Here is a 143,057-nt window from a genome sequence, read left to right as displayed (position 1 = left end):
GGAGCTCCCAGTTTGTCTAACTGCCCATCTCCTGCCCATCCCACCACACCGTCCCTCAGTGCTTGAAGCAGCCGCAGGTAAGTTTTCTCATACATTGTTTCTGTAGAACTGAGCTCCTAGCTCTAATGGCCTTGGGATTCTCAAGACTCGTCTGGATTTTTTTAAGTTTATTTTGAGAGAGAGAGAGAGATTGCGAGCAGGGGAGGGACGGAGAGAGAGAGGGAGTGAGAGAACCACAAGAAGACTCTACAATGATAGCGTGGAGCTCAACGCAGGGCTCAGACTCATGAACCATGAGATCATGACCTGAGCCGAAACCGAGAGTCGGCACTTAACCGACTGAACCACCCAGGCGCCCCTGTTGGGACGTTTAAGTGCCTGCCTGGCATGTGTGGAGAGGAAAACAGTCTTTCTCCTGTGTTCGTCCCATCTGAGCAGAACAGGACTGCCTTTGGACTCTCCGCTGTCTCTGTGTCATACCTTCCCTGTCCCTAGGTCAGCAGACCTCAGAGTTTAACCATCATAGGGCAGAGGCAGACGATTCTTCTACAGTGGAAGAAAGTGCGTGCTCTTTACCTTCTTGGATTAGTTTCTAATCTGGTTAAACAGGAGCTACAGGAATTTAGAAATCCTGTTTTTCCTGACAAAATCTGTCTTTCAAGACCTTTTCCATGGTCTAAAACTCTATTTTGGGTATCAAAAGCAAATTATTAACTCTTCCTTTTTCTTTTTTGATTTTTAAAAAATGTTTATTCATATTAGAGAGAGAGAGACAGTGCATGAGCTGGACAGGGGCAGAGAGAGAGGGAGACACAGACTCCGAAGCAGGGTCCAGGCTCCAAGATGTCAGCACAGAGCCCCACGTGGGGCTCAAACTCGTGAACCGTGAGATCATGACCTGAGCCAAATTTGGGCACTTAACTGAGCCACCCAGGCGCCCCTTCCTTTTTCTTATAGTAAGAATTCTATGTGCCCCTTCTGCCCCCTAGACCCTCACCCCCTCTCCTGTCCCTTCACCTAACACAGTTGGATTTCATAGGTCGATCAAAATCACATGCGTAGGACCATTAAGCAAACATTCATGTTAGCATACTTAGAAATATTACTCTAGTTACAACATTTTTAATGTGAAATTTTTTGGTGAGTAGTAAGATTGGACATTTTTTAAAAACATTATTTAATGTAACATTTTTGTATAAAATGCATTTGATCTTATAAAATGTTTTATGTAAGGACGCCTGGGTGGCTCAGTCGGTTGAACGTCTGACTTCGGCCCAGGTCACGATCTCACAGTTTGTGGGTTCAAGCCCCATGTCGGGCTCTGTGCTGACAGCTCAGAGCCTGGAGCCTGCTTTGGATTCTGTGTCTCCCTCTCTCTCTGCCCCTCCCCAACTCACTCTCTCTCAAAAATAAATAAACATTAAAAACTTAAAATAAAATAATAAAATGTTTTATGTAAACAGAGATATCATTCTTACACTTATGTTTCTTTCACAATTGTCTGCTTAGAAAATCTGTCCCAAGACCACTTAAAATATTGACCTATATTTCTCTCACATTTTTCAATCACCAGCATTTTTATGATTTTATTTTTTCCCTTTAATATTTTGTGACTTTATCTTAAAATGTAGTATAAGGTGAAGATCTAACTTCACTGTTTCTAAGTTGCCAATTTTTCCAGAACCATTTGGTGAATATTCTAGAAACATATATCTCTATTGCTGTATTTGGTGCAGATGCATTAGTTTATGCTTTTCATCACTGAACTTCTTTCGAATGGTAAGCATATACAGCCTCTTATATCCAAATGAGTGGTTCCCCTTCTGAGTAGTTTCTTTAGAAGACAACATAATTATTTCAAGGATGCTTCCATTGCTGAAAAGTTCTTTGCTGATTTCCTTTGGAAATTGTTGTTGAAAATAGCTTTTGAGCCACAGAGAAAACCAGTCTTATAACTTAATAATACTTTTCTTTGGACTCAAAATTGCTTAACTGCAGCTTACCTTATTTGCCAGATAACATGGTTCCAAATTGGTCCCTACTACATCAAAGGGAAAATAAACTTTGAAGCACTTTGAAGATGGGGAAAGTTATGCTTTAAAATTAGTCTTGTACTGGGGCGCCTGGGTGGCTTAGTCAGTTAAGCTTCCGACTTCAGATCAGGTCATGATCTCGCAGTTCCGTGAGTTCAAGTCCTGTGTCGGGCTCTGTGCTGACAGCTCAGAGTCTGGAGCTTGCTTCGGATTCTGTGTCTCCCTCTCTCTCTCTGCCCCTTCCCCACTCGTGCTTGCTTACTCGCTCTCTTTCACAAAAATAAACATTAAAAAATTTTTAAAAAGTAAAATAAAATTAGTCTTATGACTTTATAGTTGGATTTGATCAGGTTTGTGTATGCAAGTACATAAATAAGGCTACATCTTCCTGCACTACATATTTGACTGTAACTGTAAATTAAAGTCCACTCTGACAAAGAGAAGCCTAAGAAAGGGTCATGTGCACTGAGGAAAGAAGATGACCCAGTGGTCTTCCTCTCCTTCCAGGAAGAGCCTCTTTGGACCCCGAGCCCCCTAGAGGTAGATTCGCCAATGGGGATAACAAGTGATTCTTGGAACAGGATGAGCTCAGTAGCAAAGCCCATGGTTCCATTTAATTTCTTCTAGGGCCTTACACATTTCTAACAACACTGACTAAAGGGAAGAAATGCCAAAATGGATATCCTTCCGGATTTTATACATTTCCCAATTTTCTAATTGCTACAGCTACTGCCAACAAAACACACTGAAAGAATGCCCCATGAGGAAAGGTCTGAGAACACACCACAGGATAGGATTGCAAATTTCGGTGATTACAAACAATTAAAGTGGGCAGCCAACATGTAATTTTCTTTTTAGGCATGGACATAGAATGAGAAACTACTTACTGTGTTGGAATAGATAGAAACAGAGCTGTTTCCCTTTGTGTAAAAATCATACTCGATCAAGTTGAGATTAGAGCTAATGTGCTCTCCCCCAATTTGCTTTTAAAATTGAGGGATGTGGAAATTAGTGAAATTAAATTCACAGCTGCATTAGTTGCAAGTCACAAAAAATTCTATTTGATCTTGCATGAGCAAAAAAGAGGAATGTTTTGGCTTGTGGGGAAAAAAAAAAAAAAAAAAGAGTTTAACGACCAAACAATGAGAGAGGCAGGGACACAGCGGAGCCTCCACGAACAATTGGAATCATAGCCCCAAATATGACCAGAACCGTCTCCCTCTGTTCTGCATTTTGGCTTTTTTCCACACACTGACGTCATTCCGTCTCACTGCACACCAGCGTTCTCCATGTGTCAGAGTCGATGTCTGTCCTAAACTCCTGAATGTTATTGTCTTTGCTACTGGGAAGACACTGCCTTGTTGTTTTTAGTCTCAAGTTCAAAACTCCTGCCATAGGGAGCCACTGCACAAACCTGGAGGCACCATTCATGCCATAAAAACATTGTAGATTTCAACAATTTTCTCGCAGATGGGCATAAAGTATCTTGAGGAAGGGCACCTTTTCTAATTTCCACAAAGATGCCGTATGGACTGGTGGTGGTGGCCCTGCGTAGGGTTCTGATTGGCACAACTTGGGCCAGCCAACTATGGCCATGAGACTGAGGTCATCTAAGCATATGGAAGCCCCTATGGGATCCTTATAAGTGGAAGAGGAGCAGTTTGGGGACAAGGGAAGTACTGTTTCATGAAGAAAGGGATATGTTGGGGAGGTGATAACATTAATTTTCCAATACAGCGCTATAGCAGTTTTGTGAGCCTATTGTACATTTCTCTCCCCCTTGAAAAAGTTCCTTGCTTCTACTTTCCTTCTTTGCTAAATTTAAACTCCGGTAGGTTCATGACTGAGACTCCATGTGTTCCCAGAGCCAGGGCAAATACTATTTGTTAAAAGGACACATCAAGTCATTTATTACATGGTTAGTCTGAGTATGGAACATTTTCATCGAATTGATTGACCTACTTTCTTTGGCCTTTGTGCCATCCATGCAAGATTTTTTTTCATTGTTTCTCTTAGGAAGAGGCCTAGTTCAATGGACTTGGGCAGGCAGTTGGGTTCTAGGCCTGGCTTCGCCTTAGGATGATACCAACTTTAGGTAATTAGATAGCTACCTTAGAATGGGTCCTTCAACTCTCTTAGTCTCTACTCTTCTGAAAAATGGGGAGAATTAGATGTGCCCAGATATACTTCAGAAAGGTGTTGAGAAACCCAAAGAGCAAAATTAATGAGTGGGAAAGTATTGGTAACATAAAAAATGCAATTATCTGTGTTAGAAAATTAAGATTAGTCTTCAAGCATTATTTGGTAACATGACTCCCTTCATCAATCCAAGTAAGATCCCTAATTATAGATTTTTATGCTTTCATCAGTTGACTCTTGTCAGGGAACTGTGATGTAGCCATCATTATGTGGGAATTAAAAACTAAGTGGTTGAATTTGATAATCCTATATCACATCAAAGATGTTCAGCTGGGGAAGAGAAATACTTTTCTAGTACCAAATCATATTGTTTTCTGCTGTCATCCTGGACTTGGGTACATCGAGATACATTTTCCAACGAAATCCTTTGGTCTTTTCTTCATCTTCATTTATGGTAACCCTGCATTATTTTCTCCTACTTAATCTTATTAATAATATCTATGGTAATAGTTCACATTTACACGATCCTATAGGTAATATTAATAACCACTTACTAAATATTTTAGATGTGTCCAACACTCTGCTTCATGTATTATTCCAATCATTTTTCCCAATAACCCCATTTGATGAGCACTGTTACTAGGTCAGTTTAACAAAGTAGAAAAAAAGGCACATAGACAGAAAATGGTAGAGCTGGGTGTGTCCGATACCAAAACATGTGCTTGTTGTCCTAGTGATGAAGCAATGAAGTGAGGGAGCAATCCTTGGTAAATTGTTGCTGGACCATTGCTGCCATCTTGCCTCTTTAAAGATGGGTTCTTGGTCGTTGTCTTTGTAATTCTTACAACTACCATCACGCTTTGCACATAGCAGACACTCAATATGGGTCAAGTACCCTGTTAAGTTCGTCACAGACATTGACCAACAACGTGATTTTCATAACAAAACCCAGATGTATATGTGTTACTATTATCTCTATTTTGTAGTTTAGGAAAATCAAAATGACTTGCCCAAAGTGGCTCAGTCAAACCAGGAGCCCCTGTCTTGAGCTTCTACCCCTCTACTAGGTCCCTGCCCTACAGTTGGCACCTCTGGGACTCTGCCCTGGAATTCGGAATCAGTGAGGCCTGGTGTGCTGCCCGAGGATGCCCCCATGTCCCAAAGCTCAGGCCTGTGAGTGTTTGCTCTAGTATCTAGTATTCTCCCAACCCAGCCAGCAGGGTTCCTAAATAATCTATTGGGTCATATTTCTTAATACTATTATTTCAAGCTCCTATATTCTTTCTAACATTGTGTCTGCTCCATCTAGCAGTTTCGAAAAGAGGCAGGTTAATGTTTTACACTATGAATGCAGATTTGTCCATTTCTCCTTGTGAATGTATCAGTTTTTAAAGGCTGTGTGGTTAGGTGATCATGGTTAATATATATTCTTGTTAGATTGCTACTTTTATCATTATGTGATATATCCCTATATGGGCTTTATGCCTTAAAATTTATTCTGTTTGATATCATTACTGCTGTCCTTGCATTCTTTTGGATAGTATTGACATAGTATATTTTTTCTGTCCTTTTATTAACCTTTCTATATATAAAAAATATAGATTTTTTAGGTGAACCTTATAAGCAAGGTATAGGTCTATATAGATGGATTTTTAAAATTCAATATGATAATCTCTGCCTTTTAATATGTAAATTTAATCCTTTTCTATATATTAAATTGTTGATATGTTTGAACTCGTTTCTACCCTCTTCATTTGTATTTTCTATTTATGGTATTCTTCTTTGCTTTCTTTCTCCATTCCTTCTGTATGTAGATAAAAGCTTCTATCTTTAAATTTTCCCCTTTTAGCAAGCTCTGGGTATTATTTTTATTCTTTAAAGTGGTTATTCTAAATGTTTACTTTGTACATATTTAGCTAATTAGCCAATATTTCTATCCCTCTTTAAAGATGATACAGACATGAATACACTTTACCTATTGAACAATGTGTCCCTAAACTTCCTATTATTGTTTAGAAGATCAATTTACTGTTTCTTTGTAAACATATACATTAGTTATTTTTATTTTTATTACAGTCAGTTTTTTGTTAAATTTATAGAAACATACCTTCTCATGCTGTGCTCACAATTTTTTTCTTGTATCCCAGGCTTTGCTTCTCTTTCCTTCATTTCTTCTTCCTTTTTCCTTTCTCTTCTTTGTTTCTTACTTCCTTAAATTAAAAGGTGCAATTATTCTCTTTGAGTGAGGACTTGTGGGTGTTAAATGCTCAGATTATGTGTATGTGTGTACTTTGCTATCTCCTGAATCACAGTTTAGCTGGGTATAAAATTCTAGCTTGCCAAATATATTTTCTTGCATTTTGATGATATTATTCCATTGTTTTTTGGTGTGTATTATTGTCAATAAGAAGCCTCTAATTGTCATTTATTTTTAGGTGATCTATCTTTTTCTCTAATAATTCTTAAAGATGTTTCATTTATTTTTGATGTCCTGCAGTCTTACTGTTAAGTATCTACATGTGGATTTAGTTACATTTTTCTTACTTGGTACTTGCAAAAAAAGGACATGTAACAACGCTTAATTCTGATGAGTTTTCAACTACTGCCTTTTCAATTATTGCTTCATTTCCTCTATTCTTTCCTCTGGAACCCTTTTTACATGTATTGTGTAGTTTCTCAATTTATTCTACATGTCTCTTAACTGTTTTTTAACACTTTGTGTTCTGGGTGAATTTTGTGATAAGTCATCTAATTCACTAAGTTGCTCTTTAAAAGTGCCCAGTGACCTATTAAGTTTTTGATTACAAAATCTATTTGTCTAAGTTTGTTTACTTATTTATTTTGAGAGAGAGAGCACAAGCAGGGGGGGAGGCAGAGAGAAAGGGAATGAGAGAATCCCAAGCAGGCTCTATGCTGCAGCACAGAGCCTGATGCAGGGCTCAATCCCATGAACTCATGAGGTCATGACCTGAGCCAAAATCCAGAGTTGTATGCTTAACTGACTGAGCCACCCACGCTCCCCCAAAATCTAATTTTCTTTCAAAATTCTGGATCAATTTCATTGTGTAAAGCTGTTTTTATTTCTGTCTGTCTGCTTTTTTTGTCTTTATTTTTACGAATCTAGTTTTAGCATACTAACCACACTTATGTTTAAGTCTTTTCTTAAAATAACCTCTAAAACTTATTCCTAATGGAACAATTTCTATTTTTAATTCCTGATCTTGATTGTAGTCTTTCTTTATCTTAGATTTCTTCAAATGCAGTCATTTTAATTTTGCAAACTCATTTTGAGAGGGGGATTTGTCCCTATCTCTCTTCTCTGTTTAGTTCATTTGTGAGTTTCCCCCACCTTTTCTCAGGTATCTGAGTCTAGAACCAGATCTTATGTATATGGATGGGGGCTCCTGCCCTATGATGATACTGAGGACGTTTTAGATCCTGTCACCAGGCCAGTGGGCAGCTTGTTTTGCTTTCTGCTTGTGGGATAGTTTCTGTTTCCTACCTCCCTTTGATTCCTTTCTTCCTTTATAAAAGCTGAGAGCTCACACATTAGCCCAAAACAGTTGTCTTTTACAGCTTCCCATCATGGTCAGGTAGGTATTTCTAGCTTCAATACTTAATCTCATGTGGAGCACATTTGGTCCCCATTATTCTGCAGGAACTGACCTCCTAGCCATGGCTGTGCCTCTAGACCAGAAGCCTGGGAAGCCATGGCTTCAGCCCTGTTTACTTTTTGATGTTTTTATTTTTATTTTTTCTGGGTCATGGAAATTTTTATTTTCTTTTTGAACCCAGTTGTGTTATTTTAGTTTTGCTTTGTTATAGTTATCTATTACTGCTGTATTTTAGAGTAAAGGGATGTGTTAGATTTGCCGCCTCCATTGGAAATTTTAACCCCATCGTTTGGCAATAAAGAGGCAAAGGGATATTTCCCAGGTTGAATACAAAGTATGTGTGCTTATTTATTTATTTATACTTTGCTCTATTCTCTAAATGATTTGAGGAAGTTTTATAGAACACTTACAGTAGTAAAATATAAGTAAGTCTTAAGGAAAATACAAGTTAAAATAGAATATTAAGATTAGTAGAAAAACATAAAACTCACATATTCACATATAGAGATTATAAGGTCCCAAAAGTTGGGCTGTATTCTTGGCTGTGAGCTTCCAGGTGACCAAAGTGAAGAAACACAATTGATTACTTAGTTCTCTCTTTCCACCAACAGAACACTTGCCAGTTCTTTGAGAAAAGTAAAGATTTTTGCCCACAAATTCTAAAATAAACTTCACCTGTGTGCATCATAGAGAAGACACTGAGAGGTGGGGTAGACGATGCTTTCAACAGCTTTGCTACAACATAAATCAGCAAGGCTGACTCTCACAGTCTCCCAATGAGATGCCAAGGCCTGATACCCACTCAGCAGGCAAATGGGTGAGTTGAGACAAACTCAGGTATGTGGCTTCCTCAGGTGTTTAAACCTCACAATACTTTCTTCTCTCTAGGCTTGAAAAGATTTCCATGTATGAACTTTGCATTAGAACACTTTGGCCAGCGTTGAGGCAAGAAGTGAGCTCCCTTAACAGTTAAATTATTGTTTTTGTTGTTGTAGCAAGTGATAGGAACTCAACTCAAACTAGCTTAAGTAAAGTGAAATTAAAGTTTTTACAAAAGTCTTATTGAAACCAAGTGAATGATTGTAGAGAGGGCAGGGTGGATCTGACTGCAGAGACAACCGACTCTAGGGAATCAAACACTGCCAGGATTCTCTCTCCAGCTTCTCTCTCCTTCTGCCTTTGTGTTGCCCCAAATCCTTTGTTCTCTCTGTTGGACAGTCTGGGTAGCCATAGGCGGCTGTAGCTTCCCAACCTTACACGCAAAGAGGAAAGAAATGCTTCTTCAATGGATTGAGTTATAACAATCCTTGGGAGGGATTGCTGGTGTGGTTTGGGTCATATGCCCACTGTGGACTTCTGCTAACATTTGTTAGGCACTTACTATGTGCGGAGATCTGAACTAGAAGCTTTGTGTGGATTAGGTCATTTAACCTTCAGAATAATGTTCTAGGAGAGATAGAAGGCAAACGAGAAACAATCAGCCTTCTATGGGCCATTTTGCCCTCTCCATTCCTTGTTCTCTCACCTGCAATGATCTTACCCTCCACTTCACCAGTCCTCACTCCCATGGTTATACGCTAAAGTTTACCTTCACCAATAACGGCATAATTCCAATTTCAAGTGTCCCACTCTTCAATCCCTACTTCAAGTACTCTTAACTTCAACATTCTTGGACCTCATTGGGTCTTCCAATCCTTTGATCTTATCACCTTTCACTGTCTTATCAACACTTGCTTTCCCTACCCCGCATCATATTCTTAATTCTCTCCCAACCTGGCTTAAAAACTATGGTTCATCATTGTCCTAGTTTGGTTCTCTCAGAGACGGACTCTGAGACAAGAATCTGAGTGTGAGTAGTTTATTTGGGAGGTGATCCCAGGAAGTGCTGAGGGGAGTATAGGGAAGTCCTACAGGGAAGAAAATGAAGTGAATAAAGGGCATTTATTGAACAGGCATGCAGAATAATCCTCAGAGTTATTTTCCCCTCAGGGGCAAGGAAACAGGGATATCCCATCCATCATTGGCTGTAGGTCATTGCTGGGGACACTGACTTACCGGCATTTCTGGCATGCCAACAACACAGATCAACAGGAAGTCCCCAGATAGAGAGTTGCAGGTGCTTCATGTAAAGAGACAACATATGTATTGTTATGGGGAGCACTGAGAGTGGGGAAGGCACTGATGACCATTACTGGCCATTATCCCTTTAGGATACACTCCTGCCCATAACTCCATCCATTGTACTCCCCTAGTACAATCCCAATCCTAGTGAAACCTAATCTCTTCCTGATCTGAGCAGGTGAAGTCATTGGAGAAAAGCACACAAACATGCTGATGGGTCTCACATTGAAAGGTCCACCAACCCCAAGTTAATCCTTAATTAATTCCCTCTACTACCCTCCAAAACATTGGTTTCAAACTTTCTCATCTCTTGCCAAACCTTGAAAGACCCCCTTCCTCATCCTCACATTTGATTCTTCTTGCTCCTTATTTCACAAAGAAAAGAGATGTTATCAGAAGACACCTTCCATGTTTCCTTCCATGTTGCCTACCATGTATTTAGAGAAACACCTACTCATACACTCTACCTTCTCTTCAGTTATAATAGACAAGTATTTCACAATCATTGGTTTTCATTGCCACCCCCCCCCCTTAGGTAGTCTTTTTAGATAGAGTTTTTGCTAATTGCACAACCTCTCCCATGAGATTTTATTACCACAGATATACTGTATATCTGTTCATATACTGTAAGTATATGCACTTTATACCCCAAAAGAGTAGGAACCAATTTTCGCGCCTGTTGAGAATGTATGCAACACGTGAACTGTCCATGCTGCCACCATAGGCTAAAGCTTCCACTGTGCACTGGGTTCCAGCCCCTCTCACCAACTCAAGGGTATCATTCCCACCATCATCCCCTCTCTCCTCTGCCATTATTTCCACCATTCTACTAGATCATTCCCTTCAGCCTACAAAACTGTTGTATGTTCCATCTATGAAAATCCTCCCTGGAACCTGTGTCTCGCTTCGTCAGCATGTCCCATTTCCCCCGTACCCCTTATAAAAAAACTCCGAAGACATGCCTGTCTTTGCTGCTTTTCTTCCTCTCCCTTGTTCTCCCTTCAACCCTTTCTTATCAGACTTTCATTCCCGTGGCTTTACCAAATCTGCCATTGTCACCATGTCACTGTTCTCCACCTTGCCACGTCCAAACGTCACTTCTCAGTGTAACCTTCTTGACCTCTCATCAGCATTAGGCAGAGTGGATCATTCCCTCTTTCTTGAAACAATCGTCCTGTTCTCCTGGCTTTCCGCCTACCGTCTTGTTCTCGGCAGCTGGATTCTCTTCCTATTTCCTGCTTCTAAATGATGGCGTGTTCTTCTAGGTGTGTTCCTATGGCCTTCTTTCCTTCTTGGATGAGTTCAATTAGTCTTGTACTTGAAACATCATTCTTCTTTGACCCTTCTTCCTTCAAGGGGCGGGGTCTCTCTCCTTTCTCCTTTGTATCTGGGCTCTGCAACCACTTGATCGATAGCATATCGTGACAATGGCACTGTGCCAGCTTCCAAGCCTAGGCCTTAAGATACGGGCAGCTTCCACTTTCTCTCACTTAGGACGCTCACCTTGGGCACCTTGAGTGGCCACGTGGGCTGTCTAAGGGCTCTGGGCTGTGGGGAAGCTGGACTGCACGATGAGACCATGCGCCGGGGTATCGTGCATCATTGACAGTTGGCATCACTCGCCAGAGGGAAGGTGTCTCCAGACGATGCCAGGGTGAGCTTGAGTCAGCCCACTCTCCAACCTTGAAGTTTCCTAGCTGGGACCCCAGACATCATGGAGCAGACACAAGCCATCCCCACTGTGTCCTGCCCCAATTCCTGACACACAGAATCCGTGACTGCTTTATGCCATTGTGTTTTGACGTGGCTGGTTACACAACAGGGATAACTGGAATAATCCATCATTGCAATCACTCCTCAATTTTTTGGCCCCTCTTCCAATTCTTTATTTTCACGTGACAAAATCCTACCCACCTTGGCGAATCCAAACCCCCTGCCTTATTCCACACCTGCAGCTTCATAGCAGAGCATATTGGAAATGCTCGATCTACCCAGGTCGACCTGTGCCTCTACCCAGGAGGCACAATCCTTAACACAACCCCCCCACCCCCCACCGTCTCCACTCTTTCTCCCTTACTCTGCCCCTCCTTGCTATGCCTGAACTGGCTTGCCTGGCACGCTTCTGCCACAGGACCTTTGCACTCATTCTTTCCACTTCCTGAGAGCCTCCTTCCCCGGCAAGACATGGCAGGCTCCTTCACCTCCTGCAAGTCTTAGTTCCAATGTTACGTTCTCGGTATGGACTTTTCCAACCGACCTACTGAAAACCGCAGTGGCCCCCCACCCTGTTTTATTCTTCCCTGTTTTATTTCTCTCTTAACACCCCTTGATGTTTACCGCTCATCTTCTGTATTTTCTATTTCCCCCCGGTTGGAATGCAAGCCCTGAGAGAATGGAGATTTTTGTCTGTTTCATTTACCGCTATCTGCTGATTTCCAGTATGTAGAATAGCGCCTGACACATAGTACACGCTTAGTAGGTATTTTGGAGTGAGTGACTCTCACTCAGGCCCCGCGGAAATTGTACAATAACAGCTCCCTGGCATCGGCAAGCCTGACTGTGTCACAGTCTTTGGTAACTGCTTGCTGGGGCCTTAAGATACTTCCATCCCAGGCCCTCTGGAATGCAGCCCCCTGGCCATGTGGCACCTCTCTCTGGACCCTCTGAGCGACATTCATTGCTCCTCTGTCCAGGCAAAAGCACTCTGCTCCCGGCTGCAACTCTGGTCCCTCCCCCCACCCTCCCCACTCCCCTGTACCCACACCCCCATCTTGGGGATTCAAACAGGCTTAGTTGGGGGCGGGGGGTGGAACCCCGGCCTGCACAGCAGCGTACCTACCCCTGTGCTTCTCCCGGGCCCAGAGGTCAAACCAAGGCCTTATAGAAACACACCCTCGTTTCCCTGGTGGCTGGCTATCCAAGCCCCAGGTTTTTCCATCGCCTTCCCAGGAACTAAAGAGTAGATATGCAAACGAGATCCCTGAAGGTCAGTTATGAGAGAGCTCAGCCCTATTCCTGCCCCATTGAACTAGGAGTTTGCCCACATGTCTGCACTTGGTGTGGATTTCCTGGTTTTTACCTCAGTTGGAAATGTGTCCCCTGTAGCCTATTGATTTTAGGCGGGTTGTTTCACCTCTATGGAGACTTGGTTGCTGGTAAGAAAATTCCTTCTTTCTGGGATCATTTGAAGGTGAGGTGAAATACATTAGTTTTAGGAGCCTTGGACAGTGATAGAAGGAACAGTAAAGTTTCACTCTCTTCTTTCCCTGGACCTTCACACTGCCTCCCATATTCTTAGATGAACTGAAGTTCCTTGAGAGAAGGAGCCATACCTGCCACTTCTTTATGTTCTCCATGGCCCACAGAGTAGAACGTTTAATAAATTCTTACTTATTGTACTCTCGGTGTTCCACCCCGAATTGAACCAGAGGATACAAAAATCTCCAAAGCAAAAATTTCTAAATAACTCTTAGTTGAAGGTCTTTTGGTATAGAATTCTTTTTTTAAAAAAATCATGTGAACGGGGCCTCTTGATTTCTGCTCAGGTCATGGTCTCACAGTTCGTGAGTTCGAGCCCCAAGTGGGGATCTGCACTGACAGTGTGGAGCCTGCTTGGGATTCTGTCTCTCTGTCTCTGTCTCTGTTTCTCTCTCTCTCCCTCTCTCTCTGTGTCTCTCTCAAAATAAATAAATAAACTTAAGAAAAAAAAAAAAAAGATTCTAGGGGCGCCTGGGTGGCTCAGTCAGTTAGGCATCTGACTGCAGCTCAGGTCATGATCTCACGGCTTGTGAGTTTGAGCCCCGTGTTCGGCTCTGTGCTGACAGCTCAGAGTTGGAGCCTGACTCAGATTCTGCCTCTCTCTCTCTCTATCTCTCTCTTTCTCTCTCTCTGTCTCTGCCCCTCCTCCACTCACACTCTGTCTGTCTCTCAAAAATAAACAAACATTAAAAAGAAAAAAAAAAGGTTCTACATGAACAGGGCGCCTGGGTGACTCAGTCAGTTAAGTGTCCAACTCTTGGTTTCGGCTCGGGTCATGATCTCAGGGTTCGTGAGTTCAAACCCTGCGTTGGGCTCCATGCTGACAGTTGGGATTCTCTCTCTCTCTCTCTCTCTCTCTCTCTCTCTCTCCCCCCCACCCACCCAATGCTCATGCTCACACATACACACACCCTCTCTCTCTCAAAATAAATAAAACTTAATTGAATTATAATTGTGCTAAGGAGAGAGATTAGTGCTGGTGCCCTTTGAATTATTGTGTAATGCTTGTTCCTCTAAATAAATAGTTTCTTAAATGTATCCAATATACAAAATCTCTTTGTGGGTCTTTTTCTTTTTCATGTCTCACTTGATTGACCACTTCTTGCCTGGAAGTTAAGAAACCAGCATTATGAACCATTTTACAGCCTCAGAGACCAGAGTAATAATCTCTTGCACATAAGAGGGTCTAAACACATTTCTTTTTTTTTTTTTAATTTTTTTTTTTAACGTTTATTTATTTTTGAGACAGAGAGAGACAGAGCATGAACGGGGGAGGAGCAGAGAGAGAGGGAGACACAGAATCGGAAGCAGGCTCCAGGCTCTGGGCCATCAGCCCAGAGCCCGACGCGGGGCTCGAACTCAAGGACTTCACAGTCCTTGTGACCTGAGCTGAAGTCGGACGCTTAACCGACTGAGCCACCCAGGCTCCCCTAAACACATTTCTTAAAGAATAAAACAATAATTTTAAACATCCCTATTCTTACACATTGACATGAAACCTGAAATTTTTGATTGAAAGAGAAACCTCTTTGCTTCTAAAGAGATTACAAATTTGAGCAATCCGTGAGTTCTTTTTCGTATTGTACCTTTTTCAATAAACTCTTGTGGTTTTTTTTAGTTTAATTTAATTTAATTTAATTTTTTTACAGGGCCAACCCTCAGTGAGTGCTTAATTTTGCCGAATTTTGAACCCTTTCGCTTCAGGCTATGGGTCTTTTCTATATTGGCATCCAAAGCCCTGAATGGTACGGCTTCACTCTCTTGTTCAGTTTAATCTCTTTCCACCCCTCCGCATGCCCTCCCTTCTCCTTTCTCTTTCCTCTCTCCCATCCACACATGCTCCTCTCACCTCTGGCCCTTTACGCTCGTGTTTTCTTTTGCTTTCTGCCTTCTTCACCTGGCTAACTCCTAGCTGTATCATCTTAGTTCTGGTTGCTTCTTCTTCTTCGGGGAAGCCTCCCCTGATCACCAGGACCAGGTGAGCTGCCTCCCCCAAGGCTCTGTCCTCTAACAGAATAGACGATTTTGCGGGGCGAGGACCTCTCTCCCCACACACTGCACACTCCCCAGTACGCAGCAGACTCTCCAGGAACACACAACTCTGTTGAATGAGTGGAAAACCTGGCTTCCTGGCATCCTCGAAAGGAAGTCAGAAAATGTCACTGGAGAGATGATCACTTCATCATTTCATTAAAATATTTTATACGTTGGCAGCCAACTCCAACAGCGGCCACGTTATGGGTTGCCAGCCCTTCAATATACATTAATGATACTTTGTAAAAAGCCTGGGAGAATCTCGTAAACCGATAGGCAGTGTATTTAGAGACAAAGCATCAGAATAGGGGAGGAGGGTTTAGAGTACAGTAATTATGATCTAGAAAGTAGTAGAGACACATGAATGTTCATGGCAGCATTAGTCCTAAGAACCAAAAAGTGGGGATAACTCAAATGGCCATGACTGATGAATGTATTCACAGTGTGGAATGCACACACACTGGAATATTAGTTGGCCATGAACAGGGATGAAGTCCTGAGACACACTTCCACATGGATGAGCCTTGATAACAACCAAAGCAAAAGAAGACAGTCACGTAAGGTCACATACGATATGAGTCCCTTCACACGAGCCGTCCGGAATAGGCAGATTTATAAAGGCGAAAAAAGGACATCAGTGGTTGCCTAGAGCTGGGGTAAGAGGGAGAGTGGGGACTGAATGCTAATGGTAGAGGGTTTATTTCTGGGATGCTGAGAGTGTTCTAAAGTTAGATTGTGATGATAGTTACAGAGCTCTGTGAATATACCAAAAACCATTGGATTGTGCAGCCTAAATGGGTGAATTATATGGCATGTGAATTATAGCTCAATAAAGCTGTTTTTAAAAAGTAGTAGAGAACATTTGTGGCAAAGTTATACCTCAGCAGACCGTAAAAAATTATTTTTCTAAATAATCTTTGTTTGGAGTAGTTCTACTCGATGCTTCTTGGTAAGCAAAAAAAAAAAAAACAAATCTCTAAAACTTAGGCCTTGGAGACCCTGGGCCCACAGGCCAGGCCGCCCCACTCACTGTTGACCGGGCAGTTGGTTAGAAGTCACAATTACAAGGTGCTAAAGATGCCCGCAAAGCTGATGCTGAAATCGGTGGGGAGGGCTGTACGCGAAGAAAGTGGAAAGACTCTTCAGAGGACACCGCGTAATTAGGAAGGACACCGCAAAATTACGTTTATGATGTACAGTATAAACCCGTACCTAGAATCTGACAGCTTGTAGAAAATGGGACTGTTTCAGGGTGGACTCCTTCCTGGCTCGCTGTTACATCTGGGGAGGCTTCCAACTGATCGCCGACTGATGCGATTGGCCTCGTTGGAAGGAGTGCTGGGACTCAGGACACCCACATTCTCGTCCCGGCTCTGTCCCTTATTCACCATTCAGTGAACAACTATAGGAAGCCCACCCGTATGCCAAGCATTGCATTTTAACCCTGGGGACCCAAAGTTCAAAGACATAGACTCCCTCAAGCATCTCACTTTTCAGAGAAAGACAATACAAAAGCGGAAGTGTAACAGGAAGGAAGGGACCTATTCCCTCTTGAGGAATGGAGAAAGAAGAGGTAAGGGGTGAGGAAGAGGCTTGCCATGAATCGAAGTCGTATTGTTTCTCCGTTGATTGTTTGCTCTCTGAGGAGCGCGTCAGCCCCTTCAGGAAAAGGGAGACGTTTCGGTCTTACTTGTTATTCAAAGACAGCTTTATTGAGACATGATTCACATACCGAGCAATGTATCTGTTTTAGTATGCAATTCCATAGTTTTTAGTATACTTACAGATTTGTACAATCGTCAGCACAATCTAATTTTAGAACGTGTTTACTACCTTGGAAAGAAACCCATTAGCAGTTACTCCCCATTTGCCACCCGCCCCCTCCCCAACTCGATCTCCAGACCTAGCTAACCCCTGATCTACTTTTAATACGTTTTCCTGTTTGGGATGTTTGACATAAATGGAATCTTTTTTTTTTTTTCAAAATTTTTTTTAACGTTTATTTATTTTTGAGACAGAGAGAGACAGCATGAACGGAGAGGGTCAGAGAGAGAGGGAGACACAGAATCTGAAACAGGCTCCAGGCTCTGAGCTGTCAGCACAGAGCCTGACGCGGGGCTCGAACTCATGGACCGTGAGATCATGACCTGAGTCGAAGTCGGATGCTTAACCGACTGAGCCACCCAGGTGCCCCTAACATAAATGGAATCTTACAGTATGTGGCCTTTTGTGCCTCCTTTCACTTTGCACAGTCTTTTCAAGATTCATCTAGGTGGCAACCTGTCTCACCACTTCATTCCCTTTTTTTAAATAAAGCTTTTATTTTGTGAGAAATCTCTATACCCAACATAAGGCTCAAACTCACAACCCCAAGGTCAAGAGTCCCATGCTCTAGCTACTGAGCCAGCCAGGCACCCCAGAACTTCATTCCTTTTCATGGCTGAATAACATCCCATTGTATGGACGTGCCACCATTTGTCCATTTATCAGCTGATGAGTGTTTGAGTTGTTTCCACTCTTTGGCTCTTATGAATAATGTCACTGTGAACACTTGTGTACAAATGTTGGAGCGGACAAATGTTGCCATTTCTCTCACATGTTGTGTATCTAGGAGTGGAATTGCTGGGTCGTGCGTTTACTCTGTTTAATCTTTGGAAGAGCTACCGGCCTGTTCTCCACAGTGACTGTGCCATTTTACGTTCCTCCCATCGATTTCTCTACATCTTTGCCAAAGCATGTTTTTTGTCTTTTGGGCCATCGATGTCCTCCGTGAGCATGAAGCAGTCACCTTATCCATTTTTGCATCCTGAGTGCCTTAAAGAGAACCTGGCACGGGCAGACGCACAATTTATTTGTTGAGCAAATTTGAGAACATGGTGAACATCAGCCATCTGGGGGCTCTCTAGCATCTGACCCACTTTTCTTTGTTTGGGGTCATCTCATAATTACTGGAAGGAAGCAGATCCCAATTACAATATAGAAGTAAAAAAAAAAAAAAAAATGTCAGCTCCTTGTTGGCCCAGCTCTGCCGGCAACAAGAGCAAGAAACTTAAGCTAAGCTTAGTAAACCTGATGCATCTGCCCCAGGCTTCGAAGAGGGAGCTCTGGTGATGCAGAGCAGGGTGGGTGCAGAATCCATTCCGATGACAGTAACAGGCACCGCAGTGACATCTGGTTTCCAGGGGCAACAGCACTGGTAATGCCAGTGGCAGGGGGTCTAGAGTCCAGCGCCATTGACCTGGAAGTGTAAGCTGAGGTATCCTGTGTTGAATGGTGGTGGCAGTGACGGTCACCTCCCCAACACGTTGTGCTGTAATCTTGGCCGTGACCCTAGCTGCTGCCCAGGCTTCCTTGTTCTCGCTTATCGTCTGGCCTGTTTCTGCAGCCTCCTTAGCTATTGTGTCAGCCACCCCATAACCTGTAAAACCTGACTGTTAACCATGAATACCGGATGGGGGGGGGGCGGGGAGGATGGGTGGGTGGAGGCATCCACGGCTGAATGGGACTTCATGGAAATCGTTTTGAAGTATGAGGAGGGGTTCATCAGGCACAAACATATTCCAGGCAGAACCAAGAGCACAGCATAGGCACTGAGGAATGAGACGGCCCAGTGTCCTGCTGGGAATTCAGTCTGGCTGAGGTCTAAGGAGCAAGGTAGGGAGTGGGGAGGTGTAAAGATAAAGAGACTAGCCTGGCATAGATCATGAAGGATCTTACAGGCTATGCTAGAGAGTCTTGATTCTATCCTGAAAAGAAAAAAAAAGGGGGAGGGGAGGGGGGAAACTATCAATATAGTCAAGATAGTGACATTATCAGCTTTGCATTTGTAAAACATGCTCTAAGGGAAGTAAATGTTGGCAGTGGGGAGGAGAATGAGTTGGAAAGGAGCAAGGGTGGAGACGGGAGGACTCTAGTTAAGGAGCTAGAGCAATAATTCCCACGAAAGATGATGTAGCCTGAATCAAGGCAGTGAGCGTGGAGAGGAGGCATTGGTCCGAGATATGTTGAGGAAGTAGAGCCAGGAGGAATTCTGCCCTCGCTTTGATATGTGGGAATTCAGCAAAAAGGACGATCGTGATGACGCCAAAGTTCCAGCTTAAATGAGTCAGTAGATGGTGATGCCATTTATATATGCATCCATTCATTCAACCAAAATTTAATTAGCAGTGAATAAAACAGACCCGACCCTACTGTTACTGTGGTACTCCCTTTGCTCTATATCAGGCTCTGTTTACGTGTCTTAGATTGTCTGAGCCTCTTGCTGTGTCTCAGCTGCCACCACAATTGACTTAGTTAAGTCCCTTCTGGTTTGACTAAGGCCAACCAGCCACATATCCATAGTCTTCTCACACCACTCCTGGACTCCAGGGCAGGTCACCTGGCTTTCTGAGTCACTATCAGAGAATATAGATCATACGGTGGGAAGTATGGGAAAGTGAGCTCCCTTTGGGACCAGCTTTGACCAATAGGAGACAGGCGACATGCAGATAAATGTCTTCCCTTCCTCAGATTGCTCTAAGGCATGACTTTTCCTTGTTGTCCATCGGAAGATGTCCTGTATGGCCCAGTGGCTGCACCTGTCAAGAGACTGGCTGTATCTTTTCAAGGCTTAGCATGAAGCAGTGTTTAGCACAGTGATGCATCTTTCTGCATTACTCCCCATTCTTCCTTGCTTTTTCTCTTGTGGTCACTGCTCTGGGATAATACCTCCTAAATAAAGCACCGGCATCCTTGCACCAGGCTCTATGTTCCAGGGAACCGGGCTAAGGCACACTCAGAGAGGAAAACAAAAGGAGTTGATCAACTTTCAGTTGATGATGAGTTTGAGTGAAACTCATCCAACTATTCAAAAATATCTATTGAGTGCCTCCGTGTATGGTTAAATTAGGGATAATGTGGTGGACAAGAGAGACATGCTCAAGTAGGGATACTGTGGTGAACAAAGCAGACACGCTTCCTGTTCTCATAGAGCTCACATTTAGTGGGAAGGAGTGACAAATGATAAATCAGTACAGAAATAAGTGGATGTACTTCTAAATAGAGTTTGGAAGAGAAATTTAAAAAGGTGATAGGATAGTGTGGCTGCTATGCGTGTTTTGGGTGGGTGGTATATGCTAACCTAGACTAGGTGGCCAAGGGAACAGAAGGAAAAGCCTTTTCTAGGAGGAGCAGGTTTTTCACAGGACATGGCTGGAAGGATAGATCCGGAGACAGACATACAGTCTAATGCTAGGGGTTTAGGTGTGGACAGGAAATGTGTCCCTATTTTCACTGTGAAATAGTTGGTCAGGGCATGTGCATAGAAGGTAATGGGAACAGGAGAATTGAAGAGAGGCAGCAAAGGCATGGGTGAGGGTAGAGACCAGGAACAGGGATATGAATTAGTGGGCAGTGTCAGAGCAGGAAAGGTAGATACTGTGTGTAATTTCTGGAGCTAAGTGGCCATCGGACTTTGAAGAAGCTCAGGCCTGGATTTCTTTATCTGAAAATAAGAGCATTGATCAGGATCCATGACTGTATGCATACTTCAAGGCAAGCAGGAGCTGATATGAAGCTTCTATGTAGCGATATAATTTACTCCTTGAAATCCACCATTGACGTCTTTAGGACCCAATAGTAGTTGGCCCTTTCCCACCATTAATGATGTTCTGGCCACTCATCAGCTAACCCAATCGTCAGACTTCTTCAGCAAAATGTCTTTTTCATAGCTGAGGACTGTTTACAGTAAGGACAAACAACTGGGGCTCATTAATTCAATCATTAGGACACTGATTATGCATCTATTGTCTACCCTAGTCAGTTATGTTAAATAAGCTCTTCATTCTTCATCAGAGCAATTATGCTAACATGCTTGAAATTTTCCAAGAGCGTTATACCTTCATACATTAAACCTGCCTAGCAGCAGCCTGGCTCAGTCAATATTGTCACACACAGACAATTATAATCAAGGCATAAAGCCCTATTGTTGACATATGACTACCCAGTTACCCCTCTTTACAATAGAACTTTAAATAATTTGTACATTGTTCTTTTGGCATTTAGACATGGGCCTTTGTCTAGTTTTTCCCAAACGTATAGATCTTAAATAATATTTAAATGCCTTTATGGGCATGCTCGTTGCATCAAAACGGTTTTATAATTTACCAAGTAATATTTGAGCAGTCATTAGATTAGCTATCCAATGATCAATTGATCCAATGATAATTTACACTTTTAAATGTATAGATAAGAAATATATTAATTATCAGATGCCTGGAGAACGATGAGACATACGTTTTTAATTTTCACTGAATGTTTTTCTCAACCAGTGCCAACTTCTCAAATACTTTCTCCCTTCAAATCTAAAAAACCCTAAACAAATGTCTTCTTTTCTTGAGAAATGTTGGCCATAAAATGAGAATTTTCCACCATGCTTTTATGATAGGCACATAACAGACACCAGATAAATGCCAAATTTAATTCTTTTTTCTTATACATACTTTATTCTCCAGCATTTCCATCAGATGTTAAATTTTTATTATTTTTAATAAAAACTAGCATGTGAATAAAGACTGTGTGTACACAGAGGCAGGTACACATCTTCAACATGAATTCGTTTAAAAATTCGTTTAAAAATTCATTTAAAAAAGTGCTATTTCGTCATATTGAGATAAAAATCCAGCTGGTGTCAGATTTCTTCATCGTCATTTGCAACAAAAGTAACACCGTACCTTTGTTCTTTACAATTTCTACTTAGGTTATCTCATTTAATCGGTATCCTTTTAGTTGTAAATGACTGGATCTTTCTTTAAGAGGTAGTAAGCGGGGCGCCTGGGTGGCTCAGTCGGTTGGGCGGCCGACTTCGGCTCAGGTCATGATCTCGCGGTCCGTCCATTCATGCTCTGTCTCTCTCTGTCTCAAAAATAAAATAAATGTTAAAAAAAAAAAATTAAAAAAAAGAAAAAAGAGGTAGTAAGCTGGCTGCAATTGCATTCCACCGGGATGAGCGAGTATACAGACTGGATGCTGATAGGATACTCAAGAGTTGTGTCAAGGGCAACTCAGTAGATTGGGCAAAGCTGTGCAGAATGCCTGCAGACCTTTGACACACATAGAGCATATTCCTGCTACACAAATGCTCTATTTCACCTTTTTTCAATTACTTAGTAATTTTTTTATTTTTTTTATTTTTTTTATCTCCGAGTGTGGGAAGACAACTGAGAACAAGATGCTGTCCTTGTCCTTCAGGAATTTACAATCTACACGGGGGAGACAAAACATACACATGAAAAGTTAAAAAAACTGCTCAAGACTAAACTAACTGATCAAGGCATTAATCAAAGCGAAGTCGTGGTATGTAAATCATTTTGACTACGAGAGAAAATTCAGAGGTGAGTGATATCCTTTGGGCTGGAGTAACCAGGAAGGGTTTTATAGATTTATCAGAGGAGATGGAATAGGAGTTATATCTTTTGAAATATCAGCAAAAGGACAGATTTTTTAAAAACTCAAACTGCCTAAGAATTAATGATGGAATTTAAGTTTTCCAACTTGTGACTCCACAGATCTCTTTCCAAAAGCAATCACCATTACTATTTGTCTTCTGTGTCTTTCCAATACATTTAACTACTTTTAAATTGCTTCTGAATTGATTTTTTTTTTAATTTATTTATTTTGAGAGAGCGAGAGAGCAGGGGAGGGCCAGAGAGAGAGAGAAAGGGAAAGAGAACCCCACGCAGGCTCCATGCCGTCAGCACAGACCCCAATGTGGGGCTTGAACCCATGGACCGTGAGATCATGACGGGAGCTCAAACCAAGAGTCAGATGCTTAACCGCCTGAGCCACCTAGATGCCCCTGAATTGATTTTGCAATATCTATCCACATAAAAATAAGACTCAATACAATTTATACAATAGGGACCTACTGTTAGGTCTGTCTTGAGGTACCCCAGTGGATTTCCAAGCTGGTTGTTGCCACGACAATCTCTGCTCCATCTGCCTTTAGTTTCTGTCTTGACCCACTTTAGTTTAGATGCATTTCTGGCAGAGGGGACAGTAGGCATGCTCCCACTTCTAAGCCCTTTGGGGACATCATTGTAGTCAGGTTTCCCCTCCTCCCCTTTCCTCAATCCCAGAGGTCCTGAAAAGCTCCCTACAGGGAAGAGTTAGGAACCCAGATTCTGACACTTCGGAGAGATGGTCTAATGTAGACCTCAAGCATATTACCCATTTACTTAATGTACCCCAAAGCACCTGACTCCCATATTGGGAGCAGATTCTTCTGGAATCCCAGCCACCCTTGCTTTTGTTTCTACTCCTACTCACCCACGTGGACACCCAAGTGCACATCCGGGTCACAAAGGAGAAAATATTTGTGTGACCCAGGGTAGCTTTTTTTAAGTTATTTCATATTAAAACTGTTGGCTTGTGTCAGCAGGAAGAAGAACCAAAAATCAAACACAGCCTTCCTACTTCTAAATGGAACAGCCTTTGCCCTAGACTATCCTCCCTGATGTCTCTGGGAAGTGGAAATAGAAATCTTAGGAGGTGGAACAGCTCCACCAATTGGCTTCCCGGGTCTGCTTCACAAGCTAATTTTTAAAAGGGGTGAATATAGCTGTCCCTAAACTGACAATGGTAGAATCCACCCTGGAGGTAAACTTGTGAAGAATTTCTGCCGAGTACGTTCATCTTAGCACAAACAGAAAGGAAGAAATGATAACGACTATTGACTTTCCTTCCACTTCAAAGCCCTATGCTCTTCATGGTCATATTTATTTTATTGAATCACCACGTAACTATTTTTATTTAAAAAAAATTTTTTTTAACGTTTATTTTTGAGACAGAGAGAGAGAGCATGAACAGAGGAGGGGCAGAGAGAGAGGGAGACACAGAATCTGAAGCAGGCTCCAGGCTCTGAGCTGTCAGCACAGAGCCGGACGCGGGGCTCGAACTCACAGACCACGAGATCATGACCTGAGCCGAAGTCGGACGCTTAACTGACCCAGCCACCCAGGCGCCCCATGACGTAACTATTTTTAAAGAGCCATCATTGCAGGTGAATTCCACTTGTCAAAGCTCACAGATTGGGAACACAGCAGCATTCAAAACTACAATTTGCTTAACTCCAGGGCTTCCATATTGGAGGAGGTGGTAGAAATGAACATCTTGATGGTCTGGAAAACCTGCAGGACACAGAGAATGGCCAACTATCTCTCCAAGTCCATTTGAAGGCACGCTCTTCAGGGAAGCTTTCATTTCTGAAAAGAAAGAGTATGCTTCAAAACTCTTGCTGTTGAAAATGGTCACCTGGCCTGTTAGAAAACAGATGTGTACTACCAAGTGTCTCTTTCCTCGTTTGTCTTGAGCTCCCCGTTGAAGCCACAAAGTAAGGATGGAGGGGGATGAGTGCGGGCCATGGAGCCAAGAAAACTGAGTTCCGGTCTTGCTCTGGCACCAACTACCCGTGTAAGACCTGTTCCTCTTCGTCTTTGGCTCTGTGGTGCTCCCCGCCAAACGTAGTAGGTGCTTAATAAATACTTGATGTGATTAGCTGGGTTCAATGTTTCAGCACAGGCTTGGGTGTCCGTAGGGTACAAGCGACAAGATTACTGAAGTGCAGACACCCACCCACCAGCCTTGGACAGCCAGCAGCTTAGGGCCTTGTATCGCACATGTGCGAAGTTGGAGCCTAAGAACATCGCCTCATCAGTGGAGAATTGAAGAGGAAGGGAAGATAACCCAGCAATTAGGGAGCATCGTGCTAAGCGCTTATCTTTTAGACTTCGCAAGGATCTTTCAGAGCATGCATGACTAGCACCATTTTTAACGAAGACAGAACCAAGATTCCGGTTCTACCTAAATACCTGGCATCCCTTACCCTGGCTCCTAAACCCCGTAAAAATCCCCTCCTTGGGCTTATTTACATCTCGGACCCCGCCCCGTTTACCACCACGAGGGCCCCGCCCACTCGTTCGCCTCTGGGCGGGCCCAGGGTGGGTCGGGTCCTCGGGCTTCTGCGGACCCGTTTTCTGCCCCATCTCGTCCTGTCCCCGAGGCGGACCCCGGGCCCCCTCAAAAGATGAGCACGTGTCCACTCCCGGCTTGAGTACGGAAGGTGGACTAGGCGGCGGCCCCCACAGGCCCCACCCAATGGCGCTGGCAGGAGACCGGGGAGGGGCCCCGGGCCCAGGCGATGAGTGAGGGGTGGTCGGCAGCTCGGCGGGTTCCGTGCCTTCCCTTCCCCTGCTCATCTCTCCCCTCCCCTTCTCTTCCCAGAGCCTCGTGGGAATCGCGCCCCAGACGTAGTCAACCGAAACCGCGGGCGTCCCACTCCGCCTCATCCTCGGCCGCCCGGCAGCCCTCCCGCCCGGCCGCGCCTCGCCTCACGCTCTACGGGGGAGGCGGGACCAATCAGCGAGCGACGTCTCCCTTCCGATTCGAGGCCCCCGACGCGCGGCTCACACCCCGAGCACCGCGCGCGCTGATTGGCTGCGCGCGCCGCCGGTCCGGCCGGGAGGGCGGGGCGGCCAAAGGGAAAGAAGGTGGGGAGGTAGTGGCCCGCGACTCTCCGAACCCCGCTCGCGCCCCGACCCTTCCCGGGTGCTCGGCCTCCTTCCTTCCCTCCTCCGCTCACCCCGTCTTCCGTGCGCGCCGAGCGCTGCGCTCGGCCGGCGTGCCTCGCGCCCTAACGGGCGGCCGGGGGCGCCAATCAGCGGGCGGCAGGGTGCCAGCCCCGGGGCTGCGCCGGCGAATCGGCGGGGCTCGCGGCCCGGGGTGGGAGGCGGGTCTACCGCGCGGCCGCGGCGGCGGCGGAGCAGCTCCCAGCCAGCAGCCAGCGAGCGCCGAGCGAGCCGCCCGGAGGTGGGTGCGCCGCGCCGCTGCGGCCGGCGGCGGAGGGCGCAGGGCGGAAGCGGAGGTGGGCCGGCGGGAGCGGCGGGGGAGGGCCCGGCCGTCCGGGCGGCCCGAGGGGTGGGGGATGCGGACGGGCGCGCGCCTGAGGGGAGGAGGGGCGGCGGCGACGGCGGCGGGACGCGCGTCCCCACCCCCTCCCTCCGGCGGGCGGTGGCCGAGCCCGCGCCCCCTCCCCGCGCGCCGGGCCGCGGGCCGGGCAGTGGCTGGGGGGCGGGGCGGGCCGGGCGGCCGCGAGAGTGTTTTCAGTTCCGCCTCCAATCGCCCCTTCCCCTCTCCCCGCCAGCCCCTCATCCCATTCGGAAGAGGAAGGAACAAAAGGTCCCGGACCCCCGGCTCTGACGGGGCGGGACCCGGAGCCTCGGCGCGCAGGTAAAGCGGCGGCGCCCGGCGGGCCCTCGGGGCTAGGGGTGTGTTTGTGTCGGGCTCGGGTCGGCGAGGCTCGCCGCGTCACATGGCCGCGGGGGCTGGGGGCCGGGGTGTGGCGGGGCCGGACGGCCCGGAGGGGAAGGGGTCGGCGCCCGAGCTGCTCCTCCGGGAGCTGGGGCCGGCCGGGGCCCGTCCCCTCCGCCGCGAACGCGCTTGGTAGTTTGTGGTTCTGATTTTCAAAGCCGGAGGGACGGAGCTCTCGTTTCGGGAGTTGTTGGCAAGCCGTGTTAGGAGCGTGCGATACTTCGCTTCCACTTTCCTCCCCCCGCCCTCGCCCCGTAACCTTTGTTAACCATTATAGTCCCGGGGTTCTGAATTGCTTGTGTGTACTCTCACAAGCACGCACACGGCTGATACTCTGCCGAGATCCTTCTGCATTCACTTGTGAAAGTTGCTCTGCGAGCGGAGCCCATTAGTTTTTATCACACGCCTTTAGGAAAGCACGCTAATTGATTCGCGTATTTCAAACTTGGTTTACAAATTGCAACTCTGTTTTGTTTTCTCTTGGGGGATACTGTCCTTGGGTTGGGTACTTTGGGCTTTTACTTAACCTTTTTGTGGTTATGGTTTCCTTTTGATCCCAAACAAAAGGAAAACAATACCTAGGTTGGTTTTGTTGTTCCTTCCTCTTGACCCCTTGAAAGTTAAATACTACCGGTTTCTTGTCAATTAAACCATTAATTAGAAAGGCATCTCCAGGTGAAACGAGTTTGGAAGCATTTTTCCATCAAAATCGTGTCTTGTTTGTTACAGTTTGGAGTGTCCTAAATTTTGTTTTAAACTTCTGAAGTAACACATGTAAAGTAACTGTTAATGGATAAATAGGTGGCCACACAAACTTAACTTGGGAGTAATTACATCTTTCAAAAGTGCTCCTTGAAATTTGAATTAATTTATAGAATTCTTCATAATTCTGTAATCTTTGTTCCTTTTCATTTTTTTCCTGGTTTTATATGAATTGAACCTGTATCACTGATCGTAAGGATGTTTTTCCTTGAGCCACATAAGAATTAATTTGCTATTACTCTGAAAATACATTTGCTTTTCTAGTTTTGACCCCCTTTAAAATGTTTTCTTTAGATAGAAGTGTAAGTTAAGTAGTTAAATGAAGTTTGAAGAGTTTTAATGTAAATACATAAATATGTGAAGCAGATATAACAGAGATGGGAGACATAATGTAAAATAGATTTCATAAATGTATACTAGTTTGAGGATTTTTCTCATTTGCTTTAAAAAAAACCATACAGGATATTGGAGGAATTTTCTCAACCAGAAGTTTATTTAGCAAACATTTATATTAAATTCGAAAAGTAACACTGATTTTTGTTTTCAAAGTTCCTTAATTTTTGCCATAAAATTAGTCGTGGTAATAAATAAGAATATGTTGAGTCTAAGTGCTCATTTAGTACTCTTAATGTTAAAATTGAGTTTAAAGTAGTTCATTGGCAAGTTTTAATCAATGTGATTGGAAATATCCATTTCTGGGCTTGTTTAGTAAGAAATTGCTCTCAGAGCTTTGCTTTTATGCGTTGTAGTTGTGTCTTCTAAAGTGCTTTTACATTGTAGGTGTTCACCAAGAGTTTGCTTTTTCATGGTTGTAACTTACCTGTGCCTAGCCGAAAGTGATCAAATCTACACAATCTGTAAGGTTGGTGTAATAATAGTCCTGTAAGAAACCATGAGGGGTAATTTCCTGTTGTTTGTGGCTTGTCAGGCCTGGTATGTGTTTTAACTAAGTAGGAATTTGGGGTTGGTTTTGTATATTTCAGCAGTCACTCTTTAATAGGAGCAAAGGTTATTTCTACTTCAAGATGGCAAAAGGTCCCCTTTTCATTTTCATATTGTGAATATTAGAATCATATTGTTATCATATTCACATTGGGGGGAGATATGTGGCTGCATAGCCTGCTGATCAAAGACCCATTTATTAAGTTTTTGTATTTAGGTGATATTTTCAGTTTTGGCTCTTACAAATGCCTGAATGCTCTCCTTATTCTATTGGTTTTGTACTTTAGGACTCCAAAGGCCTTGTTTTAGAACAGCTTTTTTTATACAGGTGTTTTTGTAATGCTTATAAAAGCTGTATTTGGCGCAGTCCGGCAGATGGGGGCTCATTCATGTTCTTGGGACGAGAGTCATTTTTAGAGGGTGGAGAGGGGCATGTCTTTTAGATCCCTTGTCTTTTGATGGGAGGAGAGGAACCGTTGTTAAGCTTTTAGTTTTTGTGAGATGAAAGCTGTTTTCCACTAAGTATTGCAAGGGTATGTCAGAAGTGAGAAATCCAAAGATTTCAAAACCAATTCAGGAGAGGTTATACATTTATTCAACAAATAACTTGTATTTATTGAACAAGTAGCATTTATTCAACAAGTAAAATAGGCTTTGCTGTGTGTCAGGCCCTGGACTCGGCAATAGAGTAACAGGGAACAAGTATACCCCTGTTCCTTAATGGAATTAGAAAAGTAGAAACTCCTTCTATCTCCTGCCTTGTCCTCCAGTCTTCAGAGTAAGGAAATCACTTTATTGTACAAATTGAGGGAGCTTGCGATATGTTACTGAGCCAGTTTCTAAAGTATGCTTGCATTGCATGCTTTACTGTAGAGGACATTACCAGGGAAGACAAGTGTTAACTCATAGTGTCACTGGGAACAGTCTGTAGTTTGGGGAGGAGCTTGTCATCAGTTTTTCACTATCTATACAACTGAGGATGTGGCCAGTGTTTCAGAAACACATCTGTTGCTGAACAGGTGAACACTTACAGAGCTAAACTTCCTTCGGCCTTAGTTTGACTATCCATTGCCCTTTAGTTATAGAAAGTGGCTGGAGAAAGGAAGCAAACCTGCATCAGACACATTCCAGTGAAAGAATTGGAAATAAAGTGCAAAGACAATGACCGACATCGAGAATAAGGATTGGGCTACAATCTCATGTAGTAGGACGGCCATGGGTTGTGGCATCAGAGAGACAGGCTAATAGTTGGTTTCTCAGTTACTATGTTGGGCAAATTGCTTAACTCCTGAGCCTTGTTTTTCTGGCTGAAAATGATTGTAAGGATACCTGCCTCTTCAGGTTATTACGAGGATTAAATGATTGTGGTTGAAGTACCTAGAACATTGCCTCAGACATAGGGTCCTCCCAGGTGATCTGTTGCTCTCTTGTAGCTTTCTTTTTTCTTTTCTTTTCTTTTATTTTCTTGAGTTTATTTTGAGAGAGTGAGAGGGGAAGCACAAGTTGGGTAGGGGCAGAAAGACTTCCAAGCAGGCTCCACCCTATCAGTGCAGAGCCCGACATGGGACTTGAACTCATGAACCCGGAGATCATGACCTTAGTGAGGTGAGATCAAGAGTTGGGCCCTTAACCAACTAAGCCACCCAGGCGCCATGTCTTCTGGTTGTAGCTTTCAGCAGTTCTTTTTAAGCTAAAGTTCTAGTGATAGGAGAGCCATCGAGACCCTTAATCGGAACCTGTTGGCATTTATTTCAGGTGTTTCTAACAAAGTTATCTAGCTTCTAAACCCACAGTAGATTAGAAACAAGTAGATTGTGAGTAATGTGGGAGGTTAAGAGGAGTTGGAGGGGGGGTGGTGGGGTAGGAGGATGGGGAACTGTTTTAGCCTATGTGTGTCTGGAAAGAAAAAAAACAGATAACAGCCTGGTGAGGATAATAGAGATAATCTACAGGACACAAAACAAATATTCAGAGCCTAACTAGCATGTCTGGGACCATTCAGTGCAGGACCAGACCTGAAAGCGTAGTAATGAATGTTCATCAATTAGCTTAAGCCATGTTTGGGAAAATCTTTTTAAGAGTGCAGTAATCTACATAATATGCTTTAGATTGTCATTTGGGATGATTAGCAAATATTCTTAAAGGGGTAGAACATTGTGCCATATAGAATGACTTGTTTTGTGAAAGATCCACAGGACCTACTATGAGCAAGATGTTTTTCATTTGTTTTGCTATTTAGAGCTCCACTGTTCGTGACTGAGAAGCCTTTCATGCTAGGCCAGTAGTAAAGAAAGGTGATCTAAGTGCTGTAGCACCCCATGCCACCCCCTTTTTTTGGAGTAGGTCATTCCTTGTCAGTCTGCAGGGGTGTCAGCTAAAACATTTCACTCAGGCTTCAAGATGGTGTGCTAGAGATTCCGAGGACTGAACAAGTATGGACAGTTGGCTAGCCTGTCTGTTGAGGGCTTCTTGCCTCTTATGTGTGACTTTGACCCAGTATTTAGCCTTAATAATTTTTTTTTTAGATTATTCTCCTTCCTACCCAGGAAGAGTTACTTTCTAAATCTACTCCGTTAAATGCTAATTGGTGACCTTGTAACACATAGCCTTAGCCTTTTTTTTTTTTTTCCCCAGTAGTACACAAGTAATTCAATGTTACTCATTTAAAAATGAGTTTGAGGCTTATGGCTTGTCTCTGATCAATTTTGATCATTATTCCAGATTGTTATAATTGCAATGTATTCAATTAGGGCTTATTTCAGTGCTGATTCTAGCTAGTCATGTCAAGGATAGCCCTCAGCTTCAGTTTCTGTAATTTCATGTGGGGAGAATATAATTTTGCCAAGCTAGATGGATTTAGACACTGCCTTTGATTTGGCCAGATAGCCAGAAATATTAAGCTAATTCTGTGACTTACATTCTAGAGTACACAGGGTGTACATTCCTCTTAGATGTAACTGAGCCACAGTAATAGGGCTGGTGCCTGGTAATTTAGATCTCTTTAAGTTTGGGCTCTTAAGAAAACAGAGATCCTAGTGAGTGACTTTAATCCCATTAAAATTTGTGAGTTTATTTCATTGTAATATGAAATGGTCACTAATTCTTCTAGCTAGTCCTGTGATTTTTCTTTTTCTTTCTTTCTTTCTTTTTTTTTTCTTTTTTTTTTTTTTTAGTCCTGTAATTTTTCAAAATCTGGAATTACTTTGGCCTGAGGATGAGAGCAGCGGAAAGTAAGTGTAGACTTTAGTTGCTATCTGTTCAGTACATGTGCCCAGTTTGCGTCTGAAAACCTGCATTTCCTTAAATCTGGTGTCCTCCTCCTAACTCCCTTCCATTTTGGGGGAGGGCATAGTTTCAGGCTTAATGTGTTCAGTTGGTAAGGAAGAATAATCTTGGGGGGAGCCATTGGAAGTCCATCAAGTTCGTTACCTTGATTCAAAAAAGATGCCATCTGAGCAAGTAACATGGGAAATCTGTGATCTTGTAATTTGCCTGTGTCTAAGGTAAAGTGCATTTTCATATGCTGCTTCAGCTCTTCCAAAAATTCTATAAAGAGATAATGGTTAGGGGCGCCTGGGTGGCTCAGTCAGTTGAGCATCCTCCTTCTGCTCAGGTCATAATCTCGCGGTTTGTGAGTTCGGGCCCCCGCGTTGGGCTCTCTGCTGACAGCTCGGAGCCTGTAGCCTGCTTCAGATTCTGTGTCTCCCTCTCTCTCTGCCCCCTCGTCTGCTCATACTGTGTCTCTCTCTGTCTCTCAAAAATAAATAAATGTTAAAAAAAAAAAAAGATAATGGTTAAACTTTTGTGAATATTAAGGAAATGCTCTATTTTAATCTCATGCTTCTTTACAAAATATGGGGCGGCGAATCTGATTTGCAAAGTTCACAGAATAAACTCCTGATAAATGCTACAATGGAAGCAGGGCCGTGAGCTTTCTCCCTTGATTTGAATGACCTATGGAAACTTTTTTGTTGACTAGAGATGTTCTATCTGTGGCAGTGAATGCAAATTTTCCATGCTTAGACCAGCCTTTTACTTCACAGACAGGTGGTTAGGCAGTAGTTCATGTAAACTGGCCATTTAAACTTTTATTTATAAACTGTTTTAAGTATCAGAGGGTTCAGCTTTGGTCTGAGGTTTGTACGTCATTTCTGCTCTGAGCCAGTAGTTTTCAGACTTAACACGTGCACGCTCGCGCGCGCACGTACACACACCCACCCACCCCTGTATGCGCACAACAGCACCCAGAACGTACAAAACGTTATGCAGAATCTCAAAATGTAAGGGGGATGGGCGGTTGCGGAAGTCCTGCCTGCTCAGTTGTCCTCTCCCGGGGGGGAAACCTGTGAAGCTCCCCCTGAGGACTGATAGATCACGGAGAAAAACCTTGGCTGTAGACCCGAACTAATATGGTAGACACTAGCCACAGGTGGCTGCTTAGCACTTGAACTGTGACTGCAGTAACCGAGGAAATAAATGTTAAATTTAATTTTAATAGAAAGTTTTGTTGAACAAGCCTACTGTAGACTTTGCTTTGATTGCACTTGCACACCCTGAGGACTGTAAGCGGCTGCTTCAGCAGGTCAAGACTCTGGGAGTTGGAAGGGCATTTGGAGTACTGAATCTTCATGCTGATTTGAGTCTGGGCCAGTGTGGTCTTCTAATAGTTGGATGGATATATATATATATATATATATATATATATATATATATATATATTTTTTTTTTTTTTTTTTAATCTGGGAATGATAAACCAGCATGTAATTTTATGTTTACAAGCTGCTTATAGACGTATAGATTCCATACAACTCTTTCAAGGAGAAAGGAATAGAACTCCAAGAATAGGTAGTCTCTTTGCAGTCCGTATGTAATGTGGCCTTTCACTGAGCTAATGACCTGCTTTCAGGGTTAAATTCATGCTCTCACTTTAGGTTTTAACAGTCCATAAAATTGAACACGTGAATGTTTTCTATTTGCTTTCATTTAAAAGACACCCATCGTTCTCTAGTGGGGCCACCTTATGTTTCCAATGGCAGGGTCTTTCCTTCCTGGCTTACAACTTTGGAAAAGAGCATAGTTACAGTGAGAATTGAGAAGTCTGTTTTTCAATGAGTTGTTGTCTATCTTTATATATATATTTTTAATACTTTTTTTATCCTCATTTCTTTGACTAAAACCATTGTCAAAATTCAGGTCATTAGTTGTTTTTTGTTTTTTGTTTTTGTCTACCTGTGTAGCACATGTTTGAACAGGATTGCCAAAAATCTTATGGTGATTTTGTACTCTTTCTGGAAGGACCTTAGGTGTTTGAGACAGCACTATTACATTTGAAGTATTTTATGTTGAAAAAATCTAGCTTTCTTTTGAAATAAAAATTCATGTAGGTATTTGGGGAATATTTTGTATTTGTAATTTGAAGATATTTGAAACCTACATTTGCTTTCTATATTTAATCACTTCCTTTGTTCTACCCTTGAACCTTGGAAACGTTTTTTGCCACTCTTTCATATTCGCTTCCTACCTCCCTTTCAGAAGTTACCAGTGAATTCTGAACAGCCAAGTTTAGCAGTCTTTTTTAGTTATCATACTACTTTTTCCAGTGTTTGTCATTATTGACTAAACTCTTCTTTACTTAGATTTCTTAAAATCACACAGACATGCCAAAGCAGACACAGATTAGGCCCATTCCACCTGCTATAAATGTTGAATTAGATGTAAGAGATTTCCTTGGGTATATATGTTTTTTCTCTTATGTATATAGTTGATCTAGAGAGGGAGGGGGAAAGGAAGGGAGGAGAGGGAGAGAGATGTTTCCAGGTACCAGAAACTTGGAAATCAGTCAGTGTTCAGGAAAAGCTGACTTTGGGGAGTTTACTAACGAATCCAGTTGCTAGGGATGAAGTTGTAATGATATGACTCTGGGAACTATGTGCTAAGTGTGTGTGTGTGTGTGTGTGTGTGTGTGTGTGTGTGTGTGTGTGTGTGTATAAAAACTACTTCAGTATCATTCAAGTATCTGGCCTCTGGGAAAAACAAGCCTCAACGCTCTCTATGAAGAAACTAGAAAAACACTAGTCTTTATAGATGAACTTACATATCACATGAAGACCAAACATGGTAAATAAAAAGATACCAGCTAGATGTAGAATGAGGAGCTTTTAAGATAGGTAATACATTATTACCATTCAAAATTCAAAAGGTGCAAAAGGATATATGGTGAAAAGTCTCTTTCCGAGCCTGTCCCTTGCCACCCAGTTGCCTTTCCAAAGGCTAGTAACGTTACTAGGTTTTTGTGTAATGTTCCAGTAATTCTGTCCATATATGAGCAACTTTGTGCATATATTACTTTTTAGGACAAAGGGTCACGTATTTTATATAATCATCTTATAGATTATTCCATGTCAGTACATAATGAGTACCCATTTACTTTGGTTTCAGAGTATTATTTTGTATGGGTGCTGTAGTGTATTTGACCAGTCTTCTGTTGACGGACATTTAGGTTATTTCCAGTCTCAGGGTATTAAAAACAGTGTCGCAACAAATAAACTTAGTTTATTCATCATTTTACACATACATGAGGTAGGTTTCTAGAAGCGGGTCAAAGGAGATCTACGTTTATGTATTTATTCTATGGAATGGACTTTATTCATGTTTTTGAGTAGGTAGTACATGAATATGGTGCAAAATTCAAAAGGAACAAAATAGTAAATCATGAAAAGTAAGTCTCCCTGAAAACTCCCACCTCCTACTCCCCAGTTCTACTTTCCAGAAAGGGAACCACTGTTATGAGCTTCTTTCTGGTGTATCATTCTAGAGCTGCTGTGTCCCAACATGTGGCCACCGAGCACTTGGAATATAGCGAGTCAGAACTGAGATGGGCAGCAAGTGGAAAATACACAGGAGATTTATAACATTTAGAACAAAAAATAGAATGTAAAGTATTTTACTTTTTAGTACTGATTGTGCATTGAAATAGTAATTTTGGATATAGTGGGATTAAATTATTAAATTATTTAAATGATTAATTTTATATTTTTACTTTAGTTTTTTAATGTGGCTAGTAGAAAATTTACAATTACGTGTGGATGGCATCCTATTTCTGTTGGGCAGCCCTGGTCTAAAGAAATTGCACGTGTATACAGACACGTATGAATACATGAGAATTTCTCAGGCAGTTTTTTTCTTCTTTTGCATTGTAGTCTGTGGGAGCAGAAATCTCTTGCTAAGGTGACGGTTAAAAGAAATGTATCGGGTGGTTCTTTACTGTATCATTTACTCTTAATCATTTACGATGACCATTGTGGGTCTCATCACAACGCTTCCATTGACTTTTATGATGTTTGTGCACTTTGGAGAGAAGCCTGGCATTATTCTTGGCTGTATATGTTTGAACTTGCTCCAGTTTGCATTGGTTGCCTGTATACCTAGGACACAGCAGTCATCCTGGGATCCCTCTTCATTCTTGGTCATCTTATGAGGTTCCTTTACCTTTTTATTTTGTTAGATCCCTTATTCTTTTGGCTCTCCTTCCTTTTAATGAAACATGTCTGTCAAGACTTTCCTTGAGAGAGAATGTATTGGGTAAATATCTGGAGATGTTACATGTCGAAAATACCTTTATTCTACCCTGGTTGGGTAATAGAATTCTCAGTTGGAAGTAGTCCCCCTGCCCCGAATTATGAAGGCATTGCTCTGTTGACCTCACTTACACTGTTACTCTTGAGAAAACCAAAGCTGTTGTGATTCTTTTTAAAATAACTTGTTGTTTCTGCCAGGAGACTTCAGACTTTTCTTTGTCATTAGCATTCTGAAGTTTCACAGCCACCAACCTGGATGTATGTGGATGTGTTCTTTCCTATTGTCCTGAGGTCTTGATTGGCCCTTTAGGTCTTTCGGTTCAGGGAGTATTTCTTGATTTCTTTGATTGACCGCTGCCCCGCTGTTATCTCTAATGTCTTTCTGAAGTCCTCTTTGGACATTGGACCTCCTGAATTAAGTCCTTCAGTGCTCTTCACTTTTTCTACTATTTTTCATCCTACTGTTGTACTTTCTGGATTTCCTCTACCTTTCCATCCCTTCTATTGATGTCTGCCCTTTCTGCTATCAAGAACTCTCAAGCTATCCAAAGCTCTTTAATTTTTTTAATGTTTCTTTTATAAAACATGCTGCACTTGCTTCAGGGTTGCTCTTGTCTTCCCTCGTTTCTCTAGCTATGTTGATGATTTTTACAATGATTTCCTCTCTCTGTATGGTCTCAAATTTCTTGAGTTGCGTTTTTCAGGTTTGGGCCATTTTTTCCTCAGATAATGAGAGTCATCCTTGATTACGAAGGTAGGGGTCCAAAAAGCCGATTGAAAACTGAGCCTGTGGGTGAGGCTTGTCTCCTTTCAGTTTCAGTGTAATCTGTGTGGGCTGTTTGTTGGTAAACTCTCAGTATTAGTATCTGTATGTCTTTTCTCCTCGGTCGGGTCAGGCACCCCAGAGAAGAGTCTTGATCTGACTAAATGGTAAAGGTTTGGCTGCTAGTATTTTGGGAGCCAGAACCCAGTGGAGGAAGGGATTGGGAGTCTGCGTTCAGCATGCAGTGTACTCGCGTTGATTTACTCCCTCTCTTTTCCCAGTGATCCCCAGGCCATCTCCTAGTCCAGTGAGACTGTTTTACTTTCTGCTGAGAATAAACATTTAGTCTTCTAGAGAGGGAGAGGAACAGGAACAGGTACTTAGTGACATAGATAGAGTTGGAAGGCAGATCTCAGGATCTAATTGCTTCTCAGATATCTCTCACCCAATCCTGCCTTTTTCATCTCCCCTCTCAGAGCCCTCAATTTTTGCTGTGACTAGTGCTGTCTTTTACTTAACCCTTTGAGGATTCTGCTGTGAAAATCAGGATGTTTCCCCATACCTCGCTTAGAGTTAGTAGAGTTAGTAGTCTCTGATCTGTTCATCCATTCATTTTCCAGTTATCAAAATTTTACTTGCTTTCTTTTTTACCCTTCTCTGCATGAGAGTGTCTTTTTCTAATTCCTTTATTATGGTTTTTTAGTAAGCTGTGTTTTCACCTGCACCCTACTGATGAAAGTTTTCCATTAAATTTTTAAGGGTATCTCCCCACCCTTCCCCCCCCCAAAAGATTTGGAATTGAAGGTATAACTCCAAATGAGGATGAGGGAGTGGAAATGAAGAAATTTGATCATTCCAACAGAAGGCAAAAAAGGAGGAAAAGGCAAAGAAGATGCAGAAGAATTACAAAACACAAAATAAGACGATAGAAAATTGGCCCAGGTATTTTAATAAAGCTTGCTGGTTAAAGGACAGTGGCAACTTAAAAAAAAAAAAAAAATTCAAATGCTTTTTATTAGTAGACACAACTAAAAGTATGATGACATAGTTTCAAAGTAAAGGAATAAAAAATATACACTAGGCGTTAGAATTTATGTCTGAATCCATTTTGGTCTGCTGTAACAATTCTATAGACTTGGGTGGCTTATAAAAACAAATTTATTTCTCACAGATCTGGAGGCTTGAAGTCCAAGTTCAGGGCACCAGCAGATTTGGTGTCTGGTGGGGACCTGCTTCCTACTTCTTAGACCACTGTCTTTGCTGTGCCCTCATCTGGTGGAAGGGAACAAGGGGATTCCTAGGGTTTTGGTTTTTTTCCCCCCCTAGGGCTTATTTTATAAGGACACTAATCACATTCACGAGGAAATGTTTGTTACTAAAGAACTAAAGATTAATGCGTTAACTATACAATGTGATGAGTTAGGAAAAGGAAGGAAATAAAGTTGAGAAACATTAATGAAAAAAAAAGTTATAATCGGATCGACTGAACCAAAGGTGCCAAGTTGAAAAGACTACGTTTGCCAAGATTGATAGAGGAGGAAAAAAAGGCACAAATGCATTAGAAATCAAAAGGGGATATGACTACAGACAAATTGAGATTTTAAAGCTGAGAACACTGTGAACAGCTTTTTGCCTTTAAATTTGAAAACAGAATGCACAATTTCTTGTAAAATAAATTACTAAAATTGGCTTAAGAATAAGAAACTTGACTAGATTATAATTTAAAAACTTAAATTAGACAACTACCTACACCAAAATAAAATTAAATAAAAACCCAAAACCAAGAAACCAAACCCCAAGTGAAAACCCCAGATGGGCAAGTTGTATAGAACATACAAAGAATCCATGATTTCAGTCTTACACGAAATGTTATAGGAAATAACAGAAAACATGATTTTGTTAGGCTACTGCAATCTAGATACCCCTGATGGGACGAATGTACTAGGCAAAGGGAAATGAATAGGCCACATCTCACTAATGAACATGGCAATACACATTTTAGGTAAAATATTAGTATTTGCTTAAAACAAAAAACCATAGCTAGTCAGGGTGTGTCACAGGAATGTAAAGATGATTAAACATAAGAAAACCCATAAATGAAATCACATCAAAGGAAAAAAGCCAAATGATGATGGGTGAAGGGGAAAATAGCATATGATTAAATTCTGTACTGATTCTTAGAAAACTAGGAGTATAAGAGAACTTGCTTAATTTGAGCAAAGGGTGTTGGTTAAAAAAAAAAAAAAAACAGAAGTGTACATATGACGTGATTCCAATTATATGAATTTCTAGAACCGGCACAATTACTTCGATAGAAATCAGATCAGTAACGGGTGAGGAGGGTAAATTGAAAAGGGACACAAGAAAACTTGATGAGATGGTGGAAATGGTTCTATATCTTGATTAGGATGCTGGTTATGTGGATGTATATATTTGTCAGAACTCCTCAAACTATACATTTAGCATCTGTGCATTTCATTGTATGCAAACTAAGCCTCAATAAAGTTGATTTTTAAAGCCAATACATAAATACCCTGCATTTCTATATACCAGCGACAATTTAAATTTTAAAAAGTCACCATTTAAAATGGCAACACAAATTGTAAAATACCTAGGAAAAAATAAAGCCAAAATGTGTGGGACCTTAAAGGAGAAAATTTTAAGGCTCATATAATTATAGGGAGATGTATATACTTGTGTTTATGAATGGAAGACACTATTATATATGTCAGTTTTCTTTCTCGTATATTTGGTGTCATTCCAATTAAAATCCCAGGAGGTGAAAGAAGTCACTTTCTCCAATATCAAGAAAAATACTTTCACTTTAGTAGTTAAGACATGATGGTATTTGCCTTAAATATAGATTAATGGAAAAAAAAAAAAGAAAAGGACCCAGAAACACAAGTAGCATTGTAACTGCTAAGGAAGATTCAATATATAGTACTTGTATACTTGGTTATCTTTGTTGGGGAGGGAAAGATCCCTACCTCACAACATACACCAAAATACGCAAAGCAAAACTTGAGACTTTATGACTTTTAAAAGATGACAACATATGGAGGGATTTTTAAGAAGATACCCACGTAGGGGCACCTGTGTGGCTCAGTTTGTTGAGCATCCGACTTCAGCTCAGGTCATGATCTCGTATTTCGTGATTTCAAGTCCCACGTTGAGCTCTGCTCACAGACCGCTCAGAGCCTGGAGCCTGCTTCGGATTCTGTGTTTCCCTTTCTCTCTGTCCCTCCGCTGCTCGCTCGCTCTCGTGCTCGCTCTCTCTCTCTTTCTCTCTCAAACGTTAAAAAAAAAAAAACCCACTTCATTTAAAAAAAAAAAAAGATACCCATTTATACGTAATATTTAAAATATTGATTAAATTTGAGCACATTAAAGTGAAATCTTAGTGTAAAAAGCCACCAAAAGTCACTTGCTGAGTGAAGAGATGTGGCAAGTGTAATTAACAAAAGGTTGTTATCCAGACTCTATACATCAATCCCGTGATTTAAGAAAAAGGTGGTGAGTATGAACAAATGATTCAAAGGAATTGAGTCCTGAAAAGTCAATAAACATGAAAATATCCTGAGACTTCTTAGTAGTCAGGGAAGGTGCAAAACATCAGCAACCCTCCGTGTCACACCCATCCTTTTGGCAAAAGTTCCAAGGGACTAAATAACGTCAAATGTTGGTGACGTGGGGCTAAAGAGGAACTCCTACTTCCCTGGTGGGAATGACAGTTGCTAGAACCCTGTTGACAGCATTCGTAGAGTCTGTGTGCATGGCCTGCTCTGCAGCCTTTCTGCTCCTCGGCATATGTCCCAAGGCAGTGGCTTTCGTATGTTTTTTACAGACCCTCTTGGAAAATGTATCTTACGTGTGATAAAAACAATTAAAATATTAAAATAATTAAGTGTACTGTTTCCTATTTTATTGTCTCTACTTTTTATACTTAATTTTTGTCTATTTTTTCTTTTGCTTTTTAAAAGGAATTTTTCAGAACCAACCAAATTGATTTCACGTTCACCAGTGGTTCACGACACTCAATTTAGAGAAATAGCAGAGGGTGACATACAGTAAAATGTCTGTTTTAATTGAGAGAGACTGATGTATTTCTCACTGCAGGTCTGCTCTTTTGATCAAGAAGTTTGAAAGTTTCTGCCCCTGAACAGCTCTCACATACGTGTAAGAAGGTATACAGACTACTCCTGGCAGCTTGTAAGAGTGGAGAATTGGAAACGATCTAAATAGCAATCAAAAGGAGAATGGACAGCTGTAATAGTGACACAGTGGCATGCTCTATGACAGCTGAAATGAGTGACCTAGAGTTCAGGATTATATATGTATCAATGTGGATAGTAATAGTGCAAAAAGCAAAGTGACATGAGCGGTATTAATGTGTCATAGAAATTTATAAAATGTGCAAGAATTTAGGGGTACAGTATGTACCCAAACCATTTAAGTGACAACAGGGGAAAATCAGGATGACGATGATCTCTGAGAAGCAAGGAGGAGGGGAATGGAAGTGGAAAGGGGTAGCTAGGGGGATTTGAGCTCTATCCATCTAGCATGTCTTATTTCTTCTATCTGGTCAGAATACCCCAGAATGCTAAGAGATGACAGAGCTGGGTGGGAGGCCCAAGGGTGTTTCCATATATTTTTGGTATGACTGAAATATTTAATTTTTTAGGTAAGACACCCATTCACAATGAAACCCAAGATACTTGGAAGAATAAACAAATTAAACAAGATGTGTGAGACCTTTCCGGAGAAAATTCTGCAACTTACTGATGGATCATAAGTTCAAAATAAATAGAAATATCTCATTTGCATAAATAAGGATACTCAATATTATAAACATGTTGGTTCTCCACAAAGTGATGTAATCACAATCCTGTGGGACTTTACAAACTAAAGATAACTAACGTACGTTTGAAAAAGGAGGAGAGAGGGACTCACCCTGCAGATGATCAGCTTCCTAGAGAGGGGAAGGAAGTAAAACATTGGGATTCTGGTGTAGGTGTGAACAAGTACAATAAATAGAATACAAAGCCTGCAGTCAGACGTTGGTTTCTAGGGATTTGCTTTGTGACAAGAGCCACGTGGATTATTAAAGGAAAGATAAACTAACGGCCCTGATAAAGTAGGCTGTCCTTACAGGAGATGTTTGGTCATTATCTCACGCCTTAACCAAAAGCAAATTCTTGGTATGTTGGAAACTTAAATGTGAAAAGCAGTACTAAAACATCCACAAGAATATCTAGGGAGGGATATCTTTACATCAGGGGCCTTCACGCCTCAGATTCCTCATTCGTGAGCGATGGTAGGATGCTTAGAATTGAGTTAATGCTTAATTACCTGATTCCGAGACTAACCTGTTGTGTCATAGAGTAAGCACTAGGTGCTTGGGGGCAGAAAGGAATTTCTTTAGAAAGAAGCAAAGTGTGTCCTAAAAGAGTCTAAAGTAAAAATTTGTGTACTCTAGAAGACAGTATAAGAAAATGAGAAAACATTCTCAGGATTTGGAGGTTTTTTAAAATCTATATTAAGTGATCAGGTTTATATCAGAATAAAAACAATAAGCAAAGAGCAGCGTTGAGGGCTCAAAGAAATGAACTATAGTTTAATAAAATACGTAGAGAGTCCTATTTGTAAAACTATGTTATACAGTGATTAATAACTTGAAGGCTTTATTTTTGAGTTCAGGATAATCAGACCTTTTACTTAACTGAAACTTTCCAGTGAGTAATCTTCGAATCCTAGTTTTACTGATCTATCACTTGATAAGGTTTCTTATTGAGCTGTACAGATAAAGCCTTCCTGTTGTAATGAATCCTGCTTTGTAAGTCTCACTTATTGCTGGAATTAGGAACAGAATTAGTATCTGAACTTGTTTTTCACTTCTTGCAGATGTTGAAAAAAAAATCTAATTTCAGTACAGAGCTCGCTGCCACACTATGGAAGGAAATCTGTATATTCCGTAAATGACTCATTTTTCAATAACTTGATCATAAATCTAGTTTTCTTATTCCGTTTTGTCTTCAACTTGGAGCACATTGACATGGATACCTTGTAAAAACCTAAATTCAGTCTGTTAACATTTCATTTCAAGACTGTTGGCTAAATATATCTTAGCTATTTAAAACGTGCAACCGGTTGAAATGTATTATCAGCATTACTGAAAAATATTTTACCGAATACTTTAAAAATTCTCTGGAGATAATTAGCCAGGTGTCAGCCAGCCCTGGTTACAAAGACATGACGACTGAAGGCTGTTAACGTTCGGTGGTTACATTGTTCCAAAGTGCTCATAACTGTTTTTCTAAGACATGGGACGCCGAGATTATGTGGTTCTACTAGGCCATGAGGTCTCACAGATGACCCAGAATAGGCTTAAACTTTTCGGGTATTTATTCCCATGAAGAAATAAAACTAGAAAGGTTTCACAGAAAACTTTTAGATTCCCAAGAATACATCTGACCTCAGAAACATTTCTCCCAAAAGAAGTGTTTCTGTTACTACCTGTTACTACCATTGGGAATCCCTTTCAGTTTTGCTGATGATACAGTTTAATTTTTATTCATTTTCTTAGGCTGAATTCTCATAAGTGGATTAACCAAGTTCAAGTGGATTAACCTTGAACCAAAGGTATAGATCCTTTCGGACAAATTCTTGTTATATTTTGTTTGTTCTATCAGTTTTTCACAAGGAACAGGGACCCCCCTCATGGAACTCAAGAGTTTTGTTCTAAGGATAAAATGGGTGTGGGGCTGGGACGGACCCGGAGAGTCTTCAGAAACCGACCCTCGAGACTGGCTGCATCTGCTTTTTTCAGCAGGGACGGTTGTCTGCCTTGCTTGGGCACACTCTTGTCTGTGTGCTGACTACCCTCTCCTGAGCCTCTGCGGTCTTCGGTGCTGCCTTCTGGTCACGTGGGGGGCACGGTGACTTACACTAAGGCCTATGTAGTAGTGACCCCGTAAACCGTAGCCTTCAGACTTGCTTCTCTTTCTGGGTTCCAGACAGCGACTCGTGTGCCACTACACGCTCTTCAGTTTGGTTGGTCAGTGGCAGTTGTCTGAGTCCTCCTTGTCCGGGGAATGTCCTCATCGGGGTGGTGAATTGTCTTGGAAATACCTGAAGGAGGAGACTCTCTTTGGCTCTGTGCTCTGGGCTGGCCTTCCCCTCCCCTGCGGCGTGCCTACCACATTGTTTCCTTCTATCCCATGTTGTAACGATACCTACGGATTTTGTAACTCCTGGAAACTCTTTGGAAACATGCTGAACTTTCTGCCTGATGTTCTCTCTCTCCTCTTAGGCTTCTGCTCTGGTGTCCCTTCTGTGATCCCTCTCCCTTCTGAAGGTTGAATTAATCAGCATGTTCTCTGTGCTCCAAAAAGACTATGTCACATGGGCCTGAGGTTTACACAGCTGGCTCCCCTTTAGCATGCTTTGTGGCAGAGGAGGAATTCAGCAGAAGCCACAGATAGGCAGGTATACCTTTGGCTGCCCGGTAGTCCCAAACATCTGCTTCGGTGGATTATTACATGTGTTTGATGGAATTTTGTGTGTTTGCTTTATTTTTCAAGTTGTAGTTTTGTGTACTGGCTTGCTTATTTATGGGTAGTATATAGAGTCAACCACTGTAGACAGCTTAACCGTGCTACTCAAGTTCTCGCTGTGCTTTACTTACCTTACAAATCCCTAGCTCTGGGCAAACCTCACCTTCTCACCATGTCTGCTGTATTGCTAAAGAAAGTCACAGAATCCTGCTTATTGGCTCCCTTCACATTTTTAGTGTCTAAACCACAGCTGGACTTTGAAGAGTGCCAGGGCAGCATTGTTACATGGTTCCAGGAGATGTGCCTAAAGAAATGTACCCATTGGCCGGATAAATTTATGAAACGTGGCATATGGTATTGGCTCTTCTGGGAGACCCTTGGGACAGTGTCCTGAATTGGGGCTGGGGGCCTTAACCTCATTAATTTTTCTTCCCCTTTGAGGGAATGAGTAGGATTATTTATTAGGTTGTGACCATTATTTTCTAGCAAACTGTCCTAAGGCCCAAGTGTCTTCAGTTGGAAGACCATTTTGAGAATGGTCTTTTGAGAATCCAAAGTCCTTTTTTGAGAATTCTGTTTCTTTTTTTTAGCAAATGTATAGCTTTATCACAGCAACCTTACCACCATGCAGATTCCATGCAGTTTTCCATGGAGACAGTCATATCACCAGAGAATATGCTTCTTTCTTTCCAGTCTTTTATTTTATTTTATTTTATTTTATTTTATTTTATTTTATTTTATTTTATTTTATTTATTTTTGTCTCTTGCCTTACTGGGCTGGCGAGAACATCCAGGGCTTTATTAAATAGAAGTGGCAACAGTGGACGTCCTTGTCTTCTTTCCAGTCATAAGGAAAAGGGATTTAATGTTTCATCATTACATATGTTGCGAACTCTAGGTTTTTCATAGATGTCCTTTTTCAGAATAAAGAACTTCTTCCTCTTTTCTATTTCCAGTTTGCTGAAACTTTTTAATTGCGGATGGATATTAAATTAACATACCAAATGCTTTCTTTTTTTCTGCATCAGTTAAGAGAATCGTAAAGTTTTTCTTTTTTATTACGATAAATGAGGTGCTTTATTTATTTGTTTATTATTTTACCGTTGAGCCAGTTTTGCTCCGTGCAGTAAACCCTGCATTGTAATGATGTGTTACCTTTTCTGTATGTATAACTGTATGTGACTTGCTGATATTTGTTACAGATTTCCCCATCTAGGAACAGCAGACCTTTGCTTTGTGTTAGTTCAGGATCTTGAGTCCCAGGCCAGTTTCTTGCTCCTGTGCCAGTGTCCGATAGCTTTTTCTTCTCCTTATTTCTCAGCATCAGTGTATCCTTGTCTGGGACTGGTGGTGACAGTGTTTCCTGCCTTCTTGTAGCACTAGACTGTGGTTATCGTTACAGGGGGAAAGGCTGGTGTGTGTGTAGCAGGTGGGCAAGTAGGTTCTGCCCCATCCCCCAATAGTACCATGGCTTTTGCTCTGCTCTTCCCCTTGAGGCATGCTCTTTCCCTGGGCCCTAGGTGTGGGAGATTTTCCTGATTATCTCCTCCTAGTTGAAGGCTTTTGTTTCTTTTGAGATGCTGCCAAGGCGGAAGAGCTCTCTCCCATCTTTTGCCCCATGCGAGTCTTTTTCAAGAGATCTCAGTTGAAGCCCTTGGAGAAGAGCTTATGAATGAGTGCAGGTTCCCCTTCTGTCTGGATCTTCAGTGAAGTTTTAGCTGTCATCCTAGCTGGCACTCAGCCTTTATCTTTACTTCTGTCTTTAACATTCAGCCCATTGACTGTGACTGTTTCCTTTGCACTTGTGGGTTGATATCTGCCATCATTTCCAATAAGTTCTTGACCATTATCTCTTCATGTATTTTTTTTCTGTCCCATTTTCTCTTTCATCTCCTTCTGGGACTCCAGTTAAACTCTAGTTAGTAGATATTTGGTCTCAGATATTCAGGGTTTTGCTTCCCCCCCCCCTTTGATTTTCAATTTGGGTACTGTTTGGCCTGTTTTCAAGTTCACTGTTCATTACTGTCTTTTATTAAATTCATTTAAAGGAATCTTTAATTTCTGTTACTGTAGTTTTCATTTCTAACATTTCCCTGTGATTGTTTCTTTTCTAGCTTTAGTTCTGTAATGAAGTTCCCCGTTTCTTCAGTGTTTTTGTCATAGCCATTTTAGTCTGTTTGATAATCCTAACATCTGGGCCCTGTCTAATCTGATTATATTAATAAATTCATCTTTGCCTGTGGTTTGCTATTCCCTGGATCTTCTAATTTTTTTTTTTTTAAGTTTATTTTTGAGAGAGAGAGAGAGAGATAGTGTATGGGAGCAGGGGAGGGGCAGAGGGAGAGGGGGAGAGAGAATCCCAAGCAGACTCTGCACTGTCAGCGTGGAGCCTGATGTGGGACTCCATACCACAACTGCAAGATCATGACCTGAGCTGAAGTCAAGAGCCGGACACTTAGCCACCGAGGCTAAGAGCCGACTGGGCCACCCAGGCACCCCTGTATCTTGTAATTTTTTACCAAAAGCTGAATATTTATGCAAAAACAGTACGGATTGAAGTAAATACTCTTTACTTCCAGAAAACTGCCTATTATTTCTCATGTTAGTTTAAGAGACAGTGAGGTTAAATCCAGAAGCTGTGTTGTCGGGCTAGTTCAGGGTTTTTTGCAACTTTAGTTTGTTCCAGTGTTTTGAGAGCAGGATTGAGACTTGACCTTCTGCAAGATTTGTTGTCTGAGTGTGATTTCAGTTATCTCTTTGTGCTTTATATATGAGCCTTCAGCTTTCTTGAACCTTGGGTGATTTCTCTGCTTTACAGCCCAATTGTCTGTCCCTTAGTCATTCTGGAGTTCTTTTTGCTCTCGTCCTGCCCCAGGCTTTTGTGCGTGGCGAGATATCTCCGTGCTGGTAACACCATTTCTTTTAGCAGTCCTTCCCCTGGTAGTTCAGTGTCCCGAGTATCTGGGTGGAACTTTTGGCCTTAGCTCTCCTGTCTCACCTCGGCCCTTGGCAGCTGAACGTCTGAAATCTCTGGGGTTGATTTCTCTCCTTTCTGTCCATTCTTTCCCCCTCCTTGTCAGAGGACAGATTACTTGCATTTGAGGGTATCTCTCAGCTTTCCAGGCCCGTCTCCCAGCCTTCAGCATAATTTGGCAAGCCTGCAGTGGGGCCCAGTGGGAGTGAGTGGCTGGGTGGTACAGGTTTGCTCTGTGAAATCCTTGGAATTTTTGTAGATCTTGTCAGCACACATGTTGCTGTTAAAATTTATGAAAGGGTAAGTTGGTTTCTCCTTACCCTCCTCTGTGGTGGGATGATTCCTCCTTAGCCACTCCACCAGGAAGGAAACCATTGGGGGGGGGGGGGGGGACTCTCTTTCACGGCTCAACACTTTCTGGAATTTAGTTCCACTTAGGTGGAACTTTTTTTTTTTTTTTTTTTTTTTTTGCATCCTGAGCTTTGACAGGTTCAGAAAAACCATGATTTTGTAGCTTTTATCTGGCTTGTTTTGCTTGTTAAGGTGAAAATGATCGTCTGTTGTCATTTCTTCATCCTGATTAGAAGTGGGGCTCCTCCGAAGGAATACTTTTACTGTGTAGCCTGGCAAATACCTGATCAAGTGTGCCGCCATCATTCTAGCTGGTTTTCTGTAGATGTTTCTTAGAGCTACGTTTCTAAATCTTCATTCTTCTCGAGTCCCAAGTCTCCAGTTCTGTCCTCAAGTGGTAAATGATCTTGTCTCTTATTTTGAGATTAAAGTCGTCCGCATTAAAATTTAATTATGGGGCTTATGAGGAGTGTGGGGAGAATTTATGGCAGGTGCAGAGAAAAACTAAGCACATGACAAACTGAGATAAGAAAGAGTTGTACAAAAAGGGAAACATGATTATATAGTAGTTTACTACCGGTCTCATCAGGTGCTAAACTCCTTTGGGAGATAATTGTTAAGGCTGGAGGAAAGTGAGTGGTTGTGGTGTAAATCCTCATGTTCCGTAATCGGTAGATAATACCACCCTGGATGTTTCAGGGGATACCATCATGAGCCTATTACTTGAGATATAAATAGCAAGAATAAGGGGTAAAGATTTTGAGGAATTGTACCTCAGTGTGAGAAGAGGAAATGTATTTGATTTTAGTCACGACGCATATTGTTACTTAGACAAAAATGAAAAAATATTTTTACAAAGAGGCCTAATTGAAAGTCTTCTTAAGGGATGGTAAAAGTGAACCAGACCTTGTCTTCACAGACTCTGTTTACCTTTATTTTCTAATTCTTGTTGGTTTACTTCACACTTGATGCCTTTTCCCTTCTTACAACTTTAGGTTTTACTTTATGATACTATGACGTTTTGTTTTTTTAAGTTTGTTTCTACCGTTCATTTAAAGTAGTAAAGACCTTTTCGTAGGAGAAAAAGATCACTTCCGAAAGTCCCTGATCTGATTTTCTGCCTCCTTTTCACGTTCGCTTTAGATACAACATTGAAATTATTACTGGAGTTTGAAGTTAGCCTCTAAACCATCCTTTCCGTATCTCTTCTAGGTTAGATAGAGAAGCGTCTTTTCTCAGTGTGGGTTGCGGCCTTTGGTAAGAGCATGTCGTCCATCTTGCCCTTCACTCCGCCAGTCGTGAAGAGACTGCTGGGATGGAAGAAATCAGCCGGTGGCTCTGGAGGAGCGGGTGGAGGAGAGCAGAACGGACAAGAAGAAAAGTGGTGTGAGAAAGCGGTTAAAAGTTTGGTGAAGAAGCTAAAGAAAACAGGACGATTAGATGAGCTTGAGAAAGCCATCACCACTCAGAATTGTAATACTAAATGTGTTACCATACCAAGGTAAGTGTCGTTAGAGCAGAAGTTCGATGGTCACACTGTTAAATTGCTTAGAGGAATCCGAAGGAACGTCACTGAAATTGTGTTACCTTCAAGTCCCCTGTAAATCGTGATTTTATTAAAAGATGACAGCTATCTGTAACCTGTCGTTTCAGTTTTGTGTGACTAGTTAAGACTGGTTTATTTTACAGATCCTTTTCTTGAACAATGAGGTTTGACCAAGCAAAATAAAATACTTAGTTGTAGTGTTTCAGTCTTCACTGCGTTCATTGCCTAAATGCTTCACTGTAGCTTATCCTCGTGTCTGATTGAATGACATTTGAATAAAGAGTCAGAAAGCTTTTTCTCTCACTAGCGCAGCAGTGACTGACCGTTTTCTCTCCCCTTGGTCAAAAATTTGGTCAGTAAAGAGTTAACGGAAGCTGCTAACACAGTGATGAATTTTACTTCCATAATTTTTGCTTGAGTTGCAGCATGGCTTCTTAGAACGGTCTAGGAGGCAGCTTCTTAGATGTCTAGGGAGTCCGAACCTCACTCAGAGACCTACCTGCCTCTCGTACTGGAAGGGCCTGTTACCTAAGAGGGTGAAGTTTTATTAGCGTAAATCTAATTACTCGATAAGTACCACTGTCAGAAATACTGTTTCTTTAACAGAGAGGGTGTTTTTTAAGTGTTTCACTACACTCGTATGCCTTGCAGGGTTTGGGGAGTGGCAGCATACAGCATTTTCTAAAATGACTTGTGGCAGTGTCCTACGTGTAGGCTAGCATGAATAACGTGACCTCATTCTACTTCACAGGTTTCCCGTGAGCTGTGTGTGGCAAATGCAGTCAAATGCTTGTTGATAATAGATCCCAGTAACACCAGCCTCTCTACTTGCAGAATCTAACAGTAGGATGTTTCCTGCCTTATTTAGTCGATTAATTACCCGTTTCTTTTACTTTACCTGTTTCATGTATATCTTCCAAAGAGTCACTCTTTTGGTTTATGCTTCTGAGTGCCTGCTGAGTGCAGGGCACTGTTTCTGGACCCATGGGGATACGATACAGTATGACCAAAACAAAGTTCCTGCTCTTCTGAGGGATAGGTCCACGCAGAAAGCAAGTGGACAAATTGCACAACTTGACACGGTAGTGAGTGCAAAGAAGACAATGACTGAGGGATAAAAAGGCTGCTTTTGACTGGCTTGTGAGCCTCAAACCGGGCTTTGAGAAGTAGCATCTAGCTGGAGGAAGAGTCTTCTGGGAGAGGAAGGAGCCAGTGTAAAGACACCCAGCTGAGAAATAGCTGATTGTATTGGAGGGTTTAAAAGGAGCCCCGTGGAAATGGAGGAATACAAAATGAGTACAAGACGTAGAAGGGGTCAGATTATATAGGGCATCGTAAGGCACGGTGGAAGTGTGGAGTTTAGTCTAAATACAACAGAAAGCAAATGAGGACTTTGAAGCCTGGTTTTTAATTTAAAGTGTGTGTGTGAGAGAGAGAGAGAGTGTGTGTGAGTGATTGGACAGTGGGTCTGGAAGGAAGGAGATCAAGAGGCTAGTAAAGTGGTCTAAATTCGAGATGCTGGCGGCTGAACTGGCATGGTGGCTGTGCCGATACGTGAAGTGGACAGATTTGGATGGAGTAGACCTGAAGGGACTTGGTAATGAATTGGCTGAGGGTAATTAGCCAGTTAGGACAAGTCAAGCTACATTTGTTAATTTTTCATCATATGGTGTCTGGTATTTGAGTTCAGTAAACATTTATTAAACAACCCACTACGTGTGTGATAGGCTCTTCCTCACCGGAGTAAAAATTCAGTCTTTGCTTTTGAGTTGTTTCTAGAAAGGGGGATAAACTTGACAAAATAAAGAAGATAATCTCATGAGGTGTCATAGGTGTTAAGAAAGATGTTTGCTCAGGGAGTTATGTCCAGAGGGGAGGAATTTTGCCTACTCTGCAGCTTGTGGAAGTTTCCTTCTGGACTAGCATCGGTGCCAGAGTTGAATCTTGATGGGTGTAAGGGAGGGATTTAGTCAAGAGAGGCCCGGTTTGTCCAGAGTGGCACTGTGGTCTTGAGAGGGACGGTAAGGGGGCTCTAGTTGAAGGATTTTGCGCCAACTAGTGAGTGTCCTGGGAGGCTCTAGATCGGGGGTGGGATGTGGTTGGGCTGAGGCTGTGTGAACCTGAACCTGCACCTGAACCTGAACCTGAGTGGGTGAGGGTGGAGTCGCCGAAGAGTCTTAGCACAGCATCGGGCTGCGGTGAGGAGAATGCTCGTGACACTGTCAGGAGTGGAGGCAGGGAGGCTGGTGAGTAGGTTCTCTTCCTCCTCCAAGGGAGCGTGTGTGCGGGAAGACCTGGCGCCATGGTTTTGTGCGCCATCACTGGAGGCTGAAGTGGCCGGTGCGGGGCAGTCTTGACAGGGCCGAGCCTGAGTCGAGCTCGCGCAGTCCCTTCCTTTCAGGAGATACGGTGGGTGGTGAGCTGGTGATTGAAATTGATTGAAATGTGTGGGGAGGTCACCTTGGAATTCTTTTCCTATTTCCCATTCTTCTTTTGATAGCCTCTTTGAAAGATCTTTCTAGGGTTCTTCTAGGGTTTATCATCATTAAAAAAAACATTTATTTTACTCTTTTACCTGAATAGTGAAAGTGGAGTGGTGGTGGTTCATTGTCCTGTCTCTTTTACTGTCCAGAGTTCTTTGAAGCTCACAAATTTGACGTGTCTAATTTGGTGGCTTTTGGTTTTTGCTTTTGGAAGACATGTAGATTTGTTAATATCGGTTGTTGTCATCAAGAAGTCTAAGTTTCTAGTACTGTGCTTTGGTTTCGTGTATTTTATAGAGTTTGCCTCATTTTTTAGTAGTAGAACACTTCGGTTGTATCAGATTATTAGCTATTTCTTAACGAAGTGTCCTTAAACGTTCAGGCAACTCTTTATTTATCTAGACTGTAATGTTTGAGGAATAGGAGTGAGAAAGTTCTATTATGGATAAATCCAAACCATAGTTTAGGCAGAATTATTGAAAATACGACACAAAATGGTTTTACCGTGTAAGTTGATGTACTTAAAATTGCAAGGAAATTGTTAACAAAAACATGAAGGTTTTACAAGCCTAAAAATACCAACAAGTTCCTCTGATGAACAGGAAAGAAATCCCTTAATTTTTAAAAACAGCAAATGTTTTCTGTTAAGATACCTGTTTTGTTGACTGTTCATACTTTTCCCCCTCGACCCCTCTTCTTTTAAAGTTAGAGTGGACCAAAGTTAGGGCGGAAACCGTCCTGGCTTCATGTCCCTCCCACCCCTCACGCAATTACTCTGCCTCCATGGCTTTGTCTCTGGAGGGATAGAAGCTGTGGTTAGGTATATATGTCACTGCCTCTTCCCTGTTGTTGAAGGTGGTGGTACAAAGCGATTCATTGGTAGAACGTCACCTTCCCAAGCTGCAAGGAGCTGAATAGTATAAAAGTAAAGTTTTGTGAGGTTTTTATATCTCAAACACTTTTGAGACCAAGGAATGGAAGACAACTCTGTTGTAAAATTAGAATGGCATTTGCTATTTGGGTAATGAATCAATCAGAAGAAGAAAAAAAAAAAAAGGCTTCCAATGCATATTCTCTACAATAAAGCAAAATCTAAACTGCTGTAGGGTTGGGAACTCTGAAGTTGAAGGAAAGGGGCTGTGAGGTCTAAAAGGGCCATTTTATAATATCCATTATATGTAAATGTGTAGGAATGAAGAATTCATTTTCATAGACGTGCGTTATAAGGCTTTCCTACGGTGGTGCTTTGACCATATAATCACATTTTTGATCTGTCATCCTAAGAAAATAGGAATATGGTCAGAGGTTGCTGGTGTTCGTTACAGTTTTGTTGGTAATAGCAAAGAATTAGAAAAATCCCAATCCTGATCCTTCATTTTCTTACCTCTGGTTGTAAAGGAAACTTACCAACCCATTTTTATACCAGAATTGAACATGAACAGTACAAGAAAAGTTTATTATACCAGTGTTACTTATAAAAACAGTTGCAAAAATTGTAAATAAATATCAGAAACTAGAGTTATTGGGACGCCTGCGTGGCTCAGTCGGTTAAGCGTTCAACTTTGGCTCAGGTCATGATCTTGCGGTTTGTGGGTTCCGGCCCCGTATCAGGCTCTGTGGTGACAGCCCGGAGCCTGAGCCTGCTTGGGATTCTGTGTCTCTCTCCCTTTCTGTCCCCCCGCCCCCACCTCAAAAATAAGTAAACATTAAAAGAAAAAAGTAGGGTTACTAAAAACAAAATCACAAAATCATGACTAGGAAAGGTTTATTGCAGGAAGGCAAATACGATTCAACTGCAGGAAACCTATTAATATGAGATACTCCACAGTCATATTTAAGACTACTCTGGGGCACCTGGGTGGCTCAGTTGGTTAAGTGTCCAACTCTGTTTTGGTTCAGGTCATGATCTCATGGTTTGTGAGATCAAGCCCTGCGTTGGGCTCTGCACTGACAGCATGGAACCTGCTTGGGATTCTCTCTCTCTCTGTCTCTCTCTCTGTCTCTCTCTCTCTCTCTCTCTCTCTCTCTCTCTCTCTGTCCCTTTCCCCTCTCACACACATGCACACTCTCTCTCTAAATAAATAAATAAATAAATAAATAAATATTTAAAAAAAAAAGAATAACTCTGATCATCTTGATGGATCTAGAAAGAGATTTTTATCAAATTCTGTATTTATTCATGTTAACAAATTAGAAATAGGAATTTCCTTAACTTGATAAAGCATACTTGTAAAAGTGTTAACACTTAACCATGAATCTTTAGAGAGAATATACCAAATTATATGGATACTCTAAAAAAAGGAATGTCCTATAATCTTTTCCTAATATTTATATATAAAAGTGTGTTTTATTTTTATAGCCAGCACAATGAAATGTTTAAATAGGACTTTTGGGCAATACATAAACTATTTACTCTTTTTTAGCCCTTAGAAGTCAATTTTTCTGTTAAAGGGTAATTGTATTTTTATTTTGTTAACAGTCTTTAGAAACATATACATTTATATCTGTATTTTCCTTCAAAAAGTATGTTTCTTAAAAACAAAAAGTATGTTCCTAAAAAACAAAATATAAGGTGTACATGATTCAGAATTCACCCCTGTATGATAGGGTGGGAAAGGTCTCCCCTACTCAAGTGTCCCCATCTCCTCACCCACTTTCCCTCTTCAGAAATCATTGTATTACTGGCTCTCCTGTATCCTTCCAGGATAATGTGTTTCTTTTTAATGCTGTTATTGATTTTTGGTTTTGTTTTCCATCTTCTAAAGTTGTAAACATCAGAGTACTTTAAAGTAAATGTGGATTGTCAACTTTGATTTCTAACTTCGTATTCCTACCCTTTTACTTCTCTGTATAACCCAGGAAGAATTTTTAAAGAGCAGTCTTTTGAACCCGAGCAATGGGTTCTTCTTAAACTAGTTCTTCAGTTCTTCTTAAACTAGTTCCTTTTAATTTTTTAGAAGAGAGTAAGAATAACCCTCTTTCCCTCGTTCATACATAAGATATATGCAACTTGCCAGCGCGCGCGCGCGCGTGTGTGTGTGTGTGTGTGTATCAGCCATAATATGTGTGAGAGAACTCTGAATTTGAAGTCTGGTAACCCACTGAGTCGGCTTCAGTACTGGATGAATGTGGATCCTGAGGCATGTGACTTACTTTTTACTGTTTCTTCACCTGTGAAAAGGGGTGGTAGATACTACCTGAGTACTTCCTCAGTACTATTTTTGGGTCCTTTGAAATAACGTGAGTTTGGTTTGTGAATTGTGAAACACTGTAACCACATGAATGTGATTTATTTGTGATATTCACATATAATCCGCATCTTCATTTTCCTTCCATTTTTTTCTAAGAGGACTTTACACTAAGTTGTAGACATTAACTTGTATTGTCTATACTTAGACGAAGTTTCTGCCAGGTGACATTGCATTATGTATAATTTAGTTTATTCACACTATAGCATTTAGTCGTAAAATCAATCAGTCAGAACAATGAAGCTTTTCATAGATGCGAATTAGAACTTGGAAATTATGGGTAATAGCTACCTTTTATCAGCCTCAGCATCCAATTTGTCATTTTCTATGTGTTCTGTGTCTAAGTTGTGAAAGCACTTCTGATGAGGTGCAGGGTCCTGTGAAACGCAGTTGGAAATATGCTTTGCCTAGACCCTGCGCCTTTATCCGGTACCTATGTTTACAGTTAGGAGTTTTGAGGGAGCTCCTGCTGCGGGACACTGGTATTCAGAGCTCTTTTGTGTACATGATATATTCTCACATGGACATTTTTATCACTTACCTTATCGGGGAAAACAGCCACCTGCTCTGGGACTTTTGTCTCTCCATAAAATCACTGAGTTGCACCCAGACTAATTAACGTCTGTAAATATAACATTTAACACCTGATGCAATAAGCATTCTCTCCACTTGTTTTTTGTCCCATTAATGTAATGGCTTGGCTTTAAAGAATACATTGATCAACCTGGCTAAAATAATAGGCATTTAAGAAATTACAACCACCTTTGGTTTTGCCGGCATCCTTGGTCTGTTTCCAGTTGTACCTGGAGCCGTTCCAGCTTTGCTCAGACCATTTCTGTGTTACTAACCACATTCTGGGAGGATTGTAATTATTGGGGATGTTTAACCATACTGTTTACTCCTTCTCTTTCCTGTCCTGTGGTAGAGTGTTTCCAGGCCGATGTGATCCCCACTAGTGGTACACAAGAAAACGTACGACCATCTAAGGGACCTGAAATAGAAAGCACCACACATGGACTGTGGAGATGGAAAATAATAGTAAAACGCCAGTTTAGGATATCCTGCAATCTTGTTTTAAATCCTCTCTGGTACTTGGGCTCAAACGACTAGATGCCACATATTTCTTATGCTCTGTTCTTTTCGTTCTTTTTTTTTTCTTTTGTTTTCCCTTTTTCAGTTTGGATACTCTGTTGACCTGACTTTGTGTTTACTGATCCTGTTTTATGCTGTGTTTATTAGTCTGCTGTTAAACACATTTAATAAGTTCTTAATTTAAAATACCTTATTTTTCTGTTTTATTATATGTTCCTTTGATATTGTAAATTCCAACTCTCATTTGAAATTCTTCATCCATTTCTGTTTTTCTTAATCTTCTTTAATATTATTTATAATTTTTAATTTTTTTTTTTTGAGAGAGAGAGAGAGTGTGCAAGTGCGCATGAGATCATAACCAGAGCTGAAGTCGGATGCTTAACCAACTGAGCCACCCGAGCGCCCCTGTATTATTTATAGTAGTTATTTTAAAGTTTGTTTGCCAGCTCTAATATCTGGATCATCTCTCGGTCTGCTTTCATCATTGTCTGTTCATTCTTGTGATTATTACATTTTCCGGCCTTTTACGTGCCGTGTAATTTTGACCGTGTGCCATATATTGCATGTCAGGGCATTATAGGTGCTGCAAATGATGGTTTTCACAAAAAGTATTTGACCTTTCCTATGTCAGGTGGATGGAGGGGCTGATCGCTTTAATCTGATCGGGGTTGAGCAGGGTTGGGGCTCAGTTGCCATTTATTTGGATTCAGTCTAGCACTGGCTCATACCTTTTCTTTGAATAGTGCTCTCCTGGGATTTTCATTGAAAGCCTGGCAGGTCTCTGTCACCTACTCCCTCCATCACTGCGGGAGATTCACATCTTTCTTCCATGGTTTGAGTTTGGCTAATGAGCCTCCTATTGATTGCATCTTTAAAATCTGGCAGACATCTTTGAGGGAGGAGAATCCTGTGACTGTCCAAAGTTCTGTTATTCAGTAGAGTTTCTCTTCCCAGACCAAGCCTGACCCTTACCCTATTCCTGGAATCTGCAGATGAGCCCTGGGAAGGGAATGGCTCACAGTCTCAGCTCACTTAGATGGGTTCCTTCTTACAACTTTAGTTCCTCCCGATCTCGTTACTTCAGTAGCTTTCCAATGTCTTTGCACAATTTTTTGTGGTTGTGGTTATCTTTTTCCCCCTAGTTGTCGCAACAGTAACATTAGCCTTCTGTGACCTGCTTATATCTTAACTGGAAGTAGAATTGTAACAGTATGTTCAAATGAGAATTCTTTGGTATGTTTTCAGAGACTCCCAATCTGAGATCAATAGATTGGAAGTAACCTACGTTCAAAACTGAGGTGCTATCTACCATTCAGTTGTAGGACTTGCGCAAGGGGTTCCATGAGACAGGTGTTGCTCTGGTTAACCCATCACTCATCTCTAGGCGATATTCAAAAAATGCAGGAGCTTGTAAGAGGGATCCCATATGAGAACTTCTTTGGAGAGAATAGTAAGTGCTGTGGCATTCCCCCTTTCTTTCATCCATATTGAGAGACTTCAGGGCAACTCACTCCTTTGACTTACTGAGGTTTGGGAAATAGACTGGTACCTGACTTCCTCCTGAAAATGGCCAACCAAGTGGGAGACCAGAGGGAGCTGCCTCTGCATCAGTAGCGTGAAGAGTAGGCCCGGTGAGAACGGCCTGCATGTTCAGGGTTTGATGGATCAGAGATGCGTGAGTTTTCCCAGAGTCCACGTAGACTTTACTAAGGTAGTGGAAGTTGTCTGGAAGTGATCAAGAGGCCCAGCCTGGAGAGTCAGAGTGACCCGGGCAGATGGGCCGGGGAAGTGCCTGCACTAGGAACTAGCCGCAGGTAAGAGGCAGCCCTGGGTTTCTGACCTTCGAGGGACCTGACCACCACGTTACCATCACATCAGATTTCAGTCTGATCAGCCCCATGAGACTGTTCCCTTTTCCTCAAAAATTCCCTCTTCCTGCTGCTACGGGGCCCTTAACAACGACAGCTGGGGAGTCCCGGAGGAGGTGGAGTTAGCAAAATTGGTAGGATGAAGTTTTCACTCAGATCGGGGTAAAACGTTAGTTTATGAAAAGAGATCTGTTGTTACTCCATATATCTGGGTATGACTACAACAGCCCCGGGTTCTTTCTGAACTGTCATGCAGGAGCGGGGAGAGCAGACGGACGACGGCTTGTTGGGGGTGAAACGATGTGAGAGAGGGCGGAGTCCACCTAGTCTGGCTTGTCAGGCAAGCGCTCTGTGTTCTTGTGGTGAACACTTGGGAATACAAGTTTAGTGGTGCTGGCGATGGGTAGAATGTATGAGGAGAATGGAGGGGCATTATATGCCATTCGCACAACACATAAAACGTCTTTTCCAAACACAGAATATTTGACCATGATACCAGTCAGCTTATCCAATGAGGCTTTATTTCCAAAGAGACTGTGTTATTATGATGCAAATTTTCTTCTTTCACCATCTGCCCCCCTCCCCAAACAGTTAGATTAGTCTTTCAGAATCCAACTTTAGCTCTGCTTTTGGGTGGTTATGGGAAGCCCTGTGCAGTGGTGGTCTTCAGGCTCTTCGAAAATTGAGATCCTGAATAATGTTTACATTAGAACAGAAATATGTAAGACTTTTGACTAACCCCCTCACCCTGTGCCTTTTTCTTTTCTGAATTTGGTTTATTTGTAATGGCTTTATATGTCTGTAAGAGGATATAATTTCTCCCTGATTTGATTTATTCCCAAGTTTGCCAGGCCAGTGCCAGAGGGGGTGAAGGGAGGCTATATTTGTGTTCAGGACAGTGTGAAAGTTCAGAAGTAGATACCGAACAAAAATTTATGATGCAAAATAATTTAAGTAACTAGAAAGAACTTTTTCCTCATAGTTTTTATGTGATGGCTTGTATAGTTTGCATTAACACTTATAAATAATACATTTATCTTTATATATTACCTACGCATTTTAACTTCTACATGTAAAAGCATATTGTCAACTTCAAAGTGTGATACAAATGTGACTTGATTTTTATTTTGTAGAATGCTAATTTTTTTAATTGTCAAATTAAAAAAGCTTTCTTTACAACCGAATACAAGCATCACAAAAATGTATGACTTAGAGAGTTGAGTTTTTACAGAGTTCTATTCTGTATTGCAATCCTCGTTTTATGCATTTAATCTTTTAAAAGATTGGAATGGTATGTACTTACATCTTCTGTTGGGATTTTTTTTTGTCATTTATGATACTTTTTTAAATTGTTAAAAACAACATATATATTAAAATGAATTTAGAAAATCCATCAGCTACATTATTTAAATGAATACTTCTGAGCCCATTTTATCGTCAGTTTTTTTTTTTTTAAGTGAAAAGTTTGTTTTTGGATGAACTTGAAATATGTGAGCGACTATTTTTAGAATTGATATTTAAATCATTTGTAGGGACTTCTGTGGTGGGGACTGTTTTCTTTGTGTGGGAGACGGTTTTCAAAGGCAGTTGAAACATCTGGCAGAGTCTCAAAGTAGTGTTCTAAACATAACATTTAGAGGTAAAGGTGAAGTAATTTTCCAGTCCTTACCTGGTCCTTCTTCTAAGAAGAGCGCTACCAAAACCAGAGAAGAAGAGTATCAACTTTGATTCTAAGGATTCTTTTGTCTCCTTCTATTTTGATTTGTGAGTGGCTGTGCCCATTTACTTGTCTAAAGAATTCTTTTTTCTTGAGAAAGTAACTCTTGGAGCGAAATGTCTAGTTTTTATAATTAAGGATAATCTACTAATGTTTTCCTTCTCTGGGATACTGTACCAAAGTTGTTGTTATTTTAGTTTTGTCTTGCTATGTTTTTATTACTTCTTTTTAATAACTATATAAGAAGCAGACTAGCGTCGATAATTAAGAATACAACTGGCTGTCTGGCATGTTCCTTTTTCTTGGTGCTTCTGTTGCCTCCTTTGTCCAGCGGGGTTAACAGGGCCTAATTCGTGGGTTGTTGGAAGCTTAAGTGATATATGTGCCAGGTCTTCATGCTGATATGTACATTGTAAAATGACATCTCTGAAGTGCTGACATCAGGAAGCCATAAATGTAAACATGTAGCTGTCTAATAAAAAAGCTTTGTGATACATGTAGTAAAACTTGATAGAATTGATGGATCAGAATCACAAATCCGCACTTATAGTGGAGAGTTCAGTTAGGACAAAAAAAAAAAAAATCAGTAAAGACACAGAAGATCTAAGTTACACTATTAACTACTGACTTGATATTTGTAGACTACTGAATCTAATGTCGGTGTGATGCACCATCTTCTCAAGTGCTCATGGTAACCTCACCAGAAAGACTGTTTGCAGGGCACAAGTCTCAGTAAGTTTTGAAAGATTGAAATCGACAGACTATATTCTCTGCCAACAACAGAATGAAATTAGGAATCAATACTGATAAAACATCTATTAAAATATGGAGATTAAACAACACAGTTCTTTGACCGATGGGTTATTTAGAAGAAAACCCTGAGAGAAGTTAGAATATAATTCAAATTAAATGATAATGAAATTACAGCATATCTGTTATGTGGGATGCAGCTGAAACAGTGCTTAAAGGGAAATTTCTAGCTTTAAATAACTACTAGAAAAGTTACCTAAGACTTTATCTAAGAAAGTATAAAAAAAGGTCAAAGAACATGGAGAGTAAGTAGAAGGGAAAGATAATAAAAACAAGAAATTGGTGACTAGAAAAGGGACAGAATTAATTATCAACACCAAAAGCTGGTTCTGTAGAAAGATCAAAAGTTGGCAACCCCCTCTTTGACTAATGACGAGAAAGACTAGAGAGGCCATGAACATAAATTACCTGTTGGAAATGAGAGGGGTATCTTTCTGCTACGTCCTACAGACATTTTTAAAAGCACAATATGCATACACTTTAGTAAATAACTTTATGCTATTAAATTTGTATGGTCAACTTCCTTAAAAAATGTTACCCCAGCTGATGGAAGAAGAAATGGAAAATTTGGGTAGCCTTATATCAATTAAAGAAACTGAATTCGTAATTGAAATCTTTATCACAAAGAAAACTCCTGGTATAGGTGGTTTTACTGGTAATTTCAAACACTGGAGCAAGAAATAACCTCAGTCTTGCAGGAACTCAGAAAAAAAGTTATTTTATGAGGCCATCATAACCCCGGTGCCAAAACCTGACAGATATGGTGCCGCCATAATTAAGAAAGAAGAAAATTGATAGATTAATATTTGTCAGGAATATAGATGGAAAAAAACCACAAAATACACTCCAGCAATATATAAAAAGAATACATCATGGGTGAGATGTATCCCCAAAACGCAAAGTTGATTTCTAAATTTCAAAAATTAGTGTAATTCACTGCACTAACAAAGGATCAAAAACCTATCACCTCACTTGGTAAAAAGTAATTGACAGAATTCATCCATTCATGATAAACACCCCCACCAAACTAAAATGTAAAGAGTTTTCCTCAGTCTGATAAAGGTCATTGAAGAAAAACTGACAGCTAAGAATACACTTAATCATAAAGTAGAGTTTTTTCCCAAGATCAGAAACAGGACAAGGATGTCCACTCTTGTGTTTTCATTTCATTTCATTATTTTAGTGGAGGACCTAGCCAGTGGAATATGAAATGGAAAAGGCATGAAGATCTGAAAGATTGGGTCACAACTCTTGTATTTTATAGATGACATGATTATGTAAGAAACCTTTTAAAAGGAATCTGTTTAAAAAACAGCTACTGAAGCAGATGAGTAAATTTAGCAAGGCTGCACTTTACAGGTCCCATGTATAAAAATCAATCTTTTTCGTAAATATTAATAGCAAACAAATGGAAGTGATGTTAAAACAATGCTATGAATAGTTGCAGACTTAAAAGTAGTATCATTAAAAATTAAAATACACTTTTTTTAAAAGACACAAGATCTCTACACTGAAATTTCAAAACCCTGAGGGAAATTAAAGACAAATTGAGAATTCTTGTATAGGCAGGTATACTTTTACCAGAACGACACTCCCTCAGATAACAATTAGAAACTGCACAAGATAAAAAGAAAAACATAAGGCACTAGAAAGTAAACAAAAATAGACATATTTTGGAGGGGATTTGACTCTTATAAGAACGGGTGAATTTTCTGTTTTTAATAAGCTTTTTATATCCATGCAGAATGTGCAGGATAGCCAAATGTCGATCGAAAACCCGCTGTGTTTTTTGTTTTTTGTTTTTTTGTTTTTTGTTTTTTGTTTTTTGTTTTTGTCCTGAAAAACCAGAGATCAGAGTTTGGAACAACCACAATGACTGAAGAGTAAGGGGAGAATCCTAGCGAGGAGAAAGCTACGGAACAGAGCAAGAATCCCAGATTCTGCTTAAGAACTTCACCGGAATCACTAGGCTGACCCTTAAACCCTCACATATGTGGGGTAGACTTAGTGCAGCCTAGCTAATGGTAAAAAATTGATTTGACTTATTCAAAGACATAATTTGCAGTTTGAGTGCAAACAAATTACTGCCTGCTGGAACAAAACCAGGTAAGACTTACTGGAGAAATAAAACAGAATCTAGCATCTTTATCACACCGGTAACAGTGTCCAGCATACGGTCCCAAATTACTCAACATATGAAGAACAAAGAAAATGTGATGTTGTTTCAACAGGAAACCGGTGGAGACCAGCTCTGAGATGACCTACATGTTGGAATTGACAGACATATTTATGAGTTGGAACACTCAGTAACATTGTCAGTTTCTTCCAATTTAGTGTGATTCAAATTCATCTCCTAAAAAAGGTGTTTTTGTTTTTGTGGAAATGTAGAAACTTACCCTAGCGTTTACATAGAAATGCACAGGGGCCTAGAATATTCAAAGCAATCATGAAAAAGAGAAACCAAGGACTTAAGGACTTAAATTCTCTTACTTCAAGACTTTCCATGAAGCCACAGTAATCAGTACAGGGTGGTTCTGGCATAAAAACATAGATAAATGGGATAGCATAGATAACTCCAAAGAGAAACATGGTTATTTGATTTTTGCAAAATGCCACAGCATTCTATGCCAACGTATAATGCTGGAAGAACTGGATATCCATATGGAAGAATGAACTTTGACCCCACCCATACACCATTCAAAAAATCAATTCTAGATGGATCATAGTTCTCATCTAAAAGCTTCTACTGGAAAATATATTTGAGTTGGGGATAGGCAAAGGTTAGTGTGATTTTTTTTTTTTTTTTTAAGGGTATAGAAAGCTGTGGGAGGAATTTGATAAATTAGTCTTCAGTAGTAAAGGGATCTCAAAAAAAACACTGTTAAATGAATAAGCAAATCACAAAGTAGAACAAAATATTTGAGAAACATATTTCTGACAAGAGGATTGTATCCAGAATTTATAAAGAATTTCTGTAACTCAACAGTAAAAAAAAAAAAAAAAGATAAAAACCTAATTTTGAAAATGGGCAAAAGATTCAGCTTACTTCACCAAAGAAGATATACAAAGGGCCAGTAAACCAGTGGAAAGTGCAATATTGTTAATCATCAGGAAAGTGAAAATTGAAACATTCTGAAATACCACTGCAGAACCACCAGAATGGTTGTAATTAAGTCAACTGGCCACACCAAATGTTGGTGAGGCTGTGGACCAACCAGAAACTCATAGATTGAAGGAGGGAATATAAAATGGTACTACCCACTTGGGAGGAAAGGTCTGGTAGTTTCTTCTAAAACTAAACACACATCTACCCAGTGACCTCTAAGAATTTCACTTCTAGATATTTACTCAAGACAAAGCACATGTCCACAAAAAGGCACATACTAATTTGAATGTTCATAGCAACTTTATTCATAATATCCCGGATCTGGCAGCAAGTCCGAACCATCAGTAAAAAATGACTTAAAAAATTGTTTATGTAATGAAAAACTCAGCACCAAAAGAGTAGACTGCTGTCACATGGGTGAATCTCAAAATCGTTAATGCTGAGTCAGAAAAGACAGATCTAAAGGAGAATATACTGTATGATTCCATATATAAAAGTTCTGGAAGAGATTAAAGCTATGGCAAAAAATATCCACAGATCGATGATTGCCTCTGAGGATGCTAAAGGGGATGGCAGGGAATGACTGATAAAAGAGCCTGAGGGATTTTCTGGATGGATGTTCTTGACAGGGTTGAGGGTTAACCCATTTATGCAATTGATAAAACAAGATGGCACTCTTAAGATGAGTTTCACGTTACATAAATATTACCTCAAAAAAGCCCACAAGGGAGCAATGAATTCTAGTTAACGTATGCATGTTTAAGTGTCTAGATTTGAAATATCTGCAACTTAATTTTTAATATATCAAAAAATAAGATGGGTTGATAAATAGAGGGGCAAGGACCGAGGACAGCCCAGAACTGTTGTTGGAGTTTTCCAGGGAAGTAATGGGCAATGCCAGGTAGGTATGCTGAGTGAGATTAGGATTGGATAGTTTGAATAGTTTTGGCAGGCTCTGGACTGTAGGGCTCATTCCTAGCTGTCCAGTACCTAGCCCTGGGGTGATTTATGGCAGGAGGAATAGTGGCATGATGTGTGAGAGTTTGAAAGAACAGTTATGGGTATGGGCCCTGGAATGGTTAATTTTTATGTAAGAGAGGTGCACTCACTAGAGAGTCTCTTGTTACCTCTAAGAGTTAGCCCTGTAATTAGCAGCTTCCCCATCAAGGCTCCCAATGCCAGGGTATTAATACAGAAAATAAGAAAATACAGTCAATACATAGTCCTCTAAAAGATTGAGGTTGTTCATTTATACCATCATCGTGCAGAAATGTGTACCATGAAAAATTTAGGCTCTTAAGCCAGCCAGGGATGGATGTAAGTCCTGGTTCTTATTTCAATAGCTCTGTGACCTTTTGGCTTATTTAACTGTTCACAATTTTTTATTTGAAAAATAATGGTGATGTTAACTTTATAGGGTTGATAGGAGTATAAATCAGATAGTATATGTAAAGTACTTTGAATATGCCAGGTACATAGTAGTACTTAAAATAAGTGTTGGTAATGTTTTAAGTTTTCTGTAGCCAATGAAAATTTCTTAATTGTTTACTTGGACCTTTCGCTGATTTGTTAAGGACAAGAGTGTTCCTAATGCTCCTTTCTTGGTGATAGAAGGAAGGCAAAAGACCTATCTGGAGGTAGGCATTTTCTTTTTTTCTGTTTCTCAGCTCTTAGCTGTATAGTGATGATGACGTGCACAGAGAGGTATAGCATGTGTAATTATAGACGCTTTATTTAAAAAAAAATTTTTTTTTAACTTTTTTAGTTTATTTTAGAGAGAGAGCATGAGTTGGGGAGGGGCAGAGAGAGGGAAACGCAGAATCCGAAGCAGGCTCCAGACTCTGAGCCGTCAGCACAAAACCCGACACGGGGCTCGAACACACAGACTGGATGCAAGTTCATGACCGATATGAAATGAAAGGGGTGTTGTAAGTAGAAATAATTATGGATGGGTAGTTGCAGATTTTTCCGTGGAAGTCCGTATTTCACGAGTACATCTGTAAACAAGAGCTGGAGCCTCGAGTGAAGTTTCTTTTGTTGATCTCATACTCCTAATTTGTTACCCCCTTTAATGTCACTCAGTGTGTTCAGCATGCCTTGTAGCCTGTCCACTGTGACATCCTGGATTCTTCCTCTTGATTGGTAGAAGAAATGCACTCTTTAGGCAAGAAGGTAATGAAAAATAATAAATTGGCAAAACAGTGAGGTTTATTGCTTTTGACAGTGGTAGTTGGGCTGCGTCAGTAAATCGTGCAAATAAGGCAAGAACAGTAATACTTCATGGTATATGAATCAATAAACATACACGTCCTTAATACAGTATGTTAATTAACAAACATAATGTCTTTTGGCACCAAAGTGGTAAATTGTTAACAGAGATGTGCACCTAAAATACTTCTGCATGTATATAGTTGGTAAATTGTACACTAGATTTCAATTTTTAACTTCAGTTTTCAAAGGCTGGTTTATTCTTAGGTGAAGAAAAGCTTCAGTGTGTTAATTTTACTGATATTTACTGTGAAAGTTTACTAGGGAATTCTGGGAATTTCTGCCAGGTTTACTAACAAGTAAACCTAGCTAATCTGGCTGTTCTGTGATCAGTGATACATTGTATGTCACACGACTTTTTTGGCACTTTAGCGTCCTGATGATTTTAATAACTTTTCCAACCTATTTTTTTTTAATTCAATCTGTATAAGCAGGAAGTTCACACAGGTGATAGGGGATAATCTGCCGTTAAGAAATTGTGTTGCATACAAAGGACTGCAGGACTTGCATGAGATTCTCACATGGGCACGCTTGCTCATCTGTGTATTGATGCAGGGACAGCATTGTAGATAATTTACGGTCTATTACATCCAATTTCAACATAGTTTGCAACAGTCTATGTTAATTGCTTTAGTGAACAACATCAAACTTTGGTCAGGCAGAATTTATCTGAGATGTTCATGTTTTTAGCCACTTAGCTTGGTATTTTTTAATACTTAAGAGTTTTTAGAGTGTCTTGAAGTCAGATGGTCGAATAAATTAAGGAAATGTTGAGGGCATGTGTCTGGGATAGTGCTGTCATAATGATAATAAAATTGTATACTTTTTTGGGGTATATGACTTCAAGTCGGTTTATTAGTTTAGCATTCTCGGATCTATCCTGTATTATTATTATTATTACTCCTAAATAGTTTAATGTTGTGCCAGTAGATGCTTTTCACATTCAGGTACTGTACAGACATTTCTTGTGGCTTCCCTTAATATTGTTTAAATATGTAGAAACAGAATGTAGTGTAAATTTAAGCCTATCAAAGAAGGCTTACGTATACCGAGCTCTGTAACCAAGAAAATTCTGATGTCTGTTCAATGAATGATGCTATTTTTCTGTTGATACTGGTTTTCTGTTTCCATTGTGGTTGTGGTGCCGCACGCCACCCGTGACTAAAGTTCTCAGGAGGTCAGTGTACTGCCACGTGCCCAGTGTTGCTAAATTCTCCTACTTCTTTTCTCTACAACTGCTGTGAAACATAATTTAAGTAGCACACACCCCGATACCATTTGGCCTTTCTGGTGTGATGTCATCATTTGCACGTTAAGTTGATCTATTTACCCTTGGTGCTGAGGTGCTTGTAACAGATCCAAACCCAGACGTTGAGGTGATAAAGCAATAAAGACTGGGGCTTATCCTGGTGACCCATATCCCAGGGTATGTGGATATGGAAGTTACTATTATCTCAGAATAAAAATGTAACTTAAAAAGTTACTGTGGGAACCAGACACACCCTTGCAAGTACTGTAGTTGAGATGCCCCGGTATCCGTAGGCTTTAGTCCTAGAAATGCTGATGTAAGTTGGTATTAAAGTAAAAGCTTAGAAAGCTCTTGGTAGAGTGAGAGCGTTGTTTGGTAAGATGTGGACTAGAATCCTGGCCCTGTCTCTTGTTAGGTGTATAACCTTGTTCTTTTATTTTCCCTCTGAGGCTGAGTTTTTTTTTTTTAATTTAAAATGAAATGGCAATACATAGCTTGCAGGTTATTATAAGGTCCATAATATTAAAAGTCTTACCTGTGCCTGACATGCAGTAGCTAACTCAGGAAGGTAATTGTTAGTCCATATTTCATGGATTCCAAGATGACCATGTTTTCACCTTGGGATGGATCTTGTAAGTAAAATTAGAAGAGTTTTTTCTTTTTCACGTAACACAAAATAATGTATTTTAAATAGGTGACATTCTAGATTTATTGAAATAGGGAATGTGTAAAAGATCTTTTATGTAGTTGTTACCGTCAGTGCTATTTCTTTAACATTTTTCCTGCATTTGTTTCTTTTCACATTTTTATAGGAACTGTCTATACTTGCAATTACAAGTTGCCACTCCTTATTAACAAACTGAAAATCCGAGAGAGCCATTTTTCTGCACTGTTACTTAAAATAGATGTCTTAGTATGATTAGGAGTTTGGTGATCCAGTTTTTAATTTTTTTGTTTTTTTAATGTTTTTTTATTTTTGAGAGAGAGACAGAGCGTGAGCAGGGGAGGGACAGAGAGAGAGGGAGACACACAATCCAAAGCAGCTCCAGGCTCTGAGCTGTCAGAGCGGGGCTCAAACTCACAAACCACGAGATCATGACCTGAGCCGAAGTCTGATGCTCAGACTGAGCCACACAGGCACCCCTGTGATCCAGTTTTTATGCTATAAAAATACTGATTTAGTCACCAGTACCTTGTGACTAGCTGGTAGGTACGCAGAGATCTTTGGGAGCTCAGGGTCTTATGGGCAAAATAACATGTGGTTATAAAGAACCAATGTTTAAGGAAGAGGGGGTGATTGAAACTTGCCTGACTTAATCCCCTAGACTCCGGTTGGTCTTAAAAATTGACCTGGTTTGGTAGGCAAACCGAAAGAATTAATAGTGAAGTCAAAAGGAGGCTAGGAAGGGGCTGTTGATATAAATGCATGTAGAAGAAAATGGGTTCCAAAGGTCCATGTTAGAGAGAGAAGACATTGTGCCAGAAGAGAATCAACAGGGCTCCAGCTGGCACTTTATCATCTCCTGCAGCGATGCCCAAAGTGAGCTGAAATGACACAGAATAGGAAATAACAATCTGTACTTACGCTTAGTTAACTAAGGTTAGAAGCAGATCTTTTTATAGAAATGTCAAGATGACTTGACTTGCATTTAATTCTGTGGCAGTATTTTCTTTTGTTTCATTTGTTTCATCATAAAAGGCAATATATTCAGTGGTTTAAAAATTCATATACATTTATACATACACATACATGCATGCATACCTACAAACAGCAAACATTGAAAAGCCTTCCTTCTCACCTCAGATAACCTCTGTTCGTGTGTGTGTGTGTGTGTGTGTTTCCTGTATGTGTACACAAAAACTTACAGATATTTCTATTTGTCCTTTTCTTTTTTTTTTTAACAGATACTATACATACTGTATTTGCTTTTTTGCACTTAATATGTATGATATTTTAGAGAGTTTTCCCTGTCAGTTCAGAGGGAGCTTTATCATATACTCATATACTAAATTACTGTATGAATATTTGTGTGTTGCTACTTTCCATTTTGAGTTTCATTGAGTTCTTTTGGGATTTTTCTTTGGTTTGTTGTTTTTGTAGGTTCAGTTTTCGAATGACAAAGTACATAAATCATAAGTGCTAAATAAGATTAGATTTGACAAATGCATGTACAGGGTATCAAGATAAAGAATATTTTCATCACCCAGAACATTCTTTCATACTCTTTCCCAGTGGTTTTTCTGAGGCAACCACTATTTGAATTTTTTTTTTTTTTTTTTTACTTTCAGTTTGGTTTTTTCCCCCCCTTCTAGAACTTCATGTGAATGGAATCATTCAGTGTCTAGTCTTTTATGTTCATCTTCTTTCAGCCAACTAAGTCTTCCTGAGATAAATATATCTCATCCATGTTGTATCAGTAATTCTTTTTCAGGATTGTTTTGCTATTCGAGATCCTTTGCACTTCTGATCAGCTTGTCAATTGTTATAAAAGTATCTTGCTGAAATCGTGATTGGGATGGATTTGAAAAAACATAGACCAATATTATCAGGAAATTAGGGAAAATAGACATCATAATATTGGGTCATTTGATCTTTAGAGACAGGGTAGGTCTTTGTATACTTAGGTTTCTTTAAAGTTTTTAGATGTTAGTGTACAGGCCTTATATATCTTGCATTAAACCTTTTGTCTAAATATTTTGGTTTTTGACACTATCATAAATGGAATTAAATTTTTTAATTTTCAAATTGTTTATTGCTAGCATATAGAAATATAATGGATTTTTATAAGTTGCCCTTATATTCTGTAGCATTGCTAAGTTTACTAATGAGTTCTAGAAGTTGCTTCAGAGATTTTCTATATAAATAATTATATTATTGTCCACAAAAGCAGGGTTTCTGTTCCAACTTTCTTGAGATTATTGTCATATAACATGTAAGTTTAAGGTTTACAGTGTGATAGTTTGATGCACATTTACTGCAAAATGATTACCTCAATAAAGTTAGTTAACACTTCCATCCCCTCACATTACCTTTTTTTGTGGAGGGAGAGAGAACTTTGTAAGATCTGTTCTCTTAACAGTTTTCCAATATATAGTACAGTATTGTTAAGTATAGTCACCATGCTGTACATTAGATCCGCAGAATTTATTCATCTTATAGCTGAAAGTTTGTATCCTTTGACCAGCATATCCCCATTTTTCCCACTCTCCAGCCCCTGGTAACCAACATTCTGCTCTCTGTTTCTTTGAATTTGGCTTTAAAAAAAAGTGGTTTTATTTCTTCCCTTCCAGTATTTTGTTTTTACTTTTTCTTGCCATATTGCACTGGCTAAGACCTCCAGTACAGTGCTGATTAGAACTATATCATTGTTGATTATGTCATTCAAGTATTTCTTCCTTCTAACATAGTTTTTAAGCAGTAAGTTTCCCTTTAATCATTACTTTAGATTTAGCACCCCCTCTCCAATTTCTTATACTGTAGATTCATTGTCATGTATTTTCTAATTTATTTTGTGATTTCTTCTTTGACCCATGGGTTATTTAGAAGTGTGTTGTTAATTTCCAAATTAATTGACCCTTCAAAAATTTTTTTGAAAGAGCGAGTGTGCAGCAAGCAGGGGAGGGGCAGAGGGAGAGAAGGGAGAGAATTTTACACAGGCTCCACACCCAGCATGGAGCCCAACTTGGGACTCAGTCTCATGACTGTGAGATCACCACCTGAGCCAAAGTCAAGAGTCAGCTGCTTAACCAACTGAGCCACCTCCGTGCCCCTAATTGACCTTTTTTTTATGGCCCTAGCATACAATCTCTTTTTCTTATTGTTCCCTGTACACTTGAAAAGGATCCTGTACATGTCACTTAGATCAAATGGTTGGTTGATAGGATTGTGCAGCTCTTCTGTGATATATGGCTTTTTTTTTTTTTTTTTTTTTCTTTTTGGCAGCCTATCCAAAGAGTTACTGAAATTTCTGATTGTCGATGTGTTCATTTCTTCCTTTAGGTCTGTTAGTTTTTGCTTCATGCATTTTAAAACTATTTATATTTGTATTTGTATTTATATTTATTTAGAGAGGGCACAAGTAGGGGGAGGGGCAGAGAGAGGAGAGAGGAGAGAGGAGAGAGGAGAGAGAGAGAGAGAGAGAGAGAGAGAGAGAGAGAGAGAGAGAGAATACCAAGCAGGCTCCACTCTGCCAGTGCAGAGCCCAGTCTGGGGCTCAAACCCATGAAGCCATGAGATCATGACCTGAGCCAAAACCAAGTCGGACACTTAACTGACTGAGCCACCCAGGCACCCCTAACACTGTATTCTTAGATGCACATAGGATTGTTAATGTCTTCTTATGAATTGACCTTATTATGAAATATGTTATCTCTGATAATATTCTTAGTGTTAAAATCTTATATTTCTGATATTATGTTTTATTAAGCTTATTGCTTGCATGAATTGTGTATTTCCATTCTGATATTTTCAGCTTAATGGTATACATCTTTTTTGTAGATGTTTTATATCTTGTACTCATTCTGACAAGTGTCTGCTGCTTATTGGAATATGTGGTGTATTTATGTATTGTTACTGATGTGGTTGGATTTACCCTTTTACCCATTACACTTTATTCTTTGTTTTCTATTATCATCTGGTCGTCTTTTCTTCCTTCCTTCCTTTGAGGTTAATTATTTTTTAGTGTTTCATGTTAATTTTCTATATGCATTTTTTCTCTGTCTCTTCCCCTTTTCAGGGGCAAGGGTTGCTTTCTCAATGACAGTATGAATCCTTAGCTTTGTGACAGTATAGCTGTTTTTAACACGTCCTTTTGTTTCTGTTGCTGTTGTCCTACAAATTGCATCCACATACTTTTAGAGTTACAATTTTTGCTGTAACCAGTCATCTCCTTTTTGTAGGAATTAAGAGAAAAATAATTGTCTTTTACATTTTCCTGCATACTTAATACTTTCTAGTTATCTTAATTTTTCTCAGTGATTGAGAGTTTTCATCTGTTGCTGTTTCTCTTTATCCTGAAGAACTTTCCTTTAGCATTTCTTTGGGAAAAGTCTGCTACAAATGAGATCTCAATTTTTGTTTACTTGAACATATTTTTGTTTTGGCTTACTATACGAAGGATATTTTTATGGGGTATAGATTTTAGGTTGAGTTTGTTTTTCCGTTCAGCTCTTTAAAGATGTCCCATTGTCTTTTGGTTTCTGTTTCTGATGAGAAATTGTTACTCATGTGCTCATGGCTCTGTGTATGTGGATTGTTCTACTCCAGCTGCTGTCAGAGTTAAAGCCAGATACTGTTTCAAGGTGGTAAAAACAGATTTTATTCAGTAATCACAATGGTAGGAGAAGAGCTGAGCTCAGGTTTGATTTGCACAGAGGTGACTGGGAGAATAGGAGAGTAGGCAGCAGGAATGAATAGAGGCTTGAACGGAGTTAGGGAACTGAAAAGTTACCAAAAAAAAAAAAAAAATGGGTTAGTGGGTTGGTTGGTCAGTGTCAATGTGGCCGTCTGTGTCTGCTAAATGGCATTTCTCAAGTTAGGCTTCTACCCTCTCTCTGAGGGTAGCCTGGGATACAGAGGCCTTGTCCTTTCTGGTGACTGATTACATTTCAAAGGAATGGATTTCAGGTGCTTGAGAAAGACACTCCTGAGTTGTAGGAGACACATAATACATCTCAAAGAGACAGGAAAAGGATTGACAAGTGCGAGTTTTTAAAATAAATGCTCTAAGGAAAGGAAGTCAGGGGCCTATGGACAAGTGTTGGTTGGAACAAACGGTAACTTCTTTTGGCCGCCTTGACCTTTTCCAAACAGGAGCTCAAAAGGGTCTGGGTCCTATGAGGGACTTGGCCTTAGGCTCCTAAAAGCCATGCTAGAGCTTAGTTAAGTGTCTTAGTGCAGGAGTTTAGATGGAGTACTTGTGCCAAGAGTTTTGTAATTCTTACCACTTTGAAGATTTTCTTTTTATCTTTTAAGTATTTCGACAGTGATGTGCCCAAGTGTGATTTTCTTTGTAGTTAAACTGCTTGTTATTCACTGAATTTCTTAGAAGTATCAGTTTAATTTTTCACTGAAGTTGAAGATGTTTTAGGCATTACCATTTCAGATATTTTTTTCCGGTTTTTCATGTTTCCTCTCAGAACTGCACATGTTATTGAGACTATCCTTTTTGTTATTCAGTCTTTTTTATTTTGGTTCTTCTGCTTTGACAATTTCTATTGACTCATCTTCAAATTGACTGATTGTTGTGTCTTCTCCAACCATCAGGTTCATTTTTTATTTTTGATTTTGTAGTTTTCAGTTCTAGAATTGCCTTTTGATTCATTTTGATAGTTTTCATCACCAACCGAGATTCCTGTCTGTTCATTAAGTCTGTGAACATGTTCACAGTAGTTACTTTAAAATCCTGGTCTTTTAGGATTTTGAGGATCTATTTCTATTGGCTATTCTTTCTCTTGACTAGGGGTAACATTTTCCTATTTCTTCATATGTTTAGTAATTTGTGCTTTTTATACAGGATATTTGGGATGAAATACTGTAGAGACTAAATTCTGTTATCTTCCTCTGAAGAGTTTTGATTTTTGTTCTAGCAGATAGTTTTGGTTGGCCTCATAGTCCAAACTGTCTGCCTCTGATGTAAAAGCAACAGTTGAGATTTTAGCACTTGGTGTTTCCGGACTTCCAAATGCAGGTTTTCGGCAGGCCACATAGTCTCCCCCACGTATATAGTTGACAAATCAGTCGAGGATTTGGGCAGAGTTCACATTCATATTTTGATCCCCCCCTCCCCCGCATGACTCCTTCTTTATAGGATTTTTCCTCTTCTTTTTTCAGCCTCTCTGGCAGCCCCAGATCCATTCTCTGATTATTTGTGCAAGTCAGTAAAACTGTGGTTTTCTGCTTAAGGTCTAGTTGCCCTGCCTAGCTTAGACTGTGGGGCTATCCTTGGATACAGGGCCACATAAATGCATCTCATTCACTTTCCCCTCTTGCAAAGGTTTGACTTCCCTTTGATGTTGTCCTTTTGGTCCCTCTCCACCATTTTCAAATGGTTGATTTTATTATATTTTGTTCAGAGGCTGTCATTATTGTCTGAAGGAGGGTTTGCCTAATTAAGGCTACTCTACAGACAGAACCTCTATTTTGTTTTATTCGTGTACTCTTTTGCTAATTGTGTACAGTTTCCATTGAGAATTTATATTGTGTTTCAGAGTTCTCTACTCTTCTTTGTTAAAGGTTTCCTGATCATTCTTACTTATTTTGGTATGTTATATTTGGAGTAATTTTGTCTGAGCTTTTTACTGAGATTGTATCAAATAATAAATTCGGCAGAATTGATGTCACTATGATGTTGTCTTCCTGAATAGGAAGATATGCGTTTTTCTCTTTGCTTCGTTTCCTTTGTGTTCTTCAGTAATAATGAAAATGTTTCTTTGTATAGTTTTGCCACATTTGTACTTACATTTATTCCAGGTGCTTTTGTGTTTTGTTATAAATTGATGCTTTTAAAAAATACTTTTTCTTATATAAACAAGCAAAAATTTTGCTAGCTAGAAGGAAATTTATTATTTTTAAGTAAACCTTCCAATTGTGGAGAGAGATGTTACCATAAACAGTAGAACTGAGGCTTAACTATACCTTAATATGCAAGTTGGAAAGTGGCAGAGTTAGGCTTGGGATCTAGGTTGGCCTGCCTGTTGATTGATTGCATGTTCTGAACATAATGTTGATTATTTTCTGATTTATTTCAAGGCTTGAATAAACGCACAACTTAAGCTTTTCTCTCTTTTAGATTCTGGTTCTGTGTCAGTGTCAGAATTACTTTAGTGAAATCTTCATTCTACTCTCATAGGAGCAGAGTTGCCTCTGAATCTAATCTCTTGTTAATAATTTTCCTTGGATTATTTTCAAAGGCTGAAGAGTAAGCTGTATACCTTTCCTTCTGAGGTTTAAATTCAGATTCGTAACACTCTAGAATGTAGGTGATTTTGTTCGTGATTTAAGCTACATGGTGCTATATGTTCTCAGTAGACACTTGATAAATATCTTAGAAGAACCATGTGTGGTCATGGGTTTTATTTATAGTCAGTACGTCTTTGGGGGGAAAAGATTAAATCATTTTCCAGTTTCTTGGCTTTTTCTGACTTTTGTCTTTTGGAAAATGAAAGATCGATTTCTGAAGCCTGCAAAGCGAGAGAATCTGTTAAGTATCTTAAAAGGGTGCTGGGGAGTATCAAAAAATGCATTTGTAAAAGCCAACCAGTATAGTTGCTGTGGCCCCCCCAAGGCATGGCCTGAAAAGTGTCTGGAGGCCCTGGGAGAGGCCCTGGAGCCCTGGAGCCACAGGATGTGTGTTTTCGGGCCACAGGAAGGCGGCACTTCTCACCATTGTCCTTTGAAATGTTGATTCAGTTAGCTCTTTAGCAGTGTGTGCACCTGGAGTTTAATCAGTTGTTTGATTTTACTTTCAAACACTGTTTTGAAACGATTCTTCCTCCTCTTTGAAATTTTGATGATTTTGTAATATGAGAGAAATGGAGTTTGAGTTTGTTTCAGAAATTACCTTTTGACTCTGATTGTAAAAGTACAGCTTCTGACCTGAGACACGTTGACAGGCACAAGTTCCCATTCCAGGCTGCCTTTGAAGGTCTCCTTCCCTCCTCCCACAGATAAGAAGTTACTTTGAAATTGTGGCAGGGAAAATAGGGAGAATTATCTCTGGGCATGCCGATGTTCTGGAAGGAGATGTGGAAGAAAAAGTTTGAGACCTTTCTGGTCTGTGTCTTTCAGGTGCATTGACTTTTGAAAACGAGACACAGCACATCTTTTATATCCGTCCTGCCATTTTAGAATTTGGTACTTTGACATATCCTCACAGCAGTTTCTCAGAACTTTTAAGGTGGTTATGCTCTGTTAGAATGACTTCAAAATGCACTTCCTTCTCCATCGTAGCAATAAGAGAGCAGTAATAACTTCCAGTAGAACTGAACGTGTGAGTTTCTCAAACAAATGTGAAAATATTAACTTTGGGTATGTATCTAATTTAAGTGAAATTTTTCCTGTATTAAAAAGACCAGTCGACATCCATTTTTAGCTAAGTTTTTAAACTAGATTATAGAACGACGCACTGTTAGTAAGGCTGATGGCATAGGTATTAGATCTTTTGCTGTGAGTAGTGGAAATTGGAAGGGGCATTATAGGTATGATTTCATTAAGCTAGAGAGCATTGGTGTTCACATTTTTAAAACATAATCATAACTTATCTGGAGTCACATGTTCCATTTTATTGGCTTCCTTCATATAGAAAATATAGAAACCAGCACTAAAAGCCCGTGAAAAAGTGAAGCAATGTATATATATTTTCTGGGTGAAGGAAGTATTCTGTACATTTTCCATGTTTTACATCATGGTATTTTGAATAACCATGCTTCCATGTTCACATCAATTTTTTGTTTTTCAATTTATGCACAGCACTTGCTCTGAAATTTGGGGACTGAGTACACCAAATACGATAGATCAGTGGGATACAGCAGGCCTTTACAGCTTCTCTGAACAAACCAGGTGAATATTCTGCCCTCTATGGAATCCTAGCAATCTTGGGGCGGGGGGGCTGTTTTGGAAGACCTGTAAGGGGTTGCTCAGTATCATTTTGCCTAGGATGTTTCCTTAATGTAAATAAGGCATGGCATTTAAAATACCTGCTTGCCAGTATTAATGATATATTAAATGTGTCAGCTGCTGTTTTGATCAATGAAATTCTACTTTTGAATCTTCTTTAAATTACTGCATCCCCTAAAGAATAGGAACTTCGATAATAACTATATTCTCATTTGATTTTGAGACTAGATTATAATCTGTTGTTGGCCTAATTTTCAAGTAGATACCTAACCAGTTTTTGCTAAATTTCTTGCTATCATCTAAACTCATCTTTTTTATACTAATAAGTACGTAGTTATTTACCAAGCCCCTCCTATCACAATTCACGCTAGGCTAACTCATTTTTATGTTCTCTTTTTTTTTAAAGTCACCTTATTCTCTTTTTGAGCATTTTGGTATATGTCCATTTCATCTCATCATACTCATCACCATCTGCATTTATGTGTGAGCTGTAGGAATATACCTCGGTCCTCAAAACAGTCACAACTGGGTAATGAGTTACATTAGATTGAGTAAGTTACTTTACATCATTGTTGGTACTTCCCATTCTTCACACTAGTTCCTTTTTTTTGATAACTCAGTCACCTACAGTATCAATGCCCTTCAAAGCATCCCTAAATAAGAGTTTGATTTACTCAAGATAGAAGTTGACAAAAAGTTTTTCGAGCAGACTCTATGATCCTTTTTTTAAAAAACTCAATTTCTTCCCAAGTGGTTAGCCATTCATTGACATCTGAGTCATTTATGTAGCCTATTTATGAGAAACATCTGTAGTGTGGTGCTGCTTGCTTTTATATCCGACCCATTAAATAGTACATTTTTCTTCCTTGTACTCACTAAAACTAACTAAATGTCTGTCATTCCTTTCTTTATGCTCTTACTGTATTAATTGAGCCCAGTCAGCTGCGCCTGTTTTTTTTTTTTAAAGTTCCCACGTTTCTTTCCCCTTGCTTCTCGACAGGTCTCTGGATGGCCGTCTGCAAGTGTCTCATCGAAAAGGACTGCCACATGTGATATATTGCCGATTGTGGCGTTGGCCTGACCTTCACAGTCACCATGAACTCAAAGCCATTGAAAACTGCGAATATGCTTTCAATCTTAAAAAGGATGAAGTATGTGTAAACCCTTACCACTACCAGAGAGTTGAAACACCAGGTAGAAAAATTAGATTTGTTTCCTTGTTTTAAATTAAATGCTTGAACTTAAGTAAATGAGGCACTGCTATGTAATTGCCCCTGGGAAGTTTTGGTGTAAAATTGCAATAAATCACCTGAAATTTAGTGTATTATTTGGTAATAATTAAAACTACTTTTAAAACGTTTTAAATGTGGGAAAATAAACTTGAGAGGATAAGAGATGTCAGTTTCTTGGGATAGCATACTCTTTGACCTCAAAATTACATATCCAGAAAATTCTTTTTTTTTTTTGTAATGTTTATTTTTTTTGAGAGAGAGAGAGTGTGTGTGCATGGGATTATGAGGGAGGGAGGGGCAGGGAGAGAGAGAGGGAGACACAGAATCTGAAGCAGGCTCCAGGCTCTGAGCTGTCAGCACAGAGCCTGACGCAGGGCTCGAACCCATGAACTGTGAGATCATGACCTGAGCTGAAGTCTGATGCTTAACTGACTGAGCCACCCAGGAGCCCCTATTCAGGAAGTTCTAATCTCCGGATTCACAGTCTGGTTGGAACTAAACTGATACACCTCTCTACCTGTCTGCTGCCTGAGCTGTTTTCAGTCATTGTATGCTTTAGTATTTTCTTTGAAGTACTTTAATGGTATCATCTGTATCTAAGCAGATTGTGAAATCCACAGCAAGACTTTTAGTTTACTTAGTTAGCTGCATACTTGAAAATTTTAAAATTTTCAATTTCAGTACAGCTATGTTTCTAGAAATGGCCTAAATCTGACTTCACAGATCTTCCTGCAACTTTTCCAATGGGGGTATATGAACTCTTACGGTAATGTTATAGCATTATCAGAATGTCCTTGTTCCTCAAAGTACAGGATAAATTGAAACTTGGAAATTTAGATTCTGGACTCCATGGCAAATTAAAACCAGTCAGATTTGTCAATTTCTTAGGAACTAATATAAGGCTAAATTGATGGACCCTAAATTTTTAAAAACTAAGCAGGCTACTTCCTTTTGTGTGTGTGTGAATTTTTTTAATAAAGGTCTGGTCTGTCCCCCTTCCCTGGTGCCCATCCTGTGCTCTTTGCCATTAACCTGGGTTCCTTTTACTCTTTCAGTTTTGCCTCCGGTATTGGTGCCACGGCACACCGAGATCCTGACCGAACTGCCTCCCCTGGATGATTATACCCACTCCATTCCAGAAAACACTAATTTCCCAGCGGGAATTGAGCCACAGAGTAATTACATCCCAGGTATTTTCACCTTCTGAATCTCCTGAAAATTGGGATAGATAAACAGATTTTGTTCATAAACATTCACATACTAGTAAATTGTGATTTGACTTAAAAAAAAATGCTTCTGGATTTTGAATAGAAAAATCTGCTTTGTTGGTTGATTATTTTGTGAAATGTATAAGCCTCGTACTTTAAACACTTTTGTCTGGAGAAAAGTTTTACTTTATATTTCATTTTCTTTTGCAGTGGCTTTAATCAAAGTACTGTGAGAAGCAGAAAAGAAAAGATCTTAGTAAGTTTGTCTTAGTTGTTGAAGCTAAGAGAGATGCAGAATGTAAGCAAAATAACTTGTTCAGGAAAAAGGTATTCCTGAAGCAAGTGTAACTAAAAACCACCCAAATAAGCATTTTCATAGATAGCTTGATAATGTTAAAGAGAAATGTACTATGCCTATAGAAGATAAAATATTTGAGTTCCTACAGATGTAGCAACACTGCTGTATTGAAAATCATAAATCCTCTAATTCGGTTCTTTTTCATCTGGGCCCCAGTCACCTCTGCTGGGAAGTGAATGAATTTAACTACATGGTTCTCAAATCCTGCTCAGATTATTGTAGTACGTGATCTAATAATACGCCACAACGCACTTTTAGTTTTCACTGTTCTTTTAGGAGAACAACTAATATTTTCTTACTTTCTTACTTTGTGTTTCCCTTTTTTGTTTTTTGGGGTTCCCCCCCCCCCCAGCAGAAATTAAAGGTACCATATTCAAATGGGGATGAAGCTATCCATTGGATATTTTAATGTCTCATTTTTTTTCTCCTTTTGTAACAGCGTCTCCATTCCACTCTTATTTTCAGTATACAACAGAAAATACATAAGGAAGTTAGTTTCCAGTACATTTAAAAAAAGATCTCTTTAATATGTCTCATGGAAGAAATGCTTGTTCATTGACAATTTAAAGACATAAAAAGGATTTTTAAAAATAGCTAAATTTAAGGTAGAAAGTGTTGCCTGATTGTTTTAATGTGCATAATTTTTTTTTTTTACAATTATTTTGTTCCAAAAGAGGGCTTAAGACTGCTTTTTAGGTTGCTAGGAGACACGCTTTTTGAGAAGTTAGGAGGGCAGGGCCTAGAGCCGGGTGGAATGCGAGGACCAGCAGGGGAGGGCAGGACTGAAACAGGTCACTCGCCGGGGAAGACTTGGCCGGACATGGTTGTGTGTGGTGTGGGGGGCACATTTTAAGTCTTTGATGTGGGAATTTGTATTATTCAACAATACTAGGAAACCGAGACGTAAGCATACAGTCTTGTAAGACACCTACCCGGTAATTATTTGGAAGGCTGTTAATCAAAACGGTTAGTGGTTTTTCCTTGTGGAGATGCTTGGGTTTATTTTCCTTTCTTTCTTTGTTTAGATTTGGTTTATTTTACAAAGTAGCAAATCAAAAGTGGATCACACCTATTTGCCTCTCTGCACAATGGGGCTTTACCCAGCTCCAGCTGGCAGTGAAAGTTAAGGGTTCACTTTTTGTTCCACTTCAAAGGAAATTTTAGTATTTTCTCCAAAATGATAATAGCTGTATTATTTATTATTTTATACATAATAATGGAGAAAAGCAAAACAGGATAAAGTATTTAAAAGTTCTGTATTTCTTCCTGTTTAGACCTTTGAGACATGGATGGGTAAACTGGCAAAGCGTAGCTCTGTGTAATTTTATCAGCTTTAACCTTGAAGGTAGTGCATATTGATGTGCATTATCTTATTTTTGTGTTCTTTATTGCTTGAGCATTTGAAGGTATTTTATTTTGAGAATTTCATCAGTAACACTTTTAGGGTATTGACACTTAATGAAGAGTTTGAAACTTCAGATTTGCAGTTAGCGTGTTGAAGGGAGAGCGTAAAGGGTTAAACAAAGAAGCCCTTTAACCCCCATTTTCTCCCTCTCCCTTTTGATAATTACATTATCTTGAATTGCTTAAAACTATCCAGGCATCTAAATGTTAAACTGTTGATAATCCCTTAAACTTAGTTTTCCTCCTTGAAATTATAATTGGTAAAATTATAGAAATGTATTTATCTTACACGAAGCCTATTCAGCTCTTCAGATGCCTCCTGAATGTAAACATCTTGTTCATAAAGCATCTTGGAAATGGCACATTAGAAGCTTACTTTTCTTACCTTCAGCGAGTATTTTACCTCAGGTTTGTGCAGTAGTCTGTTTGGATTTAAATTTCTGCTTCAAACACTCAGGATTTACTGGTTAGAAATCCCTGGAGAAGTATACTTTGTAGGTGAAACTCAAGCAAGACCAGGCCTGAACCATATTACCCTATTTTACCCATAGAACCTAATGTGAGCCCGTAGTACTTTGTAATCTGAAATTTCATACGTGTGGTGGGTCCTTTAATCACCTCTTAGGTGTCACCCATCGATGATGGCCATTAGTTTAAAAAAAAAAAAAAATTTAGGTACTAATGTCTTTGAAGCATACTGATTCAGTACTGAGGCATCTTTGAAGTTCTATTTTTGGCTCTTGCCCCAGAAAATATACATATGGGAATGAGCCAGATATGTAAATAATAGCTAAGAAAATATGCCTAGAGAGCTTGATCATATTACAAGTAGGCTTTAAGGATTCACCTATAAGATTTGGATCAAAACCTGAATTTTAAGCCCTTGGTACCAAATATTGCTTTTTATAATAATGTTATATAATATTCAGAGTGATTCTTTAGTTATCTTTAGTAGTAGGACAAAGGTGGTGAGATGAAATTGCAACTGTGCTTGATTTGTTCTGAACTTTTGTAGAAACGCCACCTCCTGGATATATCAGTGAGGATGGAGAAACGAGTGATCAACAGTTGAACCAAAGTATGGATACAGGTAAACCTCACCTTTCCAAATCCCTCAACAGTGGGATAATATGTTTTTGTCCTGTTTGGAATCCACAAGAAATATTTACAGCTCTTTTTTTTTTTTTTTTTTAATGTTTACTTTTGAGAGAGAAACAGAGCACAGGTGGGGGAGGGGCAGAGAAAAAGGGAGACCCAGAATTTGAAGCAGGCTTCAGGCTCTGAGTCATCAGCACAGAGCCCGATGAGGGGCTTGAACTCATGAATAGTGAGATCCCAACCTGAGCCGAAGTTGGATGCTTAACCAGCTGAGCCACCCAGGTGCCCCTTATTTTTAACTCTTAAATTTAGAGAAGTTGGGATATGCATCAAAAAAAGAACCTTCTATATTGATATAATCATATTTGAACCATTGAAGGGAGGGCCCTCTTGTCAATGAAAAATTAACACATGCTGCTGTGCAGAATAATTGTTACCGGTTTCTCTCCTAGATTAAATGAAAATTTAGAAACCCTCAAATACTTTTCTTTTTAAGTATTCTGTACTTCTGTTTAAAGTTTTAGTTACCCGATGAAAAAACGTGTTTGTGATGAAAAACCATAATGAACCCAGTAACAGATTTTCTGAGGAATTTGCAGATGGGGGATGAGGATCAGCTTTTCAGTACTCCATTTTTTTTTCTAAAGTTTTTAAAATGTTTATTTTTGAGAGTGAGCGAGCATGAGTGGGGGAGGGGCAGAGCGAGGGAGACAGAATTCGAAGCAGGCTCCAAGGTCTGAGCTGTCAGCACAGAGCCCGAAGTGGGGCACAAACTCATGAACTGTGAGACTGTGACCTGAGCCGAAGTTGGACACTTACCCGACTGAGCCACCCAGGTGCCCCATTGTGCTCCTTTAACTTAATAGTGAGTTCTGAATGATAGTAGGTTGTTTACACAAAACACCTTGTACCTGACCAGATTCAGTTAATTCTTAATTTTTAGCTCTCCGCTCCAGATGCAGTGGAGAAAAAGTTTCAGCATGTAATAAATATTACATGTCAAAGCCTTAAAACAGTTCTTCTGCAATAAAATGTATAATCCATCAGAACTAATTAGGTTGCCAGTGAGGTAGTTGTGGTGACATGGGAATTGTCTGATTTCCTCTGTTTCTCCCTGTCTGCAGTCTTAAGGATTGGATACTTTAGTATCACAGCCTGTCAAATTACACCATCAGTTTTTCTACACAGTTTATACTAAAGCATTCTGTAGTTATGATAATCTAAGTTATTTTTACATGAATTAGCATTGACGGGAGTGGGGGGCTGGGGACTGGCTTTCACAATGATTCTGTTGTTCACATCTTTCCATTATTTAGACTCCCAGATGAAGAAGCTTCTCCTGTAGCAGATCATACTTGTAACTGTTCAGAGTAGTAGATAACCAAGAAATGTAGATAATCTAATGACCACTGGAAAGAACAGTGCATCTTAATGCACACTGTCTTACTGCACACGTTATTTGGCTTTCCAAATACATCTTCCTGTCACGCCTGTATGCCAAAGATCTGTATTCTTGAACCGGTCGTGTTCCTTTTTGCCCCATGATGGACAACTGCCACTGTGACATTTAAAAGTGAATGCCAGGAAAAGGTGCTCAACATCATTAGTCATCAGGGACATGCAAATCAACAGCACGGTGCCATACCACTTCACACCATTACATTGGCTAAATCAGAAAGAGACGATAACAAGTGTTGGTGGGGATTCGGACAAGTCGGGAGTCTTCATTTGTTGCTGGTGAGAATGTAAAGTGGTTTGGTTGCTTGGGAAAAGTTTGTTGTTCTTTAAAGAGTTAAATATAGAATAACAATATGAGCCAGCAATTTCACTCCTAGGTATATACCCAAGAAAATTGAAAACACGTCCACACTAAACTTGTGCACAAATGTTCACTTAGGTATTACCCATAGTAGTGCAAAAGTGGAGGCCACCCAATTGTCCATCAAATGATGAATGGATAAATTAAATGAGGTGTGTCTGTATGGTGAAATATTATTCAACCGTATAAAAGAATGATGTACTGATCCATGGTACAACGAAGATGAACCTTGGAAGCGTTATATTAAGTGAAAGAAGCCAGACACAGAAGGTCACAAGGATTCCAGTGAGTGCATGAATCCCTATTTGATCATAGGGCTGACACAGGGGAGGCGCCATGAGGTGCAGATAATCATTGGTTATGATAAAGGTCCAGTTTGAGAAGGAGAGAAGAAGTGAAATCAACTACAACGGATTCAGTGTTTCGGGGTCTTGCTTTGAACCGAGGCTAATATTTCTAATTCCGTTACAGTGGGGAGATGGTACTTTTTCCAAATGATATGTGTAAGTTATTTCTCGTAATGACGGTGTACATACTTGATTCATGAGGTGTTAAAAGTTGGTTCAACCACCAGGCTTCTACCCACTATCTACTCCTCTCTCAGCACTGTAGTGAGTTCTGACTGACGCAGGACCCCAATTTAGAGCAAAATTGAACTCTCTTTAAACTCTGGTTTTTTAGAATTGTGGGAGTTTTCTAGATACTTCCTAGATTTCTAACTTAATTCTGTTACGGCCCAAAAGAACATGCACGATTTCAGTCTTTGGAAATTTACTAAAATTGTTTCATGCCACAGCGTGGCTTATTTGTAGAGATAAGAGTTTCATGTATAATTGAAAAGAAGGTCTGTTCTGCACATGTGATGTTCTCTACGTCATTTAGGGCATGCTCAGTGGTGGTGTTTAGATCTTCCTAATCCCCTCTCATTTTTCTCTACTTGTACTGTCAGTAATGGAGAGGAGCATTAATGTCTCCAACTCAGATATTGGATTTGCCCTTCTCTGCCTGTAGGCCTGTCAGTTTTTGCTTCATGTATTTTGAATCTCAGTCATTGACAGGTGCACATTTAAAATTATTATGTCCTTCTGATGAATTTGGCCCTCATTATAAAACGTGTCTCCTGTTAACATCACCATTTCTTATTTATTTCATTGGTTGTATGGTAGATTTTTCATCCTTTGAGTTTGTTTGTATCGTTGTGTTTAAAATGTGTCCCTTGTGGACAGCATTGTATGCCCTACTCTGTCAGTCTTTGTCTTTTAATTGGAATATTTAGTCTCTTTTTATTTCATGTAATTATTGCTGTCATTGGGTTTGGGTTACCAGTTTGCTGTTTGTTTTCTATTTGTTCCATCTGTTTTTTGTTCCTCTGTTTATAATTTGCCTGCCTTCTTTCAAATTCATCAAACATATTTATGTTTGAATCCATTCTATTCACTCTCTTGACTTGTTAACAGTAGCACTTAGTAGTATTCTCTCAGTGTTCTAGCGATTACAGTGCCAGTTGGGTCACCTTCTCCTTAGATTGTTAAGTTGTAATACTTTACAGCTTCCTGTGCAGTGTAAGCATTTTACAACACTAATTCCATTCACCTACCTCTGTTATTTGTGCTTCTGTCGTCCTTTATTTTACTTACACGTGTGTATAATCCCCGAAGGGTGTTATTTTTGCTTTAGACTTTGAGGTGGTGGTTTCTTTAAAGGGTTACAAAGTAACTTTTTGTGTTTACCTACATATTTGCCATCTCTGCCCGCCCTTCCATTTCCCCCGACACTTGTCCAGTCGTTTTGGTGCCATTTGTTGAAGAGACATTTCTTTCTCCTGTTGATTCACCTTGGCACCTTTGTTGGGAGTCAAGTGGTGTATAAGAGGGTCTAACTTTTGGTCTGCCGTTAAGCCAATTCAGTGAATTCATTTCAGGTCATCTATTTTTCAGTTTTACAGTTTCCAGTTGAAAGTCTTCATCTGGTAATTCCAGTATCTGCTTCACATGTAGGTCTGCTTCTGTTGTCTTTTATCTTTTCATTAAGGGTCAGTCTTTCCTGCTACCTTGTATGTCTCATGTGTTCTTTTAATTGGATGCTGAAATAATACGAGAGAGTCCCGTAGATCACATTCTCCCTTGGAAAGCATTCCCCTTTTCTCTCTCTGGTTGCTAAGTTGAGGAGCTGATCTCTTCCACACGATTAGGAGTTGAGTTGGATGCATGATGATTTAATGTTTTAATCAAATCAGATCACCACAGGCTTGAAAGTAGGGGCAGCCTCCTCCCTCGGCAGGTTTTCAGTTAGGAGTGTGGCAAGACTGCAGGACCTCTCACTACTTTCCAGCCCCGCCCACAACTCCCCCTGCTACCCTGTCCTCAGCCAAAGACCTGTGGGTTAATACTGACTGGCGAAGAGGACTACGTCCGTGCTTGGGCTTTCAGATTCCATTTGCCTGTGCGTGGCCATTAAAATGTTACTTGGTTTTTCCTTTGGCAAGCCCAGTCCTGTGTGTGTCTGTGTCCCGACTTGGCGGGTGCTCTCAGTGATGAAAATGGTTCCTACTCTCTGCTTACATAGGAAGACTTCATCCGCCTCTGTAAACTAGTTCACTTAGGCTTCATAAATAGATCTCCAGCTTTTTGGTAGCTCTAAAGAAAAATATAATTTTTTGTGTGTTTTCAGTATTTTCTTCTGGTTAATTTAGGATCCAGGGTTTTTCTCCATCTTCTACATTCTAATTATAAGGGAAACCCTGTAGAAGTTATTAATAAAACAAAAGAAAAGCACCTTTATTCTCATCATAAACAGAATTCATTCTCATTGAAAATTTGAAAATGCATATAACATAATAAAGAAGCACATTTTTGAGCTGGAATTGACATATTACAAGTGTCTTTTTTCTTTTCTTGCCTATCTAATGTCTCTACCATTTCGTGTCAAATACAGGAGAATATTTTACAGATGAACTTATGCTGCAACATTTGGAATTCTGCAAGTGGGTGTTCATTATAAAAAATTAAAGATAGGTTAAAAAAAGAAAATACAGACATTCCATGTAATTTACATCATCCAGCAATAATTATTCTCTTAATTTTAAAAGGTTCAGTGTTTACAGAAAATAAAAATAAAACAACATTGCAGTGAACGTCATAGAAAAAGAGCTAAAAAGTGAGAGAAATATGCACCTAGGATGTCAGATTCTAGACACCTCATTCTTGACTGCTGCACTAGACTTCTCTGGGCTGGTTTCATGACATAGGGAGAAATGAGATTAATGGCTGAGCTACGACTTGCTTGGTAATGAGGTGTAGAGCTAAGGTTGAAGGAGTTACCCCAACATGATTCCCAGTTTCCTGAAAGGTTTATGAAAGTGATTGGTCTGTATTCAGTAAATTAGGTCCTTTTAAAGCTTGCTTTTCAGCAGGTGTGGTATAAAAACAAAAGAGTAGATAATTTTAGTTCTTCAGGGTTTTCACTGTAATATAAAAGCAAAGACATTCAGGTGAAATGGCCTTAAGACCTTTAACTGTCCTTTTGTATATGCCGTTTGAAAGAATAATTCTATTTTTGTTGTTTCATTTGAGATCTGTTCATTTATGGTTGACTAATACACTTGAACTTACTAATGTATCTTCAGCCGTTAATTTTGCTCAAGGAATCCAAACTAATACTCCTCCAAAGAAATTGCAAGATAACCCTGAACATGTAATTCATCTCATACCAAATGAATTCCATTTGGAGCAAACACTTAAATGTTAAAGATGAAACCCTCTAAGTTTTAGTACGTGACACTGAGGAATTTCCTAAAGAATCTGAACGAGAAATACACAAGGTTTAAAACCATCAGAGACAATGTCGACAAGTTTAAATAAATAAATAAATAAAATTTAAAATGTTACTACCACACACCTATGAGAATGGCCAGAATCCAGACACTGGTGACGCCAAACGCTGGTGACAGTGTGGAGCACCAGGAACTCTCATTCACGGCTGGTGGGAATGCAAAATGGGACAACCCCTTTGGAAGACACATTGTGGCAGCCTCTTACAAAGCTAAACATACTCTTACCTTATGATCCAGCAGTCCCGCTCCATGGTGTTTCCCAAAAGAGTTCAAAATGTAGGGACACACAGAAACATGCATATGGATGTGTATAGCAGCTTTATTCACAATTGCCAGAACTTGGAAACAACTACGAGGTTCTTCAGTAGGCGAATGGATAAACAGACTGGTACATCCAGAGAAAGGAGTATTACACAGCGCTAAAAAGTAATGGGCTACCAAGTCATGAAAAGACGTAGAGGAACCTTAAATTCGCAATGCAAGTGAAAGAACCCAAAGTGTAAAGGCTACATACTTTATGATTGCAACTCCATGACGTTCTGGAAAAGGGAGAACTGTAGAGACAAGAAAAAGATAGGTGATATCTAAGGGGCTCGTGGGGAAGAAGAGATGAATAGACAGAGCCCAGGGGATTTTTATTTTTTAGGATATTACATGGTGACTATATGTTATATTCTTGTTAAAACCCATAGAATGTACAACTCCAACAATGAAGCCCTAGTGTAAACTGTGGGCTTTGGGTGATAACGGTGTGTCGGTGTCATTTCCTTGATGGCAACGAGTGAGCCATTGTGCGAGGTACTCGTTGCAGAGGAGTTTGTCCGTGTGTGTGTACATGGGTATATGGGAGTTCTTTGTACTTTCATTGTACTCACTTTTGCTGTGAGCCTACTGCTCTAAAAAAGTAATGTCTGATTTAAAAAATTAATGTTACCTTGCAAGCTATGTCAAAAGAAACCAGAAATGTGGGGAAATAGTTGCAAATGAATGACCAGTCTTAATAACTGATTTCAAAGTTCATTTATTTTTTCTAAAGTTTATTTACTTAGAGCGCATGCACATGGGGGCTGGGGGAGTACAGAGAGAGAGGGAGAGAGAGAATCCCAAGCAGGCTCCTCTCTGTGCAGAGCCCGACGCAGGGCTTGATCGCACAGATTGGGAAATTATGATCTGAACCCAAATCAAGAGTCGGATGCTTAAGCCGACTGAGCCACCTGGGTGCCCCTGATTTTGAAATTTAAAACCACTTACAAATCAAGAAGAAACAGATGGTAGGTAATAGGAAAATGGACAAAAGTACACGAACGTGCTATTTGTAACAAAAATGAAACAAGAAAATAGAGTAGCCTCTTTAACCCTATCAAGTAGGCAGGTGTCAGAAGGTAGAGGCACAGAATGAAGATACTCTGGCTCGTAATTTGTGGGGCCAGTCGTTTGGGGAGGTACTTTGGCACCTGTAAAAATGTAATCCGCGTTCTTTTTGATCTAAAATTTCCTCATTGAAAAATGTATCCTACAACTACAGGCAAACTTGTATGCAGAGATACACAAGTATTCCTCTAGATGCTTCGGCTTCCAGTACTACTAGAAACCACTGCCTGAATACTGAAGATTCTTACTCTCGTTACTGGAAGTCGCAGACTTCAGTAGCAGTGTGAATATATGAGTAGCTAATCGGCTAATTATCCGTTAATCTGCATCTTTAAAAAAAGTTTCTAATAAATCGTTAGCTTATGTTAACATTTACACATTTTACGAGTGATTACAGTGAGCCATTCTTTCTAGATCTGGTCGCTTTTGATAAGTGACAAGTAGTTAATAGAGGAATCAATAGCTGAAAGATAAGAATACTTGGGCAGTTTCTTCCATTTCTCATGGTAGCTTTGTTTATTTTATACCAGCTTCAGGAAACGGTGAGTTTTAGTTCATTGTTCTAAATATATTTTGACCTTTCTTAGTTGGACCTGTTGTGACTTGCCAGCAGATTTTTCAAACTGAAGAACAAAAAAAGAACTCAGGAACTTAATTTTTTGTTTGGGAAGATGGTTCTGTCTTCAGAAAAATAATTGTCACCTGTTCTCTATTTTTGGTTCATCGGTTTCTTTGGGGGTTGCCATCTCACCTGTTGCTGCCTGGTATTTTGTCCTGGTTATAATGGCGTGGGGGAGGGGAGACCTGCGCGAGGCTGGGGTCTTCCCTGTCTTATTCTGCATCTGCACTGTTGCTGTGTTGCCTGAAGTGTGGGGGCTGTGGGTCGTGCTTTTTAGCATAACTTTCCCCAAACGTGAAGAGAAGATGACCAGAAAACACAACATATTCTGTAATTGTAAGATTGCTTAACAGCGTTTACGACAAATGCGCTTTAAAATGTAATTGCATGGAATTGGGTCAAGTAGTCTCTGAAAGATTCTGGTTTTTTTCTTCTGTGTTTGTGTATTTTATGTATCTGTGCCCCCTCTCCTTATTGCCTTGATTAGGTTTAACCTGTTTGCCTAAAACAGGAAGAAATGGATAATTTTCTAAGAAAATGTAATTTACCAAAACTGACTCAAGAAAATAGAGCTATCTTAACTGAACTTTCATGGAAGGAAAAGAGAAATGTCTTAGGGTAAACCCTAGAAAATTGTTAGCTACAGACAATTTTACACAGGCATTCTTTCAAACTATTAAAAATGCTTTATTACAATGCTATGTAAACTGTTACAGAGCTTAAAAAAGACATAAAGCTTCTAGATTGTCTCCATGAGGCAGTATAACATTGCAGTTAGAATGTAAATCCGCAGACCAGTATTGTTTGAGATTATTGATGCAAAAATGCTAAATAAGGAATTTTATCTCTCATCCCCAAATCACCGTCCTACTTAATGGGAAAATATTAGAAGTATCCCCTGAAGGTTAAGAGTAAGTCAGGAATATCCAACTGTCACAACTGTTTTATCGAAGTGTGACATATCCCAAAATGATTCACGAATTAAAACACATGATCGTTTTTAAAAATTCTGCTTAATCAAAATTAGGAAGAGTCAGTCTTAAGACAGATGACCAAATATTTACAAGCCATATCATAAAAGGACTGATATCCCTAGTACATAAAGACCCTTTTATAAATCAGTGAGGGTGATCAACACCACTGTAGAAACATGAGCAAAAGAAGAGACTGTTCACAGAAAGGAAATGCAATATAAAAAAGTTTAATAAAGCTGTTCCATGTCACTTATGAGAGAAATACAAATTAGAACTCTACTTGTTAAAACCATGTTTTCACCTGTCAGTGATAACACATCAGCATCCTCTTCACCATTTATGTTGCCACCGGAATGTAAACTGGTACCACCTCTATAGATGACAGTTTTGGCAAAATCTATCAAAATTATGGATGTATAACCCTTTGACCTGGCAGTTTCTCTTAAGAGAATGATATGATTGGAAGTATGCAAGATGTACAAGATTAGTCATTGCAATCTTGGCTCATAAATCAGAAGATCGAAAATAGTCTGAGTATCCGTCAATATGGGATCATAATACACCAATAATGTAAGATTATGCAGCTTATGTTGAGAGAGAGAGAGAAGGAGGAAGGGAGAGCAATAAATAAGGAAACATTAACATCCTTGATAAAGTTTGGTAGTGAGAAAGCAAAGTTCAGAATGGTTACCATTTGTGAATAAAAATCAGGGTGGAAGGGCACAAAACAGTATATATTTGCTTGTGTGGCTCATAGACTGTTTCTGGAAAGGTACACAAGGAACTGGCAACACTGGATGTCTTTGGGAAGGAGAACTGGGTGGCTAGAAGCTAGGGCTGTTCATACGCTTGTACCTTTTATATATTGAAGCCTCCAAAATTAAATTCACATATTGCAGTTGCCTATTTTGAATTGTTAGGATGTAAACTATCTGTATTATTTGTGATAGTTACAACCAGATGCAACCAGTTTTAACAATTATTTGGTCAGAAGTTCTGGAAGTACTTGCAGATCTGTTACAAAATTGACTCCTTTTGTTTCAGGATCTCCAGCAGAACTGTCTCCTACTACTCTTTCCCCTGTTAATCATAGTTTGGGTAAGTGGCAAATACTTCCTCTCCCCCACACCCTCCCCCCTCCCCCCCCCCACCTTTTATAATATTCCGTTAATCAAATGTCTTCTCTGAAAATTATTTTTCGTATACATGAGAAACAGATCTCAATGGATAATCAAATGATTGTTCAAATTAGTGCTTTTTAAAAATGATAATTTGCCTTAATACTATTAAAACTCAGTACTATTAAAACCTCAATACTATTAAAACTTTTAATACTATTAAAACAGTATCAAACCGAATAAATCTTTCTATCCATGGAAATCATATTCTTTATGGAAAGTTTTATGATATATTATGGCTAGATTTATATGGGTATGTTTATTTTATGATATTTTGTAATAGCAATTACTAATATAAAAAGGTGTGTGTCTGTATATATACACAGACACACAGTCACAAATATGCATGGGGTATGGAAGATTGTGTGTGTGTGTACATTGTGTAGTTTATCCTTGGCCTTCGTTTTACCTCAGTATTTCCCAATTTCTCTGCAGTTTCTACACATTAGGAGTTTATTCTACAAAATGTTCATGATACTCCTTGGGTCTTTTAATCAAAATTACAGAAGTTAAATTCATGTGGTCCATGAAATATGTAGATTCTTTTGATTCTATATTCTGTTTCTACTTACATGCCTTTTGTGTTTTATTACTTTCTGTTTCTTGTATATGCATGGGTTTTCTATTTGTGTAACTAGGGTAACTCACCGAGAATCTCATGTTAAAATAGACAATGTCAAAAATACGTCGTATTTTGTGTTCCATGATTATGATAGAATTTTTCTTCTTGTGGCGTTTGACTCAGTCCTTGCTCCAGCTTTATTCCACTTTATCCTACGAAAAATTAGTTTTATTATGTAAGTTGATTTACTTTACCCGCGATGGTTTTATATTTGAACAGGAACTAGGGTAAAACTACTAGTAGAACATGACCCCCCAGAAAGTCTAAAAAAGATGTTTGAAGATTAGATGACCGAATGAGATGGGGGAAATTTGAAACATTGAAAATCTGGTATGATCTAATGGAGACTGGAGTCTGTGGTGTAGATGTTAAGTCTGCTTCCTGAGCTGCAGCCAGTTTAGGCTGGCATAGAGCACGTACAGATATCTGATGATATTCAATCTTTTCTTGGCTTGAACTGTTCACACAACATTTCTTGCTTTTATGGGTTTGGTTTTTTTCCCCAGATTTGCAGCCAGTTACTTACTCAGAACCTGCATTTTGGTGTTCAATAGCATATTATGAATTAAACCAGAGGGTTGGAGAGACCTTCCACGCATCACAGCCCTCACTCACTGTAGACGGTTTCACAGATCCATCCAATTCAGAGAGGTTCTGCCTAGGGTTGCTCTCCAACGTCAACCGAAATGCCACCGTAGAAATGACAAGAAGACATATAGGTATGTGTTTTTACCTTCTGTCAAGAACCAGTGCCGTATACTCATAATGTGAGCATCGTGCAGTTTGCCACAGCAGAAGATTGTGTGCAGAAACGCCTGCCTTGTCTCTTGTCAGTGTGAGTGCACAGCTTCGCTGCTTTAATAGATCCGCAGACTCTGACCTTCGGCTTCTCTTTATTTGGCACCCTTGGTTCCGGGAAGTCCTTCAATAAATGCATGTTAAAATTACTTTGCTGCACCTCCACCAGCCATAAAGGTGTCCTGTTCAGATTTTCGAATTACAATTTTAACAAACCATGACTTTTTTCCAGTCCCCTAGTGTTTCCCCCTTCAGGGAATTAATATACTAAATAATTAAATCTGCTCACCCTTAATCTAAAACAAGATACTTTATTTTATTATTAAAAAATTTTTTTAGTGTTTATTTTTGAAAGAGAGACAGAGTGCGAGTGGGGGTGGGGGAGGGAAGAGAGAGAGGGAGACACAGAAACCAAAGCAGGTTCCAGGCTCTGAGCTGTCAGCACAGAGCCCGATGCGGGGCTCGAACCCATGAACCTTGAAATCATGACCTGAGCTGAAGTTGGACACTCAACCGACTGAGCCACCCAGGTGCCTCCGAAGCAGGATATTATAAATAAGAACTACTGTTTAGTACATAGGTCAAAAAATAGTTCAGAGGCTCTCAAAATGTGGTAGTCCCAGACACCCTTTCAGCAACTTCGTGAGGTCAAAACTTCTTTCATAATGGTACTAAGATGCTATTTGCCTTTTTTTCACTCTCATTCACTCATGAATGTACAGTGAAATATTCCAGAAGCTACAAGGCATGTGATTTTGCAAGAGATTACATGTAGAATCTGATAAGAATCCAACTTTCTTCTCTTAAGCCAGACATTAGAGAGATTTGCAAAAATGTAAAACATTGCTGTTCTCACTAATTGGGGGGGGGGGGGGCGGGGAGAGGAAATAGTTATTTTTCATAAACATGTTATTTATATTAGTATTTAATAGATGTATTATTTAGAACTTTAAATGAATTATAAATTTTTTTGAATCTCAGTTTTAATATCTAATGTGCTAAGTTTCCATAGATGCAATCCACATAAACAGCAACTCTTTGAGTCTCCAGTATTTTTTTTGGCAATGAGGTAGAAAAAGTTTGACTAATATAACTGAACATAGTTCTCATTTCCTTAAAGTAACCTCTTTTAACAATAGTTTGCTTCAGTTTCTAATGAATTAACTCTGACCTCTTGTGAGAAATAATGCTGGTCACTAAAGAGCGAGTATCATTCTGCAAACGTGCTGTAACTTAAAGAGGTCTGTTAATGTTGCTTTGTGTGGAATTTCTCAAATCTTGCTTGATGTATAAATTTTGTGTAATCTTAGGTGTCTTGTGGGTAAGGAAGGCTTCTGACTACCCACCCTACGTTAACTAAAATAATTCTGGTTTTGCCTGTGTTTTAGTTGGGGTTCTGCATAAAAATTCAACAGGTTTCCTCTACTGTATTTCCTTCTCTACATAATTTTAGGTTGCCGCAATTATTGGATCTTTTTACTTTCAATTTCTAACTTATTGGGTGGTTTTGATGAGAGGCTATAGCTTGGAAAATCTCTGCTTTTTGGATTTAATCTTTTCCTGATGGTCAAGTGTACGTCTGGTTGTTTTACAAATATTCTGTGGTCACAAGAGCAGGGCATCAGGTTCTGTGTTTATGTATTAAATGTTTTCTTAGTTTTCATTTGCTGTGTAACATGTTACCACACGCTTGCCAGCCTGAAACAATACGGATTTATGATCTCACAGTGTCTGCAGGTCAGGAGTCCAGGCATGGGTTAGGAGTCTCCTCAGGATCTTACGAGGGGAAATCATGGCATTGACTTTGTCGTGTCCTCCTCTGGAGCTTGGAGGGCCTCTTCCAAGCTCACATGATTGTCACAGGGTTCACTTCCTTCAAGTTACAGCAGCGAGGTCTTCATTTCCTGCAGACTGACAGCTAGAAGCTGTTCTCAGCAAGTGGGAGTCCCCTCCATTCCTTGCCTCGCGGGCCCTCTGTCTTCACGGTCAGCAGCCGAGAATCTCTGGTGTTGAACCCTCTCGCTCACACTTTGAATCACTTTCACCAGGGGCAGCCCCGTCCTTTTTAAGGGCTGGCACCTGATTAAGTCAGGCCTGCCAAAAGAGGACCTCCCTTTCTTGAGGTCAGCAGATTTGAGACCTTAATTACATCCAAGAAATTCCTTAACGGCAGCACCTAGATTCGTGTTTGACTGAATAATAGAAAAGATGTCTGCACACCAGGAGTGAGAATCTTAGGTGCTGTCTGAGATCTCTACCTTTCACAGTTGGTTTTTTAAATCCTTCTGTCTCTAATATTTTGTGTGTATTTGTCCGATTCTGAAAAAAGTATATTAAAATCTTCCAGCATAATTTTTTCTCCCCTAGTTCTGCTTATCTACCTAGGGATTTGGTGGTCACCTTAATATAATTGTAAAAATGGCAAATGACACTAACTTCTTGATGATTTTATTCACTTTTTTCTTAACCTTAGTGGCATCCTTAAGGAAATACCGTCTATTATGACGAAGGCGTATTTATCCAAACAGTTAATTCCTTTAGACTTAACTCCATTTATTTTACGTGTTTTAAAATAATATATAATTTGTATGGAATTCTTTACATGTACTTTTTTACATCGTTGACGTACTTTTGACAAGCGTGTATTTTTTCAAATCAATAAAATCATTGTTAAAAAATACTTGGAAAAATACAGAGTGGTATGTTTCAATGTTAGACCTCAGAAAAGCATTGCTATGGAAAAGGTTATCAAAATACCTTCTATCATTTTAATCCTCCTCCAAGAAGACTCTCCCAAAGTCATACTGAAACAGGAGATGTTATGAAACTAATCCCATATGTATTTTGTTTTAGGAAGAGGAGTACGCTTATATTACATAGGTGGAGAAGTTTTTGCAGAGTGCCTAAGCGATAGTGCAATCTTTGTGCAGAGCCCCAACTGTAATCAGAGATACGGCTGGCACCCGGCAACAGTGTGTAAAATCCCACCAGGTATGGATGCATCTGTGTCAGCAGACCTGTTGTGTCAGCTCGCTGAGCTTCTCTAGTTGCTAGTAATTTTAGGAATCAGGAGATGATTGGCGTCCTTGCATTTTAAGATCTGTAGCCCCTTTAAAATTATTTTCTTGATCATGATATTCTTTTCACACAGTATTTTTTTTTTTTTTTTACTTTTTTCAATCGTAGGCTGTAATCTGAAGATCTTCAACAACCAGGAATTTGCTGCTCTTCTGGCTCAGTCTGTCAATCAGGGTTTTGAAGCCGTGTATCAACTAACTAGAATGTGCACCATAAGAATGAGTTTTGTGAAAGGGTGGGGAGCAGAATACCGGTATGAAATACATATTCAGTTCTTCAGTTTCCACAATGTTTGATTCTTTTCTCCCCCATTCTTTGTGTCTTCTGGAGTTCACACGGATCTATTTTCCTTAAGGTTATGGAGTCAGCAGAGCATATGCAAAATCACAAAAGGGAGTTGGAGGTCTCTACGTTCAAAACTACTGCCAGTTCCTATGCTGGCAGTGTAGAAGACAGAATTAGAACCTGTGCAGACATGCGCTGTAACGTAATGCAGGGTGTTAAATACCATAAAAGGGGTATATTTGAAGGCTATGTCAGTACATGGAAGGAGAGGCGCTTTCACTGAGGCTCTGGGAAGGCTTCTTCTGATAGAGATGCCACATGGTCTGGATTCGGAAAGATGCGTAGGATTTCAGTTAGGGGTTGAAGGGTTGGGCCACAGTGATCCTGGCAACAGAATCCAGTTCCGTGTCAACTGGAGTATGGAAGGTAAAGGAGAAGGCGGCTGGACAGACAAGTTGACCAGTTGAATATAAGGTTAAGAGGTAGAACTTTATTCAGTAATAGAAGGGGGTACTTGTTAGGTGCCAGGCACTGTGCTGTGTTTTTTGTTTTTGTTTTTGTTTTTTTAATTTTATTTATTTATTTATTATATGATTTATTGTCAGGTTAGCTAACACCTAGTGTATACGGTGTGCTCTTAGCTTCAGGAGTAGATTCCCGTGATTCATCACTTACTTTATAAAACACCCAGTGCTCATCCCAACAAATGCCCTCCTCGATGCCCATCTCCACACACACCCGTTCCCCGACCCCCGCCACTCCCTTGATCCTCAGTTTGTTCTCTGTATTTAAATGTCTCTTATGGTTTGGCTCCCTCCCTGTTTGGAACTATATATTTATATTTATATTTATATTTATATAAATATTTTTCCCCTTCCCCATGGTCTTGTCCTCTGTTTTAAATAATGCAATATCTCACTCATTTCAGCATGGCTGAGAATTAACTGTTTCTGTTCCCTTTTTTTTTTTTTTTTTTTTTTTTTTAATAAGGTTGCAAAAAGTGGTTCAAACGAATGCTTATTTGGAAACAGGCTTAGAAAAGATTTGATGATTTGCCCAGGGATGCACTGTAAGTGGCGGAGACGGGGGACCTGACGAAAGCTCTCCTTGACTTTTAGCCCCCTCTCCGAGGGTAGTAGTAACAGTCACGTAATTGAGTTTTACAAAGGCTAATGTGTCAGCAGGGGATAAGATAGATTAAGTTATTACCAAATTAAACAGTGGATTGAATTCCACATCAGAGAAAGCAAAGACTTCCTCAGCATAGTTAAGGCTAGAATTTTAAGTAAAATACTTAGCCTTTCTGCCGCTCATACTCCTCACTCTCTGAATGCCTGCGTATGAAAATACTCATATAGTGTAGTAATAGTATTCCTGTTTCGTCCAGTAGTTTGGGCCCTTCAGAATGTATTTCATTTCATTTGGACCTGATTCTGTGTCTTGAACAAATTTTGGGAGGTGTGTGCCTCTTGGGATCATGAGACTTGAGGTCGGCTGGTCAAATGCTTTTATAAGAAATATATAGTGTGTTATATGTTTATATCCTAGAATGAAGACTTGTCATTATTTTGTCCAAGTTCTATTGGTAGAATAACTAATTTTGTGACTTTTCTCTTGTTTTAATCATTTCCCTTTTGACATATGATGCCTTTAAAGAATGCCGAGTTCCTTTTTGCCTTGGACTTAAATTGACCTGAGTTGATATTAAAATTTAAATTTAAATGGTTACTATCTGATACCAGGCTTTTAGGTCACACATTTTTTTCTTCAAAAGATTAGAATATTACAGAACATGGGAGCAGAAATTTAGCGGAATTCAATGTGAACTGTAGAGCTCAGGGAGAATTCCACATATGTCCGTAGGTCTCCTGCTAACCACAGCTTTAATTGGTGGAGAGAGGTACTGCCCTTCATGCATGGCGGACTCTGCCGTTCATTAACTCAGAGAGAATTTAAAATCTGTAATTATGAGAAGCAGTAACACACAGTATGTTTTTATTTGCGTAAAGTCCGATAGATCTACCTTGGGTAATAAAGTAGTTTCCTTTAACATTTCCTTTAACAATAATGTCAAATACTCCTATCTGTGAACTATTGGCAGTTACCAGGAACCTTTTATCCTTATTGACAGTGGAGCTGAGGAGGTAGAGCTAATGGTTACATTTCTAAAACTACCTTTCAGTTTCTTAAAATGCCAGCATGTTTGCCAACATTAAAAAAAAAAAAAAAATCAGGAATTATCGTGAACAGGAAATACAGATGTGCAAAGAATTGATACTTAATTGAGAAATATACCTGAGTTCAGTGGATTGATACTGAAGTGAGTAAATAGGGGGATAAAGAAGTTCTCGGGTGCATTTCTGTGCCCACATACGTATAGTGACAACCTTCTTAAACCTACTTACTTCCCATTCAGTGACCCGGATTAAGAATTATTCCCTAAGGTTAAACTAATCTAGTAATGAATGATCTGATTCAAAACAAACTGAGAAATACCTAGAAGTCCACAAATGACGGGATCAAAATTAAAAGGGATCCTGGCAAAATCCTGCAGAATGCCTGATCTGAGGGAGAGATAGAAGGCAGGGGAAACTTTATGTGAAGAACAACAGAGAACAGAGGGGAAAATGAAGAAGGGTCAGTCTTGCCTCTGCCTCATGGATAACGTGAGTGAACTTGTGAAATGTGCCAGTGCAGTTTTAGGCTGCATCGACCAAAATGTAGTATCTAAGTCAAAATAAGACACTGAGTCTGTGCAGATCAGATTTGAGACTGTTGTATTGTGTTCCGTGTGTCATGTTTTAGGAATGATCACATATCAGCATGTCTTAGTGTACGTCTCAGACCCTGAGACAAGGATTCAAATGCAAGGAGTTTATTCAGGAAATGGAGGAAACACTGGTAAGGAAGGAGGAAGTAGGGAAGTGAGGTAGGGGAGGGAAGGTGGCCAATACCATTATTAAGCCATCTACTATATTGGGTGGGTCATTAGAGCTTTTTCCGCCAGGGAAACTTGGGAAATAGTAACGAACGTACAGAATTATCTGACCCAGAAGGAAAGGAAACTGGACATTTAAATGCCAACCCCCCTGTCATTGGTTGAGGGCTGCTCCAGGGAGGTTAGTTTCCTAGCACTTGCGGTCTGATACATGTGTGGCCAGAGCAGAGAAGTTCTCAGGCACCGAAATTCAGATACATGCAATTGGAAGTTGGCTAGAGAACACTGAAAAATCCCAAGGTGCTAGTGGGGCACTGACACCATCTGCTACAGAAAACCACATCCTTTGAAATACAGTTTTAAATTCATTGAGCATGTGTCGCTTGGAGATGAAGAGTTGATAATGGCCTTTTCCCATGTTTGAAGGGCTGTCATGCTAAGAAGCAAGCAGACTCACCAACTTACTGTATATAATAAATAAGAACTAAAATCAGTATGTGCAAGTGACAGAGTGTCATTGAACAATTTGTTATTCCCAGAGTCTCCCATTATGTCGAGGTACTAGAGGTGTTTCTTATTAAAAGCCTACATGATGTTTCTAACAGGGATGTTTTTCTTTGGCTTTGTCAGGGAAAAGCTGAACTCCAACTCTTAACATTCTATGATAAGCTTAGGTCAGAATTCTGTTTTGTTCTGGTATACTTGAAATTTGAGCCCTGTTCCATTTAGACTTTCTTTGGTATTTGAATATCCTCTGTTCTATGGTTGAATAGTAAGTAAGGTATATTCTGGTTTGCTTGGGGGCAGTCTGGTTGGAGTCTCTTGTCCTAGCATGATTATTAATAGTGACTACATTCACTCTTTTTTTTTTTAATATTTATTTATTTTGTAGAGTTAGAGAGAGAGAGAGAGAGAGAGTGAGAGCGCATGCGCACAAGCGGGGGAGGGGCAGAGAGAGAGAGAGAGAGGGAAACAGAATCTGAAGCAGGCTCCAGGCTCTGAGCTGTCAGCGCAGAGCCCGACGCGGGGCTCGAACCCACTGTGAGATCATGACCTGAGCGGAAGTTGGATGCTTGACCAACTGAGCCACCCAAGCACCCCTGATTTCCTCTTAAAGGTGTCTCATTTTGGATGGTAAATAGTCAGGTCACCCTCCTAATTTTAATCTGAAGAGAAAAAGATGTTTTTGTTCATCTCTTTAAAAGCAAAAATAATGGGGCGCCTGGGTGGCGCAGTCGGTTAAGCGTCCGACTTCAGCCAGGTCACGATCTCGCGGTCCGTGAGTTCGAGCCCCGCGTCAGGCTCTGGGCTGATGGACGGCTCGGAGCCTGGAGCCTGTTTCCGATTCTGTGTCTCCCTCTCTCTGCCCCTCCCCCGTTCATGCTATGTCTCTCTCTGTCCCAAAAATAAATAAAAAAACGTTGAAAAAAAAAATAAAAGCAAAAATAAATAAAATAAAAAGTCATTAGAAGTATTTTGTTAGACTTTGAGGATTAAATCGTTTTCAAAGTAATCGCTATCCAGGCTGAATGCTTGTTCAAAAGGATGTAGGTTTTAGTATATACAGCCTTTTAATTTATCGGAATTCTTAATGCATGTAGCTAACTAAACATAGCCATGTTCTTTTCATTTCATAACTATTTTCTTGTATTCTCTTAAATAGAAGGCAGACGGTAACAAGCACTCCTTGCTGGATCGAACTTCATCTGAATGGGCCTCTGCAGTGGTTGGACAAAGTGTTAACTCAGATGGGATCCCCTTCAGTGCGTTGTTCAAGCATGTCCTAAAGCCTCGGCACCAGTCAAGCGCCATCAAAAGACTTAACGTAACAACTCTTCTGTCATAGTATTTGTGTGTGGTCCCCACGGACTGTTTACTGTCCAAAAATTCCAGAGAGAAAACAGCACTTGAGGCCTCGTCAATTAAAGCACCTTGTGGAATCGGTTTCCTATATTCGAATATTAGATGGGAAAATTAGTGTCTAGAAATACCCTCCCATAAAGGAGAAAGAGAAGATTTTAAAGACTTGACTGATGTCTTGTTGGGCCTAAAACTGAGTGTCCCAAAGGTTTATTAATAACAGTAGTAGTTATGTGTACAGGTAATGTATCATGATCCAGTATCACAGTATTGTGCTGTTTATATACATTTTTAGTTTGCAGAAATTAGGTGTGTGTGCTGCTTCTTGATTTAGGCAAGCCTTTATAAAGTTACAGTACCTAATCTGTTATTCCCACTTCTCCGTTATTTTTGTGTGTCTTTTTTAATATATAATATATATCAAGATTTTCAAATTATCATTTAGAAGCAGATTTCCCTTGTAGAAAAACTAATTTTTCTGCCTTTTACCAAAAATAAACTCTTGGGGGAAGAAAAGTGGATTAACTTTTGAAATCCTTGACCTTAATGTGTTCAGTGGGTCTTAAACAGTCATTCTTTTTGTGTTACTTACTGCTAAATCTCACTGTAACGAAACTTTGCAGAAAATCTTCCCAGACCTCTTCTCCATCCCCGCTTTTGCCCTGATACCAAAACTGTGTAGCATGACATCCATCACTGAAATGGTGGCACTGATACTGCCAGCACCAGTTAATTCTGGGGCACAGTGCGAATTCGTATGGAATAAACCCCTCCGTCTCGCAGCGAATTTCAACGGATAGTAATTGACTTGCGTAACCAAGCAGTCTGGTGATTTATCCTTGCACCTCATAAAAACGCAAATGGCAGTATAATTGTTTTCAGGGATATGCTACAGTTATTTCACTATATTTATCCTTTTTTTTTTTTTTTTTTTTTTTTAAAGCCAGTCTCTAGATACAAACACTCTTTTTTAAAAGCTATTTTAAAATACTTCAATAGCAGACCTAGGGCTCTTTGAGTTTCGTGTGATTTAGTTACCAGGTTGTATTATGAAATGGACCTTTTTGTAAATGTAATTGCTTCTGCACAATACCCACAAAAGTGATGCTGAGGTATGATCAGCAGATAAGGGCCATTTGTTTTTAAAGTATGTTGTATTAAATTTATAAAGTGTTATTTTACCTAATTGTGAATTGAGAATTTTAAAAATTGGGGGAGAAGCAGTTTAGCAAGCTTTTTTAGCTTATAATTACCTACAGTCGGAGGTGTTCTTAACTAATCCTGAAAATGTGGTTGACTATTATACCCGCTGACGTTTTATGCTCTGCCATGAGAGGAGGTTCCAGACGCTCTGTTTGTAGTCCATGCAGCAGCAGATAATCCTTACGTATAATGTTAAGTCTGCAGTTTAAACAGTTCTTGTTTGCGTCTCTTTAGAAGTGGGAAACAGCCACTCCTGACCCCCTTGTAGTAAATTTTCATATTTTTGAAGATAGACACCTTTGGTACTTGTTCTTTGAAACCATATTTAGCTGTCTCTGTAGGTATCCTTTTCAGGACTCTCAGTATTTGATTGTTTTCTATTAGATATTCCCCCATTTTCCTGTATTTGTGTGTACACGTATGTGTTCATGTAAACCTGGTATGGTAATTTTTTATTCTTTCAACGAATACTTACTGTTCACCTGTTACGTGTGCCAGGAACTCTCTTTGCCTTGGGTAAAGGTGAACAAGACAAATCTGGTCCCTGCCTTGGCTGAGACATCAGTTACTGTGACCCTTAATGAGCTTATTTGTCTATGAAGGAGATAAACAGGGTACTGTGGTAGAGCATGGCAGGGAAGGCTTCTCTAAGGAAGTGATGCTCGAGCTGACATTTGATGTGAGAAGGGAGTAAGCCATGGTGGGGAGCCAGGGAGATCGGCCTTCCTGGCCAAGAGAACGACGTCAAATGCAAAGGCTCATTTTGAAGGAAACTCACTATTAAGTATTAATGCTTATGTAGAAGTCTCTGCACAGATCCAAACTCGAGGATCAGAAGGGTTCTATAATTTGTAAGAGTTGAGGGTGGCCTTACTTTGTGATAGATGGCTTCGTGTGTTCAGGTATGACCACTGTCAGGCCGGCTGGAGATAACCCAGACCAACCTCTGCCCCTTTGGAAGAGTTGGGCTTACTTGAGAACTTGGGGTGATGTTGGAGAGCAGTTCCAGGGACAGAGAACAACCTTGAAAGTGGTAGAAGGTCCTGGTAATCAGCTGCTCGTGCCAGCTCTAGCGTCTCAGGAGTGATGACATCTCTGCAACCGTGTTGGGATTCTTCTCTGCAACATTAAACTGAGACTCAGCCCTTTGGAAATACCTGTAGTACTGGGACCTTGCACCTGTCGGGCAGTTGACTCTGTTGGCGTTCGATGACTTTACGTGCTTTTTAAGGAGATGCTGTGTTTACATTCTGTTTTGTCTGCTGCGGCCTAATTTTTGTTGGTTCCCTGCCCCCCCTCCCCTCATTGGGGTTGTTTTCATTCTTCTGAGTGATAAGTTCTCCTGTCTGTTGAATTTTGTCTTTATTTAAGTTAGCAACATTATTTAGAATTCCCCCTCCACAGCGCCGGTAATTTTCTCTGTTTCACATGAGAACTGAGTGAACATATTTTCTGTCACATTTCTAAGATGGATGGTGGTTTGCACAGCAGAGTCCATAGAGAGACGTTGTAGGGAATCAGAGGCTGGTGACGTTCCCACTGACTTTGGTTTAACCAGTGGCAGCTTCGTTTTTATCCTATAATGGAGTTCTATTATAGATTTCTTTTTAAAAAAGAGTTTTACTGCTTTAAAAAAAAAGTTGAAAAGTCTGTGTAAGCACTGTTTAGGATTAGAACACATGACTGGACTTCGGCCCACTTTTTTGGAACAACCCTACCTGTGTTCTTTTCTCCTACTTCAGGGAACCTTCCTGATTTGGTTTGAGCTACGCCAGTTATACTAATTATACAGTATGCTATCCATTAATTCCGTATACATTTACTGATGTCTGCTCTTTATCCAGCCACGGTGGAAGGTGCTCAGTAGTGAAAAGATGACTGGGATTTAGTCCTGGCCCTCAAGCTGTGGAGTTATTACTCCTTCTCTCAGGACCTGCCACTTTGCCAGAAGGAAAACTGCCTAATTTTTCTCAAAAGCTAAATATTCGTATTCTGTACTCTTAATTCTGTATCCCAAGTATATAATTGCAAATTGTTTAATACCTAGTTTGTTTAACTTTAAACCATATCCAACTTTGCTTGATTCTTCTGCCTTTAAATGTGTCCGATTTTCTCCTTTGTTAAAATTACTTTAATTTCAGTTTATTTGTGCCTTTTAGGTCAGTTTTAATGAAGACTAAGACACTGAAGGTGAAGAACAATCAGTCTGGTCTCTTGCTAATTGAAATCAAGGAAAGGATTATATATACCCAGTTGGTTTCTCTACCTCTTCCAAAAGATGTCCAAATATACCTTTAAGATCTGTCTCCCCACCCCCCCCCCACCCCCGCAAAAATGCTTTTGAGCATTTATTCAGTAATCAGCACCCTCCCCAGTCTGGTTGATGGTGAGTTATAAAGTAACGCAAGAGAATGTTCACTTTGCTTAAAATTTGCCTTTATGTCCACTTGCTTTCATGGCTATACATGATAATTTCACAGACTGCCCCCTTCCACACCATCTCCTCTGTCTCTGTAGATAACTAGGTAGTCTGTGGACGTAAGCAACATGTGATCTTTTCTCTTACTCTGATCCAACTCACCAGTGTTTAGACGTGACAAATTTTTGCCCAGTTTCTTTCCTTCATGAGCTTTACTATGCTAAATTCTTGATAATTCATCAACTGAATTGTATCCTTCCTCCCTTTCTCATGACAGAACGTATCCCTAGTGGTCTTGCTGGCTGCCCTCTTGCCAACCATGTTTTATCTGCAGACATCAGAATGTTTCTCTCCATTGACCTTTACTAAAGACCAAAAACGATGGTGCTTTTCATACCCAGGGTCCTAATTCACCATGAAGGTTGATGTTGTTCCAGTTGGTCAATCACTTAAATCTTAACAGATGGCTGAGAAATTCTCTCCAGTTAAATGTCTTTGTGACTAGTAAATAGCATGAATTACAGATTCTATTTTAAATTATGTTTAGGATTAGGAGCTTTTCCAGCAGTTGCAGCCAATGATTTTCCTCTAACACCAGCCCATTTCCACCTTGGAGCGTATTGGGTTGTTGTTAGTACGATCAAGAGTAATGACGATAGTGAGTGGTCTCTAGAGGTGGTCAGAATCCTACTGTTGAGTTCCTTTTATGTCTTTTCAAGCTTTCATGAATATTTTATGTGTTCAGACTACCTTTTATGTGTGGGGATTGAGGGACAAATCATCTCTTGGAGTGGAATTCCTGTGTTTGGAGCCTCAACCAGGAAACGTCAGCTATACTAGATATAGACAGCCTCATGATAGCCTTTATGGTAAGAACTTGTCTAATTTCTTGAATAATTTCTTGTAATTTTTTGAATAGGAACGGTTTTATCTTGGATATTATAGCTAACTTTATATATAGCATAACTGCCTTAAATCTTTTTAGTAGGAAATAAATTCTATCGTGTGTGTGTATGGATTTATAGATACATACACACTCCTAGGAAAACCTTAACAGTAGGGGTCATATATCTGCTTACATTTTAGCATCACGGAGTAATTCTGTTGTTTAAATCTCAGATCTCACTGAGAGTTCCTTAATTTGCTTGCAGACATTTTCTTTTCAGACCTTCGGAGTAATTTATTTATTCTGCCAGAGTCCTGATTGGCGGTTTGGTTAGTATGCCATTTTTAGGCAGCTTGATAATGAAGAATCATAACTGGAATTCTTTAACATCAAGTAAAACTACGATAGACACCCATTGATTAAATTATTATACGTCAAGTGGTCTCTGGAAGGTACTAGAGTAGGGTTAACTTTTTTTTTTTAAGTGTCAGATTGCCATCCTCTGTTTTCGTCTTAGCTTAAGATTGCTGAGCTGCTTAAGATACCTGGGAGGTAGCACTACCAAGTTAAGTTCTCCTGTAGTTAAGGGCAGCCTGAAGGTGGTTCAGACCTGACTTTCTTAGCTGTGCTCAACAGAAATGGATTTTCCGAAGTTCTTTGGGTCATCTCTGATTCACAGACTCCTGACCAGAGTGTGTTAGCCTAAGTTAACTTCAGTGTCCATTGGTTTGCTGCCATGAGATCTGTAATAGACCACACATTTCAAGCACTGGTGGAGACAGAAGGGCCCTTGGAAGAATAATGCTGCTGTTGATGGGAGTGAGAAGGATTCGTTAGCACCACACAAAGGACGTATAGATTTTTCTCCAAAAAAAATCCTGCAAAATCATCTTCTCCTACCCTTCCAAAAAAAAAAAAAAAAAAAGAAAGAAAGAAAGAAAGCTCTTTGTTTCTCCAGAATGTTCAGTGAGAAGTTAAGGATTTACTTCCTATTTCTAATTAAAGATGATCATTTATTGAACCATGAAATCCATAATATACTGATATAAGAACAAAAGTGAAGTCTTAGACCTCGAAAAATACTTCATTATGTATTTTGCGTTTCACACTCCACTTTTCTTCTTTCTCTCTGTGGCTTTAAAGCTTTTGGCTATTTTACACTGTTAGTCACTAGATAACTTGCCATATTTCTGGTTCTATATTAAGTTCTACCCTTTACAATGCCGTAGCAGAAAGTTGATTCTCAGCATCTGTCTGTAGGGATAGAAGTCTTACTAAAAGTCTCTTCCAAAGAGATTTTCATTTTCCTTTTTTCAGTAAGTCCCTTAAGAAATATGTCGGTCTCGTTATTCATGTTCTTGGATTGTTCAAACAAAAGAGTACATTGGTGAGAATAGGGTGCTTTTCTGGTGAATGTATGTACCTGCTTTAAGAATGTATTCATTTGTTGGTTTGTGTAACTACCATACACACAGATTAATTTAAATTGGGGGAAATCATCACATGTAGCAAGTAGGTAATCTGCATAGATTTAATTTTAAAAATCCTGTTTCTTGGCAAGACGCAGAACCCAAATTGGTCACTTTTTAGACCAACTTTACCTCAGGCTTCATTGTCGCTTTTCTGACCCTGACATTTAAGGCATAAATATTTATATCTTTTTATTAGCGATAGTGAAGCTGTGACACGAACCATTTTTACACAAGAGGGCAAAACAAGAAAAACTAGAGATTACGCCGAAAGCAGATGTGCAGTTGTTGAACTAGATCACAGCGTTGTAGGCAAAATAAAAATGTTCATATCTGAGAATACTCTTTGCCATCACTTCCCAAGGCCAGACCTTCTGGCAGAACGCTGTAAAAAGTAACAATTCCGGGCCTTTGTAATCTGAGGGGAGTATCTCCAGTTGGCAGTCTTTCCAATATATGAAGCAAGAATGTGGGAAATAGTTGGCAAAGAGTGTTTTCACCTAAAAAAAGAAAATGAAAAGACATATAAAACTGAATTATTCATTTAGCTCTGAAAATCTCAGAAAGATTCAGTGAAATACTATATAACTGGACCAAACGAGAAGAAGCTTTAGAGGATTTGTCTGAAAACAGGTTTCAAGAATGAACTTTTATACACTGACCACTAATTTGCTTAGGTACCACCAACTGTTCTTATAATGGACACCATTAAATAAAGAATCCATGGACTTCTAGGAGCTTGCCATAAGCAATGCCCTAAAAGTGTTTTTTGAGCTGATGTCCTCATAGGTAGCTTTACAATCTTGAAAATTCTTACCTTCTACCTAGGGATACGAGGGGAAGAGTGAGCGGTGTTCTCAGTGTGACCGACGGCCCTGGGACACTTGGGACTGAGGTGTTCCCTGCATACAGGACTTTCAGTTCCAAACCTGGGAAAGTCATGGGTGCGCCGGGAAGAACTGTCACCCTAGGTGTTCTTACGACTAACCCTCACTCCCTAAAACATTGTGATGGTTACAGTTAAGTTCAGCTGCCTTAGGGCTTGTCAACATTGCTGAGACTTGGATGTGTGTCCTCCAGTCACTTACTACTGTGGACGGAACGTGAGATTCATGACAAATAACAGCAAATGGCACCAACGAGGTGGTGAGACTTCACACTTAGTAATCCAGGGAAGGTAACCAGGGGGCTAATGAAACAGAAGAGGCAACTAGATAGCTAAGTTCTTCAGAACCTGTGTGTATATGGAAGTACAAATCATGTCTTTATGGGGTTAAAGCTAATCTGAGATTTACATGTTTCACAGTAAGAGAAAACTGAGTGGTATTGTGGATTTCTCCTCGCTTGAGAGAAAATACGGCCTTGGATGCTCTAGCCTCTGCTACATTCTGCAGACTGTCCTGCTCAAGAGGCCAGAATGTAGTGTTGATTCTCAGTGACTGTTGTATTGAGATTACTAAATGCATCGGCCAATGGCAGGGGAAGAAAGTGGGTGTCCGGATCCAGACTGAGCGGTGCCCTCAGTTTTGGTAGCCCCCTACCCCTCAGGTGTTTACCAGCTAGAGCGCCAAGCACGGGAGGTGAGATTTTTCTAATACAGCATTAATTTTGTAATGCAACATATGAGGGATGCAGTCTGTCGTCGTTTCCCTGTGGTAGTCCTCGGAGCCTGCGTCCTCTGTGCACTGTGATGTAGATGGTAGGTGTGTTCTTTGTAAGCTTTAATCCTATGGTTGTCAAAAGTATGATGTGGTTCCATTTTTTTCTTTTTTAAACGATGAGCTGAGGCTTTATTGCAGCTGGTTTTCAAGTTAAAATTGTGAAATACTGATTTCCTTCCCCTCGCCCACACCAAATATTTTAGTCTATTTAAAGTACAAAAAAAAAATAGTTCTACTTAAGAAAACATTGCTTAAATGTCCTGTGATTTCTGGTCAATTTTTATATATATTTGTGTGTGTCTGTATGTGCTCTCACTTTTTACCTTGTTTGCTCTCTACCTGTGTTAACAGTACTTTCACCATTGAAAGGTGAACATTTTTCCTAGCATTAAAGAAAAAAAGCCATTTGAGTTGTTTACCATGTTATTATGGGACTGATTCTTAATTGTTTTAATTGATTTTAACTTAAACTGATCTTTCTTAGAGGGGATTATATTTTGCTGTCCATGCCCTAAATTATATGGAAACAAAAAAAAATTGTGTGTGTTTCACATAATGGCAGTATGATACGAAGAGTTCATCTTTTTCTTTAAGTTTTGTATAAAAAGTTTATTCTACTCCCCTGGCAGACAGATACACACTGCTTGATATTACACCCCACAGCACACCCATAACACATATCCCCCCAGTGCCGGTAAGTTACACGGTTTAGTTTCTTTCAGAGCCTGCTTGTGCCAAATTAATGATCTCCAATACGTATCAACTGCTGTAAACAAAACAGACAAGAAGGGGAAAATTCACATTTACTCTCAAAATGTACTCCTAGCAAAAACAACAACAACAAAAACCTTTTAAGCAAGATTCCATTGAAAAAAGAGTAAGCCACAGCTTACTCATAATTATAGTGCCACAAAATAATTGAAAACGCTAAAAACTTTTTAGATGAGCCAATTCCTCTGTGCCTTGCAAGAGCTCAGCTCCTAGGATGAATCAATACTTCTGGTTAGCAGACTGCTCTCTTCAAATCATTTAAGACAGACGCGCTTTAGGATGTAACAAAAGGGACTTCACAAGCGGAAGTACGTGCTACTCTGCTTGGCATTGAACAGTCTAGGAACTAGCATGGTTGCATCAACAATCTTGAATTGGTAGAAACCTATTTAAACGAATCCTACTTAAATTGCTACTCCATGGAACTTTATAAACCATGTGAAAGGAATCTTCCAGCATTAACTACATCACTGCACTAGACGGCAGGAGAAGATCGTTTTCCATTGTCACCTCACCCTGGGAACGTTCCTGGCTCATTAACCTGTTAGTGACACTGGTTGTCTGCACTGGGAGATTTCCATAATTACCCTAGTCTCCATAATTGCACATGCTCACCAAAGGGCTGAAGAGTAGGGGAGGAGTATGTTGTATGTTTGGGCTTTATCACCATTTGGCAAATCCTTTCCCCTCCCCCCCGCCCTTGCTTCAAAATAGATTGAAAGCCCCTTAGTTTGGGAAGCAGATCTTTTACTATCAAAATGATGTATTCCAGTGCTGTCATTTTAAGCACCTGATACATCCGAGGGTGAAGACCGTGTTCATCTGCTACTCAAGAACATACTTGTCCTGTGCAGTTGTCCAGCTTCCTTTCCTCCTCTTCATCACCATATAAAGATGAGCCCGACCTGAAAATGAATAGTTCACCAATGTAGGAATCCCAAAGAACAAAGGCATATATAAAAGCTACTTTCTGCTATGATAAATAGGTATGGGAACGTGTAGAATCGGTTTAGCTGATGGTTATTTTGTGTAAAAGCGAATGTCATGTTGGTTTGCACATAGGAAGACGACATTTCCAAAATCAACCACATTACTAGAAGGCAAGAACATTGAATCCGACTTAATGGGTAACAAGTTCAGTGATAACCAACAACAGACTAAGCCTGCCTTTAGGAAGCTGCAAACAAACCATGTGTTTCTGTGCTCCAGTGCAAGCTACGTGACCTTACGGTTGGTTATGGGATAAATGGAGTTTGAGATAGGGATTGGCCACCGCTTCTGTGTTCTGTCTTCGATAGTTTTGTTGGCTGCCTCTGCACCTACCTTAATGCTATCCAGTAATAAGATTGCTTAAAAAGTTTTGAAAGTAATTTAGGAAAGATGACCCCGGAGGAGGAAGAAGGTGCTTCTGAATGATGTGCGATAAGAGAATGGACAAAATACCGTCTAAACACAATATTCAAGGATGCGCTGAATGTGGACGGATGGAGAGGACTTGAGAAGCTGTTCGAAATGAGGTCTTGGAGCCAAACTCTTGTTTGTGACTTTGTGCACGAAAGCGGGATGTCGCAAAGGATAGGAGAATACCCAACATAACCCTGGCCAAGTATGGGCTGCTTGTTTGGGCATGGGGAGTTGAAACACGTTCGTGTGTGTGTGTGTGTGTGTGTGTGTGTGTGTGTGTGTGTGTGTGTTAACCGAAACAACTTTTTGCTCAACGTACAGCTGGAGACTATTAATCTAGAGAACCCTCTGGGATTTTATGCAGAATGTTGTGTGTATGTAGGTTTTTCTGACAAAAAGTAGCAATCATCAGAGAGGCCTTAACCACTGCCCAACAGGAATTCTCCATTGAGATCCCCTGTCTTGAACTTAAGCTAGAGTTTAGTCTGATTTTAAGTCTTGTTCAAGTTTTATTCATGAGCTACCTTATCTCTAGACTATATTTGATCACACTTTCAAATATACATACCATGTAAATAAGATTTTAATGCTAATGATGACCTTCTAAATGATTGCAGTTTTTAAGTATGTTTGGGCTGCGGTGGCTAAAAACAAAGATTTAAACAAGCCTAGCTTAACATCTGGAATAAAAGTATTCTAGGTTGCCTTTTTATATTGAGAATACTTTCATATTGAAAAAACAGATGAGGTGTCTTCGTTTTACCCAAGAACCACAAACTACATCGTTCCAACTTTTAAATCAAAATCTTGAATAATAGCATGTGGTAGCACCACATTTTGAAAACGTACTTAGTTGATCACAAACACATTTTCTAAGGAATTGAGTTTTATAGAGATAATTGAATGCTTTCATCTGTAACGGAATTAGCGGCCTGCAAACCACTGTGGTTTCTTCCTATGCTCTGAAGTTGTCAAAGGGGACTTTTCCACTGCAAGATTCTTGTATAAAGGAAGTACGCAGCAGAGGAAATTCAGTTTTTAAACTCAAATGACAACCACTGACAAAATGTTACACTCTAAAAGCTTAACTACTTTTAAACTAAAGCATCTCTTACCATTTCAGTATCCAGGTGCTTAAATTTTACATACATATGAAATCAAATATGTTAATAAAGTCAAGCTAGATTTGGCAAACTAAATTTGGAGTTTCTAGCAACGTCTGTACAATTTCCCTCGTGGTGCAGTCCTCATCTGCCAATGTCAGCTTCTTTCTCCTCTGTGTCCCGTCCCCCCCCCCCGCCTTTCCCGTTCTGCCCCTAAAACCTCCTGTACATAAGCCCCCAGAAAACTGCCTTATCTTACAATATGTAATGGATTTGTTTGTATGTTTTGTAAGGCCTGAAATCACAAACAGGGGTGATGTCCTAGGATCTGGCCTGTTACTACATTCTTTAAGAGACTGCCTTTGAAAATTGGTGCATTTGTTATGTTTCTGCTATTCCCTAATTTATATTTACGCAGGGTATTTTTCCCTAATTAGTATTCCCACCAAGCAACAGCTGATCTTCATATATACAATTTACATATTTAGTGATTGGCTGAAGAAGAGGGAGGTTGAACGTAAAATCCTTTAAGATAAAACTGGGAAATAGGGGATCTATATGATTTAGTCTCAGGTCGTCTGGGTGTTTCTCAGCTGGGAATAGCATTATCCTAAGGGCCATTGAGGCAACAAGAATGCTGAGTAAGGGTGAAATGCTGTCATGGTCAAATACTTCAGTTATCTTGGATGATGGAATAAAAACTCACTTGTGTTCTTTAAACAAACTTTTTCTGTCTTTGATGACTTTGGACAGAGTACCATTCTGCTAGTTTGAAGCCTTGGTGATCATTTCTGATGTAATGGGAAATGGCACTAGGTCTTGGGTTTGGGCCCTGACTCTGCCAATTAATGGTGACATTAGATAAATCATGTCATCAGACTGCCTCGCGTTTCTCGTTTCCTCAGATTCCCTGAAGTGAGGAAGTGACTTTTCAGAGTGCCTATGGGGATTAGCCCAAAGTGGGTGCTCGGTGATAGATGACTGAATCTTCATGGTGTGCAGGAGAGGGGAGGGTAACTGTGAGGTCTCTACTCCTAGATCCTTCTTCTCTCGGAAAAGTTGGGAGACATGTCACACTCCGAGGTGTCAAGCGAGGCAATTCTTTCTTGCCACCCAAGTGATGCGTAACAACCCCAAAAGTCCAGTGACGTGCAGCAGTAAACGTTTATTTAGTTTAGGAGTTTGATCAGTGATTCGGGGCCGGGCATCTGGGCACTTCTTCTGGTCTTGCCTGGCTCACCTCAAGGCAAGTCGGCCCTGCCTGGGGCAACTCAGCCCTTCTATGTTCCTGTCCTCCATCAGCCGGCCCAGGCATGTTTGTGTGGAGGTGGCCGAGGGCAGCACCAGCACCCAAGGCCACAAAGCCCCTTTCAGGTCTGCCTCCTTTATGCTGACCAGCATTCCCCAGAAGCAAGCCACAGGGCTAAGCTCAGAGCAGAAAGTCACCACGGAGTGAAATGGCAAGGGGTTGGGGGTGGGGGGGGGGGGGCGGAGACAAGGAAGGATGAAGAACTGGGGCCCTAAATGCACACTCCACCACACCCATGCTTCGTGTTGTCGGATGGGTCTGTTTGTTTGCCAGTGAGGACTGGAACACGTGGAGAAGCTGAAGAGATCCCAAGCCGGGGTCTGTTTGGTTCAAGTGTGTTTTCATTCCCAGAGCATGCAGTAGACACCTGTTCTCACGTACACCATGAAGGGGAGTTAAAACCAAAGGAATGTGTTCTCTGTCCGCTCTTGTAGGTTCATCGTCGCCGCTGCTCCCGCCGTTATCACATGACTGGAATTCACACCCGCTCAACTCTGAGCCTTGCTTGTGCAGAGCTAGAAGAATCCACCTCACAAATGAGGTAACAGGAAGCATTCAGTTAAGAAGAAATGTTAATGATAAACATTTACATTCATTAGTGCCACTTCCAAGACATTTGTGGGACTTAAATGTGGTGATGCAGTCTGCACCCCTGCTGTACGTACTGCACGGTGGCCGTTTTGGAAGCATGGAGTGCTTCCGGGGAGCTTCACCAAGACTAATGCTTTAGCAAAGATCTGCTTGACTGATCGCGGTATGCTGTAACCGACACAAATCTTTAAAAAGAACACTGCAATCATCTGTGGCCCGTTTCTATATTGCAAGTATCAAACATTGTCTGGGGAGGCTGAGTCCCTGCGATGCAGGAAGTTAGGAAGTGAGCTTCTCTTTGGTGGTACAGCTGTGCTGGGTAGCCCTCGAAAGTAAAGTTGACCTCAGCCTTCAGCTTTTGTGTGTCCAGCATTTATTTACCACGGTTTCTCAGAGCACTGAGTACATTTCTCCTTGAATATATATTTAAATGGGCGCCCCTTCCCCACACTCATTTAATGGTCACACAACTCCCTTTGATTACCACGTTCATGTAAATACACCAAAGTTTTTTTGTAGTCTTACTGGCAACCTGGTGAATGGGACTTTTTAACATCTTTGTTGTCTCTAATATACCCATTTTTATGAAATACAGAACTGCCTAACAAAAACCTCACTCAGATCATAACAATCCGAGAAAAACACTGGTGTATGTTTTTTCCATTCTTTACTTTGGATGTGTATATATATTTAACAGGAAATGTTTGGAGCTTCTCTAACAGCATAGTTAGAGCTATTGAAAGTCGTTGAGAAAAATCTTAAAATACATCAACCCATTCAGCAAGCCATAGTGGACGTTTAATATAATTTCTTTTTACTTGCTTTGAGGAACACAAAAGATCTGTGTTGGTTTACTTAAAACTTGGGCTTTGAAATTAAATACAAACATTTTGGACATCCTTTTCATGCACGATTTTTTTTTTTTTTTTTATGTATCTAAATTGAGCTTCTACTTTGATTAGTGGATTTTTGGCAGCAAATATCCCTTTATCTTAAATATCCTAAAATTGTGCAGTGGAACCAAAGAATTTTAGTGATCAGCTATCAATAAGCGTTCAATTATAATGAGTATAGAAAGTGTATTGGACATACAGATTATTCAAGATGTCAAGTGAATCAGTAATGTTACATTAAAACATTTGCGATTACTTGTTAATGTTTTGATAAATTGCTTAGGCAATTATTAAGTCAAGATCTGTCTTTTTTCCAACTTATAAGTGTGTTCAGAAATACTATACATTTCACATATAATCTGAAAAGATGGTGAGATGCTTTGGGTATTTTTTTTTTTAAGCTACATGGTTATATAAGAACATTTTTTTCATAAAAAAACCACAACTTCTGAACAATACATAGGTACAGTTGAAAAAAAATTATATTTCTTTCCATTCCAGCCCATCTCTACTGCCTTCCCTGAAGAATTTTTGGTATTTTGGTATTTTGGGTCTTTACTAAATGTGGAATGGAAGCTAAAATTTTCAAAGGAAGCTGAACTTGTCTCCGGGTTCTGAGAAGCCCCACCGTGTCTTTACCATCTCTTAGGTGACCCCCTGTGATTCCCACCGTGACTCTCCAAAGCCTTTCTCCTCACCACCGCGTCCTGCTCAGAGGAAAAGGTGTCTTATGGCAGGGCTCAGCCCTGTGCTCTGAGACCTAGTTAGTTCTGCACGGCTTGTCTAGAGTGCTCCCAATCAGACATTCCTTCTCAGATTTTCATTCCAGGTGCCCCTTTGCCCACAGCCTCCACTTTAAAAGACAACAGGAAGATGAAGACAAAGTTCCCTTGCAACCTGCATGAGTACTTCCTGTCTCATCTGTGTGTAGTCAAGTGGATTGAGACTAGCAGATCCCAGCCAGCTCCGGTTCCTGTCCCAGCTCCCCACTGCACTCACCTGCACTTGCCATGGTTGCCCTCGGGCACTGCCCTGGTCTTTTCCCTCAGACCCAGAGGAAGGGATATCTTGTCCCGGGCTGATGCTCGCATCAGTGCTTGTGCTTCCCATATTGGAGTCACAAGGAAAGCTGTTAAAATGCTGCTTCCTTGCCCCGCACCCCTCCCCTCTCCCCAAGGATTCTGACTGTGTAGGCCTGGAATTGAAACACTGGGATCTGCATTTTTAGAAAGCCTGAAGCGATTGTCAGCCGGCAAACCACTGCGTTAGACCACGTTCCCTGTGGGCTTTCAGACCTTGCTCCTTTCCCACCTCCCACACGTTCAGACTCAGACTGTGCAAACAAAGCTGTAGTTTCTTCATTCCATACCACTAATTTAAAATCTCTCAGGAGCCCCATCAAGCCTTGGGAGGGGGTGGGAAGAGGTGGATGGCCTTAAACTTGCAAATCAGAGATAACTCCTTCTCTTAGTCTGTCTCCGGCTTCAGACAGCCTCCTTAGAATAAATGCTCAGCTTCGCCGAGCCTCCCTTCTCTTTTCCTCCCCGAGACGGCATCTAACAGATGGGAGAGGAGAGGTTATGAAAGTGGGTCCTCCAAGGCTTGCGCGCAGGTCCTTGGACAGTCTTGCTGCGGTCTCTGTCGTTGGCCTCTGTCAGTGCTGAATCTGCTGGGTGATGTAAGTGACTCCCTGGCTTTTGCTCACATACGTGTTGGCGTTGTCCTGCTGTTGACCACAGCTCTGCCATCACCTCTGGTCTCACGGTCTTCACCTTCAACGGCCTCCATTTTCCAACACTAAGACTGTTTATCGGCGTGGCCTTTGGGGGTGGGGGATGGGGGAGGAGGTGGGAACTTGGGGATATCCTGAACATCCTGCTTAAGCTTTGGGAAGCCGGCAGTATTTTCTCCGACTAGCTAGACAGCTCCCTCTACCATTGGTGAGCCAATGCCTCTGTGCTGCTTGGGTGTGTCTCAGGCACAAGGAGCGCTTCTCTTGAGTGCTTGCCGCCTTGCCCAGGCTGTGCCTGGAAGAGCAGCCCATGAGCCCACCATGTAGCTTCCGTCTCACCCTCCATCCCTACCGCTCTGCCCCCCACGCACCTGGGGTTTGACCCCAGGAATGAAGACACAGTCACACGTGTTCTTAACTTCCTTGCAACCTACTCTTCCTTTCTGAATCTCTCTCCCTGCCTTAGGAGTCATTCTACTTTCTCCCTAACAAAGGGGCTCTCCTTAGATCTCATAGGGGCTAAGTTCCTCCTGTCTGTGGCTTAGAGTAAAATTGCCCGTAGAGCCGTCCAAACTTTACCTTTAGTATGGGAATGGGGCCCTTAGAATTTGACGCTCCCCTTTCATCCTCCATAAAACCTGACTTTCAAGACTCCTTATCATCTTTCTAGAGATGCCAGAGAAGAACAAAACCATAAAAGACCCTAAGGGTCACAGCTAAATAGTAACTGTTAACTACCCGAGTACACATCCTTTCCTTTCCTGCCATTGCTAATCTTCATGGCCTAGCTTTAGTGGAAAGACTACAGATGGGGGAGACAGCCACAAGGAAAATGGGGTCTGTAAGGTTCTCAAAGTATTGGCCCAACAGAGACATGCTCGCCCTGGACCTGCTCTTTCGAACTTCAGTGTTCGCCTGTTCCGTTCTTCCTTAGAGCCTTGAACATCCTTCTGTTGACGGCTGGCTGTAACCCTAGTCGTTCTGCAAAGCCTGCTTCAGATACCACCCCCACCACAGACCTTTCCCCTTTCTTCCCTCACTCTGTTGCCCCTTGTGAGCACTCTCTTCAGAATTTGTTTATACCAGTGAGAGAGCCTTCATCACATTCTAAGTAGGCCTGTACGTGCCTGACATTTAACTAAATCGTGAGCTCCTTTCTGCCTTGGAAAGCTCTCTGGCCTTCCAAATTTATCCGTTCTTCAAGACCCAGCTGGGGATCCTGGGGGACACTGTCAGGGGCACCTAAGAAAGGAAACTTGGCGGTGAGTATGCATGTACAGGGGGCCTTTAGGAAGAGTGGTTTAGATTCGATTGTACCTCTTACGTTAAAGCTCCGTAAGAGCAGAGGCTAAAATCGGTTTTCCCCAAACGTTTCTTTTTTTATATATGCTACATCTTCGCGTCCATTCCAGCATTTCCAGCAGTGCCTTATGCATAACAGGCAGGCAGTGAATATTTTTGATCAACTGACAGGTGCTCAGAAAACCTAGCCCGATTGATTTTCTTGTGATGCCTTCCTTTCCTGAGAGCCCATTAATTTTTAAGTTGTTTTCCTCGAAATGTTGGTATGCTTCCCCCAACCCCACTTTTTTTTTTTTTTTTGCCTTCCGCGGGATCCCATCCTGATGAGCTGCTCTCATTTTCTCTTTTGTGATCACAGGTTTTGGCAAGCCTTAAAATGTGCATTTGGGGTGGGAGCGGTGTAGAGAGACAGGATTGGAGACCAACCCATTTTAGCTCATACAAGTGAAGTGGTCCCTGAAGGGCGCAGAAGCGTGTCTGTGAATTTCAGAGATAGCTTCTTTCACAGCCGTGTAGGCTGCCTGATGGGGGAGGCCATAAGCTCTGTGGTTGTCACCCTGTCCCCAAAAGCCAGATAGACAGCAAGTAGTTCTTACCTTCTTTATCGTACATTTGGGCCTGGGGACTAGAGGTTAGACAGGTCTCAGCTGAAGCTGTGGGTACTGCTGAGGGATCCTGACGAACACCCCTCGGTGCTCCAGTCCTTGGGGGATGGTAGTGCTCATTCCGAAGGAAAAACCTCTGAGTCAGTAATTACTGTCTTCAGAGAACGAGGCAGGCGCAGAAGTTGTTTGGGCATGAGAAAGCCGTGATTCGCATCCCCCGACTCACGTGCAAAGAAGACGGTGCTGAGCGCGGATGATGGTGCGAGAGTCTCACGGTTCAGCCATGGCTGCTATTGCTGATACATGGGGTTATTTTATGTACATTTCGAAATCAAATATATTGGTGGGTCAACTTGTCTTTTCAAAATACTGATTTTGTGCCTAGCACTCTGGGTCTTCCGGGAGAAAGGCACTACCTGCTTGGGAGGGTCTTGATATGCCGTCGTGGATGTAGCCAATACAGGTTATAAAGCAGTGTGGAATCGAAGATCGAAAGCAGAGGCTGGGGCACAAAGTGCCATAGGGTCTCAGCAGGAGTAATGAAGGTGGACTGCCGTAGGCAGAGAGGGTGTGGCATTTGACCTTGAGAACACAGCAGAGGCACGGTGGGGATGTGAGCCATGGAGGAAGGTGGGTGCAGGGGTGAGTGGTAGAGAAGAGGGAGGAGTGGAAAAGAAGAAAGCCCAAGAGGTTCTGGAATGAACAGGGACATGGCTTGAATGGTGGCCACTTTGTTTCTTTTTATGTATATGCAACTTTGGAATTTTCTTGGTTCCTCGTATTCCTGGGTCAGGCACCTTCTTTCTAGGATAAGAAGCCATCCCACACACCCTGATTACCTGACTATAGTATTTTCGAGTGGCTCCTCTGTGACTTTGCTCAGATGAACTGGTCTGGGTGGCCGGGATGACAGGAGCCCTCTGACTTCATGTCTGCAAGGGTATGTGTTTCCAGTATATAATTAGCAGCACTTAACAGACTGTATCAGCCCTCTTTAGGATGGCTTTTGGCAAATGGGATAGAACTCTATTACACATTTAAATTACACTCAGTCTTCTCTTTGAAAGGTTTCCTGCAGCAAGCCCACTCCTCTCCATGTTCAAGTGTATCTCAGACCTTGAGTCAAAAGGAAGTAGGTAGCTTGTTCTCTTGGGTTGAAGAATTAAGAAGAAATCTCCACCCAAATAACAGGTATGTGGCGGGGAAAAAAATAACATCCCTCTCAATGTTTAATCATCAGGCCAGGAGAGGGCCAGGGAAGTGCTTGGTAATGGGGAAACCTCAGAAGATTTAAAGAGAATTACAGCCCAGACAAGGCTGAACGTTGGATGCCATCCAACAAAGCTCTTAAAAGATGGGAGTCACTGCCCTGTTCTTGAGCTCTGACCTGGAGGGAAGAGGAGTCTGGGAGACCTGGCACAGACACAAGAGTGCTTCATTATCTTTCTGCTTCTGGGTCCTCTTTAGCTCCCTGGGAAGGGGGGCCAGGGGTGGGCTGTTCTTCATGAGTGCACATATCTATATACCTGCTAGTCTCATGTGCAATCCCCTGCGGGTTTCCTCAACCTCTGCCCAGTTCAGTTTCCAGACTGGAGGGATGATACAACGCCACTCCCAACCCCACTGATCTTGCCGGCCTCTGACCTGGAAAGCTGTGACATCCCTTTATGACCAACTGACATCTACCGTAAGCTTTAGGGAACTGGATAAAGGCAAAGGTGGGGATCTGGGGCCAACTAGGGAGAGTAGACTGCCTATGTTCATCGTTGTGCAGAACTTCACCCCACAGACCGTCTCCCACAGAGGTGCCAGAAGCATTACCGAGACTCTTCCATGAGCACTGCCTTTGACTCCTTTCATCATGTGGGTCAGTGGGCAGACTGTTGGAAATAGCTATAAATCACTGGGTTGATTCCCATAGAAGGTGCTGTTTACCGTTAGCAGTAAAAGTGGCACTGAAGCAATGAAACTGGTTTTCCTTGTGGTTTGTCAATTGATTCTGATATCAATTCTTAGAAGTCCAGAAATATTTCAAACAAACCAAGGTTCACTGAGATATGTAGATAGCCTTGGGTGTAACCAGTGTTCCAGGCACTATACTATACTACTAAGCACTATGCTATATATACTAAGGGCTTTACATACATCATTTCCCTGAATCCCTACAACACTCCTAGTAATGTTCCCATTTCACTGATGGGGAAACTGAATCACACACAGATCAAGTGTCTTGCTCAGGGCCACTCAGCTGGTAAGTGCTAGAGTAGGGATTTGAGTCCAGGATTTTTTGAAAGCAGAGCTTAAGCCCTCAATCCTGACACTGCATTGCCTTTCTCTACATTGAAGGGCATCTCTCATTGGAAAATAATAGAATAGATCCGTTAATTTAAGAACTTTTACTCAAGTCACATTTCCTATGTGCCATGAGGTCAGAGGCGGTCTTCTCTTTTGTGCCCCTATGGAGCTGTGCAGAAATAGAGGCTCAACCAGGTTGAGCAACTCCCCCAAAGTCAGCTGGTTTTAAGTGGCAGACCAGGGATTTGAGCTAGAAGCTTCCTGGCTCTGCTCAGCCCCTTTACCACCATCTGGGGGGATGTGGCTCCTATCTTCATGGGAAGGAAGGAGGATCAGCTGAGTTTTCCTCCTGTCACCACCCCTTCCCCGTCTCCTTAGTCTTGCCCACTGTTCCACCAGCCTTCCCTGCTCTGTAGGGTCATCTCCCTTGGGGAGATGGAGCTGGTTGGTGATCAGAACAGCCTCAAGTTCAGGGTGGAGGATGGGCACAGCTTTGTACAGAGAAGGAAGAAGCAACACCTATGTGGTTTCTACTCTTTCTGGACAAAGCCCCCCTTTGGGCTGTTGTATTTGGGGCACTCTCTATGGTGAGTCTTAGGTTCTCTTCCCAGGCTATAGCTGATAGAAGAAGAACACCAGGACTAACAGGTAACAATTGTAAAAGTGCTTCACAAACTAGAAAGGGGCCGTAAAGTTTAAAAACGTAGATAATGCTATTTATTCATTTGTTCCTTCATGTATTCATTTTTCCAGATTGAGCCGTCTTGAGATTACCTCTTTTGGGGTATGCTACCGCCACAGATTTATTCAGGGAATATCAGATACAAATTATCTGAGGCAATATATCACAAACACATTGTGAAGGATGGGTGGAAATGTTGCATTAGAGCACTGTGTTGGTTGTGATTTTGCACAGCACATTGAGCTATGCATTGCTAATGGGAGCTATGCATTGCTCATATGCACATGAGCATATGCACATGAGGTATGCATTGCTAAACATGTCATGGGAGGTCACTGAACATATCGTGGTGCATTATCAATAAAGCCTTTAGTTATGTATATTCGCCTGTGTTACTTGGTGACCCACCCTGTACAAAGCACTGAACAAAGGAAAGGGGCGGTAGAGCCCAGAGCCCAAGCTGCTGTGAGCACACAGGGAGTTATTTCCACCTTGAGGTCTGTGGCTTCTTACTTGCCTGCCCCCAGGTCTATCCATGCAACTTTTCTTCATGGTGTCAGTGAGGTCAAAGTACACGGTGTCATGGGATCAAAGGGTTGTCCACGCATGAACAAGATAGAGTCTATACAAGAAGGCTCCCAGAGTACAAAAGCTTAGCTAAATCCCAAGACCCCTCTAGCCAGCAACACCCCAGGAAGGGTGGAGAGATATTTGATATCCTTGGAGTTAGGTGAAAGCCTGTCCCAGAAAAAAACCCTCCTGTCTGCCTGCCAAGTGACTGTCATTTCCATAATTAGTCATTCTTGTTAGTGGCTCCCAAAGTCTCTGGTTCACATGCTCATATTTATGGGCTGGGGCAGGGTTAATCCACTGATTTCTTAGTTTATTATTAGGATAAGAATGAATAGAATGGGAAGCATAAAACTAACATAGGTCTAGAGACCTATGTCCTATTCTGGGAGCCTTGGAGGACAGTGGTGGTATAGTAGGGAGTGCCCTAGCACCTGTGCCCAGTGGATCTGAAAGGAAACAGCTTGAAAAGCCTGCCCCATATGCTTTTCACCCAGAGCAATGATTGTAAAACAAACATCCCATTACCAGTGCAAGGTGGAGTTGTTACTCATTATATCAGTTAGCAAAAAGGACTCAAAGTAATGGGGACATGGGATGGGCAAATTTTGATCCTGATGGGTGGAAGAGGATGTTGGTGGGCATATGAGAGAGAGGCTAGGGGTCTAAAGGGTCACCCTGAAAGGTCATTTGGGTGGAGACACTGTGATAGTAGTCCTTGAGAGAGTTTAGTGCTGTGTGTGTGTGCATGCACACATGTGTGGAGGGAGGATCTCCGAGAAGGAATGATGGCATAATTGGCTTTCAAGGCAGGAGTGGGAAGCAGGAAAGAAAGGAAGACTAAGGAGAAAAGACCCTAGAGTTCACAGAACCCGTGCCGCTTCCCATAGGTTAACAGGTAGGGCCAGTGGAAAGGTGGAGTCCTGGAGAGTGGGACAGGAGGCAGGTGGGATTTGGTTTCAAGACTATAATAACTAGAAATGACTCGGTACTGGGTTGGAACCCAGGAGACCTAAGGTCTCATACCCACTTGTCACTAATAGCTATTTGGTCTTGGCAAGACCCTTCTCCTCTCTGGGCCTGACATAGGCATTTTACTGGTATGGTTTCTTCTTCGACATTTAAAAAAAAAATTAATTTATTTATTTTGAGGCAGAGAGCTTGAGCGAGTGTGGAGGGGCTGAGAGAGAGAGGGAGAGAGAGAATCCCAAGCTGTCAGTGCAGAACCTGAGGCGGGACTTGAACTCACAGCTGTGAGATCATGACCTGAGCCAAAGTCAATGCTTAACCGACTCAGCCACCCAGGCACCCCCTTCAGACATATTCTTGAGAGAAAGCAGCACACAGACGTTCTGGAGCAGAAAGGGTTCAGATGGCCATGGAGGACACACTACTTTTCACATGGCCACCCAGGCTCAGTCACCAACAGCTTTCTGCCAAAATACACAACCTGAATCTAATGGTAAACAGTTGAAAAACTCCAGTTTGGAGACATTCTAGGAAATAATTATTAGCAAGAAGGTAGAAGACTAAGTAAGATAAAGACAGAGAGGTAAAAATGAGTCTTGAAGACTATTTTAAAGGTCTTTGTGGGGTTTTAGGCAAATAAGCCTGAAAGCCAGTGATGGGTTTTGAGCTGAGAGTGGCATATCGGTATAGAGGCAAGGATAGAAGCCATGTGAAATAACCCAGGCAGGAGACATTGAGGACTTGGACCAGGGTGATCATGATAGAGGTGGTGAGAAGTGATTTTATTATATGGTATTTCAAACATTTATAAACACAGAATAGAATAACAGATAACCATATACCCATAACCTAGATGCAACAGTTACCATCTCATGGCTGATTTTGTTTCATTTATATTCCTCCCCACTTTCCCTTTCCATTTTCTTTGTATGCAATTATCAGATGTTTTATTTCATTCTGGATATGCATTCCAGAATTTACTGACAAATTGGATGTGGAATGTGAGGGGAAAAGAGCATGGACGTCTCCAAAGTTTGCTGTGAAGGATGGAGGTACCATTTGCTGAGATGGGAAGACTGTACATGGAGGAATTTTGTGAAGGAAATGATCAAGAGATTCTGTTCATGTATAGTTTGAAATTCCTATTTGACATTACAGAAACTGTTGGATATACAAGTCTGGATATCAAGGAGAGATTGGGGTGTAGATATAAATTTGAGAGTTGTCAGATGATAGCTAGTATCTAAAGCCAAAAGATTGAACCTCCAGCCTCTGGTAATCACAGAGTAGCTTCTCTCAGACCAACTCTTGTGCTGATGATAATAACAACTCTGGAGGCATGGGAGAGCGACCTCAAGCAAACAGCCACTGGAGGAGATTCAACCCTTTAGAGAAGTGAAACACACTAAATGAGACCCACGTTTATACAACTGTTTTCCTAAGGGTGTTCACTGGCCCACACAATACACAGTGGAAGAACTCAAGCAGAGTTCTTGCTGGCTGAGGCTTCTAGAGAAGCTGGAAATTGAGGACGAAAGGGGGAGTTATAGGGCAGGGAGCCCTGTAATATGTATAGAAACTTTTCTCAAGTCCTTTCCTGACTGCTTAACTGTGCATGCGGGGCTCAGAACTCCAGGTGCCTCAAGGAAAGCAACAGCTGGAAAGGTGATAGAGCAGAACTGAGCAGAAATTTCAGCTTCTCATTGCACTCAAGTTAGTGGGGGCCTTGGTTTCAGACTTTCCGTGGAAAGTCCAGAAAGCCCATGATTTAGGAGTAAAGATATATCCTGGGACTGAGATTCATTCTACAACTAAGGACAAAAGTGAAATAAACCCACTCTTCATTTCTGTACTGTAATAGGTACTAAAACTAGGCCATCTCAGGTTTAAGATGATCTGCTAGTAATTTAACAGCTTGTTAGAATAACATACAATATTCTTCAGAGGAAGATAACAGAATCTAGAGCCTTATAATAAATTTATCATGATGTCTAATATACAATCCAGAATTACAAGAAATTTTTAAAAATAGGAAGATGTAACCCATAGTCGAAGAAAAAGTCAACAGAAGCAGACACAGATATAACACAGATATTGGAATCAGCAGATAAGGTCTCTAAAATAAATGTGATAAGTCTTTTGAATTAATGGATTAATCAGTAACAAGATAAGAAATTTAAGGATTAATAGGAAAACTCTCAAAAGGAACCAGATGGAAACCCTAGAACTGGATTATATAATATATGCAATAAAAAATTCAGAAGATTGGAGGTGCCTGGGTGGCCCAGTCGGTTAAGTGTCTGGCTCTTGATTTTGGCTCAGGTCATGATCTTGAGGTTGGTGGGATTGAGCCCAGTGTCGGGCTCTGCCCTGGCAGCATGGAGCCTGCTTGGGATTTTCTGTCTCCCTCTCTCTCTACCCCTCCCCTGCTCACTCTCTCTTTCTCTCTCTCTAAATAAATAAATAAGCATTTTTTAAAATTAAAAAGTTGGATACAACTGTGTACTTGAAGACAAGCCAATATCCAAATGAAGCACCCAGAGAAAAAGATACTGAAAAAAAAATGAAGATAGTCTCAATGACCTGTATCAAAAAGTGTGACTTTCATGTTATTGGAATTGCACAAGGAGAAAAGAGAGAATAGGACAGAAAAACATTTGAAGAAATGGTAGCCAACATTTTCCAAGTTTTCTCAAAAATAGCAACCCACAAATCCAGAAATATCCGTGAATCCAAAGCAAGCTTTGAAAAAAAAGTACTAAATACACAAACTGCTAAACCAACATACTAAATATAGGGGAGGGGGGGGCAGATCTTAAAAATAGCAAGAGAAAAAAACATTCATCGCATACAGGGGCACGACATTAGGAATGATGACTGACTCCTCATCAGAAAAATCAGTTACTAGACAACGAATGGATCTTTAGGGTGCTGAAAGAAAAAGCCCTTGTCAACCTAGAATTCTATATCCTGCAAAAGTATGTCTCCAAAAAGGATACAAAATAAAGACATTTTCTGATAAACAAAAGCTGAATTTGTTGCCAGCAGACCCACACAAGAAAAGAGACTTAAGGAAGTTCTTCAGGCTGAGAGAAAATGATACCAGAATGGAAATTGTACCAGGTAGAAAGGGATGAAGAATTCTGGATGGGCAAGTATGAGGGTGTCTTCTTGGTCTGCCATAACGGAATACCCACAGACTGGGTGGCTTAAACAATATAAATTTATTTCGCACGTTTCTGGAGGCTGAGAAGTCCAACATCAAGGTGCCAGCAGGGTCAGGTTCTGGTGAGCGTTCTCTTCGTGGCTTGCAGATGGCCACCTTCTTGTCGTATCCTCACATGGCAGAAAGAGAGGGCTGTGGCCTTTTCTTCTTCTCATAAGGTCACTAATCCCATCATGAAGGTTCTATACTCATTACCTAATCACCTCCCAAGGCCCCCCCCTCCAGATACCACCACATTGGGGATTAGAGCTTCAACATATGAATTTGGATGGTGGGGAGGGATACATGCATTCAGTCCACAGCAGTGGATAAATATAAAGTCATGGGACGGATGATATCTCCAAGGAAGTGGTATGAATAGAGAGAGAAGAGGTAAAAGGACCCAGCTTCTGGGTAGTCCTTTCTCAAGAGGTTGGGAAAATGAGGAGGAACCAGCAAAGGACACTGATGGGTAGCTGCCTGAAAGGAAACAGGAAAACTAAGTGAATATGGTGGTGGGGGAAGTGAATGGTCAACCCGTCAATTGTTGTGCTGATGTGAGGTCACGTTAGGTGAGGACGGAGAAGTCATCACTGGGTTTAGCATCCTGGAGGCCAGTGATGTGTATGACAGGAGTTTATCTGGTGCAGTGATGGGAATGAAGGCCTGATCAGAATGAGTTTAAAACAGAGAAGTTTAACAACGGAAAAAAGAAGAATAGTGTCAGTAGTAGCCCGCACTCTATGCTCCCTTCCAGGTGAGGATTAAATGGTAAAATGCATGTAACATGCCTGGCCCACAGCAACGGCCTACAATTACCTGGTTCTTTCTCTATCTCTCTCTAGAAGGAGGCCAACACTGACCTGTCCCTGCAATAGAATGGACCACCTCTGTGGTGTTGAGGGGGAAAGTACCAGAGTTCTATTGTGACCATTCCTGTCTCTAAGCCCCTTACCCGAGGACCCCAAGCTCTGGCTGATTGTGGGGTCTTGTGGTGCACTGCTAGAACACTGCTGAAATCTGGGACACTGTCCCACCATATTAGATGTGAACCTGGGAGAGAGGTCCATAAAACCATATCCAAAGTGCCAGCTCCTCAACCCCATGTTACCATGGATGGACTTCTACTCAGCTTGGCTGCTGGCAGGATTCTCCTGCCTGGGTCCTCTTTCTCCCTGCCCAGTGGCCTAGATGGCAGTGATTCAATTAGAATGCTGTTGGCTGAAAAGAACAGACACTCCATTCAAAATAGCCTCGGTAGTAAAGAAGCTTAATGTCTCACAAAATAGAAGTCTCAAAACATCCTAGGCCCCGTGTTGCATGAGAGTGAGTTATTTCCTGTCTCTGCTATCTCCCCCATGGGTTCATTCACACATTCCTTTATCCAACAAATATTTGTTGGGGGCCTACTGTATGCCGAGCACTGCTCTAGGGGCTAGGACTACATCAATGTACAGATGTGCATACAATGTACATCAATGAACGGAACAAATAAGACATCTGCTTGTGGCATTTACATTCTCTTTTGGGGAGAGAGATGAGAGGAAAAAAGGGGGGCACGTATGATACACAATATGGAAATAAGTCAGGCAGGGGTCTATAAAGTGACAGCAGTTGTCAAAAGTCTATTTTATATAGAATGGTGAGGGAAGACCTCTCTGATACAGGGACTCCCTCGCAGAGACTTGTGGAAGCAAGCCATGTGGGTCTCTGGGGGAAGAACATTCCAGGCTGAGGGGAAAGCCAGTACAAAGTGCTCCTGTGGGAGTTGCTTAGTGAGTTTGGGGGCATCGGGATGGCTGAGGTACAAACCTGGAGGGACGGAGAGGCAGTAGCAATGCACCAGTTCACACAGGCCTTTGTAGGTTTTGGAGGGTGCACTGGGTTTTACTCTGCGACGGAAGCCTTGGAGGATTAGGGGAAGAAAATACCTTGATTTAACTTGGCCTTGAAGAATCACTCCATCCTGGAGGAGGACAACGACAGAAGCAAGGAGCCCGGTTACGGGATGTGGAGTCAAGGAACACTCCTAGTTTTTGACCTCAATGACTCGAGGAACGGAGCCACCAACAACTGAGGCAACAGCGAACACAACCACGGAGGTAGGAGCAGTGGGTTTGGGTGTTAAAAATCAAGACTTTGGTTTGGGACATGTTTAATTTTGTCCAAATGGAGCTGTTGGTCGCGTAGCTGCCGCATATGTGTATCTGAAGTTCAGGGGCGACGATGGGCCCAGAGAGGTCAGTGGAGAGATTATCAGGATGCAGGCAGTGCTCAATGCCGAGTGTCTGTGAGCCCACCGAGGAAGTGAGTATGGACGGAAAGGAGGTATGAGGATCAAGTCTTGGATTCTCTGACATTTAAGAGTCGGATTAACCGTGTGGGGTGGGGTGGGTGCGGTGGAGGGGGGCCAAGGGAGAAGGGCGGTTGAGGAATTGGAGACAGAGCAGAGCAACAGTTTGTAGGAATTTTGCATGTACAAGAGCAGGTGCGAGGTGGGAGCTGGAGAGGGGGGAGGGTCAAGGGAGTGTTTCAGGATGAAGGTGAAGCCTCATGTTTGACTCTAAGGAGAATGGTCCAGCAGAGAGGGGAAAATGGGGGGGTGGTGTCAGGGAGACAGAGAGGTATTCAGGAGTCGGGGACATCTAGTGAACAAGCAGAAGAGTCTCTGGATGGAAACACAGAAGGCTCAGATCTGGGGAGAGGAGAGAAGGCAGAGTTGGTCGCTTTGGTGCTGGAAGTATTGAGAGGTTTCTTCTGGTTGCTTCTGTCTCTTCTGTGAATTAAGGACAGTCATTGGCTAGAGTGGAATTGTGTGTAGCAGGGAGCTTGGGCATTTGAGAAGGGTGGGAAAGGCATCAAATAGAGGTAGGGGTGGGGGGGGGGACCGAATGGATGGGCCAGATGGAGCCCATTCTAGGTGAATGGCATGCCCTACAAGAGAGGCTGTGTGCCCACCTGTTTGGTAGACTGCATTATTTTGCGAAAATATTCACGAGCACTCCGGGGGCCGGAGGGGAGAACTCTATTTTCCTGCCCTAAGGACACTGGGCTTGGCCAGAAGACTTGCACAGATCAGTGAATTAGGAAGGGAGGTGATGTGTGTCCCTTCGAAGCAGAAGCTCTGTGACATCGGGTGTGTTCACCATGTTCCCTTTTCTCTCGACCCCGAGGCTGGCCCTATCCCAGACAGAGGCTGCTCCATCAACCTGGACTGGAGAGAGGACCATGGGCAAGAGCCACCTGCGGCTCACCTGTCCTCTCTGAGTGGAAAGTGAGCCTCTGCCATGGCGGGGCCCTGAGGCCTGGGGGATGTTTGTGACGGTAGCGTGACCGGGGCTCACTGATACAGCCTGTTTGTGTGCTTCTCTCCAGCTCTGTTCCCTGGCCGAGTGCAGGAGCGGAGACGATAGACTCTTGATTTCCCCAGCACTGGGATTTTGCTAGAGAGGCATGACAGAGGGGGCAAGGGACGAGGAGACCAAGGGAGTGTTTAATGAGGCTGAGGCTGGGCGGGAAGGGAAGGAAGAGAGACGCCAGATTCATCCTGAGGTTCTTTACTATACTTATAGCTTCAGGAAGGCTGCCAGAGACAATTGGGAGGAAATCTTTCCTTCTCATGTCCCCGAGGAGAATTGTCCCTGTGCCCAGTTGGAACTTCTGGCAACACGGAGAGTCGTCAAGCTTTCTCTTTGCAAGGGCTCATTTTAATTTTCTTTCCAGCAGAGCCCCTGCTGCAGCCATTCCTGGTACCCACGTTTGTTTTGTCCTTTTGAGCTTGAGATTGGAGACTGAGAGAGAGAGACAGAGACAGAGAGAGACAGAGAGAGAGAGAACACATGCTCCTTCCTGTCCAGTCAGACATTTTGGAAGCTGGGCAGGCGGGAACCCGGCCTGCCCAACTCTCAGTTGATGTTTTCCTTATACATGGTAGCAGCAAGGGTCTAGAAGGCTCCCATCCTCATGACCCGCCCCCACCCCCCTTCTCCTTATTAGAGAAGCCAGATGAGCCTACAGCCATGGGCCCTGCCCACAGACACGATCTGCAAGTTCTGGCACCAGCCTTCAGGCCCTCTGCCCAGCCAGCTCTGGGGAACAGCGGCAGTCCTGCCCGGATGACTCTCCCAGCCACCCACCCTTCTGGCCAAAGACACTGGACAAGAGCCCACATGTTTCACGCTCCTCCTCAGCCTCCATTTGGGCACCAGCATTTAAAAGAGGCTACAGGACGGAAGATGGGAATGTCCAGACAGGCCCCACTTCCCAGGATCGTAGGGGTACGTGCCTCAGCTGGGCCAAGCCACCCCCCCTCGGCCAGGCATTTCTTCCACAGGAATCCGGTCTCACTCCAGACAGACGCTGTGGGCCTGCCCGGCACCCTCATCTGCCCTTGGCAAAACTCCCCCTGAAGGCAGGGGCACGGCAGGGACGACCCCACAGCCAGGGGTAGGGAGGGGCAGGCTCGAAGAACGAGGGTGTGTTTTACAGAGGGAAAGCTGGCCCTCAGCGAGGGGAAGTGGCCTCATGCCACGGGGTCTGGTGCTCTTTCCACCATGTCTCAGCCCCGGGGAGAGGGCCCTGTGCGCCCAGTGTCGTGTTAGCTCGCGGCCTCAGCCAAGCCGCGCTGCCTCTTCAGGCCTTTTCCCTGTGACACCTGCCTCAGCCGACTGGTAGGCCTTGCCCAGGGCTCCCGGGCTGGGCTCTCTCAGGGCATGCTGGGACACCGGGGGGTGGGGGGGCAGGGGAGGCTGCTGCATAGAGCAGACCAGTGGGGGTGGGGGGCCACCCCTGCCAGACTTCTGCGCGGTTTCCCAGGCTCTCGTAAAGGAGGGAGGCTCCTTTTGTATTTTATAAAAAGCAAGCGTGCCATTTGCTCAGTGACCCCAAATATCACCTCAGGTGCCTTTGAACAAACTCTGTGTGCGCTCGGGTGAGTCGCTTCTCTCCGCCTCAGTTTCCTCATGGGTTTTTGCCTTCAGCGGTCAACCGCGGTGACTCGAGAGGGCAGGACACCGGGCCTGGCTCAGAGGGGCCCCACTCTGCCACACGGGGGGAGTGCCAAGTGGGGGGTCTGGCGGTCGGAGAGGGTCAGTGGGCAGAACTGATACCGGTGCCTGCCAGAGACAGTGACTCACCACCCTGGGGCTCTGGGCAAGTCGGGCAAGCCAGCCTCAGTTTTCCCAGGTGTAAAATGGGTGGCAGGCCATTTTCTCCCGTGGGAGGGCCCGGAGGGCTATAATTACAGCAGGGTGTGTAAAGTCCTGGGAGCCCATGATGGGCGTCCTGAGGAAACCGGTGGGATGGCCATGGGCCTCAACTGGCGAGGGGAATTGAGAAATCCCTTTAGAAGAAAGCACGCTGAGTGGGGGGAGGGACGGTGAATGGCAAGCCAGGGAGAAGGCTCTGGTGCCCTTGGGAAGCCATCTTAGCACACACCCAAACCCTCTCTCAGAATGCAATCAAGTTGTTGCTTCTGTTCATACCAAAAGGGCCTTTTTAAAATACAATTAGGCTCTGTTTTATTATGTGTGACAGACGAGGCCATTAACCATTCCGACTATTAAATCAGACTTCATTAAAAAAAATGGAAGTAACTGTAAATTGCCTTGGGTCACGATCGTTTGGAGCGGAGACATTGCAAAGAAAACCATTAGGGAGCTGTCTACCATCAAGAAGTTAATCAATCTGACACCTCTCGGTGGGGCGTGTGCACCCGAGGAAGGGCTGCTCGCTCGCCTCTCCCCAGAGCCAGGCTCCTGGGGCCGGGAGCAGGGGCCCGACCTCTCTGCTCTCCAGAGGAGAGCCAGGACCCAGGCACCGAAAAGAACCTGAAAATGTGGGGGAAAGGGAATTTCTTTTTCCCAGAGAGGTTTTGTTGGTTTTCTTTGCTGAAAAATTATCTAAATATATCAAATGTGATATCGAGTCATACATAATACATTTTTTTTTAATGTGTTTGCACCAAAAAGTGACTTTAGAGCTATAAGGAGCAGTGCTATATATAAGATAATGTGTCTCCCCTACATCCCAAAGTTGGGTGGGGTGACGTCTATGGACTTGCTGGTTGTCAGAGTTTGTGTCTCTTCACAAGGCCTCCAGAGCCTGATGTTGGCTGTGGGTGGGTCCTGAGGGGAAGGCGCCTGTGTTGGGGTGAATCTTGGCCCCCTCTCCTGTGTGGGGGTGGGAAGGAACGGGGCTACAAGAGACCAGAGGAGACCCAGCCCCTGCGCCTCCTCTGCCCGCCCAGGCTCCGCTTAGCCTGGAGAGACCCAAACCCCAGTGCCCTCCAAAGGGGAGCAGGGCCTGGCCTGGGACAGAGGGCGCCCAAAGAGGGCCCCCGGGCAGGGTGGGTGGCAGAGTTGTGTCTGGGGCAAGTGGTCAGCCTTGAGATGGCACCAGGCAAGGGGTGGGCCCAGGATACTCAAGGCCGGCCCAGACAGAGGGGAGGGGTAGGCTTGCCGGGGACGTGGGCCTGTCTACACAGGGGTTTCCCGGCTGGATATTTAGTCCAAGTCCATCTTGGTCGTGTCGGGGGAGTGTGCCCATCCGGGAAGCTGTCAGCTGCTGAGAGCTTGCTCTGGTGCCTTCCTTCTGGCTCTTTCCTCCTTCCCGTCACCCTGCTGAACAAGAGGCATGGGACCCACTGGGCAGGAGCTCTCCTTCCTTCTGGTGTGGTCTGGGGGCCTTCAGAGGCCCGCACAGAGCGTGTCTCCTCCATGAAGCCTCCCAGGCTCTACCTGGGCTGTACCTCTGTGCTTGGGACCCTCTGGCCCCCTGAATTTCCTCCCCCTGCTGGCACTGACAGCTGTTAAATCAAGTAGTTCTTTGCCAATACGTCTCCCTCCCAGGCTCCGTCTCTCTGTTCCAGCACGCCCCGCCCTTCCTTGTCTTCTGCTGAACTGCTCTAGACAATTCCCTACAGCCCAGGGACATGGCTCGGACCCTCAGGACCCTTCAGGACCCGTCCCACATACTTCTCTGGCCTTCTTGGCCGCAGCTCTGCTCCAAGCTCTTAGCACTTGGGCTATGGCTCTTTCCAGTCTCCCTAACTCTGTAGCAGCCATTCCCTATGTCTGACTGTCCTCTCTTCCCCCACCCGGGGAAATCCTACTCCTGCTGTAAAGCCCAGCCATAGGCCACCTCCACCTGGAAGCCCTTCTCAGATCTGCCAGGGTTGATGAGTCACGCTGCCCTCTCTGCCTCCCTCCCTCCCTCCCTTCCTTCTTTCAACAAAGAGGCACCAAGCAGCTTCTGTGCCAAGCCCTGTAGCGGGAGCTGAGAACTCCAAGGTGAACAGAACAAGGTCTCTTCCTTCACGGAACTGGCATTCTGGGTGAGATAATCAATCAGTGTAAGCCTAGGAGGTGGGAATAAGTGCCTTGAAGAAACATAAGGCAGGGTCAGGGGACAGGACAGGGGGCGATGGGGTGTGGTCAGGGAAGGCCTCCGTCACTGAGGAGTTTGGGCAGCACCTGAAGGCAGTGGGGGAGCAGATATCCATCCGCACAGAGTGGGACATGCTCTGTGTTCCCACAGCACAGCCCCAGGCCCGGGGCGGCTCTGGGGCCTGCTTTGTATCGTGCTGCCGCAAGCCAGAGCCATTCAAACTTCTGCTTCCTCTGGCCTTGGGAGCCACTCATGGGCAAGGACTGTCTCATCGCTCCCTGAATCTACGCCGGAGCCCAGCCCGGCATCGGGCACAAGAGGGCAATTGCCACGTGCCCGCAGAGTGGTGGGATGAATGGCTGTATGACACAAGAGGAGTTGAATGAATTTCTGGCCTCGTGTGGGGCACCGCAGTGTCTGTCTCCAGGCATCCACTAATGCTCCCGTGCCCCAGGACAAGATGACAGGGTGCTCCCTTCCCAGGAGCTCCATCCTGGGACTTCCTTCTCTTGCATGAGAGGCTGACCACCCAGAACGTCTCAGGAGCCCCACGCGGCTCTTTCCTCCTGCTGCTCGCCGGGGGCCCACACACCCTGGAGATCGGCACTGTTGCCAACCGTGGTGATTTCAGTCCTTCTGTTTTTCCTTCCTGGAGACCAGGACCTTCCTGAGGTCCGTCTGTGCAGAGCTCCTCCCAGGCGCTCCTCGGGGGCGGGGAGCCCGAGCCGTTTCCTCCACAGGCTGCTCCCTGGGGAGGAGTGAGTCACCAGACCTGTCTCTGTCTCTGTCCGTCTGCAGAGGGGTAGAGGCTGCGGTGAGGTGCTGGGGGCAGGGGCCTGGCTTCCAGGGGGTGGGGGTCCCCACTCGTGTTGCTTTTGGCCCTTTGCTCATGGCTCAATAAAAAGCAGAGTTCTGTTCTAACTTGGAGCACGTCTAAGTGATGGCCCAAGCCTGGCAGGCCTCTGGTTTTCTCTGGCAGGGAAGGACCTTTTCACAGCTTTCTGCCCGGGGAGGGCCTCTGTCTTTGGAGGAAAAAGACTTCCTGCTCATACCTGCTGTGGCTGGTTAACAATGAGACACCAGGAGAGGGCGCCCGAGGACCGGTCAGAGCTCTCATCCTGGGGTCCCTCCTGCCACTCAGCCCCCAGCCCCAGCCTTTCTGTCCCCTGTCCCTCGGACCCAAACCCGCAACTCCCAGAGCCCTGACGAGCGAGCGAGCGGGCCGGATGATTGGCTCCTGGGGCAACGGCCTTTAACAAGCCAAGTCGTCTTTGCAATCATGTCTCCCCCCTGGACGCCTGTGTTCTTGACCTGGTAAGTGGGAATTAAAAAGAAGAATGAAAAGAACCACCACCCCGTCTTGCCAACCTCATGGAACATGAGGCTGTGTGAAGCTCCAAGCAGCTGAGGCTGGAAGGCCTGGCTTAGAAAACGCAGGGTACTATGCAGGTACAGGCTGGTGGCTATTTTTTCTTTTCCCCAAGAAATACAATGCCAGCCTGGGGAGAGACAGCCAGTTAAGGGAAATATATAACCCTTTACAAGGGCAGATAATGAAAGATATTTCCGTCAAGGTGAATTTTCTTTAGCAATAACAAAAAGTCAAGAGCTCAGTATTAGCAGTTAACCAAAAACTGTCACCCAACTTTTTTTCCTCTGCCGTATTACAGAAACACACAGTTTACGGAAAAAGAGAATAGGGAGAATGTTTACTTGTGAAATAAACGGAAGACGGCAAATTACTGAAATACTGCATCAAGCCTACCATTAGCAGCCACTGTATTCTTTGATTTCTCCAGTTTGGAATTATGGCGTTTTCACACAGCCACTGCCAAGCGCGGGAACGTCCGTGACTCCAGGGGCCTAGTCCTGACTCAGTTCTGACCCTGTCTCTGGTTCAGAGGTGGCCTCCAGCTCTGAGGACACGGGTCCTCTTTGGTGTCACCGTGACTTTCACCTTGAGCGCAGTGATGCGTTACTTCGCAGCTCCCTGGTCCTGCAACATCAGCGAGTGGCCGCGACTTCAGAGTTTGAAACAAGAATTAAAATCCGCATCCAGGAAGTGGTAACTGAGGAAGGGACCGTCCTGCGGGGTTTCTTTAACACGTCCAGCCCTCATTCCCCGCGACCCTTGCGAGCAGACTTCACTCTCCTCAACTGTCCTTTTGTGTCCTTCCATTGCGAGCGTCCGATGGTCTAGTGTCCTGCCCCCAGAAGAGGCAAGAGCAGCCATCAGCTGGGCCCTGGCCTGTGAACCTTCCAGCCTGCAACCCCCACCCCGCCCCCCGCCCCACCAGACTCCCCCCTTCCCTCCTGTAACAGTAGACGATGGGTCCCTTGGAGGCTCACTCCGCTGGTGCCCTGGCCGCGCCCTGCGTCTTGATGTCTCCTTCTCTCTCGGATCAAAATGCTCCAGTCTTTCCCATCCCCTCAACTGCCCACCTTCTGCTCTCATTCCCAGTCGGGGGTGTCCACACATCCTCCTGCCCTCTCTCACCTTTCCTGATCCTCGGTTCACTCCGGGGAGATTCCTGACACTGAACCTGCTCTTTAGGCACTGTCTTTGCAGGGGTCACCAACGGCCTCCATGTTGTTAAACCCATCCGGCCCAACTGAACACCCATCCGACTTGCCCTCTGAGTCCCTAACAGGCCAGTTTCCATCTTGATCCTTCTTGAGTCCCTCCCTCTGGTGAACGTCAGGGACCCCTTTCTACTGGTAGCCTTTCTTCCTTCTGTTTCCTTTGCAGGATTTTCCGCACTCCCCCATCTGACTGCTTTAAACGCTGGAGGTCTTCAAGGCTCTGTGTTGCATCCTTGTTTTCCTTTGAATCTTTTTAGTCTAGAAAATTTCAAACATAGACGAAAATCGAGAGAACAGGGTAATGAACCCTTGGGTACGCACCGCCCATCTTCAACAATTGCCAATTTAAGACGTAAATATTCATAATATTCATCCTTGCCCTGGTTTACTCGTAGGTAAACCCCATGCTACACATTATTTTACATGTAAACATTTTGGTATGTTTGTCTAAAAGATAAGGACTCTCCAAACATAGGCTTGATATCGCTAACGCACTTCATGTTTATTTAACAATAACTAGTTAGGTTGTTGGGTTCTCTCTCCTTCGGAATCTCATTTACATCCATGGTCTTAAGCAACCTGCATAGGCCACTGACTCCCAGGCTTAAATCTTCAATCCAGACCTTTCTTTCAGCTCCAAAACCCTATTTCTAATTCTCTATTTGACATTTCCACAGGCCGGGCTTGGAGGCACCTCAGGTTTAACGTGTCCCGAGTAGAGTTCATAATTTTCACCCTAACTCTGTTCCTCCTCTGAGCAACGCTGTCTTGGTATACAGCCTTGGTCTCCAACCAGGCGCCCACACCAGGAGCCTAGGCGTTGTCCTTCACACCTCCTTCACCCTCACCCCCTCATCCAACCCATCACCAGGTCCTGTGAATTCTTCCAGCAAAATATACTGACAATCCATTCACTTCTCTCCGCATAGCCGTGCGCCGAGCCCCCACCGCCCGCCCCCACCTGCAGGGCACAAACCTCTTCGTGGCTTTGCCTCTTTCACTTGTGCCCTCTGCTGAGTCTCCGTTACTCACACAGCAAGTGCATGCTGGGTAGGAGAATGTCAGAATAACTAACAGTCCGGCCAGTTAGTAAATGATCACTGCCCTGAGCCACTCCCCACCTCAGGGCTCCACCCCCATCCCAGCCACCAACCTCCTTCCATGGCCAAGCAAGGGACCTCAGTGACCTTGCTGCGATCGGAGGCTATGTGCTCAAATACTTAAAAACTTCACATGGTATTAGGATGACATAAGACTTCAGGTACCTTCTCTAGTGAGATTCAAGGGAAAATCCAGGAACTTCCGTGCCTCTACCCTCCAACAGCCAGAATTATATATTGACAGTATGTACATAGCCCTATCTTGGAGGGGAGAGGTGGTAGTGATGGGAGGGGAGGGGAGAGGAACTTTTGGGGTGCTGGTGACTTTCTACCCTAGATCTGGGTGGTGATTACACCAAGGCATTCACTTTATGAAAATTCATTGGTCTGAGCACTTACAACTGTATACTTTTCTACCGGTCTGTTCAATTTCAATAGAGTTCACTTAAAAAATAGCACCCAGAATTTCCCTGTGGTTGCTGCTCAAGAGGGGAGCAGTCTCTTGATCTTACTGTTTCTCTTGTTCACATTTTCTCCAGAAGGTTCCTGCACTGTCATGGGCTCCCGTGCCATCACTGAGGAGCTTTGTCTGTCTTCCCACCCCATGGGTCACCACCAGGGGTGCTGAGCTGATGATCGGTGAATGATGGGGTGGAACACAGGCCTCTTGTCTCTTACGTTTGCCCTTCAGCCTCCACAAGATCAACAACTCCAGGCTATTCAAGCAATGGGCAGTATCTTTCTCAGGGGCTAGGAGAGTTTCTGGAGTTACTGAGAGCCAGGCCAAAGATTTAAGTTCAGGTCCTTCTGCACTGCCCCTTGAACCTCACCAGGAGAGTTACCTAAAGATTCAGGCCATTAAAATCAAACCATGAAAAGATTCTTGATCTCACAGCTAGTAAGTGGAAATTCACATTCAAATCCCAGGGAGTCACCGTTTCATACCCATTAGCTTGGTAAAAATTCCGAAGTCTGATAATACTAAGTGTAGGCAAGGATGCGGTGAGTTCAAACGTTTACAAGCAGGAGTATAAATTGGAGAGCACTTTCAAGAGAAGTTTGGCAATACCCAAAAGAGCCAAAGATGCCCCTGCCTCCCTGACCCAGGCATCTCCACTTGTAGGTCTATACCACGGGGGAGCATGGGAGCCTTATCACTAGGAGAATCTTCTTTTTTTTTTAACGCTTATTTTATTTTTGAGAGACAGAGAGAGCACCAGCAGAGGAGGGGCCGACACACACACACACACACACAGAATCCGAAGCAGGCTTCAGGCTCCGAGCTGCCAGCACAGAGCCCAACGTGGGGCTCGAACTCGTGACCCGTGAGATCCTGACCTGAGCCGAAGTCACATGCTTAACCAACTGAGCCACTCAGGTGCCCCTGTTGTCCCATTTCTTAGAAGTAAAAATCTGAGGTAAATATGGTGTATTGGTAACTTTGATAAAGCCAGATAGCAGAAGGGGTTTTATGGTCTATCCTTGTCTGGATGTTTGATGTTTTCCAGTAAAATCAAGTAATGGAAAAAGTTACTTAGACCTCTCCAAGGACGGAGGGCGGGGGGGAGGGCATGAAGGATTCGTCCCTCTCCAAATGCCTCACCTGACCTAGGTTTGGTCTTTGCTCCCCAGGACCTCCCCCTCTTCTTCAAGGAGCTTAGTTGGAAAACTCTAAAGCACAAAGTGGAAATTTCCACACGTCTCCCAGGCTGAGCCTGTCAGTGGAGTCCTTTCCTCAGCCCCACATCCCACCCTGAGCCCTTTGGCGCCCCCCAATGCAAGCAGCCGCGGTGTTTGGGAGCCAGACTGTCTGGGTCTGAATGTGGGCTCCCCCAGCTACCTGTCTGCGGGGCCTGGGACAAGTCACTCCAGGTCTCTGTGTCATAGGATGGAGGGAGACAGCTGGAGAGGGTTCCCTTTCTGCACCAAGGGTTTCAGGGAAACATGGGTAAGCTGGCCACCTGAGCTCTCTGCCGAGTTCTCCAGAATGGTCACGAACCCCGGGCACCTCCAGGCTCCTGCCCCTAGGAGGTGTTACGGCCACATCTCTGTGGCCCTCATGGCCTGAAGACACCACACGGGTCCCTTCCATCCTGTCTGCTTTCTCTGCCCCTAAGTACTTTCACGTGCGTGGCCTTCTGCAATGCTTGTAGGACTTGCTGAGATGGGAACGGGGTCATTGCAGATGTGATGGTTAAGATGGGTGGGCCCTTATCCAATACGGCCTGTGTCCTTATAAAAAGGGGAGACGGGGAGACAGGTGCACAGGGAGAGAACACCATGTGACGGGGACGTCAGCTATCAGAGCGATGTGATTACGAGCCAAGGAAGGCCAAGGAAGCTTCAGCAGCGTCGCGGAACAGACTCCCTCACAGCCCTCAGAAAGAGCCGACCTTGGTAACATCTTGATCTTGAACTTCCAGCACCCAGAACTGAGAGACCATGCATTTCTGTTGCTTCTGCACCCCATCTGTGGTGCTTCTTATGGCAGCCCTCGCAAACGAATCCAGGGACTGATGTTAACCACTTTACGACGGAGGAACTGAGGACCCCCCCGAGAGCCGTCAAGGTCACGCAGGTACTGAGAAAACTGAGCTAGCACTTGATTCCTCTGACACTGTCCCAGGGCGTTTGACAGTTTATACGAGGCAATCAGTGATTTCATCAGGGGCTGGGAATAAAAACATGTTGCGATTTATTCTTCCATTAAGCGTGACCAGTTACAACTGCTTTCTGGGTGGTCTGTTCTGAGCTTGATCTAGATGGTATTTGGGGAAAACAATGCTCTCACTTATCACCTGCGTAAGATCATATAACAAGCCAAATGAATGTCATGGGACCCATCGTAAAGACTGCAGCCTTCAGACACGCTATCAGCATGCTGGGTAATTAGAACGAGTCTGGCATGTTAGGCAGCTTAATTTACGGTACCTTTGGCATTTTGGCACAGCCTTGGCCTTCTGATCCAGGCGTCCTTTTCTGCTTTATATCCTTGGGTGTGGATGATTCTCAACTTCTTTCCTTGGGAGCAACCCTCCCCCCCCCCCTTTCTCCCTGCAACTCTGCTGAGCCGGTTCCCACACCGTGCTGTCAGCCTGCCAGGGGAGTTTTGGAGTGCGTGGAGGTGGGAAGGGCAGTGGCCATCGGTGTGGAGGTCTGCAACACATATTTCCATCGATCGTTGTGTGGCCTTGGCCAAGCCAGCCCCCCTTCTGGGCTCTGGTTTTCCCACCAGTCAACAGAGGGGCTTGGACAGGAAGGTTTGCTCTTGCCAAACTGGGAGGAGCTTGGAGATCTGCAAAGAAGATAGAGGAGGCCAAGAGCGGGGCTGGCTCACCAGCTATTTTTGGTGTTCAAAACTCCCATGAAAGTGGTGGGTTTTTCTCCATCATGAGCCTGAGCAGGACATCCGGAGGTTGGGCATCTGTCAGTTCAGCTTGGTCCTCTAATTTTGCCCATGCTCACCGGACCCTCTTGGGTGAAAAAGGCAGGAAACATGAATTAATTCTAATTTGTACAATGTAATTGGTAAGGAACTCCTCCAATAGACGTCTTTTATTAAAAGACATCTTTGATTCTGAAAACGTGGAGAACAAGGAGGCTGGCGGGCCCCAGACGGCTGTCCGCTCTAAACGCCTGTGATCCCAGTCCTACACCGGACTGGTGCCCTCAGGCTCAGCGGTCCAGGTGGCGGGAGCCCAGCATCTGTGACCCGTCTCTGATGTTCTCAACAGCTGTGTCCCGTAACTTCCCCCCCTCCCCTGGTCATGCCACATCCTCTCTCTTCAGGTTGTAATTGAGGGTCGTATGCTCTGGAAGGGTTTCCAGCCCCAGCTGGTTGCCAGTTGCTGAGATCATCCTTGGCCGTGTTTGTGTACCTCTCCACGTTGAGAATGACTCTCGAATATGTCTTCGTGTTGCATGTGGCACCCCTTCGCTGCAAGACGTGCAACTCCTTGAGTATCGGGACGGGGCTGTTGACAGCCCGTAACTGGATCTGGGGCCATGGATTCTTCCAGCCTCTGGCCAAGACCTCTGCCTCTGGCACTGTGGCGTCAGCTTCCGTGAGGAAGGGTCTCGGGGGGAGTGAATCGGTGATGGCCAGCGCAGCTAGTGAGGGGCCAAGTCGGAAAACAAACCCAGGCCTGGCTGATTTGGTAAGCAGTGTTCCCTTGTCTGTAATGATGTCATATGCCACACCACAGCCCATCTAGCTCAGGGGGCCTGGGGGTGATGGACTCAGGGGGCAGGACCGGCTTTAGTGGGGCTTAATAACAACATATAACCTTCGTGGGGCAAGAGAAGTGCTTTCCTGAGCTCCTAAGGCATCCAGAGGAACAGCAGGGTCAAGGCCGGCTTTAGAGGCCGGTGGGGAGGTCTGCTTAAGGTCTGGGCGTGGCTGATGCGGGTGGTCCACCTGAGGTGACTCCCAGAGGCTCACTGGTGCAGCGTGGAGAATCAAGATCACAGGGAGTGCTGTTGTCTATCCATTTCCTTCTTTTCCTCTAATGATAGAATTCCCTCTTTTTTTGAAGTTGGGCACGTCGCTGCCCCGCCTGAGGGCTACTTTCCCCCAACTCTCTGGCGATGTGACTAAGTTCTAGCCAGTGGGTTGCAAGCAGTAGTGAGGAAGTTTTCTTAAAGAGAAGGAATGTTCCTTTACCTTCCCCTTTCCTTCTCGCGGCAATCGGGAAAGCAGACGTGATGGCTGGTGTTGGAGCAGCAAACTTGGCCTTGAAGTGACCTCGTAAACCTGAGGGGACCACAGCATGGAAGGTGCCGCTTCACGACACTGTGGAGTGTTATACTAACCAGAGTCCACCTATCTCTGGATTTGTGGGTGAGACACATAAGTTTCTTTTCCTTTTTTTAATTTTTAAGCTTATTTATTTATTTTGAGAGACAGAGAGAGATCGGGGGAGGTGCAGAGAGAGAGGGAGAGAGAGAGAATCCCAAGCAGGCTCTACAGAGTACAGAGACTGTCATGGGGCTTGAACCCGCGAACCGTGAGATCATGACCTGAGCCGAAACCAAGAGTCAGGCATTTAACCCACTGAGCCACCCAGGCGCCCCAGAAATAAGTTTCCATTTTGCTGAAGCCGTGGTTCCTGTGGGGTTTCTGTCTCCTTATCCCAAATTCCAGAGAAAACTTAATTCTTTTGTTTTTTCTTTTTTTGCCAGTTTTTCTTTCTTTCTTTCTTTCTTTCTTTCTTTCTTTCTTTCTTTCTTTTTTTTTTTGTAATTCTTCTGATTACCTTTTGGTGCTGGTCTGTCCTGAACGCCTCTCTCACACTTGCTAAATCTCCCCTGTTTCAGCGAAGAGAACAGAGCTCGCTGAGGCCCAGAGCCTCTGGCAGGAACTAGCATCTAGATGTAATTTACTGACATTGTTTTGTTTCTATGGTATTTATTTTTAGGTTACCATCTACTTAAGGTAGGTGATACCCTTTTCCATTTACAATAGTGACATGAGGTCACTTTCCTTTTAAAATAATTTGCTTAAGCAAAAACAATTGAATTGATTTAACAGACATTAAGTGACTAAGAGTACAGTTTATGGCTATGATGGCAGAATTGAGGAGGTTATGGCTATGATGGCAGAATCGAGGAGGTTATGACGATGGCAGAATCGAGGAGGTTATGGCTACAATGGCAGAATCGAGGAGGTGGCTGGAAGCTGATTAAAGCTGGGGAAATACGGGTGTCGCTTGTGCTGTTTTAGAAAGGATTTCTTCCTTCAGTATCTTATGGTTTTTGTTTTTGATGATTCACAGTATT

The 143,057-nt window shown here is 41.9% G+C and overlaps 1 protein-coding gene and 1 long non-coding RNA gene across 7 annotated transcripts; one reads left to right on the top strand and one right to left on the bottom strand.

The window, feature by feature from the left end:
* The first annotated feature begins 25,949 nt into the window (after positions 1-25,949).
* Positions 25,950-109,184, top strand: SMAD2 (SMAD family member 2). 6 transcript variants are annotated; one of them, XM_042910936.1, is made up of 12 exons: positions 25,950-26,041; positions 26,376-26,461; positions 48,677-48,965; positions 76,321-76,410; positions 77,468-77,661; positions 78,755-78,889; positions 81,685-81,759; positions 91,427-91,480; positions 92,689-92,901; positions 95,834-95,971; positions 96,167-96,311; positions 100,945-109,184. In XM_042910936.1, exons 3-12 carry the CDS (start codon positions 48,730-48,732, stop codon positions 101,066-101,068), a joined length of 1,404 nt encoding a protein of 467 aa, XP_042766870.1. In that variant the 5' UTR covers positions 25,950-26,041; positions 26,376-26,461; positions 48,677-48,729; the 3' UTR covers positions 101,069-109,184. The 6 variants fall into 6 exon arrangements, with proteins under 6 accessions (XP_042766870.1, XP_042766874.1, XP_042766872.1 ...); XM_042910940.1 differs by lacking the exon at positions 76,321-76,410; XM_042910938.1 differs by lacking the exon at positions 26,376-26,461 and having other exon boundaries at positions 25,972-26,041.
* A 26,102-nt stretch (positions 109,185-135,286) lies between these two features.
* On the bottom strand, positions 135,287-137,207 carry LOC122203495. The gene is made up of 3 exons (XR_006195208.1): positions 137,156-137,207; positions 136,094-136,437; positions 135,287-135,800 (listed from the first exon to the last, which is right to left on the bottom strand). It is a non-coding gene; the product is annotated as an uncharacterized LOC122203495 (long non-coding RNA).
* Between the last annotated feature and the right edge of the window lie 5,850 nt (positions 137,208-143,057).

Source organism: Panthera leo, chromosome D3 (assembly GCF_018350215.1).
Source record: "Panthera leo isolate Ple1 chromosome D3, P.leo_Ple1_pat1.1, whole genome shotgun sequence".
NCBI classification, from domain to species: domain Eukaryota; kingdom Metazoa; phylum Chordata; class Mammalia; order Carnivora; family Felidae; genus Panthera; species Panthera leo.
This window is presented reverse-complemented; position numbering and strand designations above follow the sequence as displayed.

What these genes read in the sequence shown, in the direction of transcription:
- SMAD2 (XM_042910936.1), top strand. Translation starts at nt 48,730, where the DNA reads ATGTCGTCCATCTTGCCCTTCACTCCGCCAGTCGTGAAGAGACTGCTG. An exon ending in AAATGTGTTACCATACCAAG is followed by an intron (nt 48,966 to 76,320) that starts GTAAGTGTCGTT and finishes ATTTATGCACAG; the next exon opens with CACTTGCTCTGAAATTTGGG. An exon ending in CCAGAGAGTTGAAACACCAG is followed by an intron (nt 77,662 to 78,754) that starts GTAGAAAAATTA and finishes TTACTCTTTCAG; the next exon opens with TTTTGCCTCCGGTATTGGTG.